The sequence below is a fragment of the Strongylocentrotus purpuratus genome, unplaced genomic scaffold (assembly GCF_000002235.5).
Source record: "Strongylocentrotus purpuratus isolate Spur 01 unplaced genomic scaffold, Spur_5.0 spur5_scaffold_20, whole genome shotgun sequence".
NCBI classification, from domain to species: Eukaryota; Metazoa; Echinodermata; class Echinoidea; order Camarodonta; family Strongylocentrotidae; genus Strongylocentrotus; species Strongylocentrotus purpuratus.
The window spans coordinates 30,303,973-30,413,972 of NW_022145606.1; the positions used below are offsets into that span (position 1 = coordinate 30,303,973).

The 110,000-nt window shown below is 37.7% G+C and overlaps 4 protein-coding genes and 1 long non-coding RNA gene across 6 annotated transcripts; 2 read left to right on the forward strand and 3 right to left on the reverse strand.

Moving 5' to 3' along the window:
• Positions 1 to 3,555: 3,555 nt before the first annotated feature.
• LOC115927378 lies at positions 3,556 to 9,629 on the forward strand. The gene is made up of 3 exons (XM_030993167.1): positions 3,556 to 5,623; positions 6,708 to 6,809; positions 7,785 to 9,629. Exons 1-3 carry the CDS (start codon positions 3,799 to 3,801, stop codon positions 8,078 to 8,080), a joined length of 2,223 nt encoding a protein of 740 aa, XP_030849027.1. The 5' UTR covers positions 3,556 to 3,798; the 3' UTR covers positions 8,081 to 9,629.
• A 12,013-nt stretch (positions 9,630 to 21,642) lies between these two features.
• On the forward strand, positions 21,643 to 35,530 carry LOC105438748. 2 transcript variants are annotated; one of them, XM_030993168.1, is made up of 6 exons: positions 21,643 to 22,060; positions 25,479 to 25,575; positions 26,926 to 27,079; positions 29,439 to 32,608; positions 33,096 to 33,206; positions 34,092 to 35,530. In XM_030993168.1, the coding sequence occupies exons 1-6, from the start codon at positions 22,028 to 22,030 to the stop codon at positions 34,367 to 34,369; spliced, it is 3,843 nt and encodes a 1,280-aa protein (XP_030849028.1). In that variant the 5' UTR covers positions 21,643 to 22,027; the 3' UTR covers positions 34,370 to 35,530. The 2 variants fall into 2 exon arrangements, with proteins under 2 accessions (XP_030849028.1, XP_030849029.1); XM_030993169.1 differs by lacking the exons at positions 21,643 to 22,060; positions 25,479 to 25,575; positions 26,926 to 27,079 and adding an exon at positions 27,941 to 28,272.
• Positions 35,531 to 41,217: 5,687 nt separating this feature from the next.
• Positions 41,218 to 45,563, reverse strand: LOC115927108. The gene is made up of 3 exons (XM_030992584.1): positions 44,250 to 45,563; positions 43,391 to 43,666; positions 41,218 to 41,542 (listed from the first exon to the last, which is right to left on the reverse strand). Exons 1-3 carry the CDS (start codon positions 45,553 to 45,555, stop codon positions 41,379 to 41,381), a joined length of 1,746 nt encoding a protein of 581 aa, XP_030848444.1. The 5' UTR covers positions 45,556 to 45,563; the 3' UTR covers positions 41,218 to 41,378.
• Positions 45,564 to 51,401: 5,838 nt separating this feature from the next.
• On the reverse strand, positions 51,402 to 61,937 carry LOC100893943. The gene is made up of 6 exons (XM_003725411.3): positions 61,707 to 61,937; positions 55,702 to 56,989; positions 55,006 to 55,278; positions 54,405 to 54,506; positions 53,372 to 53,578; positions 51,402 to 52,423 (listed from the first exon to the last, which is right to left on the reverse strand). Exons 2-6 carry the CDS (start codon positions 56,801 to 56,803, stop codon positions 52,173 to 52,175), a joined length of 1,935 nt encoding a protein of 644 aa, XP_003725459.3. The 5' UTR covers positions 56,804 to 56,989; positions 61,707 to 61,937; the 3' UTR covers positions 51,402 to 52,172.
• A 5,287-nt stretch (positions 61,938 to 67,224) lies between these two features.
• Positions 67,225 to 90,060, reverse strand: LOC115927379. The gene is made up of 2 exons (XR_004065599.1): positions 87,629 to 90,060; positions 67,225 to 68,059 (listed from the first exon to the last, which is right to left on the reverse strand). It is a non-coding gene; the product is annotated as an uncharacterized LOC115927379 (long non-coding RNA).
• Between the last annotated feature and the right edge of the window lie 19,940 nt (positions 90,061 to 110,000).

Here is a 110,000-nt window from a genome sequence, read left to right on the forward strand (position 1 = left end):
CCGTCCGTCTACAGTTTTCAAAATGCTTCTTCTTTCGTTATTTTTCAAAACCGATTTTGATTCTGATTGTTTCATATGATAGGGCTAGGACGGAATTTAAAAATTCGACACAGAATCGTCAAATTCATTATCTATGCTAATTTATGCAAATTGATTCGAAATCACAAAAATGCTTCTTCTCCTTCATTTCTCGACCGATTTTGATTTGGTTTGCTTTATCTGGTAGAGCTAACTTTGGTACACTAAATTTCTACACAGAATTTTGAAATTGTTCTCCATTATTAATTATGGTAATTTATGCAAATTTATTCCAAAATAACAAAATTGCTTCTCCCTCATTTCTTGACCCGATTTTGTTTGGTTTGCCTTATTTGGTAGAGCTAAATTTGGAACACTAAAATTATACACAGAATTTTGAAATTGTTCTCCATTAATTATTATGGTAATTTATGCAAATTTATTCCAAAAATAACAAATTGCTTCTCTCCTTCATATTTCGACCGATTTTGATTTGGTTTGCTTTATATCGTAGAGCTAACTTTGGTACACTAAACTTCTACACAGAATTTTGAAATTGTTCTCCATTAATATTTATGGTAATTTATGCAAATTTATTCCAAAAATAACAAAAATTGCTTCTCTCCCTCATTTCTTGACCGATTTTGATTTGGTTTGCCAAATTTATTCCAAAATAATTTAAAAATCACAAACCCTTCCAGGGCATCAAATTTTTATTTTTTGACCAGTTAAAAGTGTACCACATAAAATTTATGATTTTGTTGTTGCGAGATGCGGATGACGCTACATCATTGACGTTCTGGTTATTGATTTGCAACGTAATTAGCCAAAAATAATCTATAAACTTTTCACCTGACCCTCCCTGCAAGATATGTGATCAAAGGGGAAAATGCGATGTACATGTGAATTGTGAAACCTTTTTATAAAAACAAAATCTGTTGACACAAAAACCCTGATAGCACAAGTAAATATCTGGCCGAACCATGTATTTGTATGCAATTTAAGTGGATACACAATCCTTATAACACAAACAAAATATTGTGGTCCTACTGATTTTGTGTTAAGAGGTTCCGCTCCGAGGTTCGCTGTATCATGTTTACATGTTTCCTACCTAACTTTGTATGATGCTGAATTATATTTCTTGGATTCTTGATATCTTGTAGTAATGCTTTATTATCCCCTCGCCGACAAAGTCGGGGGATATAGTAACGCTGCTGTCCGTCCGTCTTCCTATTAACAATTTTGGTTTCCAATCGATAACTTCAATCCTCTCTCTCTCCTCACATGGTGCAACCGCAAGCCTACTGTATAACTTCAGTAATTTTGACAGAATTTAATGAAATTTGATATCAAGGTACATGATTTAAAATACAGGCTAAGTTCGATTTCGGCCAGCAGATACTTCAAGTGCATTACAGATATCAGAAGTAGGTGCACTTTATAATAGTGGTGGGCTATACAGGGGGTAAATCCTTAAGGTTTCTGCTCATTTGGATGGCATATCATACCAAGCATTTCGACACCTTTCTTTAAAAATCGGTTAAAAAATGAGAAGGTGCAAGCCAAAAACGACTTGCGAGGCCAAGGTGGGATAGGAGAGTACGTTAATTGACCCCGGCTCAAGTAAATTCTATTTCTGCTCATTTTGATAATTTAAAAATCAATTTAAGATCTTTAGATGCCCTGTCTCATAGATTAGTGGTAAATAAAGGTACCTTGACAGTTAAAATAAATGTCATGTTTTAGCTCGATTTTGTGTAAAAGAGATTCCACTGTACGACAAAAAATCAGTTTAAATATGTTAAAGGGGGGTGCCAACGTTCAAAGTGTGCAAAACATTATGCAAAGATCATGAAAGTACAATTTTTGGGGAAAGGAAAGAAGTCATAAGTTCCATATCTGACCTCAAATTTGACCAAAAGTGCTGCTCAATAGTTAACAGGAAAGCTACGCAATTTATTGGTCAGAATTACCACAACTTGGTCAAAATTGTGGTCATTCTTACCTACCGTTAGTTTGTAGATTCTTCATCTTGATATTTTTATGTAAGTTTTTTTTTTTTTATGTGACCAAAAGTGCCAAAATCTGCCTTTTGTCGCACTTTTTGGTTTAAAAAAAAATAAAACTTTTATTATCCCCTCGCCGACGAAGTCGGAGGGGATATAGTAACGCTGCCGTCCGTCCTTCCTTCCATGCGTGCGTCCGTCCGTGCGTGCGTCCGTTCGTAACAAATTTGGTTTCCGATCGATAACTTCAGTAATGTTTGACAAATTTTAATGGAATTTGATATGAAGGTACATGATATCAAAATACAGGCTAAGTTCGATTTCGGAGTATGTACCTAGGTCAAAGGTCATAGCTCATTAAATATGCAAATCTGGTTTCCATTCGATAACTTGAGTAATGTTTGACGAATTTTAATGAATTTGATATGAAGGTTCATGGTATTAAAACAAAGTCTAAGTTCGATTTCGGAGTATGTAGGTCAAAGGTCATAGCTCATTAAATATGCAAATCTGGTTTCCATTCGATAACTTGAGTAATGTTTGACGGATTTTAATGAAATTTGATATGAAGGTACATGGTATCAAAATACATGTACAGCCTAATTTCGATTTCTGAGTATGTAGGTCAAAGGTGAAAGGTCATAGCTCATTAAATATGCAAAAACACCTACCGGTAATTATATATGTGAAAATCCTTGCCTAGAAATATAATAATATAGTCCAATGGAGGTAACTTGTTCTGACGTATATAGGCCATTTGTACCCTGCGAGGGATGCTACGCTTTGCGTTGACTTGTTTAAAAATGAATCTCATCTTACTACAGAATCAAAGTTTTATGTCTTTGATTGAGTTTGGAATTACACACCATGGATAGTGGCAATTGGCCATTGTAGTGGCATTCAAATTTAGCGATTTGTTAATATTACCAATTGATGTTCGAAAATGCATTTTAAAAAAATTGTGAATTGTCTTGCTCGCGAAATTGAAATGCATGCAAAACTTTTGCATATTATGGCTAATTCTTAATTTCTAAACTCATGAATTGTTTCCGTTTCCGATAATTTCAGGTGGGAGTTCTGGATGCTGCACCATCTGGCTCAAATGTTCACTGGACCGGTGATGACGACACTCCTGTCGCATCTGAACCATCTGGAGATGACAACACTCCTGTCGCATCTGAACCATCTGGAGATGACAACACTCCTGTCGCATCTGAACCATCTGGAGATGACGACACTCCTCTGTCGCATCTGAAACCATCTGGAGATGACGACACTCCTGTCGCATCTGAACCATCTGGAGATGACGACACTCCTGTCGCATCTGAACCATCTGGAGATGACGACACTCCTGTCGCATCTGAAACCATCTGGAGATGACGACACTCCTATCGCATCTGAACCATCTGGAGATGGCGACACTCCTGTCGCATCTGAACCATCTGGAGATGACGTCACTCCTGTCGCATCTGAACCATCTGGAGATGACAACACTCCTGTCGCATCTGAACCATCTGGAGATGACGACACTCCTGTCGCATCTGAACCATCTGGAGATGACGACACTCCTGTCGCATCTGAACCATCTGGAGATGACGACACTCCTGTCGCATCTGAACCATCTGGAGATGATTCCGATAGTGATTATGAAGCCGAATCTGATCCAGAAGGTAGTAGCAGTGATGAGGCTGATTTCATTCCATTTCGGTTTGTACGTGGACGTCAAAGTAACTCTGTGGCAGTTTCTGTCAGTGATAATAAGGAGAGTGAAGCCATGCCTGTTGACCATTCAGTACCTAATACCTCACCTGCCCATGCCTCTGCAAGTGTTCAAAGTGCAAAAGTCTCAAGCTCCAGTTGCAGTATTAATGTGATGACCACTTCAAACAACAACTGTAGAAAGTGGGACAAACCTCAGTACTGTAAATTTTGTAGTCAACCACAAAAGAAACTGCCGAGGCATCTGCTTACACCACAACATGTCAACGAGACTGAGGTTCAGCAATGGATTGCAACTAAAGACATGAAAGAAAAGGCAAACTTGCTAGCTAAAATGAGAAATTACGGAAACTATCGTCACAATGTCAAAGTCCTTCAAGAAAATAAAGGTACCTTGATTGTTGCATACAGACCGAAATATGATGTGGATCCAGAAGAATATTTGCCATGTAGTCATTGTTATGCTTTCTATTCCAAGGATGATTTGTACAGGCATGTTCATAGATGTAAATTGCGACCAGATGTTGAGGATGAGGATGAGACCTGTGAACCACCCAAGAAGAAAAAAAGAACCTTACATGTTCAAACTGGTAGAATGATGCTTCCAGGCCCATCAGGAGTAAGCCCAAAGGTGCACATGATATTATCAATGGGAGTCGATGATGATATATTGAGAGTTGTGAAATCAGATAGATTAATGCAGCAAGTAGCAGAGAGGCTGACATTGAAGCATGGGCATGACAAAGACCAGTATTCATATATACGGCAAAAATTGCGTGAACTTGCACGACTGGTTCGTGAGTACAGAAAATTGAATGATCACCCATCGGCTTCATTAGTAGATTTGATTTGTCCTACCAAATTTAATGAGGTCATAGCTGCAACTAGGAAGGCTGCAGGATTTAATGAGGATACACATTTGTACACAACACCTAGCCTGGCACTGAAAGTCGGATATACACTGGTGACGGCTGCCAAAGTCCTTATGGGAAATGCTCTGTTGCAAGCAGATGCTGGTTTGGAAAAGAAATGCAAACAGTTCATCAAATCATATACTCTCAAGTGGGAAGCAGAAGTAAGCACACATGCACTGCGTACATTAAAAGTAAACAAGAGAAATACATCAAGGCTGCTTCCTTTGACAACAGATGTTGTTGCACTGTCCAATTATGTGAGAAAAGAAACAAAAGAGGGAAAACAGAAGCTGAACAGCTGCAGTAGTGATGAGACCCTTGACAGATGGAAACAGTTGGCTGAGGTTACCCTGACCCAGGTGTGTGTTTTCAACAGGAAGCGTCCGGGAGAAGTTTCAAAGATGCCCCTCAGTGATTACAAGTGTATCACAAAAGGAGAAGGTGGAATATTTGGTGAAGGCCTAACCAAATGGGAAAAGGCGTTGTGCAATGTGGTATGGAGGGTGGAGATTAATGGGAAATGCAATAACACTGTACCCGTTTTGCTAACAGATGACATGAAAGGCAGCATTGACTTGTTGATGGAGAAAAGGTCACAAGTAGTCAATGATGGAAATCCCTACTTGTTTGCAAACCCCGATGGAAGAGGCCACTTGAGAGCAACTGATACAGTGCGAAATCATGCCCAAAAGTGTGGAGCAAAGTATCCAGATCAGCTTAGATTGACAAAACTCAGGAAGCACATTGCTATCAGCTCTCAGATCATGAATTTGAAGGATAATGAAGTGGACATTTTAGCCACCTTCATGGGCCATGACATAAGAACCCACAGAGCCTACTACCGCCTGCCAGATGCGTCACTGCAAGTAGCAAAGATTTCTAAAGTACTCTTCAGCATGGAGAAGGGAGACCTAAAGGCAATGGCAGGAAAGACGTTGGATGATGTTCGTGTAGATGCAGATGAAGGTATGACTATTTTTTATGTTTTGTGCTAGATAGAATGGCTGAGAATATGCCATACCATTTTCATTTCCTTCTACTTTTATCTGAAGTGATATCTGATTGGTTAGTGAGATCATAACGGTTTCTAGTTTGAGATTACATTAGGCCAGAAAACTTTTATGTTACATCTCAATCATTCATTTCACTCTCATACAACACAGTTTTTATATTGTATAATTTCCTTAGTTTTGTATGCTTGCTATATCCTTCAGTTTGTGAAGTTCCATGCTTTTGGTAAGCAAACTGGGATGTCTTCATTAGTACCTCCAGTTTTAATAAGAATTGATCCGAGATACAATATATGGGAAGCTGCCAACATTTCAAATACTTGAATATGTGATTTGATTTTTGTGTCGCCTTACTGAACGTTCATGGTGGCACATACTAATCCAAATTATCTATGTCCGTCTTTCCATTAACCGATTCGGTTAACGTTTTCGGTTAACCCTTCTAAAAATGCTCCGCAGGCTAAACGCTATGCTTGATTTACTCCAAAACTTGGTAGGATGATCCGCAGGTTAAACGCTATGCCCGATTTACTTCTAACTTGGTAGGGTGATAGAGTGAGGTGCCACAATATCATGTGTTGCTTTGAGCTGTATTATTTGCATATTCATGAATTTCAATTAGCTTATTTGCAATGCAATTTAGGTTAACCTTAAAAAAAATGCTCTGCAGGCTAAACGCTATACCTGATTCATTTGAAACCTGGTAGGGTGACAGACTGAGGTGCCAAGATGTTGTGTGATGCTTTTCATTGCATTATTTGCATAATCATGACATTTAATGAGCTAATTTGCATATTTTGATATATTTTGGATACTCATGTGTTTTAAAAAAATGATGACACTTGCAGAATTGTCTCTCTAAATACACTTTGTATTGAAGAGTAGTTGTGGTACCAGCTGTGCTGTTTACATGAAAAGCAAAACAGGGATGACTATCCACAGCTGTCTGCTATGAACTTACCCTTGCAAAGATTATAATGTACATGTATGTTATTTTTCACCTGCTCTTGTTAAATCTGTGTTTGTTTTTTGTTTTTCAGAATGCAACATAGATCCAGATGTTGATGATGATCCTGACAACGAAGTGAACAGGCCCGATGATGCTGTTTTGATGGATGAGATGTCAGACAAAGAAAATGAAGGTGTGAATGAATTACTTTGTTATATCCTTTGTTAGGCCTCCGTTACGAAGTAGCCGGAGGCATTATGTTTTCGGGTTGTCCGTCCGTCCGTCCGTCCGTCCCGTTCTCGTGATCGCGTTATCTGAAGAACCGATTGATGGATTCCTGCCAAACTTTGGTCATGTATGTATCTTGCAGAGCCGATGGACTGATAAGATTTTGGGGTCACAAGGTCAAAGGTCAAAGGTCACAGGGCTCATTATGTATGAAAAACAGCTCGTGATCGCGTTATCTCAAGAACCGATTGATGGATTCCTGCCAAACTTAGGTCATGTATGTATCTTGCAGAGCCAATGAACTGAGTAGATTTATGGGTCATGAGGTCAAAGGTCAAATGTCATGGGCTCATTATGTATGCAAAAACAGCTTTATCATTAGAACTGACAGATGGATTACTATTTAATTCAGGACATCTTGCAGAGCCAATGAACTGAGTAGATTTTAGGGTCATGAGGTCAAAGATCAAAGGGTCATATATGTATATGAAATTGCTTGTAATCACGATATTCTGAGAACCTGTTAATGGATTACAATGAAATTCGAATTTGAAAAATTTCTTCTGTTTTGGTTTGTAAACTTGCTCTATGACGGAGGCATCATTTTCGAATGCGCGCAGTCGAAGTTCCATCTAGTTTATCCTTACTTTGATTATTCCAGATGCCCTCAACAGGTGATTATCCTTGTGTCACTATTTGAATTTTAGCATTCGCTTAGTTTGAATTCTGGCTAAATGGCACTCCTAATGCAGACAGCTTTAAATGAAGAACTAGCTAAAAGTAATGTAAATTGTAACTTTAAAAAAAAAATCAAAATATAACCATTCCACTCTTCTCTCAGCTACCATCTTCTGCATTTGGTTAAGTTTTTTAAAATCTGTCATTGAACCTGAAACATTAATTGTGTTTCCCTACTTATTTGTCTAATTCACTATTAAAGGTATGAGCATGCCGCAGCAAAGCAGAAAGAAGAGTGACCAAGTTGCAAACAAGGAAAGTGACCGTGGTGCCAGCAGAAAGAAAAGGAGTATCAGACAATCTTGGACAGCTGAAGAAAAACAAGCAATACACAGACACTTTAAAGAAGAACTACGCTCACGCCAACTGCCCGGTAAAGAAAAAATAATGAAGTACTGCAAGATGGATGCAGACCTGAAGGGTCGTACTAAAAGGTGGACAACAGTCAAAGATTTCATTAGAAACCAAATTAGAAAGACAAATCCACTGGATTTTTAGTGAATTTTCAACCTGTTATGAGTGAAATTAATCATGTTCATCACACTCCGCAATTTTGGATGAAATCTTTTCAGGTACTGACATGCGTAAAATGTGGTTGCTTCTTATTCATATAACCCACTTACTGGTTTCCTTGATGAAGGGCTGTGCTTTGGAAGAGGTGCACCTTTATATAGGTTAACAGTTAACTCCATGGCCAGGAAGCATACTGTGTGTAAAGCAGTGTATGGTTCTGCAAGTCAAATGGGAACTTAATAGGAAAAACTTAATTACCTGCCCAGTTGGTCAGGGCCAGGGAGTAGACTTGTGTCTAACAGTATGTATACTGTATAGAAGATTGTAAGGCAAATGGGAACTTTTGTGCTAAAGTTGTTTGATAAGCCCCAGTTTGCCAGGTTAACGTTTTGCAGTTTAAATGATGACTTACAGGTCAATTTTATCAGCTCCCATATCACCAGATGGTCAACGTCAGTGAGCATCACATGTGTAACAATGTGCATAAAGGTTTACAGGTCAAACTCCAACTTTGCTCACTTCCCCTAGATTAGGTTCATGGTTGATAGGACTCGTGATAGGACTAGATGTATAATGTTTTCCATATCAACTGGGAATTAAGAGCCAACTGTGATCAGGTCCTCAGTTGGCTTAGACCATGACAAGGAAGCATCCACATGTGTACACTATGTAAAATAAAGTTTGCAGGTCAAATAGGGACTTTAGGCCAACTTTGCTTGGCTCCCCAGTTAAATAGGCCAGTATGTAATGTTTTGCAATCAACTAGTGACTTATGGGCAATTTTGATCAGGTCCTCAGTTGGCTTGGGTCCGATTACCAGGAAGCATCCGCATGTGTACATTGTGTGAAAGTTAAGTTTGTAGGTCAAATGGGCACTTTTGGTCAACTTTACTTGGCTCACCAGTTGATCAGGGCCATGATGACTCGTCAAAGGACCGCTATGTATAATGTTTGGATTTAAGAGCCAACTGTGATGATCGAGGTCCTCAGTTGGCTAGTTCCAGCTGATGAGGAAGCATCCACATTGTGTAAACTAAAGTTTGCACGTCAAATGGGGACTTATGGCTAACTTGACTCGTCAAAGGCCCGCTACTTGCAAAATTTAGATTTTTAAGTACATTGCAGATCAAATGGGACATAGCTACCACCTTTGATCCTCAATTAGTCAAGGCCAGGTGAAGTCCCATGAAATTGAAAATTGTGTAAAAAGTAACATGTCTAATTTTGATTTATGAGACAACTTGGTTAGCAGTTGGGTTTTGACTGTTGGTCAATTACCATGGACCTTTGGCCTTTATTAGACTTTATAAATATCTCACCACTCTTGTCCAATTTCATCTAAGTTTGGACCCTTTTTTTCAAAAAAATCATCAAAAAGTAGACCATTTGCCCCTTTTGTGAAATTTAATCAGGTCCTCGCACTCAGCTATTGGGTAGGGCCAGATAACCATTAAAGCATAATCATGTGTTCAATGTGTTTCTATTAAGTTATGTCTGCAGATCAAATGGGACTTTGTACCATCTATGATCAGATCCCCAGTTAGTCAAGGCCAAATTGTGAATAAAGTTTTACAGATCAAATGTGGACTCAAAGCTTGCCAGCTTCGATAATTTTCCAGTTGCAGTCAATTATCAGGGAGCATTGACCAATGTGTAACAGTTTGTATAAAGATTTGCAGGGTAAGTGGGGTATATTTCTGCGACAAACTATGATCAGCTTCTGAGCCAAGAACATTGTTTATTTAAGGATGCACTCAGCAACATGCTTTATGCAGTATAGTTCATCTCGTATGTAACTCAAAACTATTGATGGGAAGTGTATAAAGGTATACATTTTCTGGCTGAAAATGACCTGTTAAATCCATTGAACACATACAATTTGGACAACAATTTATCATTTTTTTTACCCATTTTTTTCGACCACCATAAATAAAATATCCTTGCAACAAAAAATTATTTTCCTAGTGTCCAAAATATAACTCACAATGTACCAAAAATATAATAACCAAGTTTGAACTTATGAGTTGTGGGCTATAAAAAAAGTTCTAGGGCCTAATTACAAAAAAACGTTACTAGATTTTAGTAGGTACAATGTATTCTGTATGAAATCTTAAATCAGAAATGTTTTATTTTTGAGTCCTGAGGGTTCAAAACTCATATAAACTATTAAAAATGAAATGGCTGAAATTATGATTTTATGCAGAAACATGGATTTTCAGTTGCATTTTCAATCTCATCTTGAAAACCCCAAGATCCTGTGTCTCCTGACTTTGGTATACGGTTGCCGACAATATGCTGCATCCGATGGTACATTAGACATTTTTTCCAATTGAATTTATATGGATTTGAGAGTAAACGTCCACATGGTCTCACCATCTGTTTACATTGCTTGCTGTTTCCATGGGCGTTGTGTCACGTAGATAGATTGCGCGGATATTGCACATCGTGTTGCAATGTGACGGGACACGTAGCATGCATCGCATAAACGGACACTGTCATTTTGCGTTAAAAAAGGTTTCATCTGTAGTTTTGTTAGATTTTAAACCTGAAAAGGGTCCACAAAACAGTTTTTGATGGTTCAATGTTTATATTAGCATCACAGAATTTACTGACATGATGGAACAGAGTTTGAAGATAGCAATAAAAAAAAATCATTTAAGGGTATGGCAAACTTTGACGTTGCTGGGTGCATCCTTAAGTTGTAGGTAATTACATGTTTTAAGATGTTAAAAGTTGTGTAGATCAAATGGGGACTTTGCAGGCCAACCTTGATTATTACCTCCCGGCTGGTCGTCCTAGGAATTGAATAGCCCATGTATAAAGGTTTTCAGCTTAAACGGGGACATATGATGCTCACTTGTGTTGACCCAGCTGGGGAGATAATAAGAGTTAGCCCCAAAGTCCCTTTGCAAACATGAGATGCTCCATTGCATTTCTCCAATCTGTGATCTGATCAAACTTGTTAAGGTACTATGCCCATTCAAGTTTGATATCTCCTCATTTGGCTGGGATCAGAAGCATCTTCGTTCCTGTACTGTGTAGAGTAGCAACTCATTTACACAAAGTTGGTGGGGGTTTGGATTTAGGTTTGTGTTATCAGGATAGAATGAAATTTACAAGAACACCTTGGAAATTGAATTCCTCTTTGTATTATTTGGAACTTTGTGTTAAGAAAAGGGTTTGCAAGAACGAGTTGCCACTGTATGAGGTAATTTGTTGGTCAAACAGCGACTTATGGGTCAGCTTTGATAAGCTACAGAGTTGGTCACCTCCAATCTTGCATATACCATTGAGTGTATTCAATTTTTCATCCAGTGTTGTTTTGAACAGTTTTATAGTTTTACATACATGTACACAATCTATATAAAGTTCTGAAATGGATAGTGCATGCAAGAGTGTTTTGTTCATATATGAAAATGTGACATATTACAAATTTACCCTTGGTTCAGTTTGTTGTTATGAATTTCTGATGTTTGTGTTTGTTTTTGTTTTTTGTAAAGAGTGAGTTAAATGTCTTAACAAGACATGTTCTCATGCAATGCAATCAATGCAATCAATTGTTAATCTTTTCCTGTTATGTGGAAAAAAATGTGTATGCTTTAAGTAATGAATACCCTTTGTTTCATCACAACTTCTGTAGTGACATCACCTGCAAAGAACACTTTTTCTGGGTTTGAATTCCAAGCGTGATGACCACCGCCAATTATAAGTGTGGGTTCTGCTTCTAAAGGAACATTAAAAAAATTTTTTATTGAATTGAATCTTGTCTTCCTGATGATTTATAAAATATTTTAGATGGGAATCTGTAGATGAGTTATACAACAAATGATAAATGTTTTATTCATCGGATAGAATATTTTCATTTTAGTGGAAGATTGGCCGTTCCGCCAGCTCCTGGTATGGTGCAACTAATCTTTCACCTCATGAAAATATTCTTACCAGAGCACTCTCAAATTATATGTATAACATTTTGTTATTTGATGTAGCTAGTATGAGCAATGTTGTAATACATTTGTTAGTTGTGTATTAAAATGTAACCACTAGCCTGTATTAAACAGTATATCATATTATAATAGTTAGATCAGTATATACAGTTTACAATTCACCGTTCATAGTGTACATGTTAAAAAAGTTGATTGTTCAGTATTATTGCAGTTAAATGCTGGTTGACCAAAATTTGTGGAATGGCTGGTATTTCAGAAAAGGAGTTGAAACAGAAGGTCAGGTTTATCATTGAAGAAATATTATTTGGGCAAAAGCTGTTTTATATCAAATTCATTCTAAAAATAAATCATGTTTTGTATTATAGGTATCTACACTACATTGTACATTACTCTGTATTTTACCAAAACGTCTGTAGTGACAAGCTACAGAGTTGGTCAACTCCAATCTTGCATATACCATTGAGTGTATTCAATTTTTCATCCAGTGTTGTTTTGAACAGTTTTATAGTTTTACATACATGTACACAATCTATATAGAGTTCTGAAATGGATAGTGCATGCAAGAGTGTTTTGTTCATATATGAAAATGTGACATATTACAAATTTACCCTTGGTTCAGTTTGTTGTTATGAATTTCTGATGTTTGTGTTTGTTTTTGTTTTTTGTAAAGAGTGAGTTAAATGTCTTGACAAGACATGTTCTCATGCAATGCAATCAATTGTTAATCTTTTCCTGTTATGTGGAAAAAAATGTGTATGCTTTAAGTAATGAATACCCTTTGTTTCATCACAACTTCTGTAGTGACATCACCTGCAAAGAACATTTTTTGGGTTTGAATTCCAGCGTGATGACCACCGCCAATTATAAGTGTGGGTTCTGCTTCTAAAGGAACATTAAAAAAATAGTTTTTATTGAATTGAATCTTGTCTTCCTGATGATTTATAAAATATTTTAGATGGGAATCTGTAGATGTTTATACAACAAATGATAAATGTTTATTCATCGGATAGAATATTTTCATTTAGTGGAAGATTGGCCGTTCCGCTAGCTCCTGGTATGGTGCAACTAATCTTTCACCTCATGAAAATATTCTTACCAGAGCACTCTCAAATTATATGTATAACATTTTGTTATTTGATGTAGCTAGTATGAGCAATGTTGTAATACATTTGTTAGTTGTGTATTAAAAGTAACCACTAGCCTGTATTAAACAGTATACATATTATATAGTTAGATCAGGTATATACAGTTTACAATTCACCGTTCATAGTGTACATGTTAAAAAAGTTGATTGTTCAGTATTATTGCAGTTAAATGCTGGTTGACCAAAATTGTGGAATGGCTGGTATTTCAGAAAAGGAGTTGAAACAGAAGGTCAGGTTTATCATTGAAGAAATATTATTTGGGCAAAAGCTGTTTTATATCAAATTCATTCTAAAAATAAATCATGTTTTGTATTATAGGTATACCTACACTACATTGTACATTACTCTGTATTTTACCAAAATGTCTGTAGTGACATCACATGCTTTTCGTGCGTGCTTCATGATCGTTAAGATAAGGTGATTGAATAGGCATGGACAGGTTGATACGCTTGGAACGCAAACTAGTTGACGTCACTACAAATGTTTTGTGAAACAAAGGGTATTGTCGTCGTATTCAAATTTGAATTTAGATTCTCTGTAGGGCCCACCAGTGGGAATAGCCCAGCACCCATAGACAGTCAAAATGAAGAATGATGTGCAAAACTATAATGCTGGTTGAAGAGATGAATGATCACTATGTCTGGTTTGTCGTCTACGTCGGACTATAACCCAACTCCATGGACAATGTGACCTATTATCTGACATGAAAGTGATAATTTAAAATGTCTATATGTAGTCCATTTTCCAACAGTTTTGTTTGACTGTATTTCTTTGCCCAATACTTTTGTACAAAGAAGACAAGATTAGCACAAAAGTGATGTATTGGTCATGTTTTGATGTTACTATCCATCCACTAAAATGTAATGTTTATATGTTCATAACATATCACTTTGTAACCCGAGTTCTATACAAAAATGAAATGGATTATGGAATTCGGAATCCTGGGTTCAGAACACAAATATGCTGATACTTTCCACTTGCTTTTATTAACAAATGTAACTTTCATTCTTTAAATTAAGATCTTGATTAAAGAGACACGGGCATATTTGGGAAATATTTGTCCAACTCTGATATTTCTGTTGCGATCTTATTTTGATGTACACATCTTGACTGCCCAGCACGCCATTCCAAAGTGGATATTTTCAAAGCAGATACTAATGCCCTCGCTGGGACTGAAGGTTTTTGTAGGGATTTTAAATAAAATGTTATTATTCAGATCCATATTCATGCCGCCTTTAAAAGCAAAATCACCACTTACGATTTTTTTTTTTTTTAACAGCTTGAAGCGAAATACATTAGTTTTTATCATGTCAGATTTCAATTTTGTAACATCTAAACATGAAAATTAAGGTTTTGCAAAAACGCTATTCAGAAGCTTAGTACTCAAACTCTTTCTTGTGTATACCAAATAATGATAGAGGTAAATATTAATGTTATGTAGTTTGCTACTCCAATTTCAATATTGCAACACCATGATTCACTTTTATATGGGAATTTTTGTTTTTAAAGGTCACTGGGGGCTGATTTCACTGCAAAAGAAGGCATGAATATGGGTCTAAACAATCCCCAAGTTGCGAGTAACTCCTCTCCTACCATACCTGTATAACAGCCCACCTATGTGTTCGTTGTCCTCTGAACTGAGATGTATCATGTTTTGTTGGAACCTTGTTTTATAAGCCTTATTTTTTCAAAGTTGTCTTTAATAATAAAAACAGTTTTGCTGTATTTGAAAGGCATGTCGAAGTATTTTATTTTATATTAAAGGGGCATCTCATGTTTTTATGATTTTATTCCGGCTTATCTTGATACTCCACCATGTGAATGAAACAAGGTCGTAATTGACATTTTGGGCACAAATTAGTTTTCTTTTCATTTTGAAAGAATTAAATATTCATTTTTTAAATTAGACTTCAAGTCTCAAATTTAAACAGTTTTATTTTATAAAAGAAGAAGATGGTAAGAGACAAAGAAAACAAAGTTGAACACAAAATGGCTTCTCCCGCAAAATGAAGAAAATGTAGATACGACCTTTGTTGCATGCACATGATGACTTATAAGTTTGCAAATGGTTGGTTTTTGACATATTCACCTGAAAAACAACAATATGGTAATAAGACTATCTTGGAAACACTTAGGAGGCATTAGATAGGATTTTTAGATAGGGTTTTTGCAAGTTTGTTCGTCAATCTGATAAATCTTCAGAAAACCTGTTACACTATGTTTAAGCATGATACACTCGCCAATTATACGATTTACTGGATTGATACAGCTATATTCACTATTAGTTATTTGATTTGAGAAATTTATTATGAAATGATTTCGTTCTGTGAACGGAAAGAAATTAAAATGTTCATACATTTTAGGATTTCTATCGTGAACATGTAGATCTGCAGAACAGGTGGCGAAGGTTTCAGATGGCATCAAAATCTGGGGTGGTTTTGTATAAATCCGGGGGGGGGGGAATGTTGTGGATCACGAAATGCCCCTTTAAATGTCTTTGAGTTGAAACATTTGAACTTGTCAATGAAGCAGCTGTGCTGTGCTATGTCCCGACCCTTTGAACCATAATGTAGGCACCCTTTTTCACCTGACAGTTATTATATTTAAATGAAGACTTATAAGGAGAAGAAGTACCCGATTCACAAAATACTAGTTCATTTTGGAAAATGGCGTCGTAAACAAATTACCACCACGTTTAAATTTGTCATGACCTGTTTTCATGCACTCCACATACCTACTGTAAATTTCAGCTCTGATGACAAAATGAATGTGGTGTTTTGTTTTGTTTTCGGCCCCGGCTGGTTGGTGATGTAGCACTAGACGCATGAAAAGTGGGTTAAATACACCCTGAAATAAAGAAGTCCACGTTTTGACAGGAAGAAAAGCAGGTCCACGTTTTCATGTAGGGTCAAGCGTTACCCAAGGTCCACAGTTCACAACATCGAGCCCTCGGTTACATTAAAGTCCACAGTAATTTTGTACTATTGAATCAGAAAGAGATTTAAACATGTTACTAAAAGGAATTCCTTTTTTTTCCAAACGAAGTTTTTAAATGAGAAATTTTGTACTAGTCATTTCCAAGTCAACATTATCAAAATACACCCTGAAATAAAGAAGTCCACGTTTTGACAGGAAGAAAAGCAGGTCCACGTTTTCATGTAGGGGACAAGCGTTCCCCAAAGTCCACAGTTCACCACATCGAGCCCTCGGTTACATTAAAGTCCACAGTAATTTTGTAATATTGAAATCGGGAAGAGATTTAAACATGTTACTAAAGGGAATTCCTTTTTTTTTCCAAATGAAGTTTTTAAATGAGAAATTTTGTACTAGTCATTTCCAAGTCAACATAAAAAAACACCCTAAAATAAAGAAGTCCACGTTTTGACAGGAAGAAAAGCAGGTCCACGTTTTCATGTAGGGGACAAGCGTTCCCCAAAGTCCACAGTTCACCACATCGAGCCCTCGGTTACATTAAAGTCCACATTAATTTTGTAATATTGAAATCGGGAAGAGATTTAAACATGTTACTAAAAGGAATTCCTTTTTTTTTCAAAATGAAGTTTTTAAACGAGAAATTTGTACTAGTCATTTCCAAGTCAACATTATCAAAATACACCCTGAAATAAAGAAGTCCACGTTTTGACAGGAAGAAAAGCAGGTCCACGTTTTCATGTAGGGGACAAGCGTTACCCAAAGTCCACAGTTCACATCATTGAGCTCTCGGTTACATTGAAGTCCACATTAATTTTGTACTATTGAATCGGAAAGAGATTTAAACATGTTACTAAAAGGAATTCCTTTTTTTCCAAATAAATTTTTAAACGAGAAATTTGTACTAGTCTTTTCCAAGTCCACATCAAAATACACCCTGAAATAAGAAGTCCACGTTTTGACAGGAAGAAAAGCAGGTCCACGTTTTCATGTAGGGGTCAAGCGTTACCCAAAGTCCACAGTTCACCACATCGAGCCCTCGGTTACATTAAAGTCCACAGTAATTTTGTAATATTGAAATCGGGAAGAGATTTAAACATGTTACTAAAAGGAATTCCTTTTTTTTTTTCCAAATGAAGCTTTTAAATGAGAAATTTAGTACTAGTCATTTCCAAGTCAACATTATCAAAATACACCCTGAAATAAAGAAGTCCACGTTTTGACAGGAAGAAAAGCAGGTCCACGTTTTCATGTAGGGGACAAGCGTTACCCAAAGTCCACAGTTCACATCATTGAGCTCTCGGTTACATTGAAGTCCACATTAATTTTGTACTATTGAATCGGAAAGAGATATAAACATGTTACTAAAAGGAATTCCTTTTTTTCCAAATAAATTTTTAAACGAGAAATTTGTACTAGTCTTTTCCAAGTCCACATCAAAATACACCCTGAAATAAAGAAGTCCACGTTTTGACAGGAAGAAAAGCAGGTCCACGTTTTCATGTAGGGGACAAGCGTTACCCAAAGTCCACAGTTCACAACATCGAGCCCTCGGTTACATTGAAGTCCACAGTAATTTTGTACTATTGAAATCGGGAAGAGATTTAAACATGTTACTAAAAGGAATTCCTTTTTTTTCTCCAAATGAAGCTTTTAAATGAGAAATTTAGTACTAGTCATTTCCAAGTCAACTCCAAAATACACCCTGAAATAAAGAAGTCCACGTTTTGACAGGAAGAAAAGCAGGTCCACGTTTTCATGTAGGGGTCGAGCGTTACCCAAAGTCCACAGTTCACCACAGTGGCGGATCCAGGGGGGCGCCCCCCCCCCCCTGGGCACAAAAAGAAGGAGAAAAAAAGTGGGACAAAAGGAAGGGAAAAAAAAGGGGGAAAAAAGAAGGGAACAAAAAGATGGGAAAAAAAAGAATGAAAAAAAAAGAGAGAGAGAGAAAGAAAAGAAGGGAAAGAAAGAAGAGGAAGAAGAAAAGAAAAGGAGATCGGGGGCGAAAGGGCCTCGCCTCCCAGGCTGTTGCCTCCCCCCCCCCCCCGCAATCAAAAAAATAAGAGAGAAGGAAGGAAATGGAAAGAAGAAAGGAAAAGAGGAGATAAACGGAAGGAAAATTGAGGAAGAAGAAAAGAAAAGAAGGGGGTATCAGTTGCAATTTTCCCGCCAACAAGTTGTGGATCGGGGTGGGGTGAGGCAAAACGCCCTTGCTCCCCCCCCCCCCCCCCAGCAAACCTAAAAGAGAGAGAAGGAAGGGAAGGGAAAGAGGAGAGAAAGGGAAAGAAATAAAGAAAGAAGAAAGGTAAGGGAGATCAGTTGCGATTTTTCCGCCAACAAAGTGTAGATCAGAGGGGGGGGGGGGGGGGGGGGGAGGGGGGGGAGGGGGGGGGGGGCACTGGCGTACTGAGGGGGCTCGGGGAAAATCAAATGTTAACGTAGTTTATTTCTAATTCCATAACGGTGGTTTACACATAATGCTGAAATTACATAATTTTCAGAGATTTTTCCTCATTTTTTAGTAAATTATACTTTTTATGCGCTTGTTGTAAAATGACAAATTCCTAAATTTACAGCCAGGCAAGAAATATGCTTCTTGAGATGCCTACATGTCAGGGCTCGGGAGCCTCCAGCTCCCCCCCCCCCCCCCCCCCCCCCCCTCCCCACTTTTTTGAAAAAGAATATTAAAAGAAATAGAAAGAAAGAGAGCAAGAAAGAAATAATAATAATTACAGTGCTTATATAGCGCCTAACACTTACTTTGTCAGAAGTCTCTAAGCGCTCTACAATAATGCAGCATAATTACCCTGGCTTTAGCAGTGCAGCTGTTACGCGCGCTGCGTTTCAAGGAATAAATTCCTACCAGGTACATTTTACTTCACTTGGGTGGAGTGTGGCAAATGTAGACCAATGTCTTGCCAAAGGACATAAGTGCAGCGGCGGGACTCGAACCGCGGGCCTTGTGATCGACAGTCCGGCGACGTATCCACTCGACCACAACACCTCTACTAGAAAGAATAGTTAACTGCCAGTGTCACAACAAAATACGGTATTAAAAAATGCTCATGTGACCGTAATTAAACGCCTAAAACCCATAAGCTTCAGGGGGCTCTGCCCCCGGGACCCAACCAAGGGCCCTAAGATGGGCCCCTTGATACTCATCTGACCGTAAGTTAGTGCCTAAAACCCTTGAGCTTCTGGAGATCCGCCCGCTGGACCTCACGCCAATCAGTGTTCTGCCAGTGTCACAAATAAGGTACTTGATACAAAATATGCTCGTCTGACCGTAATCAAATGCCTAAAACCCCTGATATTCCGGGGTGTTCGCACCCTCGACCCCACCAGGGCCCTAAGGCGGGCCCCTGAATGCTTATCTGTGTGTAATGTATTGCCTTAAACCCCTGAGTTTCCGGGGGCGGACAAAGTAGCAAAATATGTTCATCTGACCGCAGGCGCGTAGCCAGGGGGTTGTGGGGGCGGCCCCCCAAAAAAAACGCTGGCCAAAAAAAGGGAGGAGAGAAAAGGAAGAGGACGTAGGCAGAAAAAGAAGCAGACAATAAAACAGTTTTGAAAATCAGACAAGGATTAAGAGTCGAAAACGGTACAACGAATCGTCTTCTTTCTCTAATAATTTAATGAAATGTCAAAGCTTCCGCGCTTCGCGCAGGAGGGGGTGGGACTGAATTGAGACAAGGATTAAGAGAAGAGAACGGTACAGCGAATCATCTTCTTTCTTAAATAATTTTAATGAAACGTCAAAGCTTTCGCGCGGGAGGGGGGGGGGTGAACAGAATTCAGACGAGGATTGAGAGTCGAGAACGGTACAACGAATCGTCTCCTTTCTCTAATAATTTAATGAAACGTCAAAGCTTCCGTGCTTCGCGCAGGAGGGGGGAGACTGAATTCAGACAAGGATTAAGAGTCGAGAACGGTACAATGAATCGCCTTCTTTCTCTAATAATTTAATGAAACGTCAAAGCTTCCCTGCTTCGCGCAGGAGGGGGGAGACTGAATTCAGACAAGGATTAAGAGTCAAGAATGGTAATACGAATCGTCTTGTTTCTCTAATAATTTAATGAAACGTAAAAGCTTCCGCGCTTCGCACGGGAGGGGGGGGGGTAAACTGAATTCAGACGAGGATTAAGAGTCGAGAACGGTACAATGAATCGCCTTCTTTCCCTAATGATTTAATGAAAGGTAAAAACTTCCGCGCCTCACGCGGCAGGGGGGGGGAACTGAAATCAGACGAGGATTATTGTCGAGAATGGTACAACGAATCGTCTTCTTTCTCTAATAATTTAATGAAACGTCAAAGCTTCCCTACTTCGCGCAGGAGGGGGGAGACTGAATTCAGACAAGGATTAAGAGTCAAGAATGGTAATACGAATCGTCTTGTTTCTCTAATAATTTAATTAAACGTAAAAGCTTCCGCGCTTCGCGCGGGAGAGGGGTTAACTGAATTCAGACGAGGATTAAGAGTCGAGAACGGTACAATGAATCGCCTTCTTTCCCTAATGATTTAATGAAAGGTAAAAGCTTCCGCGCTTCGCGCGGGAGGAGGGGGGGGGAACTGAAATCAGACGAGGATTATATTCGAGAACGGTACAACGAATCGTCTTGTTTCTCTAATAATTAAATGAAATGTCAAAGCTTCCGCGCTTCGCGCGGGAGGGGGGGGGGGGGACTGAATTCAGACGAGGATTAGGAGTCGAGAACGGTACAACGAATTGTTTCTTTCTCTAATGATCTAATGAAACGTAAAAGCTTCCGCGCTTCGCGCAGGAGGGGGAAAACTGTATTCAGACGAGGATTATTTTCGAGAGCGGTACAACGGATCGTCTTCTTTCTCTAATAATTTAATGAAACGTCAAAGCTTCGGCGCTTTGCGGAGGAGGGAGGGGAAATCGCCCCTTCCTGCACCCCCCCCCCCCCCCCATTACGTCATTGCTAGTCACCATTACGTACCAATATTTGGCTCGCATAATTTCAAATTTGGCCCCCCCCCCCCCCTAAGAAATCCTGGATCCGTGCCTGGTTCACCACATCGAGTCCTCGGTTACATTAAAGTCCACATTAATTTTGTACTATTGAAATCGGAAAGAGATTTAAACATGTTACTAAAAGGAATTTCTTTTTTTCCAAATGAAGTTTTTAAATGAGAAATTTGTACTAGTCATTTCCAAGTCAACATTATCAAAATACACCCTGAAATATAGATGTCCACGTTTTGACAGGAATAAGAGAGCAGGTCCGCGTTTTCATGTAGGGGTCAAGCGTTATCTCAAGTCCACAGTTCACCACATTGAGCCCTAGGTTACATTAAAGTCCACAATTGTACTGTTGAAATTTTGGAAAATTCGAAAGAGATTTAGAAGGAACTTCTTTTTTTCAAATGAAGTTTTTAAATGAGAAACATCTACTGATCATGTGTAGTCAACATTATGATAATACCCCCTGAAATAAAGAAGTCCACGGTTTGACAGAAAGAATGGCAGGTCCACGTTTTCCTGCGCGCGCGAGTATGTGTGCGTGTGTGTGTGCGTGCACTTGTAATGACCGTCAATCGGGGAGGTTCATATGAATACACAACTTCCAACTGTGGAGACACAGCAAACCGTGGAGCTCCACAGTTGCAGAATCATTAAAACGAGATTTAAATCAGCTTTGGGACATCTCAGTAGTACCCCATCAACGTTCGGCTGCGATTTAACTCCATCCCCGGTTTCCCACTTTGGAGTCATAGCTTGCAGCCTGAATATGTGTATTATTTTCCGATCTCAAGAATAATATCAAGTGAAGAGCGCCAGCATGAGGATACACACTGCACAGTCTGTATCTTATTAGATGCAGCGCATGCGCAGTGCTGGTGCAGTGCACCTTGCGACGTGCCTGTTAACGTATATGGACATGTCATGGCGGGATTAGTACAGCCACAACTGGCAAAAGTAAGTAGAACTAGTCTAGATCTAGAAAGTTTACTTTCATTTTTAATCCAGTCTAGGCCCATTAATATTCTATCAACTTTTTAAAGAATTCCTTAGGCCTATAGATCTAGTTCTATTCATGATATTGGGTACAAAAAACTCATACATAGATCTTATCTAGATCTAAGTAAGATGTAGATCTAGGCCTAACGTTAGGCCTAGACCTAGACTAGTACTACTAGTCTAGGCTACTAGTAGTAGTAGATCTAGGTCTAGTATAAGTTCTTCTTAGGCCTAACTTTAGAGTTAAACTAAAGGAATATCTAGAAACGTTAGATTCGAAGGTCTATTTCACATCAGCCAGATTTAGCCTAATCTAAATGTGTGCATGGGAAATGTGGAGCCATAGGTCTAGGCCTATCTGTATATAACTCACATGGGCCAGATGTGTATAAATGTGTGCATGGGAAATGTGGAGCCATAATAATCTGGGTCAGATGTGTATAAATGTGTGCACGGGAAATGTGGAGCCATAACTAGATATAGATCTACATGGGCAATATGTGTTTAAATGTGTGCATGGGAAATGTGGAGCCATATATATATATATTACACATGGGCCAGATGTGTATAAATGTGTGCATGGCCATGGGAAATGTGGAGCCATATATATATATATATATATATTACACATGGGCCAGATGTGTATAATTGTGTGCATGGGAAATGTGGTCCCATGTTTATCTCAACTATTTAAGGTGGATTGAAGATTTATAAATGTGTGCATGGGAACTGTGGAGCTATTACATGGGCCAGATTTGTATAAATGTGTGCATTGGAAATGTGGAGCCATATCTATATATTTTATACATAGGCCAGATGTGTATAAATGTGTGCATGGGAAATGTGGAGCCATATCTCTATATACATATATATATATTACACATGACCCAGATATGTATAAATGTGTGCATGGAAAATGTGGAGCCATGTTTAACTGAACTATTTAAGGTGGATTGAAGATTTATAAATGTGTGCATGGGAACTGTGGAGCCATTATACATGGGCCAGATTTGTATAAATGTGTGCATTGGAAATGTGGAGCCATATCTATATATTTTATACATAGGCCAGATGTGTATAAATGTGTGCATGGGAAATGTGGAGCCATATATATATAGATCTACATGGGCAATATGTGTTTAAATGTGTGCATGGGAAATGTGGAGCCATATATATATATATATTACACATGGGCCAGATGTGTATAAATGTGTGCATGGGAAATGTGGAGCCATATATATATATATATATATATATTACACATGGGCCAGATGTGTATAAATGTGTGCATGGGAAATGTGGAGCCATATATATATATATATATATATAATGGGCCAGACGTGTATAAATGTGTGCATGGGAAATGTGGAGCCATATATATATATATATATATATTACATATGACCCAGATATGTATAAATGTGTGCATGGAAAATGTGGAGCCATGTTTAACTGAACTATTTAAGGTGGATTGAAGACTTATAAATGTGTGCATGGGAACTGTGGAGCCATTATACATGGGCCAGATTTGTATAACTGTGTGCATGGGAAATGTGGAGCCATATATATATATATATATATAATGGGCCAGACGTGTATAAATGTGTGCATGGGAAATGTGGAGCCATATCTATATATATATTACACATGACCCAGATATGTATAAATGTGTGCATGGAAAATGTGGAACCATGTTTATCTGAACTATTTAAGGTGGATTGAAGATGTATAAATGTGTGCATGGGAAATGTGGAGCCATATATATATATATATTACACATGGGCCAGATGTGTATAAATGTGTGCATGGGAAATGTGGAGCCATATATATATTACACATGGGCCAGATGTATAAATGTGTGCATGGGAAATGTGGAGCCACATATATATATATTACACATGGGCCAGATGTGTATAAATGTGTGCATGGGAAATGTGGAGCCATATATATATTACACATGGGCCAGATGTGTATAAATGTGTGCATGGGAAATGTGGAGCCATATATATATATATATTACACATGGGCCAGATGTGTATAAATGTGTGCATGGGAAATGTGGAGCCATATATATATATATATATTATACATGGGCCAGATTTGTATAAATGTGTGCATGGGAAATGTGGAGCCATATCTATATATATTATACATGGGCCAGATGTGTATAAATGTGTGCATGGAAAATGTGGAGCCATATATATATATTACAATGGGCCAGATGTGTATAAATGTGTGCATGGGAAATGTGGAGCCATATATATATTACACATGGGCCAGATGTGTATAAATGTGTGCATGGGAAATGTGGAGCCATATATATATTACACATGGACCAGATGTATAAATGTGTGCATGGGAAATGTGGAGCCATATATATATTACACATGGGCCAGATGTGTATAAATGTGTGCATGGGAAATGTGGAGCCATATATATATATATATATTACACATAGGCCAGATGTGTATAAATGTGTGCATGGGAAATGTGGAGCCATATATATATATATATATATATATTATACATGGGCCAGATTTGTATAAATGTGTGCATGGGAAATGTGGAGCCATATCTATATATATTATACATGGGCCAGATGTGTATAAATGTGTGCATGGAAAATGTGGAGCCATATATATATATTACAAATGGGCCAGATGTGTATAAATGTGTGCATGGGAAATGTGGAGCCATATCTATATATATATTACACATGACCCAGATATGTATAAATTTATGCATGGGAAATGTGGAGCCATATATATATATATATATTACACATGGGCCAGATGTCTATACATTTGTGCATGGGAAATGTGGAGCCATTTATATATTACATATAGGCCAGATGTGTATAAATGGGTGCATGGGAAATGTGGAGCCATGTTTATCTCAACTATTTAAGGTGGATTGAAGATGTATAAATGTGTGCATGGGAAATGTGGAGCCATATCCATATATATTACACATCAGCCAGATATGTATAAATGTGTGCATGGGAAATGTGGAGCCACATTTATTATTGCATATGGGCTAGATATGTATAAATGTGTGCATAGGAAATGTGGAGCAATCTATATCTATTGCAAATGAGTCAAATATGATAAGATGTGTGCATGGGAAATGTGGAGCCATGTATTTACATGACCCCCTTGATGTACATCATAATGGATGTGTTTCATAATACCTCATGATTTTAACAAATAATATAATAAAATTGAGCATGGATATGAGTAGCAATATTTTGGCAAATTCCAGTATGATAAGGGGGAGGATGTGGGGGGGGGGGGTGTAATATTTAGATATTTTCTTCCAGCTTGCTCACAGCTGTGTTTCTGCATAATATTACTAATATTTACTTGACCTGTTTCAGAATCGGATTCTCAGAAGTCAAACCAGACAGACAGTTCCAGATATTTTTAGTGAAGTTGATCCTGAAGGATTTACAGTGAAACAGCTGCCTGACAAAGGTGAGTGAGGTTACATACATGTACATGTAGATTGTATTAATAGTGAAAATTCACTGTAGCATAGATATCTAACATTAATATGCTCAATAAAATATTGATTCAGAGCTAGACTATGCAAGGAACGCCTGGTATGGTTCTTTGATCACACCTCATCGCCTATTGTCTGAAAATCACCAGCTCTTTTCAGAGTAACTTTGATACCCTTCGCAGTTAAACAGGTCAACTTCTTTAGTAAAATCTATACCCTTTCTGTATATTTCATTAATTTCATGCAGTAGAATATTTGATATGCTTTCCCTCATATTTTTCTGTTTTTATAATCTTAATTCAACACTTAATTGCGTGAAGCAGTCTTCAATGGCAAAGTGTTGAAAATAGAATCAATTACCACTACTGCATTTTCGTCTACAAAATACTCAATAATCTAGCCCCTTATTTAGAATCTTTTGGTCATAATCGTCCAGTTTACTTTGTTACTTGTCATTCTACCTTAAATCCCTTATTTATCCTGAAACCAAAGACTGAATTTAAAAAACGTTCTTTTTCTTTCACTGCTCCAAGCATCTATAACAATCTACCGACTCATATTCGCACGGCAACTTCACTCCAAATGTTAAAAAACCAAATTAAGTCACTCCCTCTATCACTTTAATGCATGCACTGGTACCTAATGTTATATCATGACTTTTACCATAAGTTAGTTTTGTTTGTTTGTCTGTTTGCAGTTGTGTAGTCTATTTTTACGGCATGTGTATTTTTTAAAATATTTTTTTGGTCATTTTTCTTTGTATCAATAATATCTTAAATGTTTAATATTTAAGGCCTTCTGTTCATTTTGATCTAGTTTTTATTTTTTTAAAGCTTTTTTTAAAATGTTTTCTACAATGTATTCTATTTTTTTGTAAATATTTGTATGTACAGGGCTCTTTTGTAAAGCAGGAGGTATTAAACTTGATTTGGTTAAGTGTTTAAAGGTTAGACCTTGAAATGAATTTTAATGCCTCCTCATGGGGTTGAATGTCAAAAAGTTTTTAGAAAATCTAGAGAAAACGTCATGTTCATCATGACATGCATGACATTGTAATTTAATATCTGCAGCATACTAATATTAAATACAATGTGTTGCTTACAAGTCTGCTTGATGGCAATGTGACCAAAAAGACACACAAATGTTATTTAAAACTCAACCAATTTTGAAAATAAGTGCCTTCTTACAAGTACGAGTCCGAGTTACTTATCACACCTGAGCATTATCTTAAATGACAGACAAATATACTTGTAACATCATATTCACAATGTTCAAACTCGCATGATTGATCTCATGAAGATTATGTATTTCTTCAATCACAGGTAGAGCAGTCTTTACCACCAAAACGTTTGAAGAGGGAGAATTCCTTTTGTGGTACAGAGGAGATCTGGTAACCAGAGATGTGGGGGAACAAAGAGATGCAGACTGTGAAACTTGCTTCAGATACTTTTTCACATGGAAAGGGACGAAATGGTGGTAAGTCTACATACTATGACGACTTGATTTATTGAAAAGTATATTTTGTAATGATAGGTGTTGAAAACAAACCTAAGGGTATATGCTTATGACGTAGTCGTAAACATGTGGGTTGACAGGGCAACATATTTTCTACCAGTGGTTTTTGTTTTTTCCCTAGAGAAAGATCGAAAGCTAGTCATATCTGTCAAATTCTATTCCGTGCTTTTGAATAAACCCGTGGACTGACCACATACAGTACACATACATTTTTCTGCAGAAAGTATCAATACGGCAAGGACAGCATAGAACAAATATGCAACTTATATTCTTCTCTATCTATTCAAACCTGTTTTAGCTATCATACAAAAAACACACAATCTTACCAATGACAATTATTCAACCTTGTCAGTCCAACAGATCATATTCCATTTTGGAGAGCATAAAATGAGAATATAAAACAATATTTGGTACAAATATTGGATATAAAAGAAAGGTGCATTACACTGAAAAGTCCATGTTTTTTTTTGTACACTCCACATTTCATCTTACAGATGAAACAGATTCGGAAATTTCTATGCAACTTGCACCACCTCCCTCTCCCTCCAGTGAAGTTTTAAATGATGAAACAGATTCGGAAATTTCTACGCAGCTTGCACCACCTCCCTCTCCCTCCAGTGAAGTTTTAAATGATGCTGGTTCATCAGTTCCCTGCAATATGTCATCGGAAGACTCTTTTTCTACTCCCCCTTTCTTCTACACCTCATCTTCACTTCAGTCTGATATTACTTCATCTGTTCATTCATTACTTCCCCTAACACCTCCCCGCACCCCCAATCAACCCCTCACACAACCCCTCCCTCAACCCCTCTCCTAACCCCTCTCCCAACCCCTCTCCCAACCCCTCCCTCAACCCCTCTCCTAACCCCTCGCTCATCAACTCCTCATTCAACTTCTTCATCTGCTTTGTCTCCTCCTCTCCCTTCCCATCCTCCTAATTCATTTCTTTCAATGTCTGTTGTCCAGCGTCATCCTCGCATTGTAGCTGGATTTCTCATTTCGCTACTCCTGCTTGTTGTCTTTATACATCTTCTGCTTTTAATTTCTGTTATCCTTCTTTGTTAAATGTTCATCATTCATTTTGTAATTTCCCAAATTTCCTCTTCTTTATAATCTGGGAAGATGATCTGAGATGGGCCAACATATGTCAAATGGTAAGATTTATTGAAAAATCATTTGAAAACTTGAGAACAAAAATCATACAGTTGGTAAACATAATCTTCATTGAGGATGTAGTTTTCAATGCACAATTCAAACCCTGCATTGGATTTCCTGCTTTCTTTGCTCATTCTAAAATAATATAACACTGCATACATGTTTGGTCCGTTTGATATGAATTCAGGTTTGTGCTAGTAGCCACTTTTTATATTGTATTCTTTATTTGCTTTTTGGAGCTACGTTCCACTTTTAAAGATTAGATAGATTATTTTCTTCTTTCCCCCCTCATTCTACACGTCTGTTCTTGTTTATCATAATGCTTTTTTTCCTTTTTCCCATGCTATTTTTTTAATCTTTCCTCATCTCTCCCTCCCTTCTTCTCCTTGGACTCATCTTTCTTCTCCGCATGTTCCTTCTCCCCTGCCGAAGCCTTCTTCCATCTCTCCCACCCGGTGTAAACATCTTGTGGATAGATATGTCCGAAATTGTACATTTTCCCTTTAGTCTGTTGCCTCTCCTTGCCCTTTCCCCAATTTGGTCGCTTCTCTCTCTTTTTTGTTATTTTTGTTATACCATGTAATGTCTTTGGCTCTCGTATTTCAGAGGGTCTTGAGAGGATATATTTTGTTCGCAATGCTGTTGCCCGTGGCTTGTAGGGCGTGTCGTTATTCGACCTTTGTGTTTTTTTTTTGTTTTTTTTGTTATTTGTATTTATATTGAAAAAATCTTCCACGGTTAGTTCGTCGTCTTTTTTCGCCTCGGTACTCTTGTCTGATGCACGGTGACATTTTGTAGCATTACAATTTTAAGGCAAATCTTGTTTTATGAAAAGTAAACATATGCATGTTTAATGTTCATGATATTGGTTATGATTTCCAATGCCTACATGTAATGTTACCTATTTGTTTCCTATGTTACTTGTATTTCAAATTTCCTCCTAAAATTAACCATGCGTTAACAAAAATCATGACTGTAACGATTCTTCTTTGAGTGATACCCTACTTGAAAAGTAACAGTTAATCAAATAATATCTGACAACAGAGAAAACCTAAAGTGAAATCACAAATTGTAACCCACATATACTTGTATGTTTCAGTGATTCATTGTAATTTTAAACATTGATGAATCTAATGTTTTCATTTTTTTTCAATTTCATTTCCAGTAGGGATGCATCAGTCGAACCAACTAAACAACAACTGGGACGACTCGTCAACCATGGTTGGAGGGGTGAAGTCAACAGCAGAATGAAGATTAGAGAGAACCCTCACAATGAACCAGAACTGGTTCTCTTCTCATTGAAGAAAATCAAAGAAGGTGAAGAAGTGTTATATGATTATGGGGTGGGAGATAATTTTGTATTCCCAAGTCCTACTCAATTACACAGTGGAGTCCAAGATGAAAAACCTGAAATTCTGCAAAATTCTGCAAACCTCCCACCAGACCCAGAAAAAGTTTGTTCACCATTCTCCGAGCCTGCCACACAAGAACTAGTGGAACCAGATGGAAACTTTTCACAGTCCAATGTTCGAGCTGATGATGATGAAACATCTGAAGATCGATGCAGAAACCCCCCTAATAACGAAACAAATTGGGAACCATCCCCTAAGCCTGCCACACAAGCTTTAATGGAATCAGATGGTAAGATTTCACAGTTCAGTGTTTCAGCTGATAATGATGACACATGTGATGATCCATGCCGGAACCCCTCTAATAACCAAGAACATTGGGAACCATCCCCTGAGCCTGCCACACAAGCGTTAATGGAATCAGATGGAAAGCTCTCCCAGTTTGATGTTCCAGTTGATAATGATGACACATGTGATGATCCATGCATAAACCCCCCTAATAACCAAGTGCATTGGGAATCATTTACTGAGCTTGCCACACAACCTTTAATAGAACCAGATGGAAACCTTCCACTCTCCAATGTTCTAACTGATGATGCTGAAACATCTGATGATCTATGCAGAAACCCCCCTAATAACGAAACAAATTGGGAACCATCCCCTGAGCCTGCCACACAAGCTTTAATGGAATCAGATGGAAAGATTTCACAGTTTAATGTTTCAGCTGATAATGATGACACATGTGATGATCCATGCATAAACCCCCCTAATAACCAAGTGCATTGGGAACCATTTACTGAGCTTGCCACACAACCTTTAATGGAACCAGATAGAAACCTTTCACTGTCCAATTTTCTTGCTGATAATGATGACACATCTGATGATCTATGCAGAAACCCCCCTAATAACCGAGAGCACTGGGAACCATTCCCTGAGCCTGCCACACAAGCATTGATGGTACCAGATGGAACCCTTTCACAAAATATTTTTTCAAGTGATAATGAGGACACATTATCTGACCATAATGATGATAGTGATGATGATCCAGACTATGTCTGTGATTCTCAAGGAGATTCTGACTCTTCAGGGAAGACTTCATTAAATAATTCTCAAGCATCATTGCCTAAGGCTAAATGTACATCAATAAATGGCATCACTCGATCACTGAAATCTCTGTCATCAGATCAGTCATTGGAGGCATCATCAAGATATGGAGGCATTGATGCTGACCATGAGGGGATAACTGTGATGAAGACCAACAATCAAGGAGGGCGAAAATATGACAAGGTAGCTTATTGCATGATGTGTGAGAAGCCCCACAAAAAACTTCCTGATCACCTGCGGTCACAACATTCCAATGAAATAAAGGTGGCTCAATACATGGCAGCAACGAATCGAAAAGAAAAGGATAAGCTATTGACATTGATAAGAAATAAAGGAAATCACATGCACAACTACAGGGTCTTCGAAAAGGGTCATGGAGAGCTTGTGGTCGTATATAGACCTTCTTGTGAAGCAAAGCCCCGTGATTATCAGCCTTGCAAAGATTGTTTGGGATGGTTTGCGAAAGCCGAATTGTGGAAACACCGCTGCATTTTGAAGCAAGAAGAGCCGGCTAAGGAGCAAAAGAAAAAACGAAGAAGACTATTAGCACAAGGTCGACTCTTGCTTCCACCAGTGCCCTGCACATCAAGAGATTCTATAACACACAAAGTACTGAGTGGTCTCAGCGATGATGAAATCAAGGCCTGCATTCTAAATGATCAGTTGATTCTAGAATTGGCCAAGGTGTACTCTAAGAAATTGGGCCATGACGAAGAACAGCACAACCACATCAGATGCAAGTTACGAGAACTAGGAAGACTTGTACTTCAGTTTAGACGTTGCAGCTGCAATGGCAAGGCAAGTCTGACTTCCCTGATATCACCAAATGGTTTTATGACTGTCTTGAGTGCTGTCAAGAAAGTGGCAGGCTTTGATGAGGAGAACCACTTGTTCAATACACCAAGTCTAGCACTTAAGCTGGGACATACCTTAAGAAAGGCTGCCTTTGTGCTCCTGAGTAAGGCTTTGATGGACAGAGATGGGGATGACATGCAGAAACTTGTAGAAAAGTTCATCAAGCTGCTGGACACTTGTTGGGGATCTGAAATCTCTACTCATGCTCTACGAACTTTGTACCAGAGGAAACGAAACCAGCCCAAACTCCTACCCCTAACGAGTGATGTTGTGGCTTTGTCAAGACACCTAGAGGTACAGGCTGAACTTTGTGTAGACAAACTGTCATCTGGGACCGCAATCGAAAACCATAGCACATGGAGAGAACTCAACAAGACCATGCTGGCTCATCTCATTGTGTTTAATAGGAGGAGACAAGGGGAAATCAGCAAGATGACTCTTGATGACTACAATAAAATCAAGAAAGGTGAATCTCATATGGTGGAAGGACAACTAGAGATGCTGAAAGACTGGGAAAAAAATCTTGTAAAGTTTCTCTGGAGAGTTGAGGTAGTAGGAAAACGTGGCAGGACAGTGCCGATCCTTGTGACAGACTCCATGAAATCATGTGTAGACACCCTTGTATCCCACAGGGAGGAAGCAGGTGTAAACCCAAGCAACAAATACCTGTTCGCTGTAGCCAATAGTGACACTACATCTCATGTTCGAGGGTCAGATGCTCTCCGTGAGCTGTCAGAAGCATGTGGAGCACAAAATCCTTCAACACTTCGATCCACAAAATTACGGAAGCATGTAGCTACCATGTCACAACTAATGAGCTTGAGGGACCATGAGATGGACGCCTTAGCAAACTTCATGGGCCACGATATTAGGATACATAGGGAGTATTATAGACTGCCAGATGCTGCTATGCAGGTGGCCAAAATATCAAAGATCCTGTTCGCCATGGAGGGAAAAGCTGGGAACCCGGTCCAGCTGATTGGCACTGCAAAAAGTCTGGATGAGCTTCAAATCAAGTTAGATGAAGGTAAATTTGTGATGAGGGTAGAATTATACAGTGGGGATCTCAATCCAAACCCTAATGAGATGAGAAACATCATGGCGAGGGATGAGTGGGATGAATAACAAACCATGTAGCATGTACTCATTTTAAGAATCAAGTATTTCTGATTTCCACTCAACTTGACAATTATCAAATACAAAATATGTAAATTGATAAACATGCTGCAACATTATTGAATTAATGAAAAGTGTTGTTTTCAAATGAACCATGCAGTTAAATATTCCTCACTATATTGTTCACTTGTTTGTTTCAATTTATTTAGATTAGGGGTAATTAAGGCATTTGTTTGACTCGATCCACACATGTGGCATATACCTGGTGCCAATTCTACCATGTTGTATTTAGAAATAATTGATTATATTCTTTTGTTTTAAATTACAAGTATGTTTTCTTTGCAGTTGACCCAGATTTTCTTTTTGGTGAATATTATTGATTATTATTTTATGTACAGAGATCGACACTGGAGAACAGGGACCTGAATCATGTGATGACAATTGTGACAGCGATGTTGATTCTGGTGATCATGATGTCGAACGTCAGCTACCTGGATGCTCCCAAAAAGGTATGACTTTAAGTCCAATGAGAGCATCTAAAAAATTCTTTTTGCAAACCTAAATGTTAATTTTGCCTATTGTACCGCACTCTCAATCATCCTCAAAAGCCAAAGTGAAACCAAACTTTTTCCTGTTGAAATCACCACGTACCAATATTTGTGCATTTTGAATTGTTAAAAATTATAGCACAATTATAATTGTAATGTAGCCTCACAAAAAGGCTGTTGCCAATGACGGAGAAAATCTATTAGTGAATTTAATTGGTCTCTATATCTAAACTTCTCTAAACTAAAAAAAAAATGTGTACATACAATAATATAGACTCAGAAAGTATTATGTGATCGTGGCCCTTTTGTTCTAGACTGGGAGTCAGGGGTTGTCAAGGTAATACAAAATGTACTTTTTTTCATGCACACAGCAATCACTACAATATACTAGGAAATGGATGAAAATGGAGGCAGCCAGGAGCCCCTCCCAAATAAACCCAAAACTGAGCTAGATTAGCAAAATAAATGACCAATAGAAACCGGGTAGAATATGTGAAACATAACCCCATCTGTCATGACACTGTCAGATAATTTAAAGACTTGTTTGTGCCCGACTCCCCTAAACGGTAGATGCCCATAATTTCACGAAATATGAGCTTTACAAAATTATATGATGGCTTTCTTCCCGCAAAAAAAAATCGTTTAAGTGTATTCCTCCCAGGATCACACTCTATTCTGCATCACTGCAAAAGAGGATTTAAATATTCTTCCTCTCCTTCCATCCTCATAACAGTAATGCACTCTTCAAGTTCATGGGTCAGAGACTCAGAGAAACAGTATGTGATACTGCATTTATTATTCTGCATAGTATAATTGCAACATTTTTTTGTTATTGTCTTTCATTAGGTACCAAAAGGCAAAGGAAAACGCAACATGTACTGGAAGAGGTTGATGAACAGCCAATAAGGAAGAAACGAAAGACAGCATGGAGCGATGCGGAAAAGTCGGCTGTCCAGAGACGTTTAGGAGCCTTTATGACTGTTCATTCTAAGCTACCTGGCAAGAGAGCGATAGACGAATGCTTGAAAGCTGAAGCTGTGCTGAAACACAGAACGTGGGTCAACATCAAAGACTACGTAAGAAACTCGAAGGTTACCAAAAGCAGAAAAACACAGCCTTGGTAAAAACATTCCCTTTAATATCAAATCACCATTTTTATATTGAATACACACATGCTTTTGTTTTGAGTCACCAAACTGCTGAAAATGCTCATAAATTACAAGGCATGTTCTTGTTATTACAGTCTAAAATGTGTATTCTTTTATATTTGGTTTCTCCATGTATTCATAAAATGTTTACCCACTCTACTGGCAAAGGATTTGTTATTTTGAGGTTTTATTATCATTTTTGTAGGCATCCGGCAATTTGTAATTGTGTTAGGGTCTTAGTGGACCTATGCTTGGCCACTCCCAGATATCAATGACAGGGAGCATATCGTTTAGGCAACATGTACTGATTACAATGAGAATTTTGCAGCATGAGTTGGAAATATCCTATTTGAACAAGAAAAAAACCCATAGATTTTTTAACGAAATAAATCAGTGGAAGTTGTAATCAAACAGTCAAGTATTTGTATTTACATACCATAATGGCAGCATAAGAAGGCAGTAGGGGAATTGACTAGTGTAATGCTTGTACATTTGTGACACAATTAAAACTTAAACAACATTTATTATGAGAACACGTTCAGTATAGTGTATTAATATCATCATCAAGGGAGAGTGCCCTTATTATGTGTAAAGGGTGCCCCTTTTCATTTTGGACAGAACTTGTGTTGTTTCTGATATTATTATGGGGTTGTACTAAACACTCGGGTCACGGCTCGTTTGGCCATCTTTTTTTAAGTGTCTTCAAATCGGCTTTTTAATATAAGGGGGAAATCTTATTTCAAATTAGCGACTGTTTTTACACTCGGGTCGCGGCTCGCTGGGCCATTTTTTCAATGATGTCTTCAAAGGGGATGCGTGGGGAAATTTACTTTAAAAACGAAGTTGTAAGTTGTGATTGTTTTTTGTTCAATGATAGACAAATAAGAAGATTATAATTAAGGCTGACATCGGGAAAGACAAATATACTAGGTGGGTAAAGTGGATTTTAGATAAAGTGTAATAGTACATAGGTATATGATCTATTAATATGATAGAAACAAGGAAGAATGGATACAGTGAGAAGATGAATTGTGGGAAATTAAGAACTACCAAGAGAGGAATACAAAAACAAAGAATGAAAGAATGAAATGAATATTTCCATCATTCCTTGTAATATCCTATCAAGTTTTATTCCTCGCTTTTTTTCATATTTGTCAGTCTTTAAAAAATATTCTTTCTAAATTTTATTCTACCCCTTTATTTCTCATCTTTTTTCTATCATGTAAATCTTTATTTCCTCCACTCTTTTCTTTATATCTTTATCACTGTTAAATCTGGCCAATGAATTCTTTCAATTCCCTTTTTATTAAATATTTGTTTTCTTTCATTCTTTGTTTATGTAATCCTCTCTTGTTAGTTCTTAATTTCCCACAATTCATCTTCTCACTCTATCCATTATTCCTTGTTTCTATCAAATATACAGTTCATTTCCCTTGTAGTATTACACTTTCTCTAAAATCCACTTTAATCACCTAGTATTTTGTCTTTCCCAATGCCAGCCTTAATTCTAATCTTCTTATTTGTCTATCATTAAAAAAATAATAATCACAACTTCCAACTTCTTTTTTAAGAAAATTTCCCCACGCATCCCCTTTGAAGACATCATTGAATAAATGGCCCAGCGAGCCGCGACCTGAGTGTAAAAACAGTCACTAATTTGAAATAATATTTTCCCCCTTAAAAACCGATTTGAAGACACCATTTTGTTTAAATGGCCAAACGAGCCGCGACCTGAGTGTTTAGTACAAGCCATTAATATGGGATAGTGTAGAGATAGAATTTGTACACTTTTGTTTAATTAGCAATGCAGTAGTTTCTGCAGATTTAGTATAATTGTGGCAAAAAATAGAGGGGGAGTCAATGATCAGTGCCCCCTTTAAAAAGTAAACCGAATGTATGTTTGTTGTGAATTAATAAGAACAGATCTGAATATTATTCTCAGATTTCCCACATACATAAAATATGTCAATTTAGTGTTTAAGCACTAGACTATAGATGATGGTTGTAATGTGAATAATTAGTTGTGATGGGGGTCGGGGACCCAAAACCTTTTTTTTTTGTAATACCTTTGCAACAAAACAAATAAAAAGGGCTATAATAAAGGGTTGGTTCCAGTATAATCATATAAACCTACAATATTAATATGATTCACCTTACTTCTTGCTGATTCAATTTCATCCCTGGTCCCTTTTTTTTGGGGGGGGGGGATTTGTGATGTCAGTGAGTTCTCCTTCATTCTTCATCATTGTTCAAAAGTTGGCTTCTCCAACAAATTTGTATTGCGTCAGATTTGTGTTAAATGTATAGCACACAACTAATGATGATGCTATGATAGGAATGTAAAAAACAGATATGCTGTGTAGCTTTTTTAACCTTAGGTACTGTTAAACTCTACGTAATTATGTTCATCAAACTAATATCTGGAATCTTTTACATCCATTTTGCCCCCAAATCAAACTCCATCATGTTAAATGGTATCTTTGGAATGTACTATTGTTACCACTGACAAATATTCATATATAATATTTGAGAAACTTGGAAAAATGGATATTATTAATTTTGTCAGACTGAAAAGGGAATTATCCCTCAAATACTAACGCATTCATATTTATATGTATCACATGATTTTACAACAAAAGAAAATAAAATGGTATATAAATCAGGACTTTCTAGCAAACTGTGTGGTGTGCTAGTACTCTACCTAGGGGCTGCTATTTTCTTAGAGAGCAGTAGTGACTCTTGACCTTCAGTTTCAGTTTAGTTTCATTTATTTCACACTAAATAATTTCGAAATTACATGTGAAAAAAGGAACTTAATCAAAAGCATATAGCTTGTAGAATTTAAGTTCCTCAAAATAATGTTGACACAGTGTCATTCATTATAAGGTAGAAGTATGATGATACAAAATCAGAGTATACAGATAAAACAATGAAATGATATGGATGATGGATGTAAGAAAGAAGAGAACTAGGAAGGGAAGGTAAAGCATGGGGGTCAGGAGAAGAATGAGGAGAGAGAAAAGGAAGTTTTTAGAATAGAATATTCAAGGTCGGGAGTCACAGTCCAGAAAAAAATAGTATACTTGTGCATTACATGTACAAATTTAATACTAACAATTTGATATGTTTTTTAAAGCTGCAACAGTTCTTAAGCTATTTGAGATTCGGATCAATGGTGCTTCAGTAGTTTGGTCCTGTGTATGAAATAGTTTTTATGGCGAAAACTGCCCTGGTTAGGGAGGATGATAGTTTGTACGTGTTGCATGTCGTGTTTGGTATGTGTGTAAAGCATCATTTTTTGTAAAGCGTTCAATTATGGCTGATGGGAGTATTGCTAAATAACATTTAATTATTTTTTTTGTTTAATATTCAAGGAGACTTTGTTTGCCTGGATCCAAGAGAGGGCTTTTGGCTTTCTTGCTGTGTGTTTACAGCAGTGGGCTCTTTTTTTTCTTCATTTCTAGTTATGAGTTATGTTGTTCAAAGTTGTTACAGATGTTATCTTTTGTTTTCATTAATTGGTTGCTTAATTTCTTGTTATGGTTTGAGGTGGGTTTTGTTTTTAGGTTTTAGAATTCTAGATTTTTTTTAGAATCCCTGGGGATTTTGCGGTAGTAAACCCCATTTATTTAAGTGGCAGAATTCATTTTATGCCTCAACCTTTCATATCATTCCAAACACACAAATATACTATACATGTGTATAAATTAAGGATGGCCGGCCAAGAATGAACAGTAATATGATCTGTTATTTTAACAAGACCTCAAAGAAATCATGAAATATGCGTAGGCTGAGTTGATCAATTCTCCAAGTAAATGATATCAATATCATCTATTTTGCCTTCGTTTGTATTCTAACCTCATTTTCTGTGGCAATGTCAACTTCACAATATTGCACCATTCTTTTACCCAGGTGATGTTAGAAATAATTCTTTATTCGTAATCACAATTATAAGACATTTTTCTACTACATGCATGTTTAATCTGTAGATTTTTGCAAATGTGGTGCAATGCCTGTGGTTCAATTGTATTGATTGGTACTAATGCCCTTTTTATGTACACGTTCGGACTTAACTCCTAATTGCATATCATCGCTGGACGTGTTTAACTTGTCTCTTGTAAATTTCATGATTTGCATGTGCCTTTGAAGACTGTCAAATAATTGTATCGAAATAAAGTATATTTTACAGAAATTCAAAGAAGATAAACTATTGTTTATTACAATTGGCATTTATTTGATTCTATCTCGTCTTTTTCCTCTGTAGTACAATACACCTGCTGGTGTATGAGATATTTATAGAAATAACATGATAATTCTGTGATTTTTGTTTTCCCTCTTTAACATAAGTCATATTTTAAAATTAAGAAAGAAAATGATTTGCTAGATAATACTGCATAGTTTTAAAACTGTAATTATATCCAATTTTATAGTGGCAAGTATGTATATGTTTGCAGGAGGTGTGTTAAAGAATTTAATAGAATTCGAGGATGAAAGGAAAGAAAATATTCAGGGAAAGTGGTTTGATACCACATTGATCGAGGAATTGTTAAAACATGTTGAAAAAGATGACAGTTTCGTCCTTAAATTGAATGAAGATATAGTTAGAGAGAGAGAAAGAGAGGAGCACAGGAGAAAGTTTTGCAAACTTTTTGTGTGGTGGTGTCATTAAGTTCCGTTGGTACGTACAGTGGAATTATTAAAGTTAATTTCCTTCATTATATCTTTCCCAGCTTATCTATTAATAATTTCAACGTGTGCAAGCACTGTAACATCATTTGCGATATAGTGATTCCTTACAGTTAAAATAATGAAGACATATCAGTACGCAATATAGTACAAACAAGCTCAATCTTTATTTTGTATATGTGTCTTCTTTCTTCAAAAGACATAAACGTTATTCACAAAACATAACATTTTCACAAGTCGATACGTCAAAATGCAAACATGTATAAGAAAGAATAAATGTTACAAACATATTTTGATGATAGTAAGAGAACAAAAGGAATCTCATACAAAGAAGCAATGATATTAATCCAAACTCTATACCACTAGTGATAACGATTAATTTAAAAACATTTACAAATATGAATTGTATTCTTTCCTTGAATTGCCGAAATCTTCCCCCTCCCCCCGAAAACAAAAATAAAGAAATATAAATATCCCTATGATAGAATAATGGTTTTTATATACATGGGGGGGGGGGGGCTAGAAAGAACGGAACACCTGGGATCTACAATTACAACTTCATCATTGACCTAATTCTTACTTCATTAAGAAGATCATTCTTTTTCGAAATGATAAAAAATGATGTCAAGATCATCAACTTTGAGTCATTATGTCATTGTAATTGGAAATATCCGGTTTTCTTTCTTTCTGAGCCACACAATATAGTGTGACAGTTCATGGGCAATCCCTTTAAATTACCTTGATCTCTTGACACTGATAAAAGCTAAGCCAACATTTTTATTGAACCTGAGTAAGTGGAACTGATGTTGGGATTCCTAGGATTACATTTGTAATGTCTTCCATCAGGGGCGGATCCACGTAGCGATTTTTCCGGCCCGGCCCCCCCCCCCCCCAGCCCCCCAAAACGATAAAAAAAAGGATAATAACGTAAAGTTAACCTTTATAAAACAAAAAAAAACAAAAGCGCCCCATCCCCCCCCCCCGCTTATTCGCCGGCCGGCTGAGACGGCACTAAATTTTGTATTAAGATTTGGCTACCCCCCCCCCCCCCCATTGACGCCGGCTGGATCCTCTGCAGGCTTGGATCCACGGGGGGGGGGGGGTGACGGGTCAACAACAACAAAATCTCACGAATTAGGTCACACACAAAAAATAGTGGTCTCATCCCCCCCCCCCCCCCCCCCCCCCCGCTTATTCACCGGCTGACTAAGTCGGCGCAAAATATTTCCTGAAAAATTGCACCCCAAAAAATGCTTCCTACCCCCCCCCCCCCCGCTTATTCACCGACGGCTGAGTCGCAACTAATATTTTCTCACGGATTGGGCCCCCCCCCCCCCTCTTCCCGCCGGCTGGATCCGCCACTGGCTTCCATACAGTAAATCAAGATCATATTTATCAAGACTTTTTACATGATACACAACGGTCAACTGTTGACCATAACTCTTGTTTCTAAGATTGATATTATATTGTGGAAATTAAGATTTGAAAGACAGTATTGCCTTCATTGTTTTAAATACAAGCAAACATAATAATATCCTTTTTTGCATGAGTTAGTTCGAAGTTTACAAGGAAAAGATAAAAATCGACAAACTCCACGTTTGCTAGGTCTTATGCCTACTTCCCCGATTGACAATGACTAGATGCAGACACCGCACTTTCATAGCTCAAATTCAGACGAATCATGTGTAAGAAGAAGTAAACGTTTTTTAGTATCTTTTGACATTGGAATGGGCTTATTGTGATTTTCTTTCCTCAAATTTGATAAAATATTGCTTATAAAGCCTATATTTATTACCTCCACAGTTTCATGGTGTTTTGCCTACCTCCCCGATTGAAGGCGTTTACATGTATGCGTGCGCGTGTTTTTTTTTTTTTTTTTTTTTTTGTGTGTGTGCATACTTGTACACCGATTACTGGTATTTCCGCCAAGTTTGGTGCCAGTGAATTATGGCATTCTGCAGATGGAACTAACTGATGTCTATCAGAAGAAGAGGTAAATCAATGAGCACCCCGGCAAGTGATAGGTTAAAAATTCCAATTAATGGGCTCTCATAGAGAAATCGACACCAATCGAGTGTTTAAGTAATAACCTACGTTGTCAGTTACTAGGATTAGCCTTCAGTAGTATGACCTACAGGCCCTATTTTATGCTCTGCATTCCCTCATAATGTAAAGTCAATTTCTTACATTTTCCTCTCTCGTAGACTCTCTGAGGGTATTTCTTGATTGAACAACGGTTATGCTGTGGCAGACTTGTACAACCATCAAAGGTATTTCCACCAAGTCTGGTGTCAGCGAATTATGACCTTTTGCACATGGACGACTGGCATTGATCAGAAGAAGAGGTAAATCTTTTCTCACCTGTACGGCAGTCTTGACTGTCTTGGTAACCACGTGTGATACAAGCTATGATCATATCAGCATTCTCTACGGCTTCTGCCATGGCACCGATTTTATCACCCACTGAGACAAGAAAGAAGAAGAAAAAATGAAAAAAGAGGGGGAAAGAGGTAAAAAGGAAAAGGAGAAAAATTGGGGAAAATAGGATTAACAATAGTCATAATAATAACAATAACCTGGCTTCTAAAGTGCATCTCATCTTAAGAAAAAATATCAATATCAGATAACTACTAATTCATGAACTATTAGAAATATTTAATTAATGCCAAGATCAATCATAACCAATCATTATCAACATCAATTACAGAGAAATGAAAGCAAACTATGATAAGGTAAAATAAATGAATTAAATTTTGATGAAAGCAGGTTAAATGTCATTATGAAGCGTTTTTGAACAAGTAAGATTTCAGTTGTGATTTAAAGAACGTCTGTGGTGGTTCGGAATGTAGGGCGAGAGAGGTCCAACGACGCAAAGCTGTATAATTGTGAGAATCTTCTGGAACCGTATAACTTTTTCCTCTCGTTCGTGGGTTCAATGAAGTGTTGAGATGCAGGGCGGAGGGATCGAGTGGGTACGTGAGGTGTAACAAGTTCAGATATGTAGCTAGGACAGAGTTGATGAATTGCCTTAAGAGTTAGAAGGATGCCTTTGTACTGGGATATGGGCAGCCAATGTAGTTCCCGTAGATTGGGATTGATGTGCTCTTGGCTCGTTAATTTAGAAACTAGTCTGGCAGCTGAATTTTTAATTTGCTGAAATTTGGCGATGTCTTTATTGGGGAGATTGATGAGGAAAGAATTACAAGAATCAAGAAGACAGGTGACGAAGGAATGGACAAAGATTTCAGTTGTGTGATTGTCGAGGAGATTTCTTATCTTTCCGATGTTGAAGAGAGATATGGATATGTCACCAACCATGAGTGGAGAGAGTTCCTGTTGAGGGCCACGATTCATGTATGATGTTAAATTAATCATTTAAGTTTCGTCATCATTGATAACAAGCATGTTATCCTTAACGTAATTAAGAATCTCACTGATACATAACACTAGTCTTTCTTTTGACTCATGTCTTGTAGCAGGATTCTTGGCTGTGCACAACTGCAGGTCGTCAACATACATAGTACACTCATCGTTGTGCGGTTCTGCAATACCCTAAAGAAGATTTGTTCATCAGATAAATAACAGTGGCCCTATCATTTACCCCTGTGGTACTCCCCATCCCCTTCAGAGCTTGACGTCTTACAAACAACGAGTACTCGCTGTTCCCTTCCTTGCAGGTAGGAGGCAAGCCATTCTTTTACAACACATGTGAAAGCCTCTTCAGCAAGATGATTTGATCTACAGTGTCAAAAGCTGAGCTAAGATCGAGGACAACCACTTTCATTTTCAAGGGTTTTCAAAAGTTTCAATACTAAATGTTGGTCTGTAAGCTGACTGTCTCGGAGCAAGCAGAGCATTGTCCCTCAGAAAGGTCAATAGTTGCTAGCTGGCATACAATTCGCTCGATGTTCTTGCCGAGGTAGGGAAGATTTGAGATAGGCTGATAGATTCGAAGACAATCAGGATAAAGAAGGATAAAAAGAAAGAAGAATGAAGAAGAAGACAAAAAAGAAGGAGAAGGAAGAAGAATAATCATGGATAATCAAGCTCTAGTTTTTGGGGAGGGAAATCTGAAGTATATGCAATTACCACAGCCATGTGGTACAGAAGTAAGCGTCATATGAGAAAATAGTATTAAAAAGAGAATTTCCTGTAATCAACTGCTCCAGCCATCTTCGGAATTCACCAGCTTAAATTACCTGTTGCAACTTTGCATGAAAGACAACAACGAGACATGCATTAGGATAAAGATTCACGTCATGTTTGAAAATTATTAATCTTCCTAAGAAAAGTGTTTGCAGATAAACTTACTCATGTGGTCTTCATCCATCCACACGTTGTAGCCTCTTTTTCGCAGCTGTTTCTTGAACTCTCGCATCACAGGTTTAGACGGGTGTTCCCATTTGTAGCTGAGCATGATGTGTCCACGGGACTTCGCACTGTCCGACGGCGCCCTCTGCTGTGACTCGACATCTGTTTTCTTGTGGGTCAGGCCTTCGGGAAGTTTGGATTCGTAGATCTCGAAGAGAGCGCCCATACAAGCATTGCGGAGATTTTCGTTTTTACTCTGGGAATTCTCCGTCAGATCTTGTTTGTTAAGAAAAGAAAATATGATAGCGTCTGCTTCAGGCCAGAAGGGCAGTAACTTAAGAACGCTATTCACGCCCTTCCATCTCTGAACACAAATAATGCTTCCTTTCGTACAATGGTTGCAAGAAAATATTCACTCCGTGTAGGCCTAGTATGTCACTGCACATCATTTGATGTTACTAATGCCCATGGTAGGTATGTTCATTATGAAAACTCCTTCTCATAAACTTAATTTGTTTTTTACTCATCATTTTAAAAATTCAATTACAAATTACAACATTTTACAAACCCTCCCCCCCCCCCTCCTTTCCTTCCCCTCCCTTATTCTTGGTGTACATTTCGTTGTGGTTACCCAAATGTATTGGGGGCTACGCCCCTCCAACCATTTCTTACACATATGATTTCAACTTAAGCCAAAACATAAATCCATCGTAATTGTCTGTCAAGTTTCGTTATGAGGACACATCGAACGCTAATGGTAATAATTTAAGTAAAACATCATACGTTTTACATATGCAGTTGTTAACATTACGCTCCCATGTTATTATGATCATGAATAATGCAGAGAATGTTTGCTTACTGTAGATAATACCCTGTTCTTTTCGCAGCTTTTCTTTATTTTCCTTGAGAAATGCTAGTCTCCAGATTCCGTTGGCGGCAGAAGTCTTCTCCTCCACGGAACAATCTTGTTGGAGCAATTTAGCGAGGATAGGAATGCCCCCCTTTTCAACTATCAGCCGTTTGTTGTTGTCGTTGATTGCCAGATCATCTACTGATTTAACTAACTCCTCTGCATGAATAATAATAGATTTTCCAATTTTCTCCTTGGATGATTTTCGGCGTGATTCTGCCTTATGATCAGGATTGGAGAGACATTTCTTCAGCAGCGAAAGTAGTGATACGATGCAGGTGTAGTTGGTGGAAAGCTTGTCGGCCTCTTCTTTCTTCACCAGCTTTGCCAACGTCATGAATGCCATTGTCTGTGTCAAGCTGTCTTCCGACTCGCCAAATTTCTGCAAGGCAGGCACTGCCCGATGATGCTTGGGAGTCAGAGTCGGCACTCTTCTGAAGGCGTTTTGAAACATGTTTATCGCTTCAAAAATCATTGCATCTACCCATTTGTTCATCGCCGTATCACTCTTCACGAGGTGTAAAAACCAATCGACAATCAAAGACAGGCATCCATCTTCTTCCATTTGTAAACAGAAGTAATCAGACTCATCAGTAAAGTTCCAACCGGAACCAAGCAGTGCGTTATAGAATGTGAACATGTGTGTGAGCTCATGTGATAGTTCTTCTTGTTGATCAGCGTCCTCAAGCTTCTGTACCATATCTCCCTTTTTCCACGTATAAGCAAACATTTTGCAGTAGTCCGTGTCAATGCCCAAACCATCCGCTACAGCGCTCAGATCAAGGTCGTCGTTATATGAAACTGTGCGGATGGCATCCATCCGTTCAAGACACGAGGTACATGGGAAACATTTACAATCCTGAATGTGCTTGATATTGGCTTTGACAAGGGTAAGGCATTGTTTTACCTCGTCACTGAACTCTTCGATCCGTTTTGCTTTAGCAGCTGCAGAGTCAACGAGAAGAATATCTGAAATGTCTGTCAATGTCCCCGATGAAGCATCGTCGATAGTGCCTTCTTGCTGAATCGCGACATTCTGAGCATCCGCTTTTCCATTGGAGTTCGGTGAAGCAATCGCTTTCGGTTGTGAAGGACCGCCATCGGTTTCATCTGGAACTACAACAGCATCGTCTTTGGTCAACGGTTTGCTCTGCCCTTCCGCTAGTGGTCCACCAGCATGTACTTCGTTGAGTGAGGAAGGGCCTTCAACTTTCCTGGCTGACGAAATCCTTCTGGTACTTGCTGAAGACCCCATGTTTATGAGAAACCATCAGACACTGTCAAATAAACATTGAAGAATTCTCCATGATTAGGTAAATGTGGTAGTAAATACCAAAAATGGGAATTTAGTGATGACGAGCAGAATGATGACTACCTACAATAGTTCCTGATTTAGATCTCATGTCCCCGGTTACCAAAGACGATTTTCTCAATCTAACCAGATGTAATACATACATCCTTGTGAAGGGCCTCAATATTAATATTACATTCACTGATTTCAATTTCAATTTCCTTTATTTCCACAGATTCATAAAGACAGTATAAATTACAATCAAATACAAAAGCATTACAACAAAAGATGAACCTGCTTAAAATTATAATATCAAAATACAATTTATTTATTTTTAATTAAACAATAACACATACATCAACGTATATGGATGTTACATGCAAATCTATGTGTGGGGTGAGTAGTAGTGGGTTGGTGGTACCAAGAAATACAATATATAGAGGAAATGAATGATATACAGGAAATAAATAGTGAGAAAAATAGAAAGAAACACCGTACAAACCAGTAATGAATAAATATATTTCAATAGTTAGAATGCAACATGTTTCTCCTACCTGGCAACTGATAAAGTATATATTTCGCATTTTATAGACACCAAATTATTCGTTACACGAGAATATAATCCTTTGTATCGAGGCAGTTGACAAAGATTTCTGCATTAAACTTGATTACATTACGAAAATGGCCTATTGTCGGGTTGATCATCTCGCTGGCTTATTCAACTCTTGTATTTATATATATGATATATGTAGGCTAGCCCACAGTTGTGTATTGTCACAAAATTGAAATATCAACAACCGTGCAGACTTATGCAAAAACACATCATTATTCATATACACAGGATACTATTATTATCAAATATGACTATTATTGATATTACCTGCTCAGACGATAGTAGATCCTGTTTGTGAAAGCTTTCCTACAAGCAATGAAGTTTCAAATGATCTTATGTCTACTATAGTGTTTATGTAGAATTGTTGCTCTCTCCCACGGTAAGTCAAGTGCGTGTGGTCCGGATATATATACATATATAATTGCCCTTTCCATATAACGAGCTATTGAATCCATTCACGAAGCGCCGTTGCTTGTGCACTGGTGGTGAGACTGGTGGTTTGTGACGGTCCCATGGCAACGAGCGAAACCATTATGTTAATTAGCTCACGATAGCCTTTTTATGAATGAAATCTCTCGATGAGGGCTACGGCGATGAAGTTCACTAGGATTGGCAAGCATAAAAATCAGACCGTTTCCGTTAATAACGATACTTCTATTATGACAATAATTATTATAGTTGCTATACATAGTGTTAGTAGTAGTAGTAGTAGTAGTAGCATCAGCAGCAACAGCAGCAGTAGTAGTAGTAGTAGTAGCATCAGCAGCAACAGCAGCAGTAGTAGTAGTAGTAGTAGTAGTAGTAGTAGTAGTAGAAGTAGTAGGAGGAGGAGGAGGAGGAGTAGTATTCGTAGTAGTATGTTGTTGATAATTAGTATTAGTATTAGTATTATAATTATTATTATTACGTCTATTGATATTATTAATTATTATAATTACTGATGTTACTATTATCATCATCCTCATCATCATCACCTTCATCATTATGGAATTGTTATTATTATCATTATTCTCGTTTTCAAATCTAGGATTGGTATTATGAAAACAATATTGTCTATTACGTTACAAAAATGATGCTAACCGTCATAACAAATCAAAATTAGGACAAATCATTGACTAATGTTTGCTTAAAACATGGCATATAACTTTATAATAGATGGTAACTTTGCCATCAATGGTAACTACCATGGAAACCTTGAGTAGTTGCCAATGATGGCGAATTTACCACCAATGGTAAGTGTTTTGCAACGGTGCCCTGGTTGCGTTTGCGTAAACTTAGCAGAAGCATCTGCCTTAGTACCAATGCTAAATTTCTTCATAATTTCATTTTGCCATAAGGATTAAAATCGTTTTTCCAAACATAAAAAGATACGGCCCTCGAGTATAAAAGGAAACCATTGAAAGCTTTGACCGTGTGTAGAATGATAACAAATAAGCCGAGAGCCTTGTCCGTGAAAAGTTTATTATGTCGTCACAATCAATTTTTTTTTCTTTCAATAAAGTGCTGGCCTTTGTTGATAATCCCAATTCCGTGTCATCTCTTTATATAAATGAAGTTGCAGTATAGGCCGTGTGGGGGGGGGGGGATATCAAAGCAAAGAAATGGCGTTTTTTCTTCTCCCGTAACAGATTGAGAGAGATTATGGACTTTTAGATTTGCGCGCCGACATGGTAGGCTGCTACGTATGACGTCCTTTTAAGGGACTGTGACGTCCTTTTAAGGCACTGCCAATGCCTTAAAAGGACGTCACACGTAGCAGTCCACTATGTCGACATGCTAATCTAAAAGTCCCTATTGTGGTCGTTATAGGCGAAGGGTGTAAATGCATAGGTTTTCGTAGTACACGTTTCAATTAGAACAGGTGGTCGGTTTATACAGATGATCACTAATGCGCGTTGACTGTTATAATGACATTCATACCATGCATTCATATAGTGCCCTCTGATTCCATCAATGCGATTTCCTATGATTATTCCTGGTAAGTCGATTTCAAGCCAGTAATATTTGTGCTTTCTCTCCACTCATAGGGAGTATTCACACCATACCCCCCCCCCCCACCCCCAACACACACACACACATGCTCACACATCCTTATGTTCGCTTTGGTAAGGCATTACCTATCATTATCAAGTCCCTCGGAGAGGACTCAAAGTCATCGATCCCCTGGTTGTTTTAATGTATGCTTTCTTAGCAGTCAGGTAAAAGAACCATCAAAACACACGTTTAAAATTACCTAAACCTACAAAACAAAGAAATATTGGATTATCGGTCTCGTACGTGAGCCTCGAAAACAAAGATATTTTACTGATGACCTTTGTGTAAAGCGCTATATAAAAATTAAATATTATTATTATTATTGACTTTGTTATCATGTTTATTTAGCCCAAATATCGACCCGAAAACCAGACGACCTTTTTTTTTCCCTGTAACATATATTTTCTCCCCTCCACTCCTCGAATCCTGAACCCGCCACTTTAGGTACAAGCACACCGGAAGGAAACGGGAAGTATGTGTTCGTGGCTGATGGTCTGGTGTCGTCTAAGTTCCGGATATTTATTTATTTATTTATTTATTTCTAATCTTTTGACAGGGTAGCCCATTCACCAACAAGTAGTGTTCTTCCATGGGGCCCTGAATGAACATATTTACATCATTTATAACATTTATACAGAACAGTTACAAAAATAATACATGATAAACATGTCATGTATTGTCATCATTGGACTAATGGATACTTGCTTACTTTCTCATTCGCTTTGGCTTCATAAGATTCTTCATCCCATTTACTGAGACGCAGGTATATAACATTTCCTCTCTCTCTCTCTCTCTCTCTCTCTCTCTCTCTTCATCTCTCTCTCTCTCTCTCTCTCTCTTACACTCTCTCGTTCTCCCTCTCTCTGCTCTTCTCTGCTCTTCTCTCTCCCTCTCTCGCTCTCTCTCTCTCTCTCTCTCTTCCTCTCTGCTCCTCTCTCTCTCTCTCTCTCTCTCTCTATATCCCTTTCTCTACTACCCTTCTTATTTGTTCAGTCTTAATAAGAAGCTGGCGAAAGAAAATCAACAAAGAACTTTAGTATTTCATAATGTATAAAACATATCTTTATTAAAAAAATTATTTCAGTGAAGTCATTAATAAACTATATAAAAGGGAATATCTTTGAGCATTATCAGGTGGGCTGTATCTAATAGACCACCTTATAATGTTGTTAAAATTGCCTTTATTTCTTTATTTTTCTTATTTCGACCCACTTTTTTGTGAGCAAGATAACTTAAAAATGGTTCAATCAAATACCTTGAAATTTGGCACACGTATGTATAGGCATTTGAACAAATCACAGAAAATTTTTCAACCTTGAACTTGACTGATGACGTCATCTAGGCGTCATTTTGTGAAATTTTCTGAAAATCAACTCATGGTCATATCTTCATAACCAAAAGCCATTTCTTTCTTTTTCTTTTTTTTTTTTTTGATTTGATTTATTGGTTTCTGCATCTTTTTTTTTCTTTTTTCATCATACATTTTCATGAACATAATATGGTTTGATACAATATTTTAAGTGTATATAATTCTCATTCATATTTATCATGATCATTCTTTTTTTTTTTTTTTTTTTTGATTTGATTTATTGGTTTCTGCATCTTTTTTTTTCTTTTTTCATCATACATTTTCATGAACATAATATGGTTTGATACAATATTTTAAGTGTATATAATTCTCATTCATATTTATCATGATCAAGGTCAATATCAGTCCGGTCAATTTCAGGACAAAAAACGCGCGCGTGCGCGTACGTCCGCGCGTTAATGAGCGCGCAAAAATTTAAAATGCTCAAAATTGTCTCAAATTTTTTTTGCATACGTTTCAGGTCATTTTAAGCATTTTATAAAAAATCGCGCACACGCGCATGCGCGCGCGTTTTCGCGCGTAACACCATTACACAACATAGAATCGCCATTCGTTTTTCTTTCATGATATTTCTCATATTTTTTCGAGGAATTTGATACCATGTTTATCTCTTTATGACCATTAATAACAAGATGAGCGTCCATTCAAGATAAATGTCCGTGCGCGCGAGCTCTTTTAATACATAGCATATATGGGAAAAAACATGCCTATACAAAATCCATTATACCTCTTTGGAATGAGCCGTGACCTTCAATTTTTTTCATATTTAGATAGAGTATGAGTCGGAGATATGATTCCATGTCTCATTTGGCCATTAAGTGTATCGTGACATCATCATAATGGCCTTGGAACTCAAATACGAATTTGAATATTATGACGTCAGCATATTTATGGTAAATTGATTGTATCTCTGTAAATATTGATCGATTTTCTTCCAAATTTCGATATGATGTAGCTAAGACAATTCTCTACAAGCTCAATTCTCACCACTTTCATTTTGATCACGTCATCATAGTGAAAATTACGATTAAAGGGCACATATCAGAAATTTCTGAAGTTGCGTGTTATGCCTAAGGAAGGTGAATTTCGTTCACATCATTTATCTACATGACATTGTTTTTTAGCAGTATCTCGCTTATTTTCGCTCTATTTTGTCTCAAATTTTAGTTGACCAGCCACCAGCCCACTTATACTTGTTCCAAACAAGTATTTCATATCTAGTCTTCTATTTGTTTTCTTCCATCAATTTTAGAAACCATTTCTCATCGATGAATTAAAGCACCGACAGTTTGTTCAAAGTTATTCCTTTTTTAACAACAGAAATACCTTTCATAGTGACGTTTACTTCCAACATGGGAGACTTCAACAAGATTTGTTTAAGACCGTAAGAAATGTGAATGAATAAATTAAATGTCCCGGAATAATTATCATGAAATATTACGGCTAACAACTGATTATCCATCTGCTTAGATAAACTTGTGAATAGAAACAAAAAATGATTTGTGATTCAATTATCTGTGTTTCATAAATTAATAATAGTCAGAATCATCTTTCCAAATACTCATACTTTGCACAAATCAATATTTTGTCCTAAAAAGTATTTGCCTTAGATGTATTTTTTACTTCAAAACGTTCAAAATAATTTTTCTCAAATATTTGATTGGTATTGTTTTGAAGCAAAATTTGCGAAACTGACTGGGATAACATTTAGCTCAAACCTAACTGTTTTGAGGCAGGCCCAAAACATGAAGTTATTTGATCGTTATGCAGAAGAAAATACAACTTTAGGACTCCCCTCACAACGCAGGGACTTTCGAGAGTAGAAGTGCGTGAAAAAGAAGACCAATAATGTACACACATTACACTCATAAACATTACTTAACAACATTAATAAAACTAACATCTATATAATTATAGCGCTTAATACTTATGTTTTTATAAAGGCATGTACTATTATTTTCCGGGAATAACCCGAGCGGCTCTGATAATGCTCTCCGAAATGTCTTCGTCTACCAGATACCCATTTACATCACCAGGGTGGCGAGTGTTAAATGCAGATTAATGTCTTGACAAAGGACATTATTGCCGCATTGGGATTTTATCCGCAATTTAAGTGGTCTACAGTCCGGTGGCATATACACTAGACCACCACGACACCTCTACTGGTCTCAACCCAGCTTAGGAGAATGCAGACCATACGATCTACAGAACATTTCGAGTCATATCAAACTAGGAGTTGGAGTTGAATTAGCGTAGAGGGCGCCTGTGAAGCTGTACTTGTCTTGACAGAAGTCAACTGGGATCTACGTTTCTAATCGATGGCTGAAACTCATTGCAAAAAACATTATCGTATTAACAAGTTTTTAAAGTACTGCAGCAAGACACCAACAACAACAATTATTTAGGCACTCTAATTCTTTCCACAATAGTCTTACAACTATTAACATAGAAAACTAGTATTAATTTGGTAATTTATATTACTTGTTTACACTTTTCATACGTACAACAAATCACATGAATTACATTGGGAAGCTCCGACCAATGAAAAAGGAAGAGATAATGTGTTCAGAGGTTCTCCAAAGCTGCGGCTAACGAGAGGACTTCCATGTAGGGGACCTTCAAGTCTTCTTTCATGGACTGGTAGAACGTATCCGGAGCCGTCGCCAGCTGTTTCTTCAACTGCAGCAATTGCAGCCCGGTGAGGTTCTGAAGACTCTCGTTGGTGGAACTGATGCCGTTGGATGTCAGCCACTCGCGGACTTTGTTGACCTCCCATGTACGGACTTCCGGTTCAGCCGATCCACCGCTTCGTGCCCCTGGGGGAAGAGAGTATATGTTTTCACAAAATGGCAATGAAACAATGTCGTTGAAATATTTAAAAAGATACATGTGTTTGATTTAAGTAGCATGCTAATAATATCATAGCATGCATGTATTATTCAAAGCTGACAGCAAATGGACGTTAAACACGATAGCTGTCAAATTTCGCTATGCATGGCATTTTGGGCTTTGGCACGTGTTGTGTCTGTATTTGTCATTATACTTTTTTCTTAACTGGCTATGTTTCATAGATTAACAGGCCGTTCTAAATCGTGCATTATAAGTTAGACAGTAATTATACAAAGTCAAAAGGATGCGTTGTTTCTTTTAATAAGAGAAAAAAGGGTCAGTTGATCTCATCAACAAAGCGATAGCAAAATTTCGGTACAGCATCATCATTTATTTGGTTTAAAAAAATTTGACAATCACTAATTGTGGAGTTCTATGGAATCTCAAAAATTGTAAGCATTGAAATATAATATTAAAACCAGGCATATCATCCCTTTCTGAGAATTTCTCAGAAAATTGTAAACGGCACTTATTGGTATTCATGGTGCTATATTCCTTCTAAACTGTCTGTTCTTATTATTAATTAGAAATAGTATCCAAACTATTTGTGAATTGCGACGCTTGGCTAGGATGGCGGCATAATTTTGTTTTATAATGATTTTTTTTTAATGAAAATGTGTTCACATGGGCTTTGTGGGTGTGTTTTTTAGTGTGTTGTATGTTTGCATATGTTTAGAAGGAAAGAGTTCTTAAATTGTTACCTAGTTCTTAAATTGTTACCTTACCTTGTTATCTTATGTTTCATAATTTCACTTCATATTTGTTTTCTTGTCATTGCTCTGTTTAGTTTTAATTGTATTAATATTGTAAAGCGCTTTGATATAAATGTCTTATGAAAAGCGCTATATAAGTAAAAGTTATTGAAGTTATTATACCCGACTGTGCCTCAGGATTCTTCTGCAGTTCCTCCTCAATCTCCAGATCAATGATCCGGGGGAGTTGGTCGGTAACCTGGTCTACATCCGGGACTGGATAGTAGATCTTCCCGGCGGTGATGCCCCCGAGCCATCCCGAGGCCTTGAACCGCTCGTTCACCTTCACCGGGACAATCCGCTTGTTGCAGTCATACGCATAAGTTGCCTCTGCAGAATTGAACAAATGACAGTATTGTATGCACCATTGTTACTTGACACTCTTTCGAGCTAGTTAGTCAGATCAATCGTCTCCATAGCAAATAGTTAGTTAAATGTTTAGTTTGAAAGATCTCTACTAATTGCAGTCACAAGTGTAATGTTGCCTCTGTGGAAGAGAATTAACAGGATTGGATCAATGCAACACTGGGGCACCTTTCTAATGACAGTGTTTCTAGAAAAGACAGGGCAGTCATGTCCGTAGATAGTTGCACCTTTCAGTTGATCTTATAAGTCATTTGATTCTTAGTTTTTGCTTTTTAATGGTTTCTAATAACAAGTCGTACTGCACATTGACCTTCGAAAATGAGCTTGTATAATTCTTTGGTATCGGGAACAATGAGACAAGTTGTTGGGAAGCCCCGCTAACCACAGATAACCAATAGGTTTCGTGGGACCTTCTGGCCTGTGGATCTTTTATCAAACGTTCATATACTTTTCACTAGATCAGAAAGCGCAGACTAGCTTGGATTCTCTTTATAACGGCAATTCCTTTAAAAAAAAAGTAACAAAGTTTAGAGCCACTATCAAATTATATCGCTTCCCTATATCCTCCCCGCCCCCTTCCTTCTCACTCTCTCTCTCTACCCCTCTCTCTCTCTCTCTCTCTTTATCTTATGCATCCATGTAAAATTCAAACAATAAAAGAGAATCAATTAGTAATATCAGCCACTTAAATCTGAGCACTCGGTTTCATCTAGGAATTGTTCGTTATAATGCCCCGTTGTGAGCCTTTTTGTGATGGGTTTTGGGTGAAAATAAGCCCAGACTTACAAACCTGTTCGACAGTTCTTGCTCTCTTGATACCCCTCTGTGACACAAGCCAGGATCAGATAGGAGTTCTCAACAGCTTTAGCCATCTTCTCGATGATATCCCCACCTAAACAGATGGTCAACGACATAGTTATTGGTAAATATTCTTTTCACGCCAACCTTAGTTAAATGTTATGTATCTTGGAATGTTCTCTAGGTGTGAGGGGAGGGGTTTGACGGGGATTATACAAGAAATATAAATGTAAGCGTATGAAAAACTTTTTAAAACTTTCTTTTGCAGTCAAGATTCTCAATTGTTTACGGGAAATGAGAGTGGGTGGACCACTCGCATATAATTTATCATGGTTAACTTTTAATTCTCGATATCATACCAAGGTTTAATGTTAAAAATATAATTACATATTTTCATTTAGGTTCGCTCGCAAAATATAATACATGACTTTAACTGGTGAATGTAAGTAACGTTAGTTGCTATGTGTAGTTCGATTTGCCTTCTTTATTATGTTAAAGGAAGAGTGGAGTGGAGTGAGATCGCGATCACGCAAATAAATCAAAACCGGTCCGATTCTGGACTAAAGCCTATGATAAGTGATTGTATGGCTTACTCATGAAATCTTCATCCATCCACACGTTGTACCCCCTGCTTCTTAGCTGGTCCTTGATCTCGCTCATCACGGACTTTGACGGCTGTTCCCATCTGTAGCTAATCATGATGTGCTGCGAAGGCTTTTCAGTAGGCGTAGAGGGCGTCTGTGAAGCTGTACTCGTATTCGCAGTAGTCAACTCATCCGGTAGTTTGGAGCTGTAGATCTCAAAGAGCGCTCCCTTGCACGCTTGGTTGAGCGCGGGGTCGGGTCCACATGAAAGACTTACCAACTCTGGAGGGGAAAGATAATTTAAAAAATACGAAATTGTGAGACCCTGCGAATAATTGCTTCCATTGATTCCCCCGTTTTTATTAAAAGAATGTAGAAAATTCGAGGCTTATACAGTTTCTGAAGGCTTGCTTTTGATGTTTGTTACAATAGAATGCTTGACTTTTTCTGTACATTTGTCCAACTTTACTTATCTTAGTTTATTAAATGTAAAGGGTCTCCGATGTTGCCATGCTATAGACAATAACACATTTAACATGTTCAAGGTTTATGTAGGACGCCCTCTGTTTCTGCGAATGCCATCGATATACATGTACTTTATTCTACCAACACCTGTCAATGTCATTTAATTTGATGTAAACCCTTACTAACCATTATTACCTTTAATTATTTAGTCTGGAAAGTATAGAAATTCCCAAATCTTACCTTTGAGTAAGTCATGTTCCTCTCTAAGCCTATCCTTGTTCTCCTGCCTGAAGGCGAGTTGCCAGAGTGCTTCTGCTGCGTGTCTCTTTTCCTGCGATGTACAATCCATCTCCAGCATCCTTGATAAGATGGCGATGCCATCATTCTCGGCGATAAGGCGCTTGTTCTCGTCATTGATTGCAAGTTGCTCGATGCCCTGGACGAGCTCGATGGCGGATAAAGTGAAACCCCTCCTGAAGGCGTCGGTGCCGGTGCTTCTGGTAATCCGGATCTTGTGCTCGACGTTCTCCAGAGATTGCCTGAGCAGTGAGAGAAGGTTGTCCACACAGGCAGAATTGGTTGTGAGCTTATCGGCCTCCTCCTTATCGACCATGTACGAGAGAGACATGAAAGCACATGCTTGGACAATCGGGTCTTCTGATGCTGTCAACTTCTCTAACGCTGGGACGATCTGTCGATGGCTCCTCCGAATGTCCTCGACCCTTCTACAGGTGTTGTGTAGGATGTTCAGGACATTGAAGACAATTTCTGTGGCCCATTTGTTCAAGGTGTTGTCCTGGAGTGAGAGCATCCAGTCCACAATGATTGAGAGTCTCCCTTCTTCCTCTATACTTAGGCAAAAGGGATTTGACTCATCCGTGTAGTTCCAGCAGATTCCCGCCAGGGCGCGGTAGAATTCAAAGGACCGTTGCGCCTCCTTTAGTAGGGTATCCGTCGCTGACGCATCCGTAAACATCTCCAGCAATTCTTTCTTCTGCCAACATGATGTGAGCATACGAGAGAAGCTGGTGCGTTCCGCCATCAGGTCACCAATTCTCTCTTGGTCTAAGGCAGAGTTGCCAGAAATCTCTTTAACCAAAGCCACGCCACTCAGACACGTACCACATGGGATGTTCGCACAGCTCTCGACGTGGTTGACGGCGTTGAAGATCACGTTGAACTGTTCCTGGAGATTCTCTGGAACTCCTTCCATGAGATCAGGCGTCGTCGATGACGCCGAACCCTCTGATCGAGGACGGATCCTGTCTCGCAATCGTTGCATCCATGCGAACGGCATTGTATTTCGCAGAGCACTGAATCCCAAAATGATGAAATTTCCCATCTACGAAAATACCATTACTCTAGATGCAATCCAAGTATTCGTTTTTTCCCCAGCTCTCAAGCCGAAAAGAATACCTGATCGACGGTTGTAGAGGATGTAGGCGATTGCTGCGTCTCAACCCTGAGGCTCCAAGAGAATGAAACACACTGTGCGGATCCAGGACCTTTTATTAGCTTCTTATAGATCCTGTGAACAAAATGTTGAAATCATTTTAAAAAATGTATTGCAACATGCCATTGATTTCGAAATCGAATCATTGTCTTAGTCATGTCTCTACTTTCACTTCTTCCGGAAAAAGTGGTCGTTTTTCTTCCGGTATGACTTCTCCTTCTCGTTCAAGGTCCATTTCATATTATGGGTTGGGCTTACTTTTTATATTAACATTTTGTTTGTATGTATGATCAGCAAAATATAGGTGTGTTACTAAAGAATTTTGACCCTTCTATCATTATTCATTTTTCAGTGACATAATAACACTTTTTAATATTGAAGGATGTTGTGATATTTCTTATTATGTTCCCATGATTCTGTACGATTAAATAAGCATCCTCGCACACAAATTGTAAAGATTTTTTTTTTTTAAATCCGCTAAGCATGCTAATTTGACCTAGTTTGCAGCTATAGACTCAATTTTTGTTTACACTTTACAGTAATTCCTAGAGTCTTGAGGAGAGGCGAGTTCGGTCAGTTTATGGCTGAGACGCAACTAATGTACACAAAGAATATGCAGTGTGCCGTCGGCATTGCCTCATAGTGCAGACTCTGTTACTAAGAAAGATTGGTCCATGCAAACTAATGAGCAATGTTGACGGGGAGTGTTTTTTATTTGCTGAACTCTAGCATGCTACTAACCGGGAACCGGGTGTCCCGGGTTCGAAACAAAGTCAATGCACTAATGCCCTTTGTTTAAGCATTAATTCTCATTTACTAATCCATAAAGCCGTCGGTCCCCTGGTTGTTTACTTAGAAGCATATACATGCCTTCTTGGCAGTCAGGTTAAACAATCATCATCAAAACAAACCATGAAAACACCTTAAACTTTTTCTCCTTAATTCAAGGTTTTAATTGTCCTTTGATACCTCAGTCACACCGACAAACCGACCCCATAACGACTCCAAGCGATCGAATCGTGGTCCTTGGTTTAACTCTTTATTTGCCACACGAATGATCTCCCTGGAATATATTATATTTATCAAGGGATATACCAAAAGCTTCGAGATTACTTATTGTTTCCACTGCAATATTAATCTATACCGATTTTAAACTGGCTGTCATGGAGCTAATCAAGACTGAAAATCATTAGCAGGTTTTGTGTTGCACAAAGAAATCTTTTGGTCAATTGCTATCTATTCATTTTTTGTGCAAAATTGAATGTTCAGTAAACGGGCGACCATACAAAGAGTCAAAATGTTGGACATCCGCAATAAACCTTTTAATGATTGGGCAATCCCAAAATAAATGTTCTATAGATTCCACGGAGCTATAACAAAATGAACATAGGTCTGACTACGAAATATTTAATAATTTAAGATATTTATTAACACCAAGTATACGATGTATTATCTTAAACTGAAAATAACGGATCCGTGTAGATAAACATGACCTAACAGGAACTAAGAACATTTTACCCCAGTCTATTTTTGGTATATTAAACAGAGAATCCCATTTATCTATTGCTTTAGGGGGACTAAAAACCTGTTGAACACTCAAATTATGAATATAGCGACATATCTTCGTTACCTTCATTATATTTTAATCATTTCCTCTTGAGCTGTTAGGTCTGCCTCTGAACCTTTAGCGATATTATTTTTCCAATTATGGGGAATAAAATTCTACAAAATTGTATTCTAACTTATATTTGTTTCTAAATTGAAAGAAGGTAAAAATATTACCATTTTCGTCAAGAAGATCCGATAGTTTAATTATACCTTTGTCATACCATGACTTTATGAATAATACTTTTTTGTTTCCACGAATCATAGTGTTGTTCCATATATTTTGTCGTCTGATATGGGAAGGACTGATTTCCGTATCGAGTGTTAAAGTGGCCCATGACTGGGCAACTTCCCGAATAAATTTTTTTTTTTTTTATCGACAATATACTAGAATCGTTTTTATTAATATTACTATACCAAAACAGATTTCCTCCAAATGGAGCCAAACAAACTTCATAAAAACATTTCGATTGCCCAACATTACTATCGTCAAGCAGACGTCTAACCCAGGCAATCTTTAAGCCTGAAATAATTGAGGGTAAATGTATTATTCTCAGACCTCCGTCTACATAGTCTCCAATTATTGTTTTTACGGTTTATTTTGTCTGGTTTTCCATTCCAAATAAATTTAAAAAGTAAAGACTCGACCTCTTTTAAAAAGGCTTCAGGTGGTTTTGGAAGGATAGAAAGTAAATAAATTAGTTGAGACAGTCCCAATGATTTTACGATAGCATTGAATATTGCAGGATCGCATATGCTTCCAATATGTTCATTTGAACCAAATTCATGACCCCATACGAAAACTATGTATTAGCTTTAAGAAGAAGGCGTTACAAGATTGTTATTTGTTTAAAATATAAGAAATGAAACTGCTTGATCATTGAACAATGATTCGATTTCGGATTAAAAAAAGCTATTTCCATCCGTCGAAAGTGATATTCCCATTGATCACATTGGCTAGAGTGTATCCGCGATCAACATGACAATTATGTAAGTACATCAATCAATTATTGTATATTTATCAAAGTAAGGAAGTTTTTGTTAGAAGGAAATTTGCAATACCTTAAAATCATTCAAAGAAAGATTGTAGAAAGAATTAAAATTTTCAAAAGAGTTTTCCCAACTATTTGTTATAACACTACAGTCTATTAGGGAAAATTTCCTCGATCTTTCTACAGATGTTATGCAGGATGTTCAGGTGTAAGGTAAACCTCTCATTCAAAGATTCTTACTTATCTGAGGCACTCCATGATCATTTTGAAGCGCATTTTTGTTCGGGCTTTACATTACACCATATCTTACAGACACTGATGTCACATAATGCCGTGCGTCTCAGATTTTTAAACCTGGAAACATTGTTAAACAGTAGTAATAATAATATGGATATTTATATAGCGCCGGTATCCGCCAGACTCTGACGCTGGCACTTGTTTGCCTTTAACCCAGTCCCCTTACCCTCCCCCTCCCCCTCCTTAGAACAATAATCCTGGGGGCATTGTTGTTTAATTATACAATAATTACCGTGAAGAATGTAAATGACAATGCTTCAGAAGAAGCGTGAATGGAGGCACACGTATATCTAATGATATCCATTGTATTCAACACAATAATGTCCTGCTGGTTTGTCTGTGTTTTATATACCCTATAAGCCTATTCCTAACGTACAGGAAATAAATAGAAATAACATTTCCTCCAAATCGACTTTAACCCGAGCAATATCAATGTTTCCTGTCTTCCGTATTATTATTATAAGTTCTCTTCAGGCGCGTACGTAGGGGCGGGGGATCGAACCCCTCCCCCTCATTTGTTGTAAGTGTCTGTTTTGGAGGAACCCCCCCCCCCCTTATTTTTTTAGTTTAATAAAAACTTTTTTAAAAAAATTTAAAAGCATAAATAAATCGAAAAAGTGGCTGGCTGAGTCGTTGCGAAATTTTGACCCCCCCCCCCCTCGAGAAAAAAAACACGCGTACGCCCCTGGTCCTCTTAGTATGACCATACGGGTCATTTATAGAGAAATCCTATCGTTTTTAATAATCCCCTCAGCATGTATGAAAGAAGAAAAGTGAGGAAAACGGAATGGCGACAGGTTGAAATAAATCTGTCCAATAATTAGAAAGTTAAGAAAGTTTAAAATGTGGAATCACTACATAAATTATGTGCGAATCTCAAATTGGCAATTGTGGATTGTGACGTAGTCACTGACATCTCTCCCGTGTGTCGTGTACAAAAGACAGTTGATTTTCTTCTTGGATTTTTTTTCTTTCTTTCTAATGCCCTTTTCCCATGGGGTAACACTACAAAGATATTTTGGATAGCATATTTCCTGGGTCATACATTTAAATTGTTTACAACATTTCTAAAATAAGTTGTGTATCCGAACGAAAGGGAAAGTCGTTCACCACTACATCACAATGGCATTTACCGATTTGGCCATTTTTGAATTCCTTAGGGGTAGTGATTACTTTCAACAATTCTTTTTTCAGAGCATTTTACCACTGAGGCTGGATTTTTCTTTAAATAAACTAAATTGTTAAGAAATTGAACACACTGTATTCGAAGATAGTAAACGCATTGAAACAACACTTATAAGTCCACTGCTTAATAATACACCGGTGCATTTCAACATTGTATAGTAGAAAATTAAAACTTGAATCGAATCGAAAAATTGATTGTTTGATATAAATTACCAAACATGTACATTCATATCCATATGATTATCATTTATTTCTTTCACACTATTAATTACAATGCCTTCGAGTCATTTTTCTCTGTTTGTTTATCTAACAGTTTAGCAATCATTTTTATGCACTGTTATGTTTTCCATGATTCCTTTGTTTGTTTGTTTGATTTACCTGACTTCTAAGAAAGCATGTGCATGCTGGTAGGTAAGCAAGCTGAAGACCGACGGTTCTAAAACCTGTCCGAGGGACTTGGTTATGAGGATCAATGCCCTACGAAAGGCGCATAGCGCATCGGCCTGGTTACGAAGCCGGGACCTCCCGGTAACGAGACCACTGCTCTACCACTAGGCCATCGCACCTCCCTATTTGAGGGTTTTCGAATCTGTGGCTCCTTTCATTCTATGTGTTACTTAATTACATACAAAATTAGGAAGCATTTTATAAAACAAAAATACATAGGCCTGTAGCCACATATTAAATGAGTGCGACAAAACTACTCTACTCACCTCCTTTATTTTTTACTAGCGCTGCGTCTGTCTCCAAAGATTGTCTGAACATCTGATTCCACAAAACTGCTGTAATCATCGACTTGAACGCTGAATACAAACTGTATTTACGAGGAACTTTATATCAGCTTCTATCAAACCTACATTGTCTAATGACTGACAACTATATAGTCTAGTTTCCTTGATTCTTATGGAAACAATCACCCGCCATATTAATCCTCTTTATAACTCTCGCTTGCACTGCGGTTATCATACTGGGTTTGTTTCCTGTCATGAGGCAGTAAAACGAGGAGGAAGGAAGAAATAGGGGCGTATACAGACATTAGATAACAGGGGGTTTTTAACATGAGGTGGAATTGAATATACACGAGTGGCCCTTGGTTGTAGAGATACATATCACAGGAGGTTCAAGGGCCTTCAACATGTAAGGAGGGGCTTGTAGGGCTTGGGCCGCCCCTTTCTGGAGACGCCACAATGTTCGAAATCATCATGTCTCTTATCTTCCATGATTCTAGCTATCTATTTCTCTCTCTCTCTCTCTCTTTCTCTCTCCATATCTCTCTCTCTCTCTCTCACTCTCTCCCTCTCTCTCTATCTCTCCATCTCTCTCTCTTCCTCCCTCAGACCTGCCATCCATATGTTATGTTTCTGAAACTGTATATACCCCTATCATTAATCATGACTGTTTTCATGTAGGCCTACTATTCGATTACGACCAACATTGAGCGATGACCATTATACGTTTCCCTTTTACTTTTCATTCATCAAGACGTAGCACTACCCCCCCCCCCTCTCTTCGCTTTCTCTCTCCCTCTCTCTCTCTCTCTCTCTCTCTCTCTCTCTCTCTCTCTCTCTCTCTCTCGTTCACCTGCTCTCTCTCCTTCTCTTTGAGTACCGCACTTTCTGTTTCGTACTATGGAGAAGAAGAAAACTAAGTTTCCTGCTACATAACATCAATAAAAGATGGTCTTCCATGTGTATAAAAGCTCTTGAATTTGGTTTAAGGCAGGAAAAGATATTAATATGTTAACTACCAAACATAGTGAGTTCATAATTACAGTTCCCTATTAGTTCTCGATACAGATGTAGGCTTAATTATTCTACATAATTATTGCTACAATATTTCATATCAAGGCTTTTATCCGACGGACTATTACAAACCGTGAATTAAATTATTTTGAATCATAGCGTTTCAGGTTCCACATACATGTTTATTTATATCCAACACTTTAAAAAACCTCGGGAAAAAAATGATTTAACCCATCATCGTTTACACATGATTTGGAGGCGAAATGGGCGTGGAAAGACGTTACCCCGGTGACTAGTGAATTATTTCGTTCTCATAGGTTTAATACAGGGGGCACCATGTTCCAGTAGGCAATGGGCCGGTTTACCTCACACTCGGGGACTCGATTTATTTTATTTTCCTTTTTTTTTCTTTGCCTGGGCTGTGTTTGAATTTAAAGGAAAGCATGTTCAGAGTTTATGAATTATTTGAAAGACAACAGGCGCAATTTGGAAGGGCGGAATTCTCGTGAGCGTCTATGGTATCCGTAATGAAAGAAGGAAAAGTAAAAATGAAAGGGTGTTCCTGTATATTTTACAAAATAAACAAACACATGAACAACCCAATCAAAAAATACAATACAATACAACAACAAAAAAACAGGCAATCGAACAAAAAACACAGATCAACAGGGAAAAGTCTGGCTTGTTGCGGGAGTTCGCGACCGGGATTGCGACCCGGAAAACAATCGCATCTGACGGTTATCATGTAGACCAGGAAACAGTGTCTTACTACACGTACGCATATTAGGGACTTTTAGATTTGCACAACGACCATTGTGGATTGCTGCGATCGACGTCCTTTTAATGCACTGCCTTGAATGGACGTCACACGTATCAGTCCACGCAAATCTAAAAGTCCCTATTATGGTATCAACACCAACCAGGAAACGGAGCGGATTTGAAACGTTCAGAGGTCATGCGTAGTCTTGTCCATGGTAGTGTTGTAGTCTCGCATAGAAAAGCAATATATAATTTATTTTCGTTTGTCCCTCCTTAAAAGGAAACTAAATGAATGAACGATTGAATGTATGAATAAATTAATTACTTGGTTAATTAATTGATGGATGGATGATGAAATGGATGGACAATTAATCATTGTATTCAGTAACATCACAAACCAGGAAGCAGATTTTACTTGTTTTTACACAAAATAATAGAGGTCACGGACACTCTTGGCCGGTTTTAGACTCTCAACAAACATAAGTTCATCTCGTAAAGACAAGCAAAAAAAGGCTCTCGTTCGTTTGTTGCTCCTAAAAAGGAAAATGAATGAATGAATGAATGAGTATGTGAATACATGTGTGAATGAATTAATGGACGAATGAGTGAATGAATGAATGAATGAATGAGTAAATGAGTTAATGAATGAATGAGTGAGTGATTGAATGAATGAATGAATGAGTAAATGAGTTAATGAATGAATGAGTGAGTGATTGAATGAATGAATGAATGAGTGAATGAGTATGTGAATACATGAATGAATGAATTAATGGACGAATGAGTGAATGAATGAATGAATGAGTAAATGAGTTAATGAATGAATGAACGAGTGATTGAATGAATGAATGAATGAATGAATGAACGAATGAATGAATGAATGTATATATGAATGAATGAATGAATGAATGAATGAATGAATGTATATATGAATGAATGAATGAATGAATGAATGTATATATGAATGAATGAATGAATGAATGAATGTATATATGAATGAATGAATGAACGAAGTAATGAATGAAATAATGAAAGAGTGAAAAAGTGACTTAATGAATGAATAAGTAAATGAATAAATGAATCTTTTTAATTTGCCTATTCAGTAACAGCAGAAACCAGGAAACAGATTGGTTTTTACACGAATAGAGGTCATGGCGTAGTCTAATCAGCTGCAAGACTCTCAACACGAGTGATTTATTCCATCTCGCCAAGAAAAGTACTTTAGAATTTATTTTCGTTTGTCGCTTGAGGAAAATTAATGCATGAATGAATGAATGGATGAATGAAAAACTGGCTAACCGACGAGATAAATGAATGTGTGCACGATTAATTAATTTAACCTTCACGCCTTCACCACCACACCCCATCATTTACCAGGCCAAATCAGGCTGATTCCTTGTTTCTCATTGGGAATTTTCTATGATGAAGTAGGGTGCCATTTCAATTTCTAGTAATCTTTTACGTACGTACAAAATTGCATTGGCTTAATTCCAACGAATTAAACAGAAACTCAACATAAAATTAAATTATTTATTATAATTTGTTATCCTTATATTCGTGTTGGTATCAACTTAGAAGTACAAATAGAAAATGGAAAAGGAAAAGGAAGGAGGTGGGCTGAACAATAAAAGGAAAGGAGTGTACGAGAAACTAAGACTTTATTCCATTTGCCCTAATCTGAATAGGAGAAAGGTCTCTATTCTGCTTTAATACCGGATAAGGTCACTACAGGACAGGGATCATGAGCGATTGATACTTACAATAAAGTCCAAAGTCCAATGGAAGCGCCAAAACAGACGTTAAATCAGAGTGTAATTATGCGCTACAGAAAAACGGCGTCGTTGATATCCGATGCTTGCAATGCTTTGATGTTAAACAGCGCCATCTACTGGGGAAGTGATTAACGAGCAAAGATTTCTCTACATGTGATGTTCTCCTTTTCTTTTTCATGAAATATCGCCATCTACTTTGGGAAAGAAATAACAACTGTGGTAAAAAATTCCTGCAAGGATTTGTCATGAGATAAGAACATATTGTTTTGTTTGTATGTTTGTTTGCTTATTTTGTTTTGCCTTCCATTGCAAGTTTTTGTAATGGAATACAACTTCAATGGATTTTCTTTTTTGTAGAAACTAGAAGAAAAAAAGGGTTCCGTCCCATTTTCCAATCAGAATCGTCATCTTCTTCTTGCTTTTTCCCTTTTGTACAACTCATTTTCCTCCTCCTCCTCCTCCGTCTTCTTCTTCTTCTTGTTTTTTCTTTTTCTTAGTCTTCTCTTCCTCCTCCTCCTCCTCTTCTTCGTCATCTTGTTCTTTTTGTTCTACTTCTGAATGTAGTTAGTCTTCTTCTTCTCCTTCTTCTTCTTTCTTCTTCTTTCTTTGTTTGATTATACTTACTCTTTTTTCATGAAGTTGGGATCTTTTTTGTTACCTCTTTACATGAAATGAATTTGGCAATGTCATTTATATATTCTTGTTAGATAATGTTAATACCTTCTCAGAGCTTTAACGAAAAGAAAAGATTCATCAATAAAAGTTGAACAGTACAGTTGTGAGGAGATAACAACTTTTTTATGAAAGAGAGGTCAGAAAAATGTATTTTGATATCATGGACATTGTACATCAATGATATTCTATATACGCATGCCAGAGATATAAGCCTAAATCTCTTAGTTTTGTATTGGCTGTCAGTCAGCTGTCAATACTTCCTCAGCTTTTATCTAATAAAATATCTAGCATTCTTTGACTATTCGACAAAATTGTTTAAAAAGTAAAAGTTCATTTTTAAATATAATGCTATTGTATAATGACAGAAACTATGTTGAAGTTGATGAGTTTAGGTTGATCTTGTACCACATAAGCATTATACTGTGAGGTTTTGTAATCATCGATATGATAAGAAATTGGCCAAGCCTTGTTATTTATAGTCACAAGCACCGTACACAGAAATGTGAATATGGACTACACAAACATTAAATAACATGAAAGTGTAGTCCACAACCTTGTCATATTCCCGAATTTGAGGGCGTTTGGAGAGCCATCATTTTCAGCTAACATTTTCTTTTATGATACTCTTCTATCAAGAACATACAAAGATTTTATATTCTTATCATGTAAATCTTTTGTAAATATTGTGATTCTTGATGATTTGTTTAATAAAAACATAAATAAAAATAAATAAAAAAAAAAAAAAAAAGAATGGCAAAGCTCACAAACTAGTGTTCATCATTCCCAATACTGAACCTTCTCCTTAAAGTGTGTAACCTTATAATCCCCCTTGATTAGGAACTAATGTTCAGTTCCCCTTCAATTTCAAATTTTAATCCAAAAGGTAGATATTTTTGCAAATGATCCTGAAGCTTTATGAATTCCAAGGAAACATTAATTAGCATTTAGAATCCGACTTTACTCTGCAATATCTAATAACAACACCACAAAAGTAGGTTTGCGTTTTCTTCTTGTTTTTTGTTACGGTGTTAGCTTATCTTCGTTGATGTATACACATGTAACACAATATATTATTAGAGCTTACATTACGGATTTAAGATTAATGATTAATATACGGAAAACACTGAAACATGATACTTTCAAATGTTGGAACTGATATGGCAAATTGGATGATAAAGTACATGGTAGCAAGCTCAAAAAAGGGACAAGAATGGGATAAAAAGAGTTGTATGATAAATAGTAACTATCAATCTATCAGAGAAATTATAGAAAGGTATGGAGGAATGGAGACGGCAGGTAATAATTACAAAAATACATGACAAGCGTCAGAAGTTGATTGTTGTAGATGGAATTGGCAGAAATAAATTGCGCCTCTGTCAACTTGCTGTGTTAGCTGGTGGGTAATCTCTTCTCTAATTGTAATACCCTGTCAACTATCCTTCCATATTTTCAGTTAGGTAACGGAATGTTGATTGCGTTGCGTTCACTTTTGCTTGTTACCAATCCGCTTAGGGGCGCCTAATCTCCCAAACTTTTTTACAGTTAGACCCCCTAATAAACAGCTTTCCCCTTCATCCCTCAAAAATTACTTTGTAGTTCTTCGGAGGATAACAAGCGGATTTGCCTTTAATCCCGACATCAAATATTCATGAAGTCTGTTCGCCGCTATTCGAATTGAATTCCCCCTTTTGTTGCGCTTTGTTTTCTTCGACGAACATGTGGCGGTATTTTTACGGGGCTCACTGTGGCGCTATCGATCGCCAGCCTTCACGCAGCTATTTCCAATCGATAGGTTTTGTCAGCGATCGATAGCCACCACATGTCTCATAAGACCACATGTCACACAGGGACGGAGAGAGAACAAAACAGAGAAAGAGGTAGAGAGAGAGAGAGAGAGAGAGAGAGATGTAGAAAATAAGTAAAGGGCTAAGGGTAGGGGCGAATGAAAGGTCAACACCTGACAACCATCCCCCCTTTTTTTTCTTAACGAAACCAGACCAATAAACTCACAAACTGTAAATGGTGTGTGTGGGTGTGAGTGTGGGTGAGACAGAGAGAGAGAGAGAGAGAGAGAGATGTTGAAAATAAAGGAAATAATAGGGGGCTATAAAAGGTCAACATCTGCCAACATCCCCCCCCCCCCCCTTGTCAAAACTAAATCCAAACAGAATGTCCCAAACGGCAAACGAGTGCGTTTTGGTCTATAATGTAGAGAGAAAGAGAGAGAGCGAGAGAGAGAGAGAGAGAGAGAGAGAGAGAGAAAAAGAGAGAGAGAAAGAGAAAGATAGAGGGGGCAAGGGACACATTAGAGAGAGATATAGAGAGGGCAAGAGAAGTCACACACACATAATAATGTGTGTATAAATACAAATATATATGATGTAAATTATTCCATTACTCCAACGCGTTCAAGGTCTCACTAAATATTATAGATGTATACTAGGTTTGTAACAATCAGGCCTAAATATATCATACAACAACATTTGATAATACCTAACCTTATAGCTAATGAGCATAAAGCAACAATGTGCTCTATGGTTGATAAATCTTGCAGAACTTTTCTTGTTCACTGAGCGATAAGCGTTACCTTCTCATTAAATATTCTTATTCGGAGTAGTTGTTGTTCCCGTTGCCACTGGTGTCGCGTGGTTGTTGTTCTCGTTGTCAGTGTTGCTGCTGCTGCTGTTTTTTCTGTTTGTTATGATTTGTATGAATTGTATTATCGTTATTATTATCATTATTATTCTTATCATTGCTGTTGTCTTTGTTGTTGATGTTGTTTTTATGTTGCTTCTCCTGCGTGATAGCACGAATAACATTTTGTGAACTCTACACACTTGGAATGTTCCACTCTACTAACCTTTTACCTACAACCTTAAACCTTTACTTTAAACAAACAGGTTTTTAATTTTATTATGCAGCAACTATCCATACTATTCCTTATTTGATAACGTAGATCTTCAGTGAATATAACTTGACAAACATTTCACATTTTCATCCTAAAATCATCTAAATTCCAATAGAAAATGCTATTCACTTTACTGTTGCCACTCCCATAGCTTGTATAAGCATGTACTATCTCATTCACACGTCGCAATAACAAGCAGAGAGGAAGAATTACGAGGAAAAAAATCACGGCAAGAGATCGTTTTTTCCGGCTCAATACGGATCGAAATCTACCCTTCATATCGTTTTCGATTCCAATTGATCATCGATAGCTGGATGTAGTGTAGGCTGTATATGGTCACCTGTTCATAACATTGATTGTTTTATGTGGAGGGTGTCAGATTTTATCTGATATCAATATTTAAAAGTCAATCTCTTTCTCGCCCGTACGCGAGCATGAATGGTAGGAAGCGTTTAATGCTTGTAATGGAACGCGGTCAAACTTGTAGTGTATAGATTCCTAGTGAAGGCGTGTTCAATGAACGCGACTGGTTCTTGTTTCGCTTAGTTTGGAGTAAAGCAATGTATCCAGTTTAACGTAAAACTTTTTGTGTGTTTCTCTTTTAGGCCGTTTACTGTATGAATGATAACAATCGTTTAATGCTTACTGTAAAATACGGACAAATTTACAGATGTAGATGGGAGTAAAATACGAGAAGTGTGTTTAATAATCGTTAATTATTATTACTTTTTGCTTTAAATGAAGCAAGACTTCCTTTTTGCTTACTTTTCTGTCTCGTAGACTGAATGAAAGATAACAATGTTCTTTCTAGTCTTTCGGTGATTTGCCGTAGATGCAAAGAGGCAGAGCAAAATACGGCGAGCGGGTGTATTCAATGAATTCGAATGACACTTACTTTAGTTCGCTTTGCGATGGGAAGCGTAATTCCATTTAAAAATAGACCTTCTTCTCTCTCTGTCTTCCTCTTCCTCTTTCTCTTTCTTTTCCTCTTTCTCTTCCTCTTTCCATTTTTTTTTCTCTTTATCTTTCTCGCCAGTATGCGAGCTGAATTGTAAAATCGTTTCTTGCAATGTCATAAGGTCAAACTTGAAGTAGATGCAAAGTGACATACAGGATGGGTGTACAACGAACGCGACTGCTTTCTTGCTTTATCTTGTATTGAATAAAGCATTGTTTTCAGTTTAAAGTCAAACTTCTTTGTTATCTGTTATAATTAATATTGCTTAGTGCTTGTAATGGAATGCGATCAAATATTTCATATACAGGTAAGCAGAATACGAAAAGATGTGTTCAATAAACGCTTGCTTTTTTTTTGCTCTGGATGAACCAGGATTTCTATTTCAACGTACTGCCTTCTTTCTCTTCGTAGTTCTAACCCGTTCACTTAACGAATGATAATATATATATTAATGCTTATGGTGGAGTACGATCAAATTTACCGTATTGATGCAAGCATGATCAACATGCGCGAATGACTCTTTTGATCGGGGCGTCGTTTCGACTGCGTTATTATACCTGCGTCAATCAAGCCTTTGGTGTGTATTATCTATGTATTGAATCATGTCAAGATGAAAAACAACTGTATTTCTAAGAACGAGTTGTATTGTTTTGGAATCATTAAACAAAAATTGTGGAGAAAAAAATGATCCCATGCGTCAGTAGCCTGAGATGCGATGTAAAAATTGAAAGAGGAGGCGTAATCAAAAAAGCGCAATTGACCATTATATGCCCTTTGCTCACGAAGTGTCATTTCGCTTGCGACATTACCTGCGTCAATCATTACTTTGAGTTATATAATCTCAATTGTCAGTCATTAAACGTGCTGTTTTGATTGCACATTTCGACCTCATTTTGGGGCTACAATGACACTCTCATAATGCGTCAGAGACAACGTCAATCGCTGACGCAGCAAAATGACATTATACATTTCTGTTTTCATTGCCCCCACCCAATTCAAAAATATTAAATCAAAGTGGTTGTAGAGTATATATTTCCACACCAGACTCATTGTTATCTATGAATCATTGTACAGACTTTTAGAAATAGAAGTAGCAACAGCTCCTTAATTAGCAGGTTTCTTGAAGACGAGGAAAATAATTATTCTCTGTCTGTTTGTCTGTGTGTCTGTCTCTGTCTCTGTCTCTCTCTCTCTCTCTCTCTCTCTCCTTCTCTCTATCTCTCTCTGTATATCTCTCTACATTGTGTGCATACGTGTCTGTGTACAATGTCATGTATTATATCTCTATTTATTTTGTAGACCCCCCCCCCCCCCTCTCTCTCTCTCTCTCTCTCTCTCTCTCTCCCCCTCTCCATGTATAATACAAAAATGCTCAAATCTCCCTCACATTTCGAATTTCTTTCCGAAATAAATTTTTAAAAACTCATTAAAGTTCCCCCCTTCTGAACCCTCGCCGCTTTTCATACTATCATCGACACAAAAATACGAATCGGAAAATAAACTAAGGATAAGGAGAGCAATATATATGAATTCTGAAATTCTGAAGGTTGCCGGGGACGCAAACGATATATCTATTTTGTTTAAAGGGAATAATAACCAAAAGGGGGCGAATTAAACGGGTAGAAATTGTGAGAGAAAATGACAATGCTTCCATGTGTTAGCCTTGTATGCATATTAGAGCATGCGCGAGCGAGCGCATTATTGTCTTCGAATCGAAGCGAGGTTTATGGAATGCTTATTGGGTATACGATGCAGGATATATTGTTGGTTGGAATTGAATAGATGAAATTATTGTTTTGGAGCAGCTCCGAAGTTGCTCGCATTAAAAAAGGCTTGTGCGCATGAATTAACTGCTAATAACTGCCAATGGTTTAAGCAGGGGAGTGAGTAGTCTTTCAATTCGAGACATGGTATCTTTAGAATTTTAGAAATATGGTATCTATTATAATGACAACTCATGAAAGTCTCCATTTTTTTACAATATGAATACTTTTTCATTGAGAGCTGGACAAACATACACTTGTAATTTCTTGATAAGGTTTTGTGTGGGGGCAGTGCAATATTGACTCTTGACTCTCATACAAGACGCCTTGGGTCCGATCCTTGCTAATTACTGTATCTGTGACTAATTTTCATGTTTACAAATAGGCCTACTCTTTCGACAACTAAAAGTAAATACCCATCATTATGGCATCCATTGTTTATATCCATGTTTATCTAACTGTAGATTGATCTCTTGTATGTATCATTGTCATTTCAAAAAAAAAGATAGAAAGGTTTGGACGATCATAGTAAAAATGTATTGGAAGAGGGTATTGGTTAGAAAGCGATGGGGAGACAGGCAGAGAAGATGACGTTTGGGATTAATGGCAAATACAGCTGGAATTAATAAGAACATTTGTATAACAAAATTGTCTAGAAACAAGCAATACATTTAGGCTATTAGGAAAACGTAAAGATGGAAAATTAGTGAAAATTGTTAGTTCACAAAACGAGAATACGTCTGCGGTGTAAGACTAACAAACCATACCAATAATCGTCATCGTCGGCGAGAGGAAATTGTACCGGAAACGCCAAAGAAACATACGCCCTCATTTTTTACCTGTAAACTCTCTAAATGCTCGATAATGGTTCATATCTTTGCCAATAAGAACGATTATTGTCTGCATTTCTTTTTCTTCTATTTTCCTGAGGTCGCTGCGGCAATTTGGTTGTGGCGAATCAAATAATGCGAGGTAATAAGCATTTAAACGCCCAGTGAGAGTAATGCGCGGAGTTATTTTAATTGAAGGTATAGAAAATGAATCTTGTATGAACTGTGGGGGTTTATTGCCTTCCAAATCAGTCATTTTGATTCTCGAAATGTCATAGGTAATAATTAGATATTTATGTGAGCGTATATCTTACCGCGTGGTAATAAATGAAATTTGATAAATAAGCAAGGGAGGGTACTGGTGTCAGCAAGGCCTCCCGTAGACAAATTTCATTATGAGTTGACTTGAAGAGGTTTTATTGTCAAGAACATTTTCGTTGTCAACATGTTTTGATGCTTCATGTTGAATTTCCTTCTCGTAAGCTGTCTCGCAAAACTTACCGGACAGCGGGATATATCAATAGACCGCTGTACTAACATTTCAAACTTCATGCAGACTTTTAACCTTTTAAACAAAGTTTGTTCTTGATAGCCTGAAAGATTGCCCGAGTCTCACTCGACATAGCAACGAGTACTGTAGGCATTCATTAATAACAGGTTGATAGAATAACTCATCACTAGGTTCCCAGGAAAGAAACATCAATACATTTGAATATATTAGTAAATCGGTCTTTTTATTGGTCACATGATGTACGTTATAGGGAATGAGGGATGAAGGCATCCCTTTGGAAGACAGTGACAGCAAACTTGGACAAAAAGAAAGTTGGTATTCCCATCTTGATCTTGTTCTTATTTTTCTTGTCCTTCAATTCAATTCAAAGATATTTGACCTTTGATCTTACATAACGGTATTGTGTCATAGGCTCGATATCAGGCTTATCGGTCAAAAAGTGTTTGAGCACGGATGCCTTGTCTGAAACCTTAAAGTGTTATGATCACACCCCCCCCCCAAAAAAAAATGATAATAATAATTATAACTTAAGGTGAGAGATGACGTCATCATTGATGCATTGTGGTGCACTCGTGTATGCAGATAGATGGCGCAATCACTGAAGACCATTTTCAAATCTTGTGACAAGCTAAAAATTGGCAAAAAAGGACCTTCAAGATTGACCGGGGAGATCGGAGCGAACATTTCCCTGCTTTGGCCAATATTTCCTGGCCGTCATCTTTTGCAGACGACACTTTTTAGACGTTTTTCATTCCTTTTTTCGCGCCAAAAAGTAAAAAAAGAGATGAAAGGAAGCCACGTTAATCCCTCTGCGACGCACGGTAAGAGCTGCACCTGCGCGCCATGATACTGTCATTTACATGCAATTTACATACGGATGCCAATCATTGCTGGGAAGTTTAGGAGCGGGCGTTGAGTGGGGTTACTGAACTTCATCACTTAATCTCTTCATTTCTCCCCCCCCCCCCTCCCTTTCTCTCCCCCTCTCTCCCCCCCCCCCCCCTCTCTCTCTCTAATAATCTTCTCTATCTTTTTCTTTATTTCCCCTTCCCAATCTTTTTCACTCTCCATCTCTATTCCCCTCCCTCTCTCTCTCGCTTTCTTGCTCTCTCTATCCCTTCCCCTCTCTCTCTCTCTCCCCTTCTCTCTCTCTCTCTCTCTCTCTCTCTCTCTCTCTCTCTCTCTATTTACAACGATAACGACGATGATGTGTATGATAGTGTAAGTGTTAGCGATGATGTTGATGATTATGATGATAGTGGTGATGGTGATGATGATGATGATGATTATGGTGACAATAGTGATGGTGATGGTGACAAGGGTGATGAGGTGCATGATGGTGATGATGAAAATGATGATGATGACGATGATGATGATGATGATGATGATGATGGTGATGATAATGATGATAGTGATGGTGATGATGGTGATGGTGATGGTGGTGATGGTGATGGTAATGGTGATGAGGATGGTGATGATTACGATAAAGATGATGGTAATGGTCATGAGGTTCATGATGGTGATGATGAAAATTATGTTTATGATGATGAAAATGGTGATGATGATGATGATTATGATGATGGTGATAATAGTGATGGAGATGGTGCTGATTATTGTGATGATGATTATGATGATGATGACGATGGTAACGATGATGATTATGATTATGATGATGGTGTTGGTGGTGATAATAGTGATGGAGATGGTGATGATTATGGTGATGATGATGATGATGACGATGGTGACGATGATGATTATGATTATGATGATTGTGTTGGTGGCGATAATAGTGATGGTGACGATGATGATAATGGTAATGACGATGACGATAGTGATGACGATGATTATGATGATGGTGATGGTGATGATGGTGGTGATGACTATGAATGTAATGATGATGGTGACGATGACGATGACGATGGTGATTATGGTGAAGATGAAGGTGGTGATCGTGGTGATAGTGATAATGATGGCGGTTTTGATGATTATGATGATAATGACGATTATGACCATAAATATACTGATCATGCTAATGATAACTATGCTGGCGACAATGTTAATTTTTTTTAATACGAAAATTGTAATGGTGATGGGGATACTGTAGATGATAATCATAATAGTGGAGTTGATAATGGTCGTCGTACTGGTGGTGGCGGTAGTGGTGACAATGATGATGATGTTAAAGGTCGAGAGCAAACCACAGGTGATGTGACAACCAACATTCAAAGCTTCTATAATTAATATGTCGATTCGGTGATCTCATTTTTAATTTCACCTTTTCTTTTTCTTTTGTCTCATGATCTTGTTTCCCATTTTGTATTCATGGTAATGGGGAGGGGTTGCTGAGCAGCACTATCCATTCTAAATTACATGGGGGTGTATGATCATCTTTATACAGTGTATAACGTATTTCATATCGATAAATCAAAATCAAATTGAATATTGCTATGTCAGTGGATATCTTATTATGTCTACGAAGGATAATGCAATAGTAAAAATAGAGACACTGGGATGAATAGAGGGATGGATGTAGGGGGTATGTCTGTGTGGGGGGGGGGAGGGGGCAAGGGACTGGTCGAGAGGGAGAACGACTACTTAGTCACCCAGAAGCCCGTTTCTTGCTTTACAAGAAGCGGGACAGGAGCTAAGGAATTCCTCGGGAAGACCCGGCGATCAATGCGAGAGCCGTGCCGCTGCATGCATTAACGCATACCGCCACATTTTCTGCCCCTTTCTCAAAAGCCAGCGCTTTGCTAACAAACCCGACGGACGTCGTCTACAACCAAAGAAGCACCGAACGAAAGAGCAAAACAAAAATCAGAGAGAAGGCGAAGGGAGGAGAGAGAGAGGGGGAGAGCGATGGAAAATAAAAACCTTCCCCGAGGAAACTCTCTCTCTCTCTCCATTCTTTCTTTTAATCTCCCCTTCCTCTTCTCCCCTTTTCCCTTCTTCTTTTCCTCTTCCAAGTTTGAGTGCGCGGAATTAGAAAATCAATATCATCGATCGTAAAAATGGCCCCTTTTCCCCGCGTACAGCTAAAATATTCCGCTCCTGTTTTTTTCCCCTTCCCCCTTTATCGCTATTTTCCCCGCATATCCACGCGACGCAGACAGTATGCTGTACTTGCGCTAGTAGCAGGGGGCAAATGAGCTCATAACAAACCCTTTCTCTCTCTCTATTTTTAATATTTTGAACGATTCTTTTTTCCCTCGCTGAAGAGGAAACGCCCTTTGTTAACTCGTTAACATCAGCGAAAATAAATCTCTGCATTTTTACTCACCGTTGTGTAAAAACTAAGCAGTCATATGGAAGATGGAGGCAGTATTTTGTTTATAACGCAATTTCGAGCAATTCCCATGCATGAACCTGGAGAGGAAAAAAGGGGTTCGTCTTGCTTGGGGTGCTGTGTTATTGCCATGTATATTAATGAAGCATATAAGCTGAAATTCGAATCAATAAATTGTGGTTGATTTGGCAGAGTTTTAAGCTGTTACCATTATCATTTCTCTTATCAAATGAACATAATAGGTCCTTAAAGATTGGCCAATGAATAATTGCTTATAGACAAGGTTCGAAAAAAAAAAGATCGCCACTAAATAATTCGCAAGTCAGTTAACAGTTCATCAGTTTTGAATTGGCGAACTCTGTATTTGGGGACTTTGAATTAAAAGAAAGAAAGAGAAGGTATTTTAGAATTTCAAAAGATTACATTAATCTTTCTGCGCAAGGCAGTTGAGAAATTGCCAATATTTGTTCGAACAATGATGTTTAATCAAATGTGAGGCCACTGAGGCATGTTCCAATAACGCTCAAAATGGCTTTGTGTCTAACTTACATGAATTTAATCTGTGTATTTTATGGAGGTATATAATACCATTTTTTGCAGAAAGAAATATAAAGGTTATAACTTGTAGATGATGATACTTGGTAATTACGTTGTCTTTATCAGTCTCCTAACTTTGCAGGGAGTGATTATTCATATTTAAAGAATTTGAAAGTTTATGTTTATTGATTTTATTGCCTTTACTCTCTCTCTCTCTCTCTCTCTCTCTCTCTCTCTCTCTATCTTGCTTTTCTTATTAGTGTTACAACATTCATCAATATTTTTATATCAAGAGGATAATTTGTTTTCCGTTCCTTTTTTTTTCTAATTCATTTATTTATATATTTATGTATTTATCAATTTATTACTCATTAATTCACTTTGTTACTTATCATTATTTTTTTCTTCTAAATTTAATTACTTAGGTCTAGGCCTATTTCTTATTTTGCATTCATATTTGTTCAGGCCTACATATTTATTCATACGTAAACCAATGCATTTCTACTATACCCCCCCCCCCCCCCCTCTCTCTCTCTCTCTCTCTATTTAGATTTTACTGCCTTATCTATAGGCCTATGGGTTATTTTCCACGCTATTTTCCTGCTTATTATCTAAAGATGGATATTTCATTCAGACCTTAGTTCTGGGTACTGTGAGCTTCTAACTGATACTACAGTATCAGTAAAGCCCAATGCATGAATATGGCCTATATCTTTTTCACCAGGAGATGGGCAAATCCAGCGGTCGGTGGTGCTCACTCTCCCCCGGAGGGCCGGCGTAAGAGGATCATCGGTGATGGTATCAAATAGCCGAATTATTACCGCTCGCCTTTCTTTATTACTACGGCTTATGAGGTGCACAATCAATATATTTTGCTCAAGTATTCAAGCAAGTGCTCGTCGTTTTTTATGTCATTTATTCCTTTCCAATGCGCTGCTTTTCTGGATCAGTAAACGCTGGACTGTAAGTATTCGACGGGAAGAGGATAATTGAGAAATTGTAATACACCCGCTATTTTACATGAGAAAGCTAATATCCTATTAAGTGAGTGATTGTTTTGCTTCAGCTCTCTGTTTTTATTGTGAATTATAATTATATATTCCATTATTGCTCTTCAGTAGCCGAAAGTGACAAAAATTTGAACAGATTATGTGAACATTTATATGAATATATATATCTTTCTGTCTCTCTATCTATCTCTCTATCTATATTGTTATATATTATCTAGTTATTTATCTATCATTATTATTATTATTATTATTATTATTTATTCGATCATAAAAACACATTCAGCATGTACAGTGTATATAGGTGTATACAGAGTGAAATAGGAAAAATACAAAGTAAGATAAAGAAGGAATAGCATGTGGGTCAGGGTGCACACCTATCTATCTATCTAGTTCTTCTATTTTGATATTTCATATATTTTGATATATTTGTTATTTTATACACCGTCTCTATCTCTCACTCTCTCTATTCAGCACTGTCTGCAACTTCTTCTGTCTTTGTAATGTAAAGCTTTATTTCTAAATCTCCCTTTACTTTTTGTATTGTTACTACCCCCATCCCCTTTTCTCTCTCTCTCTCTCTCTCTCTCTCTCTCTCTTCTCTCATTCTCTCTCTCTTCTCTCATTCTCTCTCTCTTCTCTCATTCTTTCTCTCTCTCTTCTCTCTTTCTCTCTCACGCACACTCTTCCACCCTCTCCCTGTCTCCCTTTTCCAATTTATTTGTCTAGTAGAGTTAACTTGTTTAATTGTCTCTATTTATTGCTACTACCCCCCCCCCATCAACTCTCTCTCGCTCTCGCTCTCTCTCTCACACACACACACACTCTCTCTCTCTCGCTCTCGCTCTCTCTCCCTCGCTCTCTCTCTCTCTCTCTGTCTCTATATCGTACTCTCTGTCTCTGTCTGTTCTCTCTCTCTCCCTCTTCCTCTCTCTCTCTCTCTCTCTCTCTCTCTCTCTCCCTCTATCTCTCTCTCCCTCTCCATCTCTCGCTCTGCTACCAGTAAACACACAGTGTCTCCTTCACCAAGGTTAACCCATCGCATGTATTGTCTGGGGGTAAACACGGCTCAATGGCGACGCACATGAGAACCGGCCACGTGGCCCGGCCGCATGTATCGATCCGATATAATATGAATTATTAGTCCATCCATGCTGCAGGGTTCACGAATATTGCAGTACCTAGGCCTACCGCCAGTCACGCCGCCGAGACCGAAGGCAGGCCGACAGCCCAACAGGCCGATACCCGACCGAACAACTAGGAGTCGGCCTACACTTCGGAATTTACCCGATATATTCACCCCAACGCGAATGACCGCAGAATGACTACTCGCAACATATTGCTAAAGAGAGTAACACTGAAAATTGTTGTAAAGATGCGAGCGTTGAATTTGTATTTTGTTTCAGTATGGTTTTATGGAATCCGTCCTAAATATTAAAGTAATGCAGTGTTTAATAGTTAATACTACTTTTTTGTTATTTTTCTTTTTTTACTGATGTTTGGAAAAACAAGCATCGGAGAAATTGGAGTGTTTGCGTGTTTTTCTTCTTCTTCGTCTACCTCTTCTTCTTCTTCATCTTCTTTTTTTCTTCTTCTTCTTCTTCTTCTTCTTCTTCTTCTTCTTCTTCTTCTTCTTCCTGTTCTTCTTCTTCACCTCTTTCTCTCTTTCCCCTTTCTCTCTCTCTCTCTCTCTCTCTCTCTCTTCCTTCCTTCCATCCTGTATTTCTTTCTTTCATTTTTTTCGTTCTCTCTGTCTTTCTTTGTATGTTACTTTCTGTCAATAAATTTCTCTTTTAATTGTTACCTTATTTGTTAAGGTATGCTCGGAAGCGAAAAGATAACGCTTATTATCACAAAACAATTACAACAGAAAGATGCATCTAAAATGGTTGAATATATCTTACGCTTAATTTATTTTATTTGTAATCCATATGAATGTGAATCCGAAAGCTGTTATCATAGTTTCAACATGGATACATTAATGCATGGTGTAAACGCAAAAAGGACCTCCTTTCACTTCGCTGAAATTTTTGATTCGATGCGCGCTGTGAAGGCCTGCAACTTTGCGCATCAGGTGAATGCTATTATGCTTGCTTGTAATGAATTTTTGCAGTTATGCACGTATTAAAATGGGAATTATCCATACCGTATGCTGTGAGCACTCGAGTAGGGACAGTACAAAATGCGAATGAGTTAATGTCACAGTAGATATTGTCACAATAAATCCTACGCTCAATTTAAGCGCAAAAGCAATTTTAACAACATGAAAAGATGACGGAGCAAAGAAGAAATATGAAAAGGAAAATGGAAAATATGCAAGGCACAAATACCAAGGTGAATAAATATCGATTCGGGACATCATCTGTAATTATTGTTTAAGCTCAACGCGTGCGATGCATACGGTTGGAATTAAAGATTTAGCCAGGAGAAGCAGGGGAAACAAAACGGCCACGCGGGGCCACGCGACGCAAATTAGCCGCTGAGTTGCCGAGGAGAAAAGGAAGCAGGCGAATGAGCTGGACAAGCCTTGCAGCTGATTGGTGCGTTGTTTGCTGCGAAGTCGCCACGCGGCTGGACAAGGGAGGATTTGTTGCAAGCGAGCGGGGTCTGAGTTAAAATTGCCTTGCTCGTTTTGTTAAGCAACGAGAGCTGCGAGAGTGCTACATTGCATTGTTACCCTATATTTTATCCTTTACAAACTCCTTTTTAAGGTTCTGAGATACAGTATTACTGTGGAAGGAATGAATATGTGTGCTCCCTCTATCGCCGTCTCTCTCTCTTTATAATTATGTGTCCTTAAATGCTCGAAGGATATCTACCTTACTTTAATTGGAGGAAATAAAATTGTTAACAACAGAAAGTAATAGGAATTAGTATATGAACGATTTTATCTTTTGTTTCTTGATACATACTTCTTGTTTTCTTTCATTTGTTTTGACATCTTCATTCATTTATTGATGCATTTGTTGGATATTTGATATTTATTTATATATTCATAATTACTTTTTTTTTGTAATTCTTTCCTTTATATGTATATTATATTTAGTTATTTATTAATTTATTCATTAATCTAAATTCATTATATTACTTCTGCTCGTTGCCCCCTATCGTCCAAGTCTGAAAAAAGAAAAAATGCAGAATGTTCAATAAATTCATATAATTATGCAACACATTTTAAGTATTCTGACGCACCCGCTGTGACTATTTTCTTCTTCTTCCTCCTTCTCTTCTTTTCTTTCTTCTTCTTTCTTCTTTCTTCTTCCTCTTCTTCTGTCTTCTTCTTTCTTCTTCCTCTTCTTCTTTCTTCTTCGTTCTTCTTCCTCTTCTTCTTCTTCTTCTTCTTCTTCTTCTTCTTATTCTTCTTCTTCTCGTTCTTCTTCTTCTCCGTCTTCTTCTTCTTCTTCTTATTCTTCTTCTTCTCGTTCTTCTTCTTCTCCGTCTTCTTCTTCTTCTTCTTCTTCTTATTCTTCTTCTTATTATTCTTCTTCTTCTTCTCCTCCTCCTTCTTCTTCTTCTCCTTCTTCTTCTTCTTCTTCTTCTTCTTCTTCTTTTTCTTCTCCTCTTCGTCGTCTCCTTCTTCTTCTTCTCCTTCTTCTTCTTCTTCTTCTTCTTCTTCTTCTTCTTCTTCTTCTTCTTCTTCTTCTTATTCTCCTTCTTCTTCTTCTTCTTCTTCTTCTTCTTCTTCTTCATCCTTCTTCTTTCTTCTTCTCTTCTTCGTCGTCATCTTCTTCTTCTTCCTTCTTCCTCTTCTTCTTTTCCTCCTTCTTTCTTCTTCATTTTCTTCTTCTCTTCGTCGTCTGCTTCTTATTGTTCTTCTGTTACAGCTTCACTTTTCCCGTGGAGTAGACGCGGACGCCCCCCCCCCCCCCCCCCCCGATACGCTACGCCCATACTGTCTTCTGCAGGTAGTTCTCAGCTCAGTCTGCTCTAAGTGCACTGCAGACTAATATTTCAAATTAAACAGTGAGAGAAATAAAATATGAATCAACTTCCTCGGCAGCTGAGCGTATCACGTTGGACAATACAACAGTACAGGATCACTCGTGATTAAATCAATACTCAATGGTTAACAAACCTAGCCAAATCGCAAGTGCCAGAAAGTACTCAAATTTATGCGCGCCAAGCAAATGGATGCTACATACAGAAACTGCTTCATACGTAATTGCGAGTATCGTCTGCGTTTGAAGTTTGAACGTAATATTGAAATTATTTATTGAGCCAAAATAAGATATCTTCTATTTTCTTCTTCATGTGGGTTTTTGTGATTTCCTCTTCTTCTTCTTCTTCTTCCTCCTTGTTTTGTCGTTATTATTGTAGTAGTAGTAGTAGTAGTAGTAGTAGTAGTAGTAGTAGTAGTAGTAGTAGTAGTAGTAGAAGTAAAATAAGTAGTATCATTATCATTATCATTATAGCATTATCATCATTATAATCAGCATTATTACTTCTGTTATTGTTGTTGTCATTGTCATTATTGTTAAAATCATCAAATTGTTCACAATTTCATTTTTCCTATCTTTTCTTCTTTCTATACACCAAAATCATTTAACTTGATTCGATGCAATTTGATGTTAATTCAATTACATCATTAATCACGGTATATTAACATTAATTCAATGTTCTTGACAAATTAGAAAGAATCATGTTTGCGTCTATTGCACTAGTATTCATTATGCTCCCTGTCTCTCTCTCTCTCTCTCTCTCCTTATCTGTTTTTGCCTTTTTCTCTCTCTCTTTCTATTTCGGCCTCTCTCTCCTAAATCTCTCTCTATCTATCTCTCTGTGTCTCTATCTCTCTCTCTCTCTCTCATCATCATTCTCCTTGCTTTATTTCATATCCCACACCTCGCCGTGTATGATAATATGCCGGACTTGAACACTACACTAGTTACAAAGTGCACACACTCATGTTAGAGCTGTGTGTATTCATCGACACGTTGCAGGGGTCTCTGATAGTTCAGGCGCCAGAAGTCCGCTGAAATCTTGTGAAGTGAATTTTAATCAGTTTGACTTTATGAGAAATGGAGCCCGATTTTCCCTGTTTGATTAATATTTTTGGATTAGCATTCCCCCTTCCGTGCTTGTAGAATCTTCACATTATTTTGATTCATATTTGAAAGAGTGAGGAACTTAGAAATGGAGAGGAAAAAGAGAGATGGGAGGGAGAGGGATGTATAGGGGTGAGAGAAAGAGTGAGAAAGAGGAGTGAGAAAAGGAGGGAGGGATGAAGAGAGATTGGGAGGGAGAGAGGAAGAGGGAAAGGAACAGTGAGAAGAAGGGCAGAAAACGAAGGAGAGAGAAAGACATAGAGAGAAAGAGAGATAGAGAAGGAGAGAGAGAGAGAGAAAGAGAGAGAAGGCGGGTGGGGAGAGTGAAAAAAACGCTAATTTTCGATTAAAAAATGACACACACAAAATATATGCTGATAACGTAACCCACAAAATGAACCCTATATGGATACATTTTTCCCCGTTCTTCAAATTCGCTTTACTATTGGGTACCTCAAATTTGAGAAAAGGGTGCTAAATTTTCCATGCTCGATGATTACTTTTTTCAAATATCATTTTCCCCGTGCTAGCTAAATCTAGTATCTGAAACAGAGATAGGGGTATGGGGAGATAGAGAGAAGGAACAGTTAGACATAGATCGAGGGGCGAGTGACAGAACTGGATGACAGTCTCAAAATTGACGAACAAACAAATAGAGCTTGTTTGAATATTACTCATTTGATTGAAAATAACCCCTGACAGCATGCTAGTCGCTAGATGTCCCTTAATGTGCACAAGTCGCTTGATCCTGGCACTTTTACAATATCTTCTTATCATCTTCCTTCACCATGATTATCATCAAAATCATACTCACCATCATCATCATCATCACCACCCCCCCCCCCCCCCCATCATCATCATCATCACTATCATTATCAGTACCCGACACAACTACATCATCATCACCATAATCATCATTTATACAACCAAAAAAAAATAGTTTTGTCCAAACTTACCAAACTTATCTCTAACATCATCACCAACGCCAACAATAACATCATCACAATCATCATCATCATCATCCTCATTATCACCATCGCTCATCCTGTACATGGTCCACATTTGGTTCAATTTTCAATCTCTTCCTCTTTCTCCTCATCCCTATCTTCATCGTCTCCAATATCATCATCATCTTCATCTTCTTCATCTTTATCTTCGCCATCATTCTCATAACCATTACCCCCTCCTCCTCCACCTCCTCCTCGTCGTCGTCGCCATCATCATCATCATCACCATCACTCATCCTGTTCGTGCGATCCACATTTGGTTTACTTTTCATTCACTTCCTGTCACTCCTCCTCCTCCTCCTCCTCCTCCTCCTCCTCCTCCTTGTCTTCATCGGTACCAATATCATCATCATCATCATCATCATCATCTTCATCATCATATTAATATTCATATTCATCTTTGCCATCAATCTCATAACCATTACCCCCTCCTCCTCCTCCACCTCCTCCCTATCGTCATAATCATCATCATCACAAACATCGTCATTATCACCACCAAGATTACCCTGCTCCTGCTTTCTATCTTTGGTGCGATTTTCCTGGCCTTGCTCTCTTTTGGTCCTCTTTTTTTTCCTCCCACCTACCCTCTCTCACACTCTCTCTCTCCCCCCCCCCCCCCCCCCTCTCTCTCTCTCTCTCTCTCTCTCTCTCTCTCTCTCTCTCTCTCTCTTTCTCTCTCTCTTATTCTCTCTCTCTCCTTCTCTCTCTCTCTCTCTTTCTCTCATCCAACCTTCAACCGATATGTTTTCGCATCATCATCATCATCACCATCATCATCCCCATCGCTCATACTATTCTTGCGATCCACATTTGGTTCAATTTTCATTCTGTTCCTCTCCCTCCTCGTCCCTATCATCATCTTCGCCATCATTCTCATAACCCTTATTCACCCCCTCCTCCTCCTCCTCCTCCTTATCGTCATAATCATCATCATCATCATCACAAACATCGTCATTATCACCACCAAGATCACCCAGCTCCTGCTTTTTTTCTCTGGTGCAATTTTCCTGGCCTTGCTCTATTTCTCCTTTTGTCCTCTTTTTTTTTCTCCCACCCTACTCTCGTTCTCTCTCTTTCTTATACAACCCTGTTTTTGTATCATCATCATCATCATCATCATCATCATCACTCATCATGCTCCTGCAATCCTCATTTGGTTCAATTCTCATTCTCTTCCTCGTCCTCCTCCTCCTCCTCCTCCTCCTCCTCCTCCTCGTCTTCATCGTTACCAATATCATCATCATCATCATCATCATCATCATCATCATCATCATCATCTTCACCATCATTCTCATAACCCTTATTCATCTCCTTCTCCTCCACCTCCTCCTTCTCCTTCTCCTTATCATTATCATCATCACAAACATCGTCATTACCACCCTGATCCTGCTTTCTATCTTTAGTGCAATTTTCCTGGCCTTGCTCTATTTCTCTTTTGGTCCTCTTTTTCCCTCCTACCCCACTCTACTCTCTCTCTCTCTCTCATCCGACCCTCATCCGAACGATGTTTTGTCAGCTTTCATCTCACGGCCATCCAGGATGGCAAAACCAAATCAACCTCCATCAAACGTCTTCCAAACCCGAAAGATGAAACAACAAACTCATGAGAAAACATCCCGATCCGTGGCTGAGCGATCAAAAATTATCTTTCTTCTTCTTTTTTTTCCCGTCTTCATCTGCAATGTGTCTTTTTAAAACTAGATAGATTGCCTGTGATGTTGCACACTGTATGGGGAAACACAACTTACTGCAAGCTCCATATATGCTACGCTTTAATAAACGGCGTATATCCTCCTTTTCCCCAGGACTGCCATGAGAAGCCTACGAATGTTCTTTAGAAATTAAAATGTTATGAAACTAATTTGTGAATGCTTTCTCAAAAATAAAATAAAACAAGAGCATTATTCGGTATTTCGTACATGTCATTCTTCTTCTATTTTTCCTTAATTACCTGTTAATCATAGGCCTAGCTCTTTATTTTTATCTCTCTATCTCTCTCTCTCTCTCTCTTTCTCTCTCTCTTTCTCTCTTCCTTCCCCTCTCCCTCTCAATCTTGCTTCCCTTCTCTTTCTCTTTCTTTCTCTCATTCACTTTATTCTTCTTCCTCAAACTTTCTACCGATTCTCTCTCCCCCTCTCTCTCTCTCTCTCTCTCTTTCTCTCTCTCTCTCTCTCTCTCTCTCTCTCTTCCCCTCTCCATTTCCCTTACTCGCCCTTTCGTACATCATTACATCTCATTTTTGCTTCTGCAGCTATATCATTTCCAAAACACATCCAATATTTTCTTTCACGACGCAAGATGTATCATTTTCTCATTGCATTTCAATATTGTTGTCGCATGCCAGCCACTTCGGCGCGCAAAGTATTGATTTTTCCACACGAAATGATGTGGAGGAAAAGGATATATATATTGTGTTTTACCCACTGCGGAGGCTAGGCAGTGCCCGCGTACCCGTATCGCGGATGCGTTATATTACATCGAAAGTAATAATTACGAGGTAATATTGTGGCTTCTCGGCCTTAAGACGACATTGCATCCTTCATGTGAATATCAGCCCCCCCCCCCCCCTCCCCTACGTCCTCGAAAATATTGGAAGTAGTATAGTCAAAATATGTATCGAAGGTATAAAGAGTAGTAGTGATACTCGTATAGTAGTAGTAGCAGTAGTAGTTGTTGTAGTAGTAGTAGTAGAAGTACCAGCATTAGTAGTTGTTGTAATAGCAGTAGCAGTAGTAGTAATATTAGTGGTAGTGGTGGTGGTATAGTAGAAGTAGTAGACGATATTGCACCCTTCATTCGAATAGGAAATATATATCAAAGGTATAAAGAGTAGTAGTAATAATCATAGTGGTAATAGTAGTAGTAGTAGTAGTAGTAGTAGTAGTAGTAGATGCAGTAGTTGTAGTACACGCTATATCGTCCTACATTCGAATATCACCCACGTCCTAGAAAACATTGGAAGCAGTAATAAGATATAGAAGAGTGGTGGTAGTATTAGTAGTAGTTGTAGTGGTGGTGGTGGTGATGGTGGTGGTGGTGGTGGTGGTGGTTGTGGTGGTGGTGGTGGTAGTAGTAGTATTAGCAGTAGTAGTAGTAGGCTGTTTCACTATGCAAGTTATGGTATTCTGTTTGTTAATCAATATTTTGTTTATTAAATATTAGAAAATCATCAGCATTATACAAAATTATCATTATTGGCCAAATGGTCGGAAAAATATGTTGTGGAGTTCCTCAGGGATCTCTCCTAGGACCACTCTTTAAAAAATGACATTAACAAACACGCCTCTGAGCTCCCTTCAGTGTTATATGCAGAAGGTGCAAATTTACTATACTCATACTCAATCACTCGTTAACTCATGGAAATCAAATTTTATCATATTCAGCAAACGACAAAATCTTTGGTAAAGATGAAATTAAATTAAACGTGAAATGGAAAAATGTATAGAGTTGAAAAAGAATTAAAAAATGACCGTTTGTATTGCTAACCATTACATTAGTCTTAGCAACTGCGCATTCGTGAACTTCAAGTAGAATTTCACAACTTTTTGTTTTAATTTAGGATAATATTTATGGGCTCAATTCCAGGTTTATCATATTTGTATTTGAACAGTATATTGCATATCTACGTGAGGCATATTATAATGAACATAATAAAGGATCGCCCTTCGGCACTGAAAGGTCGAGAAGCAAAAATACTTAACATACGAGTATCCAGAGAGTGTAAATACATTATAATTTATGAACCTTATGAGTCTTTTCCATTATCAGAAGAAATCAAAACACGACGCTTAGCGGGTGTTCTTTCATTTCTCTTCCAGCTCCCCTCGCAACCCCCTACCTCTCTCTCTCTCTCTCTCTCTAACACCTTTTCCATCCCTACAGCCAATTATCTTTTGGATAACACCTCTCTTATCCCATTTCTAAACAAATTATGTTCTTTCTCTATATATATATTTATCCCCATTCCCATATCTTTTGATCTCTATATCATTTCTTTCTTTTGTGCTTTCGTTCTCTCTCCTTCTCTCTATTTATTTGTGTATCTATCTTTATTTTCTTATTAATTTTATATCAATCTTTTGAACGCCTCTTCCCCATTTTACTCCCTTTCCTGTACAATCATAATTTCTTTTTTCTTCTTACGATTTTTTTTCCATTTCTGCATTCTTTCAAATCTCAGTCACTATTTCTCTCTCTCTCTCTATCCTCTCTCTCTCTCTCTCTCTCTCTCTCTCTCTTCCTCTCTCCATCTCTCCCTCTCCCTTTCTCTCCCTCTTTCTCCCCATCTCTTTCACAGATTTTCGGGGCTTGGTGACTTTAATCATGAAACCGGAAATTCGTTACGTTTGGTTGAGGGGGCTAGATCGCGCTAATAATCAGGGCAGGTGTTTCGGCTCGGTTCAAAACACACAGAGAAGATGGGCTTTGGAAACCTGTGGCGTAGCGAAAGGGGGCGGCAGGGGGGCATGTGCCCCTTCCCAACTGAGAAAAAATATAATAATCAAAGAAAGAGCCAGAAAAGAGAGGGAATGAAAGGGAGAAGGGGTACAGACGAGGAAAAAAAGAAGCCCCAAACCACCTTCGACCCCTCTCCTATACAAAAACCTTCCCCCAAAAAGGCTCCCTCCCCCTTCCCCATAGTGCCCCACAATGGGTAGACTTGCACTACGCCTCTGTTTGGAAAAAATACGTTCAGTTTGGCGAAAAAGAGAGAAATATATTATGAAGAAAAGATGCTGTATAGAGAAATGCTGAGGCATGTTGTAGTAAATGTGTTGTATAGAAACCTATGGAGCAGCGACTGCTATTATGAAGGGGCATAGTATTCTGAGCATAATAATTATGAAGGTGGGCTTAATATGAGAATAAACTGCGACTAAGAGGCCTTTACCAATTTAGATGACGAAAATAATAAAGAAGACATAAATATAAGCTGAGGTATATAGAGTAGGTTTTTCACTGAAGTAATATTATTATGGAGAAGCTATGGGCTATAAGGTTATATGGGAAAATGAAATGGTTTTAAGGATACGCTTTTTTGAAAAAGGTGAGAGAACAAGTTGAGGGGGGTTTTGCAATATTAACAGGAAATTGAGTTCAGGATATTGTGTACAGCTGTAGACTCGGCTATATTTCACATTATGTTTTCAGTTGTAAGCCTTAAAAAGGAGACATGTAGGATGGAGAAGATATTAGGGTAGAGGGAAAAGCGAAGGGAGAAGTTTTATAATATCAATATTGATCTGTCGTGTAAATTATTTGTTCATGTGAGGGAAGGAAGTATTCGAACTCTAGGTATTGGTGATAATGCATTTGTATACACATTTCCTTATTCCATCGTGTTTTAAATGCCCCCCTCTAAATTACGTCTTTTTCTATATAGGCCTATTACTATGGTTTTTCATCTACAATGACTATAAAGCGGTAACCTGTAATATACTAGCACTGCTTTTCAATAGGTTCTGCTTAATCTATCATATAAATTGAGTATCATTGAGACGTGATCATACTACATGTATATATAGGCCTATATATAATTTCTAATTTATATGTCTGTCTATATTTTTTGTAAAATGTGGAAGAAATAAACTTGAAACTTGAAAAATTGAAACATCATCTTAAAACTGGTGGTGATTATAATTTTAGGGATCATACACATAACTATTATGGTACATAATGTTATACCATAATTCCACATAGGCCTACATGTTCAACATTTATCATTCTCTCTCTCTCTCTCTCTCTCTCTCTCTCTCTCTCTCTCCCTCCCTCTCTCATTCATCACCCCCCCCCCCCTCTATAATGTCTTACGTTCAATCTCTCTTTCTCTTTCCACGTATCTCCATCTCTTTCCCTCACTCCTCATCCCTTCTCCGATTTCAAATGAAGCCGGGTTTTCTCTCCAGTCATCTCGCCTGAGCTCCTGCCTGGCTTCGAGACTGTGACGGGGGTCGATAAAGTTAGTAATCATGGCTGCTTGGTGAAAATATCGAATTTTCTTTCTTATACCGCAACCATGGTTGTAGTGTGCGAAAATTTCTCGCTCGTCTTTGCTAAACGCAGATCATTTTTCTCTGTTTATGATATTAAGGGTTTTCTTTATCTTCGTCGGGAGTTCGTGATTTTGAGTCGATTTGGAGAAGATTTTGTCTTTTTCTTTGGATGGAAGGTTTCGGGTTTATCTGTTTGTCTCGAGAGTTGAAGAGAGAGATGTAGAATGGGAGAGAGAGGGGAATTAAGAGAGAGAGGTAGAATGAGAAAGAGATGTAGAGAGAGAGAGAGAGAGAGAGAGGACAGGGAGAGACGAGGAGAGACAGACAGACAGAACGACACACAGAATGAGAGACAGATAAATTGATGTATATAAAGAGGGTTGAGAGAGATAGAGAAAAGGAGATAGAAAAGGGAGAGAGATAGAAACAGAAAAATAGAGATGGGTTTAAAAAAGAGATAGATGTACAACACAAAACAGTAATAACAAAAGGTAAGAGGTGGCAGATAGAGGAAGAAAGAGAAAAGAGAGACAGACAGATAGACAGATGGACGGAAAAAGAGTGAGAGAAGACGGGAAAAATAAAATAGATATAGTATATCAAGGAACAACAACTAGGAACATGATATATTAAGGTATTTGCAACAGAAATATCAGGACAATACCCACAGAAGATAAAGATTTGAAACTTGAAAGACGAAGATGATGATGGCATTATAATACCAAAGAAAAGGCAAGGCACGACATCAACTCTTCCAAAAGAAAGGAACGTGAAAGAGAATGTGAGAGGGCAGACCAAAAGATGTAAAGGGAGAAAGCAAGAGGGGGAGAGAGAGATGAAGAGAGTCAGAGAAAGAGAGAAATCGACTTTCTACGAGAAATGCACTGCTTCGATTTTTTTTTCTTCCCCTCGCCACTCTTCCCTATGTGCTGGTACTTTTTCCAGTCGATTTTTGGGGATGACGAATAGACAGAGAAAAAAGGAAAATGAGAGAGAAAAATAAAAGCACGCCGGGTTTTCGCAACTAAACTGAGGGGGACAAGTATGGATTCATTTCGATTTTTCTTTAAAATCGTTACATCCAAAAGGTGTTCTCGGCAGCTAAATCAGATAGACCCGATCTATAAGAGAAGTGTATAAAAACCAATGCTGGAAAACGATTTTTGTCAGTATGTTTCTGTGTGTTAGTAGGGGATGGTTCTGGGTGCTGGTTGGAGTCCTTAGTAAGGAACAACATTAAACCAGGGAAAATATTACACTATAAGGAGCAGTGGAGTAGCGTGGAGTAGGAACATACGCGCAGGAAAGCATGACGTTTTAACTGGACTCGACGCGTTGGAATGCGTGATGTGTGTGTGCGCGTGAAAGGTACATGGATGGATGTATGTGTATTATAGCAGACTTGGGTGAAAGCCGGGAAAATCGACAGCTACGATGTGTTACAATGGAAATACTCGGGAATTTGACCAGTTATTTCATTTGAAGAATCAGAAAGAAAAATGAAGTTCAATTTGAAGAATTTTTTAAAACAAATTAGGAGAAAAACATCTTAAAATTAAGGGACTCAACGAATGAACGGGAAAATCACTATGGGAGTAGGACAGAAATATTCCCGCGGGAACAGGATGGACAAGCGCCTCGGGAATAGAAAATCACTTCCACGTGTATTGCGGCCTATGACGGAAGGTATACCGGGAATTCCAGACATCGGAGTGAAGTGCAGCTGATTGAAAAAAACCTTCCCGCGGGAAAATATATGATTGCATGTTCGGAATGAACATTATTAACATCACGTGGACATCGGACTAGGGAACATCCAAATTGGCCAATTTTCGTTGCTATGGACTACGAATAAATAACAAAAAAGAAATGCATGCAGAAGAGTACTTCAACTGGTCCAATAGAATACAACAGAAGCGACATGTGTTTTTCTAATGTGCATTTTCTAGTACTTCAATAACCTTATTTCTAAACAATTATATTCGATTCGACTTTTTAGGCAATCAAAAAGTTGATATCTAACAAAAAAATATTATGTCATTATCATATCTTTACAAACATTGGAACAAACTAAATGTTACTTTGAATTGAATTGTAATGAATATAATAACAAACAAAAAATAATAATGAAGTTATACTAAACGTAAGTGAATCGCAATCATGACATCGTATGTACTTCTTGCATTTGAATAATTCGAATGTGTCGGATCTGCGGAAGATATTAGAAAATGTAACGTCACGATAAATAATTATGCAAATAAGCATTGCATAATGGAAAACAGATCGTGTGCAGTCAGTAGTTTGAACTGATGTAAAAGGGCGTAAGAATCTACTGTGAGAATTTCATAATATGTTGGTACATACTGTCTTGTGTATGATAATTATGAATTTGAATTTGAATGGTGGTAGTTATTTTACCTGACTGCTAAGAAAGCATAAATTCTTGTAAGTAAGCAGCCAGACGGCCGACGGCTTTAGGTCCTCTCCGAGGGACCTGGCAATGAGGATTAATGCCTTACCAAAGGGCACTAGCGCATTGCCTTGGTTTCGAACCCGAGTCACCGGTTTACGAGACCACTGCTCTACCGACTGAGCTATCGCGCCTCCAAGTGTTATAAGTGTTTAACATTTACTGTCATTTTTTTTATTTTTTTATTGTTTTAATAATCTTTTAGGTTTTTATTTACGTTCATGGTGCATTCATGTTACTGTGTTCTGAAATTGAGTTAGAAGCTACTAAAAATTCTTTGTCTTTCTCTTGTGTGTTTCTTTTTTTCACTTTATTAATGCAATGTATGATCATTTCTAAGTTTAATTTTTATTAACTCAAGAATGTTGACACTGATGATCAGTGATATATCTAAATGCCTATTTAAACCCATGTAGCTTTTCTTATATGGGTAAATTGCTATTTATATTAGAAACTCAACGAGACGATCAGATTTATTATACGGATGTCTTTACGCTAACTATCAACATCATTATGTATGTTAATAGTAGTATCAGTAGGAGCAATTGAAGTAGTAGTAGTATTAACAGTAGCAGTAGTAGTAGTAGTAGTGGTGGTGGTAGTAGTAGTAGTAGTAAGTATATTATGTATTAAGTCATATATGATTTGGTAGTAACAGAATTTATACTGGCTGACACTACAGCGGAATAACAGGGCGTCATGCAAAGGCTTATATCAACCGCAAATATTTAAAAAATATGTTATTAATGTTCAGTTATGAATACGCCTTACTGGAAAGAACAGTAAGAAGGATTATGCCGAAGATGAAAACAGAGAGAATGAACAGAAGAAACGAAAGAAGCTATTAACCGTGTTAAGATATTTCCTCTCGATAAACCGAATTAGTTTTTCATCTTGGAAATGCTACACGACATAACTCCTTTAGATGGATAACGGAGAGAACTCGAGAAAAACGTGCGGGAAAGAAAAGATGACTGAAAATAAGAAAATGGATGGGATAGTGTAGCGACAGACTAAGAGAGAGGGGGTGGTAGTAACCCCTTCAGGGCTTAGGGGTGTCTGGTTTCTGCCAGTCCTTTTCAGGTGGTAGAATTAATACCTCTCCGGCCTTAGGGGTAACGGATTAATATGACGACTAATCGATACGCATCAATATCTAATGAAGTAATTGTGTTCCTAATCGCCACCACTGTGCATTAGAGTGCACCGCGCCCGGCCTAGCCGGCTAGAGAGAGAGAGAGTGTGTGGAGAAGCCGTGAGCGAGTAGCAACGTTGTAACTGCACCGCGGTGTAGCTATGTGTGTATTGCAATGATAATAATAATGCTGATGAATTAGTTTTGGGTTAATAATTCGCGTGCAGTAATTTTAACTCATCTCGTATTCGGCGCCTCATTTTTTCTTGTCGGGAATTAATAAAGCGAACTGTTATTCGGTTAATTAAAACTTTCAATTAGTATTCATGTCCGGTCATTTCCCTCTCCATGAATTTTTTTCTTCGAATTCCTCACACTTCTTTCATCTAATTTTATCTGCCTACTGTTTTTGTTTGTTCTTATTTTTCCTTTTCTTTTCTTCTGATTTTAAATTATGCATATCATTCTTTATTATTTCTCTTATCTTTTCCATGTCCGTTCTTCTTCTTTGTTGTTCTTGTATAATCCTTGCATTTTCATTTAGACATCTTTTGTGACTCGCTGTGGCTCTTTTAATGGACATTCTTTAGTTAGATACATAAATGTTTTTTGTTTTGTTATCAATGTATTTGTTGTAAAATATATCTTTGTCCCAGTTGTCTCAATTTCTTCTGTTCCCCATATGGGTCCGTTGAAGAAATAAAACAAACCTTTCAACATTTCAACCTTTCATTGGTATTGACGAATTTGTTGTGAGTTATATTATATAGGCCTCTCCCTATACCACATACGCTTTGCGAAGTAACTACGTGGTACAAAAAAAAATATATGGGCCTACTGTAGGCTATAAGCAATAACATCAAATTAATTCCATTATTATTGTTAGTGATTTTATTATGCTATATTTAGTTATTTATGTATGTATTTATTTATGTATTTATTTATAAAATATTTATTTTATTATTCACTTCTTATCTATCTATTTATTTATCTAATTATCTATATTTCTATCCATTTATTTACTTGCGTATTTATTTATGTTATTATTTGTTTTGTTTGTATGCCTATTTACATCTTCTATTTTAAAAACGCATTATTAATTAGCGCAGCAAGAATGACATTGGAAGTTTTGAATTTATCTTATTAATATAATATTTATATTATTGTATTGGCATATAAGGGCAACGAGTATGATTTGATATGAATCATCAACACACCCATTTCTTATCACTTTATGTAACATAATTGGCATCAGAAATATTTTGTTAATTGTAATCATTATTATTATTACTAGTGGTGGTTGTGGTGGTGGTAGTAGTAGTAGTAGTAGTAGTAGTAGTAGTAGTAAGAGTAGTAGTACTAGTAAGAGTAGTAGTACTAGTAGAAGTAGTAGTAGTAGTAGTAGTAGTAGTAGTAGTAGTAGTATTGGTAGTATAGTAGTATAGTAGTAGTAGTAGTAGTAGTAGTAGTAGAAGTAGTAGTAGTAGTAGAAGTAGTAGTAGTAGTAGTAGAAGTAGTAGTAGTAGTAGTAGTAGTAGTATAAGTAGTAGTAGTAGTAGTATAGTAGCAGTTATATTGTTTTTTGGAAATCTTTTCATAAGTTGTATTCTCTTTTATTTGTTATATATTTATTTGATTATACTTATCATAAATGTTCTGGTGACGATGATTATTTTTTTATTTTTTTATTATTGCAACCAAATATGTATGCTCATCAGCTGTATACATCTATTTGTAACTTTCTTTCTTTGTTGTTGTCTTTATTCTTTCGTCCTTTCTTTTTTTCTCTCTTCTTTTATTTCAAGAAAGAAAACCGTATTTATTGAGCAGCAAAAAGTACCTTCGTTTCTTTTTATCGCAAATATAACCCCTCCTCTCACTCTCTTTCTCTCTCTTCCTCTCTCTCTCTGTCTCTCTCTCTCTATTTCTCTCTAATTATGTATCCATCCCTTCCTTTCTAATTCCTGCTCTCAAACACGTCTTTCCTTTTTTTTTCTCTCTTCTTTTATTTCAAGAAAGAAAACCGTATTTATTGAGCAGCAAAAAGTACCTTTGTTTCTTTTTATCGCAAATATAACCCCTCCTCTCACTCTCTTTCTCCCTCTTCCTTCTCTCTCTCTCTCTCTCTCTCTCTCTCTCTATTTCTCTCTAATTATGTATCCATCCCTCCCTTTCTAATTCCTGCTCTCAAACACGGATGCCCTCTTCTCGATACTACAGATCCAACATCGAATCCATCACTTGAGATGACAGCACTCAAATTAAAAACGGGAAACCCAAAAAGAAAATGTCGGTAGCCATGAAGGAAAACCTTACTAAATCCCGCCAAGAGGGAAAGACAGAGCGTACTTCAACTAATTTCACTTTAAGTACATATTATCATACATCATTCAATAAGCTTCGAGGAGACATTGATTGATGTTAAAACCGCGCTCAAATGCACGGGAAACGGGAAAGATTCTTTAGAATTACAACGCAAGTGGGTCTACCCGATGTAAGTACGTTGTGTGCTGCTGCGACATCACATGGCAGCGGTTTCATGATCGAGCATCGAGCCGAAACACCCGGCGCGCAGAGCAAGCAGGGAACCGCTCGATGACACGGACGGAAAAGCTGAAACGCCGGATTCTTTAATTTGCTATAAGAGAGGGAAAAAATGGAGAGGACTTAAAAGCGAAGAGAAGGATAATACTGAAGCGTGAGAAACAGAACGTAAGGCTTGCACATGTGTTTAAGACAAACATGGCTAGTCAATACTCGGAGGGGATATGTATATAGAAATTAGCTGTAGATAACACGAAATGAGCTTGGATACATTTCAATTTTGGAGTTAACGGGATTATGAGAAATTCAGTTTTCGTTTTCTTTCTTCCGCGTTTGTAAGAAGGAAGGAAATAGAAAGTACTTAATGGAATCAAATGAAATAAGATATCTACCCTTTTGTGCTCACCAATTCTCTCTCTCTCTCTCTCTCTCTCTGCCTCTCACTTCAATTCTCTCCCATTTTCTTTTATTTTCATTTTTTTTTATTAGGAATAGTTCATGATTTCTACCGACGGTCATTTAATATGTATCGTTTTCTATGTAATTTCATTTTCCTCTTTCCTTATATATTACATGCATGATAATGACATTACATGAAAGAGTAAATGTTGGCAGTGCAGTTATGCCTATTCCATGTACGTGTACTTTTAATGTTTTGACCTTTAATATATCTGAACATTATGCTTTATGATTAATTTAAGAGTTATTTCTGTTGTCTTTAGATTGCAGTTTCCAAAAGCCAGTAGGAGAGATTTTCACTCACTGAAGCTTTATTTTTTTTTTTTTTGGCTGAAGGAACACTAGAGGAACACAGCTTTTCACCTGAATAGTTTCAGTGGCCTAGTGGTCGAAGGCATTGGTACGTTACATGCCAAGGACCCGGGTTCGAATCCCGGCTGAAACAAAAGACTTGACCTGTTCCTTTGTAATCTCAGCAAAAGAAATTAAGTAGTATTTCGGCAAGACAAATCTAAATGCAAAGGTGTACTAGGAGTAGAAGTAGATTTTTCATCAGCAATATTGACTTTGAAATGTCAATAATTCACGAAGAAAATTGGAATTTAACCAAAAAAGTGTTGCTTAAATATAAAGCGTAGTTATAGCAGTTATACATGTGGGGTAGCATAGCAATAGCAGTCATTGGTGCAATCCACATCTTCATCATGATCATCATCGTCAAAATCGTCTTCACTATCACCATCATCATGAACAATACTTTCATCACCATCACCGTCAGCATCATCATCATTGTCGTCATCATTAACTTCATTATCATCATCATCCTCACTTATCATCATCATCATCATCATTATCATCATTATCTTCATCATCATAATCTTCATCATCATCACGCTCATCGGCAACATCATCATCATCTTTTTCATCATCATTTTCATCATCATCATCATTACCATCATCGTTATCATCCTTATCTTCATAACCACCACGCTCATCTTCATCAGCATCATCATTCTCGTTATTACGACCATCATTATCATCATCATCATCATCATCATCATCATCATCATCTTTATTTTCAATACAACCATCTTTTTCGTCACCCCCATCATCATCACCATCTCATCATCATTATCATCATCACCATCATCAAAACCATCCTCCTCTTCATCCTCTTCATCACCACCCTCATCATCCACATCTTTCTCCTCATCCTCATCATCATCTCACCTTCGCAATGCATAATCAGCACCAAAACGTCCAAAGTTCCCCAGCAGCTCCACATCAATCTTGACATACAAAGTTCGGCGGAGCGACAGAATTAGGCGGATTCTTTTGCCTCATTTGCTAAGAACCTTGGGGCTAAACATGTTCTCTTTTTACGCTACGCTAGATACCAAAAATAAAATCAATGCCGGGCCAAGACCAAGGTCAAATATCATTCACAATGCCAGCTCTGAATAATAACCCTCTTCCCCCATCTCTCCCCCAACTTTTTTTTGGAAGAGGTTGTCGCTTCGCTTAAAGATAAAATTGCTTACTGGTCTTACGGTCACAGAGTGATAGGAACTGTCTTTTAACAATTGGGATTGTGTAGTAAAATGTAATTTATGTATACCATTTCGTTTCGTTTCGTTTCGGAATGATCAAAATGAAGAAAAAAATTGAATTAATCTTGCTGAATACCACGTCCACTGCACACATAAATGAGTATATGGGACAACACACATGATGTGGATTGAAAGTTTGTCCATATTTTCACCTCCCTTCTTTTTCTTCTCTGTGTTGTTGTCATGTTTTAATACTAGGGGACTTTAAGAGTAATCTTTATTAGAGGACATTCATTTCGACTTTGATATCCTTCCAAAATGACATACACCACTGTACATAAAACGCTAATGCTCTCGAATTATATCTCATCTTTGCCAAAACCCAATTTTCCCTTTAACCCCTTAACAGGGAAGCGGGGAGATGTGGTTGTTACGCATGTATGGTTCTGATTGCAGCCATTTAGCGCCGCGGCTACTTGATTTATATTTCGGTTTTGGTTCTTAATGTGTTTATTTAATCAAGGGTAAAAGACAAGGAAGAAATGTAGGTGATGGAAAAATCACTGCTTTCTTATAGTTAGACACCCTTTCTCTTTACCCCCCCCCCCCCCCCCCCATTCTCTATCTGTTGTTACTCCCGATGCCCCTCCCCTCCCTTTCTTACAAAAGGTTGCAGGACCTTGGGCCCGTTTCACATAGCCTTTTTTCGATGACAAAAGACAAAAATCAGTGACAAATCTGTTGATAGCCAATCAGAAGCAAGGATTTCAGTAGCTTATAACAAAAACTGGCATTTGTCACTGATGACAAGTTTTATGAAACGCCCCCTGGTTTTGCCATCAAAGCTAATAGAAAGCGGTCCGTTAACACTACCATAGTTACAATTCATTTCAGTGTGATCAAAGAAAAAAAGGTTAATTAGATAAACATAATTATAGAATTAAAAGGGTACAATTTAGAAATTGAATACTGATTAACATCTATCTTGAATCTGTCCATGTTCGGTGTAGGGGGGTATAAGCTTGAAGGGAAATACTTAATCGGGTTGCCCTTGGTATGTAAGCACCATTATAAAGAAATATCCGTTTCTTTAATTTTATTTCATCTTGGTCATCCCCTTCCCTAAAAATATTTGTTGATAAGTTGATAATGAGCCTTTTTTTTGTACAGATACGCCAGAAATCAGAAATCAGAAATCATTTGCGCCCAAATATTGAAAATTTAATTTCCGATGGTTGCTCATACAGCTCATATCTGAAAACCTGACAATGACTGACAACTGGAATTTGTAAAACATATATTTATCAGCATCAATTTGTCATGAAATTAATACCATCATCAGTAGATTTCGCTATGATAAGTTTATCTCTCGTACACGTTTTATCTAAAACTTATAATCCGTGTATTTTGGTATTTTTTCCAGATCTACAGATTTAGCAATCTTGATCATGTTTATAACCTAACCATCTGCATGCGCATCATCATGTATATGTCTTTAACATAATACCGTTTCAATACAATATGGGGCTAACCGCACTTCTTTAGTGAAGAGGCAACACCATTAAATTCCAAAACATCACTGCACAGCTAATCGTGCAACTTTTAAGTGTTTCGATGCATTTTCATACTGCTTTTAACGACAGCTATAGCGCGCAGACGACACAGGCCCTGCCCCTAAAAATGGAGGGGGAAAAAAAGCGGGAAAATTCTGCAAAGAACTGGAGCGTAATACCTCAACCAGCAATATGTTATAAGATGGCGTGCTAAAAGCTAGTCAATCAGTCCGCGCATGCGTGAGATTGTGGCCTGGGAAGACGGAAGGTTTTGAGATGAAGGTTGCAAATTGGATGAGATTGAGAGAAGAGGAGAAAAGAGAGTTATGGAAAGAAAGAGGGGAAGAAGAAGAGGAGGGGAGTCAGATTGAAAACAAGAAATGAACAAGATAGTAATAATGCAAAAAAGGATAAAGCGAAAAGGTCAAGAAGAAGAAGAAGGAGAAGAAGAAGAAGAAGAAGAAGGATAAAGCGAAAAGGTCAAGAAGAAGAAGAAGGAGAAGAAGAAGAAGAAGAAGAAGGATAAAGCGAAAAGGTCAAGAAGAAGAAGAAGGAGAAGAAGAAGAAGAAGAAGAAGAAGAAGAAGAAGAAGAAGAAGGAGAAGAAGAAGAAGAAGAAGAAGAAGAAGAAGAAGAAGAAGAAGAAGAAGTAGAAGAAGAAGAAGAAGAAGAAGGAGAGAAAGAAGAAGAGGGAGAGAAAGAAGAAGAAGGAGAAGAAGAAGAAGAAGGGGGAGAAAAGAAGATGAAAGAGGATGAGGGTGAAACTAGTGGTAGTGGGGATTGTTGTGAAGCTGATAATGATGACGAGGGACAAGGAGAAGAAGAAGAAGATTAAGAAGAAGAAGGGAAGAAGAAAAAATGATTAAAGAAGAAAGGGAAGAAGATGGAAACTCTCTCTCTCTCTTACCTTTCCCCTCTCTCTCTCTCTCTCTCTCTCTCTCTTTCTTTCTCTCTATATCTCGTCTTCGTTATTTTACATCCTCTACCTATAACTTGTTATGTTTTCAGAATAATTTCAGTTTATTCCCTGTTCCTTCAGCCGCGGTAAAGAATCCCATTGCAATTCATAGCATGGTAATTGCATTCGATTTTTGAGGCTGGTTTCGAACAAAATTCTAAATCATTGACCGGTAACGCTTACTAATAGAGGTCTTAACATGTTTGTATTTTCAAAAAAGCTACTTTTCCATACTTATTTGTATTTTGGTTATCATATTCAAAATCGTTAGATTGGCAACTCGGGTATGTCGAGGGCTTGTTCATCTATTTATTTTAATAGAAATGGTTGGATAATTTAAAGAAGATTTTGATTTTGTTCATCTATTTATTTTAAGAGAAATAGTTGAATAATATATAAAGTAGATGTTATGTTTGGTCTAATAGAAGTCTTTAAAGTTTGTTTTTGCAAAAATGTTACTTTTTCACGCTTATTGTATTTTGGTTATGGTATACATACTCCTTAAATTGGCCACTCGGGTTTGTTAAGGGCTTTTTCAGTTTGTATGTTGTAACCCCTTGATTCACACGATTGTGGTTGCTTGAATTTGAGTGCTTAAAGATATAGTTGAGTTCTGGTCATGCGATTGCATTGTGAAATCAACGGTGTGGAATCGATCAGAAAAAGCTGATTATGAAGCTTTTATGAGTATTGGTGTGTAGTGTAAGGCTCTGGAGTCGTTAAAATGATCAGAAATTTGGCCCGGTCTTGGTAAAGTATCAAGCACTGTACACAGAAAGATGTAAATGGGACTACACAAACATGTGGCATACAAATCAGGCCTCGTTTTGAAGCTGTTACTAGTCATATTTAGAATATGAAGGCATTTGAAGAGCCATGTTTTTCTTTTTTGGCTCTAGGCATGCCACGAACATAAAGTGCAAATGTTACTTGTATGAACAATATAATATAATTGATTCGTGTACTAAAAGGTATTTACTTGAGTATTAGAAGCTATTTACTTTAAATCATGTAATTATGACAATGTATGAAATAAAAAAAAAAAAACATTTGTAATTATGTGTAAGTGAACATTTATTTCGTAATTTTGTGATGTAAATATTTTTTTGAAATTTTGTATGAAATGTGAATCTTTATATGCAATTTGTTTATGAGAGGAAAGAATAAACACATTTAATCTCAACAACAACAACAACAACAATGCATGTGCAGTTTGTACTTAGATTCTAAGCCTGAATATTTGTTCTCCAATATCGACTCAAGTTAGTTGAATTCGGAAAGCACAAAATAAACAAACTATTCAACCAATCCCCTTCCAGCCAAAAAAAACATATAGTGATAATATTGACTGTACCGTGAACCCTCGCAGTAATTTGATTCGAATATTTATATTGCATCTCATAACCAAATCTCGGAATTTGCGGTTGTAGGTATCTTGATGTAATTAAGTTATTTTCCTAATAAATAAATTCGATTCCCCTTATCCTCTTGCTAGCCAGATTTCTGCCAAATTCTACAACTTGTTTTCAAAAGACGAAATGATTCGAATATTTTTCTGTCTGTTAAAAAGAAATCTTTTATTTCTGCGTCGGTACTCTCTCTTTTAGTTTCTTCTAAATGTCCCTTTATCCTTCATATCTCTTCCCTATCACACTTTTTCGTGCTCACCACCACTCTTTCTCTACCAGCCCCCCCCCCCCCCCCCCCCCCACCAGTCGTTATAACGAAAACACTTTATCCAAATATCTACCCATGTTAACGCAAGTTAACGCATTATTACATTGTGAACTTGAACGCGTTAAGCTTGTAAATTTGGGCAGTAAATGGCATTACGGTTGTGTTATCCGATGTTCGTCTTTTCACCCCATAGCTAAACGCGTATCCAATAGCGCGGTCTAATCCTCAGTAATGGCTGAGAAATTAAGTTAAGCACTGCATATAGGATAACACTTCACGCATCTTAGTTTCTCCATCTATCTAACTAAAAAGCGATCAGGCTATCTATTTATCTATATCATTATCTAACTAAATATCTAAATACAATTAATCTATCTTTATTCCTATCCATCTATCTTTCAACCTATCATTCAATCCATATATCTTATGTCTTTATATATATTTATGTTTCAATCTATCTTTCTATCTATCTAATTTCTTTTTATCTATATATCAATCTATCTATCCATCTATATTTATTTCTATCTATATATCTATCTATCTATATGTATTTCTTTATATAAGCCTATATCTATTTATCTATATCTCTTTATTCTTATCTTTCGAGATTTATTATATATATATATATATCAGTATATCTATCTTTCAATATATCTGTTTATTTATATTTCCTCCTTTTTACCTAGCCCTATCTATACAAATATATCATTCCATCTACCTGTCAGATTTTCCCGTTAGGAATAGAGTTTCTTTCTTTTACCCTTCTTCCGTTCTTTCCTTCCAGACACTCTCCCTCATATCTTTTTCCCATTCTCTAAAGAAACCCCCTCTCTACGAAGAACGAATCTAAAATACGACCACCATCCATTTTCTCCCGAACTCAACACCACATATTGCTGGCAAAAACGCATTAAGGCATGCTAGCGCATTCGGTTACGCATCGCCCGGCGTTCCAGGCGTCCATAATGGGGTTAAAAGCGACTGGAAATTGAGGTCCCTTTTTTCCATCGCGCTCCGAGTTAGCGCTCTGACTACGCATATAGCATGGACGCAAGCTCAAGGCCCGGGACTAGTTAAAAAGAAAGATAGATTTATTAAAGGTCGTTAGGGGGTTATTCTATCTATCGGAGAAGTAATTTAAGGATGGACTCATGCGGCTGTGTGAGAGGGAATTAATTCAATGGTGGGGGTAACAAAGTAGAATTAATAGGATAACGCGTGAATCTATCGTTGAATTACACCCGAGTTGGGTAAGAGAAACGGAGATAATTGCAAAGAGCTATTGAGATGACTGCAAAGGCAGAATTAGGAGTATTGGGATTAAAAACTTATCAGCTTGATGTATTTTAATGTGATATATAAACATTATTCTATTGAATTACACATGTAAACACGTGTTTAAAAATACTACTTTACCCAGATAACATTTTATTTTACAATTACAACTTCTTCCCCCCCCCCCCCCCCCCTCCCCCTCCCCGAGGGTAAAATGGGTTTTGAATACTTTTATGACCAAATAAATACGAGTTAATCATCCAACTTTTAGATATTAAACTTCATTTTTCGTAACGATTGTGACACGGTTAAGAGTTTATTTTTCCAAAATCGATATTCATTACGTAAATAAAACTATACAGTAGAAAGGAGACTATAGATTTATGTCCCAATTACATTGAAATAAACATACAGAATTTGATTGCCTGTTGTGTATCAAACAGTAAACATTACAAATAGAATATCCAGTCATTCGAACGATTAGATGATCATAACAACCATGAGAATGACTGGTATATTATATTGGAATCTCACTATGAGCAAGGATTATAGAATGTCTGTAATAAAATGCCATGATTGTACGTGAAGGGGGGGGGGGGGGGGGTAAAACGGAAGGGGGGGGGTCATTTTTGCAATACGAGGAAAAGATTTGACAGAAAATCAAAGTACATGTAGCCCTTTTCAATGGTGGAGAATGATTGCCCATGAGGGGAATGTAAAACGGATAAAGAAAGATAAAAAAAGACGAACTGCACTACGCGGAAAAGATTCGACACAAAATTTTACAAAATGAAGCTCTTTCCTAATATGAAGAATGTATATCAATCACACAGATCTTCAAAACAGATAGAAGCACCACTAAAAACGTGGGAATACTATCCTTTCCTTTCAAAGGCCATTTTTTTTATTTAGTCATTTTTTTAGTTAAGTTAACCAGGGAGCGGGAGGAATCGGAAAAACAAGCCGTGATTGTGGAGATAAAAATGAGAGAGAAAAAAAAAAAGCAACGGGCGAGTGGATCACAGCGATAGGGGAAATACAAAGAGATAGGGAAAGAGATGTAGGTATAAAAGATATAGAGACGGGTGGGGAGGGAGGAGAGGGAGAAAGGAAGAGAGAACAAGAGGGAGAAAGAGAGAGAGAGAGAGAGAGAGAGAGAGAGAAAGAGAGAGAGAGAGAGAGAGAGAGGAGAATAGAGAAAGTGAGAGAGAGATAGAGGGAGAGGAGAATAGAGAAAGAGGAAGAGAGAGAGGAAGAGAGAGAGAGAGAAAGGAAGAGAGAAAAAGAGAGAGAAAGAGAGAGAGAGAGTGAGAGAGAGAGAAGGAGAGGGAGAGAGAAGGAGAGGGAGAGAGAAGGAGAGAGAGAGAAGGAGAGGGAGAGAGAAGGAGAGGGAGAGAGAAGGAGAGGGAGAGAGAAGGAGAGGGAGAGAGAAGGAGAGGGAGAGAGGAGGAGAGGGAGAGAGAAAGGGAGGAAGGGATAAAGGGAGGTGTCAGGGGGGGGGGCTGAGAGGGGAAGTGAGATAATTTGTTGGAGATAAATGGAGAGAAATTAAAAGTGAAGTAGTCGTGGGAGAGTGTTTAAGAGAAAACAAGAGAGAGAGAGAGAGGAATAAAAAGAAAGAGAAGGCAAGTAGATAGTAGATTCAAGAGGCACAATAAAAGGGAGATCGGGTATATGGATGTATTACGTGTATAGAGTGGAAAATACATAAAGGAAGGGGGTGTTAAATTGAAGGAGAGATATACAGTAACAGAGAACCAGTTAAAGAGAAACAGAGAAAGAGAAACAGAGAAAGAGAGAGAGAGAGAGAGAGAGAGAGAGAGAGAGAGAGAGAAAGAAAGAAAGAGAGAGAGAGGGGGAAGAGAAAGGGGAGAAATCATAATAAATTGGAAAGGTTGCTGGAGGGAAATTAGAAAAGGTGCGATATAAAAAGAAGCATACGACAGAAAGAGAGGAAGACAAGTAAGGTGTACAATATGAGTGAGAAAATAAAGATAGGACTAGACATTGGCATTGAGAGAGAGAAAAAGAGAGAAAGAGAGAGAGAGAGAAAGAGAGAAAGAGAGAGAGAGAAAGGAATAACAAGAAAGAGAAGGCAAGTAGATAGTAGATTCTCGGTGAAAAGTAGAGTGTATGGAGGGGCATTATAACAGAGAGGTACACAAGAAATAAAAAGAGAGATAGAGAGAGAGAGGGAGAGAGAGAGAGAGAGAAAGGCAAGGGTAAGCATGAAAGAGCCGGGGGAAAGCAGGAGAGGCAACCGTATCGATCCACGATTTGCAATCGATGTTTCCATGGCAACTGGCGTGCGAGCTTTCACGGGGAGATGGGCCAGCGAGCATCTGGAAGGGCAGGCAGGAACGCGAGCGGCCGGCCTTCCGCAGGGTCGGGGAGCTCTGGCGACGGTTAGGCTCTCCTGCGTGCATGCTAGCGGGTTGCTCTCAGAGTCTGCAATGCTCAGTGCGCCTGTGAATTTATTCGAACCCCCCCCCCCCTTATTTTTTATTCTCTCTTTCTTTTTATTCAAGTCTTGTTATGTCTCGAGGCTTTACTATGTGTGTCTTTATCTCTCGTTTGCCGTGTACATCGACATTCTATGCATACCTCTTTATATCTTTCTCTCCCTCTCTCTCCCTTCCTTCTTCTTCCTCTTCTATCTTTCTTCTTCTTCTCCTCCTCCTTCTTCTCCCTATATTCTCTTGTCTCTCGCTCGATGCTCGCTATGCCTACTTCTACGTTTCTCTCCCTATATGCCTATTGTACGCCGCGTACTTACCCTCCTTTCCCCTACATACCGATAGTAACTTGTATGCAAATAACAACAACGAACTACTGATAATCTGGATATTATGTTCCACCATACTTCAATATCAACAGATTCTGACATTTTCTGTACATTTGATCTCCAGCCGACATTTAGGGGTCATGTAATAAATTGCAGGCACGAACATGTATGACGTGATAGTGGATATATCAGAGTTGTTGTATATAGATCCACATAAACCTGTTTGAATCGTGACATGACTTGGAAAAGATATATTTCTGAGCAGATCCCTTTCTTTCTTTCTTTTTCCTCCTGTTTTTGTTTTACTTTACTTTGTTTTGTTGTGTTTCTCTTAAAGCCAAAGCTTAATGTACACGCCAATATAGACCGGTTTACCAACTAATGATCAAATTTATGGATGTTTTTTCATGATGACGAGTTATTTCATTAATCTATTTTTAATGAATGAATTACAATACTTGGAATCCAGTCTGCATACATTATGTGTTGCTATGTCGGGTAAGCCTCGTGCAATCTTTCGGGTTTTCAAGAATAACCGTTCTTTAAGCAGTGTGCATATAATTTGACAATCGTATTAGACCCGTTTATTATAAAAGCGATTGTAATGAGAAACCTTCAAAGTAATGAAGCACTCTGGTCATAAATGGTTTAAAAATATGCTAATCTACCTCTGCATTGTGCACTTGCATAGACCCCAAATAGGAGTCGAAGTGGGGGAAATTATTATGGGTAGACAATTATATATAGTATGGGTAAGAAATCAGTTTAGAAATGTTTAAAGGGGCTGGAATCATTCAAATCCCCTACTCTCCCCCCCCCCCCCCGCCAAAAAAGGGAAAAAAGAAGCGAGATGAAAGCATTTTGTTTCGAGGTTCATCTAAGTTAGATGTGGACGTATCGTCACATTTTACCAATAACTCATATCATATCATATTTTTTATTTACTTCAAATTCATACGCCATGGTTAAGAAACCCGTCTGATGTGAGCTTTTCCAAAAGGCATTCTATAAGAAATTATTGTTTCTCTGAAATATTAAAAGAGTTATAGATAGCCAGATAAAGCTCGTTCTTTTTAATCGCTGAATACATATTGTAGTTAAGAGTTCTTAACACAATTGAATAACTTTGAGAATTTATTGTTAATAAGAAAGTAATGCGTTTCTAGAGATCTATTGTGAATATTGGACAAAGTTTGCAAAACAATATTTATTAAAATGTTAAAATTAACCACCAAAGTTGAGTTCAACCAACGTATCATACAAGGGATCTGAATAGTGTTAATAATGAGAAAGTCATGTCTTTCTCGCCATGTTTTCTTGCGTGCAGATTCGACACAGTCTGTGAAATCATGGCGACTAGCTGCCCTGCAAAACCCATCACAATTTCCCCGCGAGAGAGAGAGAAAAGGCACCACAACACACGCGTGCATGCTCGCGCATAACATGACATAAAGCAAGCAATAACAAAGTAGACATTAGGTTGTCTGTGTAGCCAGCTTAACGTGAGTAGTAATGATGCACTAATAGCTTTTTGACATTGCTATCATATCCATTCCATTAAACAACGTGTCTCTGACTTTAGGTCCTTCCAAAAAAACAGTGACAAGGTATAGCCTTAAAGGGGGTGTATACGTTATGGCAACCTGAAATTCGTTTTAATGTGTTTGTTTTTTAAGTCGATAAATACAAATATTAAGAGGTATTCAGGTAAAGCGATATCATATTAATTATGCAGATTAGATTTGTTTCTTTTTTTCTTCTTCTCCTTCTTTTTTTTTCTTTCTTCTTCGTATTATTATTATTAATATCATGATTAGTGTTGTTATTTGTAGTAGTAGTAGTAGTAGTAGTAGTAGTAGTAGTAGCAGTAGTAGTAGTAGCAGTAGTAGTAGTAGTAGTAGTAGTAGTAGTAGCAGTCACTGGCGTACCTATGGGGGGGCAGGGGGGCAGAGTGCCCCCCCCCCTCCCCTGACGGGCTCCAGGGGAAAAAAAGAAAAAGGGGAGAGAAAAGAAAAGAAAGGAAAGGAAAGAAAAAGAAAAAAAGAAAAGGGAAGAAAAAAAGGAAAGAAAGAGAAAAAAGGAAAAAAAGGAAAAGGAAAGAAAAAAAAAGAAGAAGAGAAAAGGAAGAAAAAGGGAAAAGAAAAGGAAAGGAAAAAAAATGGGGAAATTAAAAAAAAAGACCATGGCCGTACGCACCAGGGGGGGGGGGGGGGGGGGGTCAGTTGACCCCAGATATTTTGAAAACGTACAGTTTTTTTCTGAAAATGTAGTGTAGGCCTATACCAAATCCTTCAATTCTACTTTTGAAAATGCAAAAGTACCCTCATGACCAGTTCGGTCGCTCGAACTCCCTTCAATCCTTTTGCTTTTGAGATTCTTCGAAAACTTTTAACGCACCTTTCCCCCCTCCCCCACCAGAAAAATATTCCGCATACGGCCCTGAACAATTAAGACAAATGAAAATAGGAAAATATAAGTGATATAACAAATTTGAAACTCTTCGTTGGCGCGAACTGCTTGCTAGCCTAGTTTGTATTAAATGTTTTCACTTGCTAGTCCCCCTGAAAAAAGAAAAAGATTAGCATTGCCTAGAATAGTGCCTGCCCCGACGGGCCCCGACCTGCAACCATGGCAACAATAACACACAGTGTATGTTACTAAAAGAGAGTAATTCATTTTTCTTGCTCACTACAGTTGCTTGCGAATAAAATGAATAGATATTGCTTTGGAAACAATTGTGCCCACCCTTGACCTGCAACAATATCATTAAAAATGGAAGAGTTTTTTTGCGCTCTCGCCAAAAATGAATTGAATCGCTTTAAACGCGATTGCGTTCATCCTGACCTGCACCAATAAAAACTAGTTTATTTATTAATTTCTATTAAAAGATAATTTTTTTTTGCTTGCTCGCTATGCTCGCTCGCCAAAATGGAATTGACACCGCTAACGTGCCCGCCCCAACCTGCAACAACCAGTTAATAATGATGTATCAAACGTTATTCAAAGAAGTTTTGGTGTGCTCGTGCTCGCCAAAACGGAATTAACATCACCTTAGACATGATTGTGTAAGCCTAGCTGCCCTGCAACAAAAAAATCTGAAATTTATGAACCAATTATCATTACAAAAATTTTGCTCGCTCGCTACGCTCGCTCGCCCAAATAAAAGTAACAACGCTTTTAATAATCACGTCCCTGACATGGAACAATGAACCCAAGTTTATGTTCCATATTTTCCCTATTAAAGAGAAGTTATTTTTTTGCTCGCTCGCTACGCTCGCTCGCCAAAATAGAAATAACACCGCTTTTAATAATCACGTCCCTGACATGCAACAATGAACCCAAGTTTTATATACCATATTTTCCCTATAAAAGAGAAGTGATTTTTTTTTCGCTCGCTCGCTACGGTCGCTAGCTCGTGGAATTATGTGCCCACCACTAACCTGCTACAATATCATTACAAAGAGAAATGAAGGGGGTTGCCTGCCCGCTAAAATGGGATTGACATTGCCTTAAACACGATTGTGCCCGCCCCCGACCTTCAACAATGAAACAAATCTTATATAGCAATTCATTGAGAGAAAGACGTATTTTTGGCTCACTGGCTAAAATGGGTATGAAATCGCCCTGCATGGGACAATTGAACCAAGTTTAAGTGGCAATTATTAAAAAAGAAGTGATTTTTTTCTTGCTCGCTACGCTCGTTTGCAAAAAAATGAAATTAACGTCGCTAACAAGTGAATGGTCCCACCCCAACTTGCAACAATACCAGTTTATATACCAAACGTTACTTAAAGATTTTGTTTGGCTCGCTC

What these genes read in the sequence shown, in the direction of transcription:
- LOC105438748 (XM_030993168.1), top strand. Translation starts at nt 22,028, where the DNA reads ATGGCGGGATTAGTACAGCCACAACTGGCAAAA. An exon ending in TGGAAAGGGACGAAATGGTG is followed by an intron (nt 27,080 to 29,438) that starts GTAAGTCTACAT and finishes TTTCATTTCCAG; the next exon opens with TAGGGATGCATCAGTCGAAC. An exon ending in ACCTGGATGCTCCCAAAAAG is followed by an intron (nt 33,207 to 34,091) that starts GTATGACTTTAA and finishes GTCTTTCATTAG; the next exon opens with GTACCAAAAGGCAAAGGAAA.
- LOC115927108 (XM_030992584.1), bottom strand. Translation starts at nt 45,555, where the DNA reads ATGGGGTCTTCAGCAAGTACCAGAAGGATTTCGTCAGCCAGGAAAGTT. An exon ending in AGAACAGGGTATTATCTACA is followed by an intron (nt 43,667 to 44,249) that starts GTAAGCAAACAT and finishes TTAACAAACAAG; the next exon opens with ATCTGACGGAGAATTCCCAG. An exon ending in GATGGATGAAGACCACATGA is followed by an intron (nt 41,543 to 43,390) that starts GTAAGTTTATCT and finishes TTCTTGTCTCAG; the next exon opens with TGGGTGATAAAATCGGTGCC.
- LOC115927378 (XM_030993167.1), top strand. Translation starts at nt 3,799, where the DNA reads ATGCCTGTTGACCATTCAGTACCTAATACCTCACCTGCCCATGCCTCT. An exon ending in TCGTGTAGATGCAGATGAAG is followed by an intron (nt 5,624 to 6,707) that starts GTATGACTATTT and finishes TTTGTTTTTCAG; the next exon opens with AATGCAACATAGATCCAGAT. An exon ending in GTCAGACAAAGAAAATGAAG is followed by an intron (nt 6,810 to 7,784) that starts GTGTGAATGAAT and finishes TCACTATTAAAG; the next exon opens with GTATGAGCATGCCGCAGCAA.
- LOC100893943 (XM_003725411.3), bottom strand. Translation starts at nt 56,803, where the DNA reads ATGGGAAATTTCATCATTTTGGGATTCAGTGCTCTGCGAAATACAATG. An exon ending in GGAACATGACTTACTCAAAG is followed by an intron (nt 55,279 to 55,701) that starts GTAAGATTTGGG and finishes TTTCCCCTCCAG; the next exon opens with AGTTGGTAAGTCTTTCATGT. An exon ending in GATGGATGAAGATTTCATGA is followed by an intron (nt 54,507 to 55,005) that starts GTAAGCCATACA and finishes CCATCTGTTTAG; the next exon opens with GTGGGGATATCATCGAGAAG.